The following is a 144,179-nucleotide window of genomic DNA, read 5'->3' as shown; positions in this document are numbered from 1 at the left end:
GAAGGTTCATTCCTGAATTCTCTCGGGTAGTCCAACCTATCACAGCTCTTCTGAAAAAGAATAAAAAATTCGAGTGGACTCCAGAAGCCGAACAAGCCTTCCACGAATTAAAAGCCAAATTTATCTCTGCTCCAGTCTTAAGGCATCCCCGTCCAGAACTTCCCTACATCGTCGAGACAGACGCTTCCAGTCTTGCAATGGGGGCGGTGCTGTCACAAAGAGACCCCGAAACGCACCAGTTACACCCTGTAGCCTTTTGGTCTCGCAAATTTTCGGCTCCTGAGATCAACTACACAATTACGGACAAAGAACTCTTGGCAATTAAGTCCGCCTTTAAGGCCTGGTGGCATTATCTTTTGGGAGCCCGGCACACAGTAACTGTAATCACCGATCACCGTAACCTCCAGTACCTGAAGTCAGCTAAAGCTCAATCTTCGAGGCAACTACGCTGGGCTCTATTCTTCGCAGAATTCGATTTTGTAATCACATATCGACCAGGCGTCAGGAACGGAAAAGCAGACGCCCTTTCCCGGATAGGGGTAGACAAACTTACAGCTAATCCGGAGCCGGTGCCAATAATTCCTGAACAAAAGATACTAGGAGCAATCAACACACTATCCCTCAAAGAGATTAAAGCAAAGGTCAATCAACTCATAACTCCCGAAGATTCATCGAATTGGCAATTGAAAGGAAAGGATTTTACAATAGATCAGAACCTATTGTATTTCCAAGGAAGACTATTCTTACCCTGCGTTGACTTACAAAAACAGGTCATCACCTGCTACCATGATTCTCTAATGGAAGGACATCCTGGAGTTGCCAAAACCTCAGAGAAAATTAAAAGGCATTTTTGGTGGCCATCTTGGAGGAAAGATGTTAAAAAGTTTGTGGCTTCTTGTGGTATCTGCGCACAAAACAAGAGTCAGAAGGAAAAGCCAGCAGGATTACTACGTCCAATAGACATTCCACCAGGCCCTTGGCACACGCTCTCGATGGATTTTATCACGGATTTACCCCCTTGCTCCGGATACAACACAATTCTAGTGATCGTGGACCTTTTTTCAAAAATGGCTCATTTTATCCCCCTGAAGGGTTTACCTACAGCTTCCATTCTAGCCCGAGAATTTCTTGAAAACATTGTCCGGTTGCATGGTTTCCCATCAGTACTAATCTCTGACGGAGGGAGCCAATTTATTTCCCATTTTTGGCGGAGTTGTTGTCGTTTAGCACAAATAGATGTACGACTTTCCACCAGCCATCACCCTCAAACCGACGGGCAGACTGAGAGAACTAACCAAACTTTAGAACAATATCTGCGCTGCATGTTGCATCAATCCGAGGGTACTTGGAAGGATGTCCTTTGGATTGCTGTATACGCTTACAATAATTCAATCCATTCTGGGACGGGAAAAACCCCTTTTTTCCTGCTGTATGGAAGTCATCCTCGAACCTCAAATCTGGACCCACCTCAAGCTCTCGGAACACCTGCTGTTGACCATCTGCATTCGGCGATAACTTAAGCATTTAAAGAAGCCACAGCTCATCTTCAATGAGCTAAAGAATCATACAAAAAAGGAGCAGACCAACATCGAAAAGAGGCTCCTCAATATCAAAAAGGAGATCAAGTCTGGCTGTCCACTAAACATTTATCTTTAAAAGGGCCACGCACCTTCAACCCAAGATATTTAGGACCCTACTCGATCACGGCCGTGATTAACCCAGTGGCTGTCAAACTAGAATTACCTACTCGAATGAAGATACATCCTGTCTTCCATGTTTCTCTCCTGAAACCTGTGCAACCCGGAACCCGTTTGACTAAACCTCCTGAGCCAATCCAAGTTGACGGAGAATCCGAATTTGAAATTCGAGACATCCTGGACTCCAAAATTTCCAAATCAAAACTATACTACTTGATTGATTGGAAGGGATATGGACCCCAGGAGAGATCTTGGGAAGCCTCAGAATATGTACATGCACCTCGTCTAGTCCGAAAATTTCATCTGGCTTTTCCCAACAAGCCAAAACCTCCGGAAAAGACAAGCTTGGGAGGGGCCTTGAGGGGGGGTGCTGTCATGACCGCAGCCTCCAAGGAGTCAGGTTTAGCCCAACTGCCTCGGAAGCTGGGTCACAACTTCATTTCCAGGCACCCATCGGCTCCCATAGGGACCTTATGGACCTTGTCCTGGCGCCAGTGGCGCCAGGCTCATAAGGGGACTCAGTCCCGGCACAGGACGTGCCGGGCTCATGATGTAAGGAATGGTGCTTGGGTGGACCTACCTGCTGCAGACCATGCTGCTCACTCACCTGCAGGATGAAATCCTCATCCATCCATGGCTGGAACTACTTTACCTCTGGGTGTGGCCAGCACCACTCCCTGGGACTGGATACTGGAACTATTCTGGAAGCTGGGACTTCTTACCTGGGCGAGGCTGCTGTGGAAGGAGACACCTAAGCACTCCAGTAAGCTATTTAAACCACGCCCGATCAGAGCAACGTGCTTCGCGTTATTCTGCAATAGCAGCAGGACGCTCACCGTGTCAGCTCCAGAGAATCTTCAACTTCTGCATCTGGGGAAGAGAAATCCGCAATCTTACCTTCCAAAATACCATCTTCGTCTTCAGCAGCATCTGAAAAGGGAAAAGAACACCAGGTTAGCACGAGATAAAAAACCAGCGCAGCACTTACCCAGTCCATCGGTGCATCTCAAGCCACGGGCTGCAGCTTTCCATTTTTTCCGGCACCCTGTGGAAGCAAAGACATTGGTTAGTAAACCTCCGTGAAACTTTCCTTACCTGCGCGGCATTCTTCTCGCCTCCGCCGACGCTGCTACTCGCATCTGCAAAACAAAAGGACATCATTAAGAAATACAAAACTCCATCTGTACGCACGTGTTTTGGGCAGCGCTCATCTTTCTCACTCCTCGGTGCATTCCTCGTCATCCATTTTTCTACCCAGCTGCTTCTGCGATCTGAAAAAGGAACAGAGACATTAAGAAGTGCTTTTAACTTCGAATTGACATTTTCTACTTACTTGCCTGCAATACCTTCGCCATTCCATCGCTCTCCGGACTTCCATATTCAAGCAACCGCCGTTCGTGCTGCTAACAACGGCCTAGCTCCAAATCTTCATCCTCTGCAACCGAGAGGCTGGACAATTAACCAGTGAAGTAACTGGCTTCGGCGCCCCTGCACTGACGCAGGATGGAGAGCTCCGCTTTCACCTACATAAGGTGAGCACATTTAGCCTACGAACTACTTCGGAGTACCAGGAAGGGGAGGCAGCTTACCCAGTCAGGCTTATATATCCATATTAACCCCTTGCTCTCATAATTGCAGACACCTCACCCTTCAGATCAAGATCTCCGTGAGGAAAGGGCCTTTCCAGGGTGGCATTCGAGGCCTGCGCGTGACCCTAGAAGACTCCGAGAACCCCCAGCCCAGACCTGCGCCTCCGAGGGATTCAGGTGAGCGTTACACCACGTTTATATAAGATCATCGCTGTAGAAAAGTTAGGGTAGATACCACTGCCACCAGCCAAGTCTTAATGTGAAGGGAGTGAAACAAGGCTCCAAGAGGCACAGACAAAAAGGGATGAGTTAACCCTTTCCAATAGTCCATGTAAGATGGGGTGTACTGGGTCTGTGGTTTCAAGTGACTATATAAAGTTAATGGCAACTTAACCTGTTTCTGGGGGACAGTAGCCAGCCCCAGAAAAATGGAGTCAGAATGTAAGAATGGGAAAAAAGGCTCACACTCTTACCAGGTGAAAAGAATAAATCCTAGACATCCAGCAAAGCTGCTGATGGAATCATTAGGTAAGGGAAATCAACCATTTATGGGAATTCTCCCTAACACTCGCCCCTCCAGTCTAAGGGACAGGAGGATTTACTCCACTCCTGGATGAATCTCTACCTCTAGTCAGTTATAAACATCCTAGAGAGACCATCAGCATTTTGGTGGTGACATCCTGCTCTGTGCTCAATGGTAAAATCAAACCCTTGCAGGCAGATTGGCCATTTTAGCAGTTTTGGGTTTTCCCCTTTCATTTGCATTAACCATCTGAAGGGTTGGTGGTCAGTTTGAATCACAAAAGTAGATCCATACAAGTATGGTCTAAACTTCTTCAAACTCCACACAATGGCAAAGCATTCACGCTCTATGGTTGCCCACCTTGTTTCTGGTTCCTTCAGTTTCCTACTGATGAAGCAAATGGGGTGCTCCCTACCTTTCTCATCCAGTTGACTAAGGACTGCACCTATACCTACATTAGAGGCATCGGTCTGCACAATGAAGGGTTGGTGATAATCAGGAGCTCTTAGGACTGGAGCTTGACAAAGGGCTTTCTTCAGGCTTTCAAAGGCTTGAATGCACTCCTCATTCCATCTAACCTTTTTAGGGCATTTGGGTCCCATAGTTCTCAATGAAATTCCTGTAGTACCCAGTGAGTCCTAGGAAAGCTCTCGCTTGGGTTTGAGTAGCAGGGGTGTCCCAGTTTTCCACAGTTTGTACTTTGCTGGGCAATGGCCTTATCTCACCTCCTCCTACCTCATGACCAAGGTAGACCACTTTAATCTGACCAATTTGACATTTGCTTGCCTTCATGATCAGATGGGCCTGCTCAAGAGCCTGCAAAACATATCCCAGGTGATCAATATGTTTTTTCCATGTAGGGCTGAACACTGCAATGTCATCCAAGTATGCCATGCAGAAGTCCTCCATCCCATTCAGAACCTGATTAACCATCCTTTGAAATGTAGCAGGAGCATTCTTTAGTCCAAAAGGCATAACCTTAAACTGGTAGAGGCCTGCTGGGGTAGAACATGCAGTTTTCTCCTTGCCATGGTCTTTCAGTGCTATTTGCCAATAGCCTGAGATTAGATCAAATGTCCTGAGGTACTTGGCTGAACCAAGTCTATCCACCAGTTCATCTGTCCTTGGCAAAGGATGGGCATCAGTCTTAGTGACTGCATTTAGAGCTCTATAGTCCACACAGAATCTCAACTCCTTGGATCCTGCCTTTGGTATTAGAACAACTGTACGAGATCATGGACATGTAGAGGGCTCTATAACCCCAAGATCAAGCATCTTGTTGACCTCTCCTTTGATGTGGGATCTTACATGTTCTGACATTCTGTACCCCCTGCTTTTGACAGGTAAACAGTCACCAATGAGAATATCATGCTGGCCCTAAGGGGTCAAGACTGGTGATAGTGAAATCAAGGAGGCAAACTGATTCAACAGAATTTTGCACTCCTCTTGTTGTTCAGAAGTCAGCTGAGAAGAGAGATTAACTCCTATCTGTTCATCTAAAGTCTGGCCTCTGAGGAGGTCAGGTAGAGGTTCACTCTCCTCTTCCTCTTGAGCTGAAGCTAGAAGCAAAATGGTTGGTGTGAAAGACTCTGGGAGCCTCCTTAGGTCTGCCTAAATCCACCAGATAGTTCACCTCTCCAAGTTTGCCCACAACATTGAAGGGTCCTATCCACTTGTACTGCAAGGCCCTCTGCCTTGATGGAACCATACCTAGTACAAACTGGTCTTGAGTAAACTCAACCATGTTGGCCTTCTGATCATGCCAATGTTTGACCAGAGCCTGACCTGCTTTCAAGTTATCACTTGCTTCTGCCATCATGTGTGACATTCTCCTCCTGGAGACCTATCACATAGCCAGTCACTCTGACTGGCTTGGGGGAAGGAGCACTCTCCAACCCCTCCTTGATCAGGGCCAATGGACCTCTGACTGGATGGCCATAGAGACGTTCAAAGGGACTTTAACCAACTCCCTCCTGAGGGAGTTCTCTATATGCAAGGAGAAGGCATGGTAGTAGAAGGTCCCACTTTTTCTTAAGGGGTTCCTCTAAAGCACATATCATGCTCTTCATAGTATGATTAAACCTCTCTACCAGTCCATTTGTCTGTGGATGGTAGGCTGTAGAGAACTTGTAAGTGACACCACAGTTCTTTCCACATGGCTTGCATGTAGTGGGACATAAAACTGGATCCCGTCTCGGATTTTACTTCTTTAGGAAACCCTACTCTGGTACAAATACCAAGTAGAGCCTTGGCCACAAGAGAAAGGCGTGACAAGGGGTCAACAGGACTCAACAGGACCTTGCAGCAGAGCTAGATGGCTGCTAGCTTGAAAGGAGATCACGTGAGGTACAACATTCAGAAAGGTTTTATTTTAAACTAACAAGAAGGCATATTTACATAATTTACATGCGCTGTAGCACGAGACATATGCATACTGAAGTACATTGTAGTCTGCATATTGGTGGGTTAGTAAGCAAAGTGACAGTTTATTTCATGTATTGTTTAAGATCACAATACATTAACATTGTCGACACACTGGTTGGTGTTTCTGGTTCGGTATATTGATGGCAATGAGCAGTGGCTGTTTAGAGTGGAGCAGTGCTGCAATGTTGTACCGAACTGTCTTCAGGACATAGAGTCGTGGTTGGACCTTTTTAATAGAGATGGGCGTGCTCCTAAAGTTAAAAAAGGGGGGTCTGTGTTAGGTAACGGTGATCAAATGATGCCAACTAATGGAAAAAAGGAGAAGCTGCAAGGTTGTCAACCTACCATGTGCAAGTCAGTTAAGGCCATGGCTGAGGTCTTGATTTATCCAGCTGCTAATGTGTGCGGCTGGAGAAGCGATCTGCATGAGTCAGATGCCAGGATCTAAGTAAGAAAAGAGTCGAAGTGACTGTTAGGTAAAGTTCATGTGGTGGCAGTTTATACTCAAAAGGGTGGAGTACAAGGTGGTTGTGCCTATGTTGTGGGTGTATGGGCTACGCGGGCCTTCTAAAAATAGGGCAGGACATATTAACCACTCTGTGGTACATCGTAAACTGGTTGCGGCGATCCAGGTAAGTAAACAGAAAAACTGTGGATATTAGTTTTGTGCATTTAGCACATCTATGGTGCATATGGTAGAACAAGTTACCATTAGTGAGGAACTCTATGGGTTTCGAAGCAAAAATATCGTAATTAAAGTGGAGTTATGATTACTGAAACAAAGACCTCTATCACTAGTACAAGGGAGTACGTGAGCGCGGTGCGATAGTTACAGAGGGTGTGTGGCTGCCCAATGTATGGGAGTCCATGATTAAGAGCTGTGCAGCGGCCGTGGTCTTACGTCTGTCGAAGAAAAGCTGTGTCACTACAGGAGATCTTGGAAAAAGCTGTGCGCATGTGTGCCTTTAGGACCGCTATATTTTTTCAAAGTGAGGGACCCAACTGCATAACGTGGGTACTGCGCATGTGTCAGGGGTAGTGTCTCTGATAGTGTGTTTATATCAACGGAGTACTAGATGGATATCGAGGGGAGAGTGTCTCTCTCTGTTGTGTCTTGTTCGGGGCAAGCTGTGATGAACTGCCAAAATAAAAGTTGAAATAGTTTGAAAAAGACACGTGCTTACATATATGAAAACCATTTGCCCATGCGTAGTGGTCACATTAAAGTGGGTAACCATTTTTTGCTTTCAATGTGGTGTGTTAGGACAGTAATACATTATATGTAGCACATAAAAATGTGACACATGTATATTACGTTCTAGGTGGTCATAACAAATGTGAGGCAGCAATGTGATAGCTATCATGATTACAGAGACTGCAATGCTTAACAATGTTGCATATATTCGCAATAGTGCGTTGTTGGCATTTTGAACAATGGGGGCAAGCCGTGATGAATCGCCAAATTAAGAGTTGAAATAGTTTGAAAAAGACACGTGCTTACATTCATGAAAAACATTTGCGCATGCGTAGAAGTCGCAATAAAGTGGGTGACCATTTTTTTGTTTTCAATGCGGCGTGTTAGGACAGTAATACATTAGATGTAGCACATAAACATCTGACACATGTAGATTCGGTCTAGGTAGTCATAACAAATGCGAGGCAGCAATGTGATAGCTTTCATGGTTATAGAGACTGCAGTGCTTGACAATGTTGCATATATTCGCAATAGTCCGTTGTTGGCATTTTGGTACATCTGGCATGTGCATATTGCAAATTAGGCTGACATGTCCATCAGAGAAAAAAGAATGACACATTGATGCATAAATAGGCGTAGAATGTAGGGTAGGCACAACTCTACTTATTGAAGAAAAGGTTCTATTCAATAGAAATGTTTAGGCCGTGTCTGACGGAAACCAGACGGTAAATCAGTTTTTGCTCAAGTTTGCGTAGAGCAAGGTCTCTATCGCCTCCACGGGAAGGATTACCCACTGTTTGTAGTATTGCCCAAAAGATGTCATTGTGGGTATGATTCATAGTTTTGAAATGTGCGACTAAGGGTTTGTCTTCTATTTGATTTCGCACACAGGAACGATGTTCACAGATACGTTGCCTTATTTCTCTCTTGGATTTGCCTACGTAGATGAGGTCACAGGGGCATTTGATTATGTAGACAGACCATTTGGTTTTGCAATTAGTGAAGGAATTTAGGGTCCAAAGGTTTCCTTACAAGTCAATTGTCTTAAGGTTTGTTGTCAGGGTGCAGACAGAGCAGTTGCCACATTTGAAATGGCCTTTTACTGGCGGAACGTGCCATAGTGTGGTTTGTGTGTTGTTGGAAGCATCTACTTCTATGTACGTGTGGACAAGGTGGTCTTTGAGGTTGCGGCTGCGTTTGAACGCAAATCTAGGTTTTTCTGGTTTAAAATAATCGGTATGGAGCATGTCCCAAAGTTTAAGGACCACTTTTTTGATTGAATTACCCAATGGAGTGAAGGTTGTTACACAGGTCATTTTAGTGTTCAATTGTTCTCTTGTTGTTGGGGTAAGGCAGGCCTCCTGACTGGTGTGTTTTACCCGCTTTCTGGCTTGACGTACGATGTGGCTAGGGTAGCCTCGTTCTTTTAACGGATCACAAATTCTTTGCTTTTGGATACATATTCACTCAGTGTGGAACAATTGCGTCTGATTCGTAGAAATTGGGCGTAAGGGAGGTTCATATTTAGGCCTGAAGGATAGAAGCTGGAGTACTATAGAAGGGTGCTTTTTGATGTTGGTTTTCTATATAGGGTGGTACTTAATGAGTTGTTTTGATTCTTACAGATTTCTAGATCCAAAAAAGGTATTCGGTCCTTGCTGTGATCTATAGTGAATTTGATGCAATTATTCCGTGAGTTGAGCCATTGCAGGAATAGGTGGAGATTTTCTTCGATCCCTTTCCAGACCATGAACATGTTGTCAATGTAACGTAGCCAGCAACCGACAGAGTTTTTGAAGGTGTGTATTCATTATAGATTGAATTCTTTTCAAAAGCGTCCATGAACAAGTTAGCTACATCTGGGGCAAAGGTAGCCCCCATATTGGTTCCGTGACACTGCTGGTAGAAAGTTTGTTTAAAGATGAAGTAGTTCTCCATTAGGGCTGTTCTAGTACATTCGAGGAGGAATGCTGTAGGTGGTTCTACTGTTGTTCTGTCATCTCAATAGGTTTTAAGGACTTGTAGACACTCAATTTGTGGGATGCTTGTATATAGTGACTCTACGTCTAGGGTCACTAGTAGGTCTTCTTGTTCAGCTTGTATGGTCTCCAGCTTTTTTTATCATGGCCGTGGTGTCCTGGATGTAAGAAGGCATTTTGCAGATGAAGGGCCTTAGGAAGTGGTCAATATAGATGGATAAAGGTTGGAGGACTGATCCTATCCCGGCCACAATAGGTCTTCCAGGTGGGTTTTCTAGATTTTTGTGGATCTGCGGGAGCAAGTAGAAAGCTGGGATGATTGGATGGTGATTTACCAGGAACGCTTTCTCGTCCTCGTTTATCCAGCCTTCATCGTATGCATGGCCCATAAGACTTGTAATTTCAGACAGGATCCTGGACGTAGGGTTGGAGGGTATTTGCCTGTAAAACTTAGTATTTGAAAGTTGTCTGGTGACTTTGTTGTTGTAAAGAGTATTGCTCCAGAGTACGATGCCAACGCCCTTGTCTGCTGGTTTAATGAGGAAATTCTTGTCGCTTTCTAACGACTTGAGTGCGAGTCTTTGAGGGGCCGAAAGGTTGTTTTTTAAGTGCCTTTTCTTGTCAAGCATATAGCGCATTTCAAGGAGAATGCGATTTTTCGAAGGATAATATTTCAGGACATACCATGGAGGAAAGCGGAGTGAAAGTCGATGGTGGTTTCAGGCCTGTTGATTTAGGTGTTTCTTTTTCCGGGCTGTCCCTAAAGAAGTAGCGTAGACGGATAGTGCGGAAGAATTTCAGTAATTTGACTTCTGTGTTGAACATGTCAGCAATGGCGCTTGGGATGAAGCTGAGACCTTTGCTTAGGACATCAATTTCGTTAGAGGACAGGATGTTTGTTGCGCACGTGGGGTCCATTGCCGTGTGCGCATTGGGTGTTGACCTTGATATCGAGGTGTACTGCGTTGTCCCCTCCCTTGAAAACTTGAAGCCTTTTGTGGATTAGCTTGTCTGCCGGTTGTTGAATCCGAGTCACTGCTGTTGGAGCTGTTGGAAAATGTCACGAATTTCTTCCTCTGTTGTCTCTGTGGGTTCTGTCTATTGCTGGATGTCTGCAAGTTCCACTGGTTGTAGAAGCCAGGGACCAAGTACAGGTATGTCTTTTCCTCCTTATAGTTCTTAATGTTGTTTTGTAATATCCACAACTTCTTATCGATTGTGAATTTTTGAAATTACTTTATTTCTTCTTCAATCTTTTCCAGATGTGTTTTTATGTCCAGTATTACAGAATCTTTCTTGATTTGGTCTTCAAGGGTTTTGAGTTCTTTTTTTGTGTCTTGGTTTCGTCCTCGGCTGTCTCTATTACGAGGGTGACCCAATCGCGTGAACATTTGTTGCCAACTCCACTGAATTTGGTCATGAATCTAGGGTTGTCAAGGAAGACCCGAGGTATGTTTTTAACTTGTTGGCCTTCTGGAATGACGCCAGCTTTTAGGTATTCTAACATTAGTTGAACATGTGATTCTGTGCGGATGAGTTTCTTCTTTTTTTGTAATAGTATGTCTAAATCATTTAGTGCCGGATCTTTCACCGGTGCCGCTGGTGTTGTGGTTACACCAAGGAGTGATGGGGTGTCTAATATTTTTTTATACAGATCATCGGAGAAGCTCACAATGTTTACGTTCTCCATTTAGTGTTTATCAAATGAATGATGCCCAACAACCAAAGGGTTGTCCAAAGGGAAGAAAGAGATATGGGCGGAACCCTCTTTTTTTGGGGGCCTGACTCTAGAGGGTTAGAAAGTACAATGGTAAAGAAAGATACATTGGGCAGCCACACTCCCTCTGTAACTATCGCACCGCGCTCACGTACTTCCTTGTACTAGTGATAGAGGTCTTTGTTTCAGTGATCATAACTCCACTTTAATCACGAGATTTTTTGCTTCGAAACCTACAGAGTTCCTCACTAACGGTAACTTGTTCTACCATATGCACCATAGATTTGCCAAATGCACAAAACTAATATCCGCGGTTTTTATGTTTACTTACCCGGATCGCCGCGACCAGTTTACGATGTACCACTGAGCGGTTAATATGTCCTTCCCTATTTTTAGCAGAGCCGCGTGGCCCATGCACCCCCAACATAGGCACGGCCTCCTTGTACTCCACCCTTTTGAGTATAAACTGCCACCACATGAACTTTACCTAACAGTCACTTCAACTATTTTCTTACTTAGATCCTGGCATCTGACTCATGCAGATCACTTCAGCAGCCGCACACGTTAGCAGCAGCATAAATCAAGACCTCATACATGGCGTTTAATGACTTGCACATGGTAGGTTGACAACCTTGTAGCTTCTCCTTTTTTCCATTAGTTGGCATCATTTGATCACCGTTACCTAACACAGTCCCCCCCTTTTTTCACTTTAGGAGGATGCCCATCTCTATTTACAAGGTCCGAACACGACTCTATGTCCTGAAGACAGTTCGGTACAACATTGTAGCGCTGCTCCACTCTAAACAGCCACTGCTCATTGCCATCAATATACCGAACCAGAAACACCAACCTGTGTGTCGACAATGTTAATGTATTGTGATCTTAAACAATACATGAAATAAACTGTCAATTTGCTTTCTAACCCACCAATATGCTGACTACAATTTTCTTCAGTATGCATATGTCTCGTGCTACAGCACATGTAAATTATGTAAATATGTCTTCTTGTTAGTTTAAAATAAAACCTTTCTGAATGTTGTACCTCACGGTGATCTCCTTTCAAGCTAATATCCATCTAGCTCTGATGCAAGGTCCTGTTGACCCCTTGTCACGCCTTTGTCTAAGGTAGCCTTTGACCCTATCTTTCTTTACCATTGTACTTTCTATCCCTCTAGAGTCAGGCCCCCAAAAAAAGAGGGTTCCGCCCATATCTCTTTCTTTCCTTTTTCTTCGAGCCTTAACCATAGCCTGAGCCGTAACAGTTCTCATAGGTATGGCTTCTGGGTATCTTGTAGCATGGTCTACTACAACCAGGATAAACCTGTTCCCTGAAGATGTGGGAGGTTCAAAGGGACCGACAATGTCAATGCCCACCCTCTCAAAAGGAACTCCCACCACTGGGACAGGCACCAGGGGTGCCACATTCTTGGCTCCACTCTTGCTAGAGGTTTGGCAAGTGTGACAGCTCCTACAGATTTTGTCCATTTCTGAACCCATCTTAGGCCAGTAGAAGTAGAGAGAGAGCCTTTGCTTGGTCTTCTTGAAACTCAAGTGACCAGCTGTCATGCACCAGCCCTGGAGAATTGCTAGTCGTTGGAGATACTACTAAAATGGCGGCCTGTTACATTCTATCGGTCTAGTTTATTCCAACATGGCCGACGTATTCTATAACTAGCGGCCCATAGCAACGCTCTGCGCGTTGTATCGTTTTCGTTACGTACCTTACCTGGGATTTATATTGTCAGAGAAAGGTATCCGTATGGACCCCAAGAAGGTGTTGGCCATAGACAGATGGCCAGAACCCTCGTCAGTCAAGGAGATTCAACGTTTCCTAGGCCTGGCGAATTTTGACCGCCTGTTAATACCCAACTTCTCTGATCTGGTATTACCCATCACAGCACTTCTCAAAAAGGGTATAGTATTCCAGTGGGGTTCGACGGCGCAAGCGGCATTCGAGACATTAAAAAGACGATTCATCACTGCCCCGGTTTTGGTTCAGCTCGAGCAGAATAAACCATTTATCTTGGAGACCGATGCCTCGGGGGGTGCTTTAGGGGCCGTCTTGCTACAAGAAAGAAGCAATGGAGACGAACACCCTATCGCCTATTACTCTCGCACCCTAACTGGAAGCGAAAGAAACTACTCAGTTCTGGAAAGAGAATTATTAGCAATGCGGGCAGCCTGTCAGGAATGGAGACATTTGCTACAGGGAGCCTCTCACCAATTTGTCATTCGTACTGATCATAGGAATCTTAAGGTTCTCCAACAAATGGAATGCAGGAATTCCAGGCATGCCCGTTGGGCCTATTATTTTTCAAGCTTTGATTTCCTGATCACCTATATACCAGGATCCCAGAATAGCGTGGCAGACGCATTATCCCGAAGTTGGTTGGAGGAAGATCTATCGGAGGTTAAAAAGGAGAAGATTCTGCTTGAGAACCATTTTCATACGATTGCTAACCTGTTCCTTGTGAAGGTTCAAGGTGAACTCAAGGATTATGCTCAGGAAGAGAAACAGTCATGCAAATTGCAGGAACGCGAAGGATTGTGGTTTCATCATTCAGCATTGTTCTTACCCACCACTGACCTTCGCAGACAGGCCATCAGCTTTTGTCACGATCTACCCTTGGCTGGACATAAGGGGGAGAAGGCAACGTTCGAGTTGGTATCCAGGAGTTTCTGGTGGCCGTCGATGCGAAGAGACATCACCTCTTATGTGTCGACTTGTCCCATCTGTGCCATCAATAAGACCCCTCGCCACAGACCACTCGGACTCCTACATCAAGCCAAGACTCCCACACGCCCCTGGGAGGACCTCTCATTGGACTTCATAGTAGAACTCCCAGTTTCCCAGGAAAAGAAGGTGATTCTAGTGACAATTGATTCTTTCACCAAGTTAGCTCATTTCGTAGCTCTCGCAGGAGTTCCTTCAGCCTCAGAGACCGCTACAGTCTTCCTTCACGAGATAGTAAGGTTACACGGTTTACCACGGTCCATAGTCTCAGACAGAGGAACGCAATTTACTTCTAAATTTTGGAACTCGCCATGTAACCAGTTGGCTATACAGAAAGCGTTATCCTCGGGATATCACCCCCAGTCCAACGGACAGACCGAAAGACTGAACGCTAGTTTAGAACAATACCTTCGCTGTTTTTGTAACAGGGAACAGGACAACTGGGCTGCTCTGTTACCAATGGCAGAGTTCGCTTACAACAACACTTTTCATACGGCGATTAAGATGGGTCCTTTCAGGTGCACCTATGGTTATAACCCGCATCATCTAGGAGCCTTATCTTTCAGTAGCCAGACCACAACTCCCGCCTTGGAGAGGATGCTGATGGATCTCAAGCGTACACACAAGGAAGCCCTACAAACCTTAGAGGAAAGCCGCAAGAAGTATAAAACCTATGCGGACACCAAACGTAATCCGGTTCCTCTTTGGAAGACAGGAGATTTGGTTTGGTTATCTACGTGATATCTACCTCGCTGGACTCATAAGGGGAAATTCGCAGCACGATACATAGGGCCCTACCCAATCCTGGCCCAGATCAATCCTGTAGCCTTCAAACTAAAATTACCTCACTCTCTGCGGAGGGTACACCCGGTCTTTCACTCCTCTTTACTCAAGACTCATCAAAGAGATCTGTACAAGAGACCTCTGAGAAGGACGGTGATCACTCCGCCCGAAGAACCTGAGGAATATGAGTTGGCCAGAATTGTAGATTCCCGCTACAGGAGAGGAACCCTTCAATATTTGGTCCATTGGAAGGGATTTCCCATTGCCGAAAGATCTTGGGAACCAATATCCCATATGCACGCTCCCAAACTTGTACAGCGATTCCATAGGCTGTACCCAGGGAAACCTGGAGGAGGCAGGTATCGAAGGGGGCATACTGTCATGCACCAGCCCTGGAGAATTGCTAGTCGTTGGAGATACTACTAAGATGGCGGCCTGTTACATTCTATCGGTCTAGTTTATTCCAACATGGCCGACGTATTCTATAACTAGCGGCCCATAGCAACGCTCTGCGCATTGTATCGTTTTCGTTACATGCCCAGCAAGACGCTCTCAGCGTCTAGCTTTCCAACATTGCCTTTTCGTTCAGGTCCTTTACTTACCCACCTATTTTTCCCTACATTGGAGGTGATTTCAGGTTTTCAGGTAAGGTGATTAGGGTCTTATCTTCTGTTCTTTCTTACACGACGCATTCTACCAAGCGTTTTCCATGTAAGTATTTTTCCCGTCTTTTTCACTCAGCCAGCGCTTCAGCGTTAGTATTTTTGCTGTGAGCGTTTTCGACTGTTCATACTTTCCTGTCCTTTTTCTTACCTCTTTCTTTCCTCCTTCCTTTCTTCTGTTGTTCCGTTCGTAACGCCTCTTCGGTGTTCCGACGGACCGAGACCTTCCTTCAATCACAACTCAGCCGATAAGACATCGAGACAGCACAACACTGGAGGTGAAATCCTGGTCTCACCGCCTTTCTCAGGGAACGAGTTGAGCAAGGTGTGGACATTCCTACTACGTGTCCGGAGCTCCGCTGCTACAGGAATCAACATCTCCATGTAATTGCCGGACATCAGTATTCCACGGACACCTGAATACTGATCGGGGTTTTTTTGCCAGGAGGCTTTTTTCCCCATTCTTTAGGGCGTGCTCCTCGGGTATTCCCTTGGTCTGTTATCAGCCAGATCACGGAGACTACCGAGGGAGCGCGTCCATACCTTCGACAAAAAAAGGAGAAGAAACCTGCCGAAGGAGAAAAGGTCAAGAAGAAGAAGGCTGTAATAAAGACGGAAGAAGTACAAGAGAAGACAGGTGAGGAGGAGTTGGGGAAGGCGGAGACAATTCGTGACACCAGCCAAAGGTATCTCGTGGGCTAACTGTAGGAACTGGAGTCTGTTGCCAAGGGGCACTACAAGTCTTTTGCAGTCCCCAGGGGTAGACTCATTTGGTTCACTGTAGAAATGGCCATCTTCCCAGCTTAACCTGTGCTTACTAACTTCTTGCCCATCAGGTTGGTTAGCAGCCTGCTGTTGAAGACTTTCAAGAGTAGTACACTCTCTCTGTCCTTTGCTAAAGTCTGCCCTGTTGGGTCCACCTTCTGCTAGTAAAGACTGCAGCTCAGGATGTTCAACAGAGTCAACATTTCCAACGAAGACAATGTCTTCTTCCAGATCTGACTCTTCAGATGCTGGTTCAACCACACAAGGTTGCACCTCACACTCTGCCTCAGCAGGTGGAGTAGTCACATGAGTGACTTTGGACAATCTTGGGGATGTCCTTGTAGGTAGCACAGGGGTGCTGTCTGACTTTTTCTTGGAGGTCTTGGGTTTTCCCTTTGCCTCTGTTTTTCTAGAAATGGCAATGAGCAACTCCTGTGGAGTAGGAGTGATAGCTTCCTCTATCATCTCCTCTGGAGAGCCTCTCAAGGTTCTCTCCCTTGCAGACCTTGTGAGCTCCTGTTTCCTTTTACTGGGATGCCTGGGGGTGCTTGACACAACTCCAATAGTTTTAAGGTAATTACCCAACAGGACTCTCCCAGGCACTTCACTCTGCACACTAACAGGTATCTTGACAGTCATAGCATTACACTGGATGAGAGCTGGTAACTGCGGAAGAGTTTGCACAGGGCCTACAGCTAACTTGGTGAGGTGTTTGGGTGCCTTAGCAACATCTTCCACCTTGAAAAATGATTTGTCCACCACAGTTATGCTGGCTCCAGTGTCTTGGATGGCAGGGGTTTCCTGACCATTCACAAGAACACTATCTTTATAATACTCTTTAGTATTATCTGGGATAGAATTATAGACATCTAAATTCTGTTGTTCCCAGAAGCCCAGAGACACTAACGAAACACTGGCTGAGATTCTCATGAGTTCTTTAGCCAGTAGGTGAAAGTTTCCACTTGCCATAAGTGCTTCTTCCTCTGGGGAGAAGGCTAAGGAGACAAATGTGCTGTGATGTTCCCCAAAAGCTTGTTTTTTAATGGGAGGCGCACTCCATCCTGCCTTCGCAGGGGGAAGATTCTATTGGGAGGATACATAGCCCTACACACTTAGGTATGTTGTCCAATGTCTGTTTGCCAATTTCTGATGCTTCACACTGTTCAGAGTTCACAGCAAGTGGAGTAGCGTTCTATGTGCTAGTTACTTCACTAGCAAGGAGGTTTTCAACGGTGGGGGTTGAGCTCGGATTTCGGAGAGTTCAGGTTTTGGTACTGTTCGGATTGTCTTTCTGATGCCAAAGGTACCTTGGGTAAGTATGCGCTCTCCTTTCTTTTGCAGGCGTGGATTGAGGTGTGCTTGAGCTACGAACCTGGATTCAGCGCAGCAAGAAGAATCTCGGAGGTCCGGTGAGTATGCGCTGTGTTGTTGATTTGCAGGTCCGGTGAGTATGCGGAGCGTTACTAATTTGCAGGTCCAGTGAGTATGCGCAGTGTTCCTGGATCAAGCACACCAAGTAATGTTCTTCCTTTCTTTTGTAGATGCCTGTCCGTGTGAAGATTGCTGCTTGGAGAAAGCACGTAGGAAGATCCAAAGCAGGTAAGCAGAAGCAGGAGCAGGAGCACAATGAGTGTGTTGCTGATGCAGCTTACAGGAAGCAACACGCACTGTAAGAATCCAGGGCGTGGTTTATATAGTCAGCCACGCCCAAACACTACAGAGCACATGAATTTCCATACACTTCCTCTTTGGCAACAGGAAGTGGTAACAAGGAACAGGAAGTAACTCAAAATACCAGGAAGAAACCATGCCAAGCTAACTAGGGGAAACTATCAGCTATGGGTATGTGTGTGTCTATGCCAGGCCTGCCAAGCCTTCACCCAGCTTGCCCCGGCTATATGCCTGGTGCTCATGACAGTCTTCCCCCTCAAGACCCCTCCCAATGGTGTGAGTGCGGGTTTTCGGCTTGTCAGGATTGTCCCGATGGAACGTTTGCACCAATCGGGGAGCATGTACATGTGTGCTGGGTTCCCGTGATCTTTCCTGTGGTCCGTACCCTTTCCAGTCAATTAAGTAATACAAGGTCTTTCGTACAAGTTTGGAATCTAATATGTTTTTAACCTCATATTCAGGTGCCTCTTCACCTACTTGTATGGATGCGGGAGGTGTGGAGGTTCGGGTTCCCGGGTGTACTGGTTTTAATAGCGATACATGAAATACCGGATGTATGCGCATATGTTGAGGTAACGCCAGTCTCATGGCTGCTGGATTAATCACTGCCTCAATCGTATATGGACCAATATACCTAGGTTGAAATGTTCTTGGACCCTTTAAAGCTATATGTTTAGATGCCAGCCAGACTGAGTGTCCCACTTGATAGTTTGGGGCTTTTCGTCGGTGACGGTCAGCGTTTTTCTTTTGTGTTTCTTTAGCTTGCTGTAAATTCTTGCTGGTTTCTTTTGCCACTTTAATGATGCTGGCGTGTAGGTTCTTTACCGCAGGCATTTCAATGTTTTCCGGCGGGTCGTAGATGGATTTCCTGGGGTTTCGACCATATACAGTAAAAATGGGCATAGCTTGGGTTGATGAGTGTGTTGAATTGTTTAGGCATACTCAGCCATCCATAGCATTTCTGTCCAGCTTTGGCTTCTTTGGTGTAATAGACAGCGCAAATACTGTTCCATGGTCTGGTTCGTGCGCTCGGTTTGACCGTCTGTTTGAGAATGGTGACTAGAGGATAGATGGATATCTACCCCTGCCAGGGCACAACATTTCTTCCAAAAACGTGATACAAATTGGCTGCCTCTGTCGGAGATGATTACGGTGGGAAATCCATGCAACTTAACGATACAGTCAAGAAAAACTAGCCCTAGGGTTAGAGCTGAAGGAATACCTTTCAAAGCTATGAAATGGGCCATTTTGGAGAAGAGCACGGTGCAGGAGCAGGGTGAGTGTGTTGCTAATGCAGTTTACAGGAAGCAACACTACTATGAGGATGATGTTATAACCTGAGCTTGGAGGTAAGTCAGTGACAAAGTCCATTGATACTGTGTGCCAGGGTGCTGGCGGGATGGTGATTGCCTGAAGGAGGCCTGCCGGTCTTTGTCTGGACGTCTTGTATTGTGCACAAACTTCACAGGTGTCAATGAAAGTAGCAATATCCTCTCGCCAAGTGGGCCACCAATAACATTTGTTTACTTTCTTCATGGTTTTGGCTATACCTGGATGGGCTTCTAACAGTGAGTCATGGTAGTTGGATATAATTGCCTGTTGCAGATTCTTCGTTGGAACGTAGAGTCGTTTTCGATAATATGGTAGTTTGTCTTGAATGGTGAATTGTTCCCCCTTCTTGTCCCAAGCCGATAGGTCCTTTTCAGACATATCTTTCTTGATTGCATCTTGAAGTGCGTATAGCGAAGAGGGGCCAATGCAGAAACTGAGAATTTTGTGACTAGGTATGATCTCCACTGGATTAGGCGTATTATACGCTTCATCTCCAATTCCAATACAGGATAATGCATCCGCTTTCCTGTTCTTAACTCCGGGGCAGTAAGTGATTACGAAGTCATATTCCATTAAGGATAAGGCCCAATGGAGCTGTCTTGATGACTGAACTTTCGTGGAGCGTAAATATTATATGTTTCGATGATCTGTTATTATTGTGATTGTATGTTTTGCTCCAAGTAAATAATGTCGCCATTTGCTTAGTGCACTCTTGATTGCTAGCAGTTCTTTCTCAGAAATTGCTTAATTTCTTACAAAGAAATAATTTAATTGCATAGTTTAATTCTGCTGGGGAAAATGTTCTCGTCCAGAAGGCGATGTTATGAAGGCATCCGGTTTTGGGATTTTGCTGTGACAGTACGGCTCCCATTGCAATGCTTGAGGCATCGGTTTCTACTATGTAGAGCAAGTCGGGCTGCGGATGTTGTAGTATTGGGGCTGAGGTGAACTTTTCCTTGAGAGCTCAAAAAGCCTCTACTGCTGCTGGTGTCCATTCAAATTTCCGATGTTTACGCAGCAAGGACGTAATTGGGTGCACTAAAAGAGAGAATCCAGGTATGAAGCGTTGATAGAAATTCGCAAAACCTAGAAAACTCTGTACTCCCTTTACAGATGTGGGTGAGGACCAAGTGAGGATTGCCTCCACTTTCCAATTGTCCATCTTAATCCCCTGTGGTGTCAGTATATACCCCAAAAACTCCACTTTGGTGACATGGAATGAGCACTTTTCGAGTTTTGCATACAGATGGTTTTCACGTAGTTTGCGGAGTACAGCTCGTACATGGTTTACATGTTCTTGGGGAGTGGTTGAATAAATCAAGATGTCATCGATATAATCGACTGCACAGACTTTGAGGAGTTCCCGTAACACATCGTTCATAAAATGTTGGAACGCAGCTGGGGAATTGCAAAGCCCAAACGGCATGACCTGGTATTCATACAGACCATAGTGGGTACGGAACGCCGTCTTCCACTCGTCCCCTTTTTTCATGCATACCAGGTGATAGGTGCAGCGTTAGTCTAGTTTTGTGAAAATCTTTCCTTGTTTTACCTGGTCTATAAGTACTGGTATTAAAGGTAGCTGATATTTATTCTTTATGGTGACTTGATTTAGGGTCCAATAATTGATACATGTTCTTAAGTCTCCCTCTTTCTTGGCTTCCGCGTTTTCCCTCGTGTTGTCAAGAACTCCCATTGTTTTCCGTGGTGGTTTGACCGTGCAGTTCCAGAGGAAGTGACCAGATTGGCCGCAGTATAAGCGAAGTTGTTCCTGACGGCTTCGTTCTCTCTCTGCTTTAGTGAGTGGTCCTCTAAGGACGCCCAATTGCATGGGCTCTGAGTGCATTTCAGAGGTCTGTCGACTTGAAGTATCTTTCGGTCGGACATGTACTGGTCTACATTCTGATCTGCTTCAGTCGGACTTGCGATCTTGCAAACGGTGGTCTAATTGCATAGTTAGATCGATGTATTCACTACAATCTTCAGGGGGATTAACTACTTGTGCCAAGACGTCTTTTAATTCCCCTCGAAGTCCTCGGTAGAATAATGTGATTTGTTTCTCCTCTGGCCAACCTGTTTCAGCTATTAGATGATTGTATGTGGCAATATATGAAATATGATCCTGACCACCCTGCCGTAGAGATAGCAGTTCATCATCCAAGGCTTGCCCTCGAGTTCGATGAGCAGTTTTTCCAGTTCTCGTTGAAAACCTGGGTAATTTCTCAACAAGGGGTCATCCCTAAGGACTAGTGGGACGGACCAATCAGCAGCATGTCCACCTAAATAAGAGAGGAAGAAGGCTACTCTGGCCTGGTCATTTGGGAAAGAGTCCAGTTTGCACATGAAGTGCAGGCGGCATTGGTTCATGAATGCTCCGAATTTCTTAGGGTCCCCTGAGAAACGTTCTGAGGGTGCTAGGGGGATATTGCCTCGAAGCAATACTTGAACGGGAGTAACTGCCGGTGCCATGGTAGGCTGTCCCTGAGTGGCTCCACCAGGTAGAGGTGCTAGCCCGGCTTGGGTTTGTAAGAACTGCCTAGCCAAGTAATCTGTTTTGTCACTGTTGACTACCAGTTCACGCCTTAAGGCATTAGTCTCAGAACGGGCCGCATGCACCTCGGCCCATAGTTCAGCTAACCATAGGGGAAGCTGGTCTACCTCTGAGGTTTCCATCGCTCAGGCAGAGTTGTTGAGGACGGCTTTGTGTCCTGTCACACTCACCTGTGTCTCTGCAGGAGCGATGGACCACCTCCTTTGACCCCGAGTACACACTTCCCTTGTTCCAACCCAGAGGGATACCTGTCAAATAAAAGATCCACACTAAGGTTTCGGTTAACCTGATTCCCTGGAGCTCCCTCCCTTCTCCCTAGAAATGTGCTGTGATGTTCCCCAAAAGTTTACATTGGTTTCTAGTGGGGGGCGCACTCCATCCTGCCTTTGCAGGGGCGCAATTCTATTGGGAGGATACGTAGCCCTACACACGTAGGTATGTTGGCCAATGTCTGTTTGCCAAGTTCTGATGCTTCACACTGTTCAGAGTTCACACTCAGTGCAGTAGCATTCTATGTGCTAGTTACTTCACTAGCAAGGAGTTTTTCCACGGTGGGTGTTGAGCTAGGATTTCAGAGAGTTCAGGTTTTGGTACTGTTCGGATTGTCTTTCTGATTCTAAAGGTACCTTGGTAAGTATGCACAGCGTGTCGAACTCAGAAGGGTTGGTAGGAATGCGCGGCGTTGCTAGTTTGCAGGTCCAGTGAGTATGCGCAGCATTACTGGCTCAAGCACGCTAAGTGATGTCTCTCCTTTCTTTTGCAGGAGTGGATTGAGGTGTGCTTGAGCTACGAACCTGGATTCAGTGCAGCAAGAAGAATCTCGGAGGTTCGGTGAGTATGCGCTGCGTTGTTGATTTGCAGGTCCGGTGAGTATGCGCAACGTTACTGATTTGCAGGTTTGGTGAGTATGCGCAGCGTTCCTGGCTCAAGCGCACCAAGTAATGTTCTTCCTTTCTTTTGCAGATGCCGATGCAGGTGTAATCTTGTGTCCGGATGACGATTGCTGCTTGGAGAAAGCACGGAGGAAGATCCAAAGCAGGTAAGCAGAAGCAGGAGCAGGAGCCCGTGAGTGTGTTGCTGATGCAGCTTACAGAAAGCAACACGAAGCACTGGAAGAATCCGGGGCATGGCTTATATAGTCAGCCACGCCCAAACACTAGAGAGCACATGAATTTCCATACACTTCCTGTTTGGCAACAGGAAGGGGTAACAAGGAACAGGAAGTAACTCAAGATACCAGGAAGAAACCATGCCAAGCTAACTAGGGGAAGCTATCAGCTATGGGTATGTGTGTGTCTATGCCAGGCCTGCCAAGCCTCCACACAGCTTGCCCTGGCTATATGCCTGGTGCTCATGACAAATACCATGGTTATTTTCAAATATTGTCAACCAATCTAAAATATCAAGCTTAACCTCATACATACCCACAATTTCTTTAGGCATACGGGGTCTCTTAGGACTGGAAGACCTAGAAGACTCTGGGAAAGAAACATTTTTCAAGAGACAAGGTAAACACACCATCATTGTGACATTCAAAGACACATTTAAGCTGCAAGCCACCCATAGCCCACGTTGCCTGTGAAGCCTGCCATTTGTCTATGTTGTGACTACTATTCTGTGCACTTGCCATTGCTGAATCCACTAGCCTCTGCCTGCGTTACCTCGGCTGTAAACTATAGGATTCCCATTGCACCCGACCCCACTGCCGGCAAAGTATTAACCCCCTTAGCTTTTATCCTTGACTGTTACTATTTGTTTATGCCCATTGACTATTGAAAATCGCATTACCAACATTACCTATAACATGGGTAATGCTTCGTGCTTCCATTAAATAACTTGTCCTAGCCTTAACAGGATGCCGCTCCCACCCGCATGCATTTCTCCATGGTCCCTGCGCCTTCACCAGATAAAATTGCTTTGCTAAGCTGTGTACATAAGAGTCGTGATACAAGCATAATGAACCACTCAATACATATTACTGCATTTACCCGGCAAGAACGTGTACCTAATGCCACTCCTTATACACTGCCTCTGTAAATCTACTGCATGTCTGTGTACATACCCTGATTAGCAAATACCAGTTCCAGTGTTTCACCACCTACCTGTACAGTTACGCGACGTAATAACTCACGCATATTTGTACTAGCTTCTGTTACTGATGCAATCAGGTGATGCTTGTAACCTTTATCATTAGACCTGGCGATATATCGGCATACAGTCATAATTGTTGTATGCACTATGCCCCCTGCCTGAGGCGCTGATGCCAGTCATAATTGCTGTGTTCACTGTGACCCTTGCCTGAGGCGTTAACACCAGTCATAATTGTTGTATGCACTATGCCCCCTGTCTGAGGCGCTGACGCCAGTCATAATTGTTGTGTTCACTGTGACCCTTGCCTGAGGCGTTAACGCCAACCATAATTTGTTGTATGCACTATGCCCCCTGCCTGAGGTGCTGATGCCAGTCATAATTGCTGTGTTCACTGTGCCCAGCCCACATTACACTCGGCTCTGCTTACTTGCTACCAGCAAGGCTCTTACACAGATGAGCTGCATGTTAATATGTGCAAATACCTACGTTATATGTGACCCACTATGTCTCCCCTGACCTAAGTGACCCAATTTGCTGTACTTAGAGTAAGCAGTCAGGATAGACCCCTTCTGTAAACGATTTAGTATTGTCTAAGTACTAGAATATACCCCATTAATAGTTATACACCATGAGCATCATAACACTTTGCCTTTGGTCTATCACCTACCCACTGCTCAACATGCCTAACATCCGATATTAGCCTCCACCCTCCACCCTACTACTAAGTATCCCCAACACAACCCATCCTGCATAGACACCCCCCTCTGCACCACCATGGAGTAAACCAACCCCACCAGAGGACCCAGGACTGGATCTACTGGCGAATCGTCAAGCAGACCATGTAGCCCGCCCACCAGAAATGCCAGACTTAGAGCAAGACTCACAAGACTATATGAGCCTCTGACAAGATCCCTCCCTGTCTAACTAACTATTAATCAACAAGCTGGCACTGCTAGTAGTAAAATTAAGACATCCCTAACCTCCTCTATCAAAACCAAACAAACTAAAATCATCACCGCAGCCCCTCTGCTCAAAGGTGGGCTAATAAATGTCAGATCCCTAATGGTGCATGCCACTGACATCTGTGAATTGATACTGTCCAACAAGCTGGACTTCCTCGCCGTCACAGAGACCTGGCTGCATGAGGCAGCAGGGCCTCTACTATACCTAGCAATCCCAGATGGATACACCATTCTGAGACAAGACAGAAATAACATGCGAGGTGGGGGCATTGCCATCATCGCCAAAATTAGCCTAAACATGAGAACCTCCTCCACTCCAGACTCCAACTCTTGAGAAGTGTGCACTATTAAACTCCCACTTCACAACTCACAAACCCTGACTATCTACCTCATTTATAGATCCCCTGGCCGGGTGAGTACATTTGAAGAAGACATTAGCTGTCTATTATCAACTAATCTCAAAACCTCCACACAACTACTCATTCTTGGAGACTTTAATCTAGGTTATAATGACCCGTCAGACAAACGTGCCTTCAATATGGCTAATACCTTCACTGAATTAGGATTAACCCAAAACATTGCAGAACCCACCCATAATAGAGGGAGAATCCTCGATTGGTTAGCAGATTATTACTTCTCTGCCACCTTTACCTCCATCTCCCCACAATAATGGACGGACAACTACTCGGTAGCCTATGATTTATCCACAACCAGGCCACTCCCACCTGCAGCCAATATGGCCCCCTCATCCCCCACCAGGAACAAAAAGAGCATCACAAAGGATAAAGTGATTCTTGCTATTCTACCTACCCATACCTAACATCATCTAGACCCAGAAATGCTCGTTGAAGAGTATAGCAAAATTATACGAACCACTCTTGACAGCATAGCCCCCCCAAAGATTAGACCAAGCAAACCTAAAGCTCACCTTAATAAATGGTTCACCCCTGAACTGAAAGATCTCCGGCAACTTAAAAGAAGTTACAAATCCACCTGGAGACTTACCCCATCAGATGACCTGCACAGAGATACAACAAGCACTGGCCAACAAAGTTACCATACTCCAAAAGAAAATAACGGCTAAGAAAGCAGCACTTAATCAACCGCCAATAACCAACGCCAACCTACCTTCTACGGAGCAAAACACAACTATCCAATTTAGATTTGCCAAAACGTCTATCCGGGAGGTGGAGAAAGTCATCCTCTCTCTTAAGCCGTCCAACTGTCAAGGCGACTTGTGCCCTGCACAACTCATAAAAGATGCTGCTAGAGAACTCTCCCCCTTCATATCTAAACTCATAAACGCCACATTTACCTCAGGTACAGTGCCATCCAACCTGAAACAATTATGGGTATTACCGCTGCTAAAAAAACAATCCCTAGACCCCCTCATCCCTACTAACTACCTCCCCATTACAACAGTCCCCTTCCTGCTAAAAATCCTGGACAAGATTGCATATACGCAAATCCGAACATTCCTAGAACATCACAAGCTCCTAGGAGCAAGGCAGTCTGGCTTCCGTCCACAACATGGGACAGAGACCACTCTCATCGATTTAAAAGCTCAAATAGATGAGTTAAGAGACAAAGGTCAAACAGCCCTCCTCCTACTCCTGGATCTATTGGCCGCATTCGACCTTGTAGATCACAAAGTCCTCTGTAACCACCTAAACTCTGCTGCACACTTTTCTAAAGAAGCTATCATTTGGGTTGAATCCTTCCTTAGCGAAAGGACAATGAGGGTGTTTTGCCCCTCAGATGCAGCAGACCCGATCCCCATTTTGTGCGGCGTTCCTCGGGGCTCCTGTGTATCTGTGACATTATACAACATATTTACTAAGCCCCTTTTTGATGATCTGGACCTTCTTGGTATCACCTACACTAACTATGCAGATGATACCCAGATCCTCTTCCCACTTTCAGGGGATTACTGTTACGCTCACCTGGTATCCACGGGGATGCCACCCAGCCCTGGTTGGATGGTTTGCACTCTCGAACCCTCTCCCGGTCCCTTGGTAAGGCTTCTGGTTAAAGATGGGTCTGCAATATAGGAGAGCTGAATTTAATACCAGATTGTGTTTATGTTTTCCCACCTCCCTTGACCTCAACTCCTTCCTCCCCCTTGGGCCTTCTCCTCACCTTAATATTGTAAAAGGTCGATTCTCCATCCTGCTCCTCGTGGCAGGGGCACGCAGATGTGGGGGGGGCAAGCAGCGACCAGGTTACTTCACTGGTGCAAGCCCCCCTGTGGGAATTCAGGCCTGCTGCGACTCCGTAGGTTTGCTGCTTTACAGTCTTTATATGCAGTTGTTATGTTCCTCTTAGTTCGAATAATAATGTCTTGCTTCTTTCCTTTTAGGTATGGAAAGGTATTTTGGTGTTGTCATGCAGTTTGAAGATGAGCATGGGCTGGTAGGCGAAAGCGCGGTGTGCGCAATGCTGTCCGGTGAGTAATGCGCAGTGCTGTTTCGCCCTTTTATATTGCTAACCTGTGTCTTTTCTCTCCTTGCAGGTCGTGATGTTCCTCACCGAGCGCCGTAATGTTCCAGCGATGATACTGACCAGGAGATGACTACCCAGGTATGAATTGTGTGGCTTTCTTCGTTCGGGAGGAAACGTGAATAATAAAGCATACTAATGCTGTCTTTCTTTCTCCTCCTTCCAGGTTATGGTATTCCAGGATGCATGCAGTGCCGGATGATGGAGTTCGTACCTTCAGGTGAGTGGAACTGAAGTCGGCGATGGATTGAAGACAGGATACTGTTCCAGGTAAGTTTCGTAGTGTTCTTTCTCTCTCTGCAGGTCATTGGTTTCAGGTAAACTGGCATTAAACGAACTGGACACGGTGAGCGTTACGCTGCCCACAGCAGAATAACGCGAAGCGTGTTCTGCTGTTTGGGTGCGGTTTAAATAGTCTCAGGTAAAGTAGTCCAGGTAAAATAGTCCCAGGGCTGCCACACCCAAAGTAGTCCCCCAGGTAAAGTAGTCCCAGGCCTGCCACACCCAAAAAACTAGCCTGCATAGCTCAGTTCCTTGTAACTGAGCTATGTGTGCGCCTCCATGTGGGCTGAACCCCCCCAAGTTAAATAGTCCCAAGTAAATAGTCTCATTCTAATGTTGGTCTTCAAGATGGTTATGAGCCTGGCGCCAAAGGTGCCAGGACTGACTCCAAGAGAGTCTTGGATGAGGTTTTAAGCCTTTAACCTGGCCCTAACTGGAAGGCTGACTTGCCAGTGAGGGCCAGGGGTAAGGGTCATGACAATTACAATAAGGATTTGGCCTTGGTAAATAGGGTGTATCTCACCATCCAGGCATGGATGGCAACTCATGGTCTATGCCTGAATGATGACAAAACAGAGTTAATCATTCTGGGCACACATTCCAACCTCAAAAAACTGGCCCAGGATTACTCTGCCTTTGAGATCGACGGGAATACTATCAAGGTAGCCAATGAAGTGAAGACTCTAGGCTTCCATCTAGATGCCACCCTCTCCTTCAACAAAAAGGTGAACTCACTGGCCTCAGCCACAGCTTACACATGTAAGCTCATTAGAGCAGGTAAACACTTTATCTCAAACGACAATTGCATGATTCTAGCTAGAGCCCTCATTCTATCTAGACTCCATTACTGCAATGCCTTATATATTGGGGCCGACAAATACATCACACATAAAATACAAATGCTACAAAATAACACCCCGAGAGCAGCTCTTGGTATTCCTAGACGATCACAGATCTCTAAGATAAGGCGTAATAACAACTCGCTGTCGACCCAAGACAAAATCCTACTGAAAGTTGTCTCCCTCACGCACAAAGCCCTGAACAATGCCGCTCCTCCCTATCTCACTGATAGATTTACAGAAAGAAGATCCTGTAGACCTTCAAGAATCTCCAATGCTAACACTCTTATCATACCAGGATTCAAACTGACCAAGGCCGGAGGCGCCAGTTTCCCCATCTGGGCAGCCCAAGTATGGAACTCACTGCCCCACCCTATACGTGCTGAGAAATCCTACCTTAAATTTATATCCAACTACATCAACCACTTGAAACAATGGATCAACTAGCCAGTGTCTCTTCACCCCCTACCACCTGTGGCTACATACACTACATCCAGTATCTCTACTCCCCCTTTCCAGTCTATTAGTGGTTAGCTGTGACACAGATATGTCTTGAATATCCCTAATCTGTGCACTATTACCGGCAGTACTGCCACTAGTCATACACTTTATATAACCATGCATAGCATTATCTAATTCCCCTTGCTCGTGCAATCCTATATATATTTTGACTACAGATACAGCCTGTACATTACCGATTGCTTTGTTCCCTATTGCCCGTGCTATGACTCTGCTTATATATTACCTGCAACCTGTATTATATCCTGTATATATCTTACTGTATTACTGCTACTGCCTGTATATATTTTAGTATTTCGTACAAATATGTAACTATGTAACCTAAGCTTCGCATATCCTGTATTTCTGCGCCCTATTACCTTTGGGTCTGGTGCGCATTATAAGTGAATAAAACAAGCAAACAAACAAACAATCTTTTCATTTCAAGTTCATGATTCAACTACATTTCTCTGAGCTTAAATTCTTTGTGTTTTTGTTCAGTTTGAGCATTTAAACGTTTGAATTCCAGTTCAAGCCTCAATGTCTCTAGAGCAATGAATTCAGGACTGAGGGTAGGACCTGTTGGGGTCCCAGTGGATAAGGTTTGAGGTTGCTGAGCAGGCAAGGGGCCAGGGAGGCCTACATTAATAGACACATCTTCCTCTCCAACTCATCATTAATAGACATAGTATCATCCTCAATACTTTACACATTTGCTAGAGAGTCAGGTATTTCAGACCCACTCCCTAGACTTTGGTTCTTTAACAACTTTTCAACTAATTCAATCTTTTTGCCTTTTGGCAGAGAGTTTCCTTTCTTTACACATGGTTCTTAAATAATCAGCAGTGTAACTCAGGAGGGTCTCCTGACTGTTGCTCTTCATATCAGACATGATTAATGTTGCTTTTTAGTGATGTTAGCCTTGTGGTTAGTTGATCCAAGGTAATAGCACTACTCTAAGTGTAACTACTATACTTTTATCCTCACCGCTGTACACCAGTATTAGGCTGAATTATATGCAGTACCCTTTGGGAACACTACACACAATTAAGACTACAAGTGACAGTACAATTTCACCTTTGGTACAAGCCTGTACTACACAGGTATAGTGGTAGCAGTAGCGGAGCAGCCAGACTTATCTCAAGAGTAAGTGAGCAGTACAAATAGTTACACAAAGGACAGCAATTACTATGATTCAGGCAAACACTGACTCAAGGTTTCTAAGTAAAAGAATATATATATATATTGGATTTTTTTGGACTTAATGGTTAAAAAATTTTTTCAAAATAAGATATGCAAAAAACTAAGAATAGATATTTATTTACTCAACAGTTGTATAACATTTCACTATTCTAAGTAAGTAAAAATCACAATCATAAATACACCACACCACTTCCCTTAAATTCCAGACAAGTTAAGATCACAAAATGAAGTGGGAGCAAAATGGCACTTCAGCAATTTAAAAGGGAGGGAAAGACAAAGTTATTAGAAATCAGGCAAAACCAACAGGAAAGTACTCAGGGCAATTGAACAAGAGAGACTACAGTGAGGAGATCAGCTAGAAAAGGCTTAGGGCCAAAGTCAATGGGTCAAACGACTTTTGCTCAAGATCACACAGTTCAAGGTAGTTTGCGGTAAAGTTCGTGGCACAGATTCTGGATGAGGTTGGTTGTTAGAAAAGTTAGTTCAAAGAGAAGAGAAGGACAAACCCTAGGTTTGGAGAAAGATTTCAAACACTTTCACTGCAGTTGAAAGAAACGGACAACCAGATTTGCCCAGTACCTTAAAACGGAGAGGGAGCTGTAGCTGAGGCGGACGTTCCTGGTGGTTCCTGTGTGCTCACAGTTCCTGAAGCAACTTTCGGACTGACACAAAGTAGGAAGACAGGAGGGTCCTGCACCACCCAGGGAAGAAACCAGCAGCAGAGCAAAACAGCGGATAAAAGGTGCGCTCCTTAAAACCCAAGCAGGGTCTGACCTTCCTGGCTATCCGGCCCACTGTAGCTCTGTACAGAGAATTCTACCAGAGGAGGGGTCCTGGCTTGTAGTTTGGGCGAACTGGTTGGTCCCACCAGCTCAAGGGAAGAAGTTTCCTGGAGGATCTTCTCTGTCGTCGGATTCTGGCAATTCGGACCTGCAGCTGGGCTTCACCGGGTGGTTCAGTTGTGGTAGGGGTCCTCTTCTTCCAGTTCCTCGTTGGTCCTTTCATTCCAGTGGCGACTCTGCTCTTCCAGTCCCAGAAACCAGCTTTTTTTTTTTCTCCCATTCATACAGCCTGGCTGTCAATCACACAGCAGGGTGGCTGGCCTGGCAAGGCCAGTCCCCTCAGCCAATCAGACAAGGGTGCGAAGATCCCTCCCTCACATCCTGCCTACATAGACTATCAGGCGCCTTAAGGAGGGCTTCTATGCAGAAGCCCACGAAAAGACAGCGAACAAAGGAGTCATCCCCGATTTGGCGCGCAGAGAAAAACACGAGAAAGACTTTAACAAAAAGAAATGGCGAATAAACGCAGCCAGAACCAAAATAAAATGCATTTGGTCAAGCGGGTTTCTGTTTGAGGCTAATGTAATAGCCTAAAACATTACCACGTTTATATAACATCATTGTGGTAGAAAAGTTAGGGTAGATGCCACTGCCACCAGCCAAGTCTTAATGTTAAAGGATAGTTCCGGGACTTTTTTTTTATTGTCCCTACGGTTCGGCCATGTGTTTTTAAGCATAAATCGGTAGATCATAGAAAACTTTCCTATGGACCTTACCCGACTTTTCGTCCATTAACGCACTCGAAATCAGCCGCCATTTTCTGATAATCCTATCATTTCCCCCCATCGACCTGGCTCACCTGCGTTTGCGGCACTAAATCATATCCCCCGCCCCTGAAACAGACTTTATCAAAACATTCATATTCCCCGCCTCTATCCGTGACGTGACTGTGCTGCGTAGGCAAACGCGCCCAGGCGTCTTCTACGTGACTCCACACAGAACCCGGAAACCAACACAGATCAGCTCACAACACAGCGCGCCACAATTCGGAATATGAAACTGTACTTTTAAATCAAACCGCAAGATTGTAAATTTGGTAAAGTACATTTATTTGACATCAAATGTTTAGAGAATATTCAGCGATTTGCTCTCGATCCAAAATAGTTCGTCTTGAGCCAAGCGATGTTCGTGTGCAGTACACAGGGTGTTGGTTTACGATAAAATAAGCTCTTCGGTCGCACTGATAATCGCATGGCTGTTCCAACAACGAGGCACTAGGCCACCACAACGGTCTGTATGTTGCATCTAGCCGTTAGTACCGCGTAAGGGCATACTTGTACTTGGCGATCGTCCCATAAAATGGTCAGGGTGGTAACGTTGTTCACGCGGAGAAGCAACTGGCGGTTGTAAAAGCCATCCGCCGGTGTCTGGTACTCGTGACACATACAATAATGAAGGATGTACCTGTTTTAAAAACATAAAAAATGAAATTAGTCTCACCATCAGATCTTTATTAAAATTATTCATTTTATATATTAGGTCGGGAAATTATTTCATAGCTAGGACAGTGCAACTGGGTATTATATGTCATTTCCAGTAACACACCACCTCTCCTCCGCCTTTTTCAGAGCCGCCTGAGCGCCAGTGGACCACTTCGTCACTGATATGATATAATATGGCATTTGCAACGCGCCTATACACAAGTGTTTCAAGGCGTGGCGAGGCAGGGAGGGGGGGGAACAAGGAGAAGACAGACAACGATCCTACTAGGCCAGTTGTCATTCAGATCGCGCAAGTGCAGGGGTAGGGGGAAGGTAAAAGTGCAAGGGGAAGGGGAGGGGGGAAGTGGAGTACAAGGTAAGTAGCATAAAATAATAAATACATAGGGCCAGCTGGTGGCGAGTGCAAGGTAAGTGCAGAACAAGTGCTGGGAAGGGGGGGCTGTAGGATACTGAGACAGTCCCCCAGTGCAGGGGTTGACAGGGAGGCAGTGCAGGTGGAGAGTGGAAGGGCCCAGGACCGAGGTCGCAGACAGTGGACCAGTTGTAGCAGGGGAGAGGGAGAGAGAAAGCAGAAGCAAAGAGGAAGGTTTTGAGGTGCTTCCGTAAAAGGAGATGGTTCTCCTCAAGATAGTGCGCGGTACAAAACAATATGCCACATAGAACGAACAAGTACAACTTAACCCGTCTTTAAAGCTACTGTATAGTAATTAAATTGCGGTATAAACTCATCTAAAGAGTTACTTACATTATATTTGCATTTTCCATTGTGTCTGTGCATAGGGCAGCCCCGAAATACCACTCCTTCTATGCCGACGTTATTTCTTCTAATGAACGAACATTAAATGGCTTTTGTTTCTGAAATTATATTCATTATCGTTTCTTACGTTATTGCACCACACCCCCAAAAAGAAGTCTTTCGGGATGGTCCCGGCCTGTCAAGGTCAAATAACAATAGAACCTTATACTGAGTCGTGGGCCATTCCGGCACCCGAGCAAAAAATCAAAGCAGCTGACCTTCACTTTGAACGAGCACACATTCCTAGTTAGCTACATTCAGTGTAAGGCCATCTCACAGGACTTGAAATTTACACTCCATCTTTGCATTTTGTCTGCGTGCATTTGCAGCCCCAGCGAACCATAAATACGGAGACATTCTATATTTTTTGAAAAATGATTTATATTACTGTTTGGTTTAATTTAATGCGCAAATGAACAAGGGTGGAGAGACACATTGCATGTACACTGAGCAATCACTTTTATTTACACAATACATAGCTACACATATTCAATGGGCCTGCCACATGAGGAGACTCGAGAGAACAGACAATCAAATTACAATCATTTAAACCGTGATGTGTATTTCTCAATGAGCTCTGCTTTAGGTGGACATGGAACAGAGGCAATGTTGGGTGGCAATGCAGTTGTCCCCTGCACAGGTTCGTTCACAACTCCATGTATGTGCCTATCTAGGACATCAACAATAAGTCTCTCAATAAACTCATATTGCATATCCTCAAACACTGGTTTGATCACCCATTGTTTACTTCTTTTAGTGAAGGCCTTATTGTAGCGAAGCGTCCCTAAAGTTCCGGTCGTCCTACTTTGTTGACGGCCAACATTATGGTTATGTGCCAAGACCGCTAGAAGAGTCCGATTTATCATGCCCTCCATGCCAAAATGCAATCGTTTTGGCCTGTACTTTAGGCACATATTGTGGAACACCTCCAAATCTCCTGTGTGGCAGAATTCCGTGAGTCCCCTCAAATCTCTTGTTATAGTTTTATCAAATACAATCTTTTCAATGGCTTTGTGAGTGGGTGATGAAGGAATCAACCACTTCTTCTTCCGTGCCTCCTCTGTGGACAAATGGCCATGTTCACAATTGTGGAAATGTTGGTTTGTGGTCCAGCGGTGAACGTTGCTACAGTGTAGCATTACTGACCGCCATTTTTCCAGTAGAATTTCCAACGACCCTCCACATGTTTTTGAGCTCCACCAAAGATGGTTGCTGATTGACTTGGACCACTGTGAAATACCTTGCATATCTTTTTTTTTACCTGCAGCCGACATTTTTTTATTGATTGTTTTTGCAAGATGCCAAACGTCAAATTGGTGATTTATATTTTTGTACTGTTCTCTCATTGTCTTGGCAATTGAAACGTGTCTGTCCGTGGCTATCAGGTCGATCACCATTCCCCGCGATTGTAGTTCTTGCAATGATGCTACAAAGCCAACTTTCTCCATGGCCACTGAGGATGTACTTTGTGACACCTGCACGACCACCGAACTCACAATTTTCTTACTTTCCATGTCCTGAAAGTGGTAGGTGCAGTACTTGGCTGAAAATCCTGGGCTGTCGCACTGTCCATCACCGGCTAGCCTGAACCGTTTGCCCGCGAATGTACTATCAATAGACATTTTTTCCATTCTCCAAGCTTCGCTAATGGCTGGAAATAGATAATCGGTTTGGTATTTTTTAGAACTGAGTTTTCGCAATGAAATGGATTCCCACAAACTGAAAGAAAGACTCTAACTTTTTAAAACTTGAACCACTAAAAAGTGCGGCCGCTGCACAAAGTAGATTGCCTGCTGGCAGTTGCCCCAGCATGGGTTGTGCAGACCATGAGAAAGGATGATATTTTGTACAGGTGGCATGTATTTTAAGGTTAGTGCCTCGAATTGCAAGAGTCACATTAATCAATGGCTCCCCACATACTTCCCCACCAACCGAATGCCCACATTTCATCCTAATAATAATATCAATCAAACAACTATCGAATACAATGAATTTGGCCTCTTTCCTTATACTGTCACTCTGCATCCCAGCTGGTTCGGCCTGTAACGTTGAGGACATGTCACTCACATGAAAGGTAGAATCTCTGATATCGTCTTCCGCTATGTTCAGTGATATTGATGGTGTTTCATTGTCGACCACTTCATTCTCTTCCATTGCAACATCTGTTCCTTCTCCGGCGATGGGTGAATAAAACAATTTCTTCAACTTTCTCGCGGTCTTAGTTTTTGCGGGTGTGGATTCTGTGAATTGATCTCCGACTGCATACGAACTACCAGGAGGACATTCACTATCAATGGCTGGTGGTGGTATAGCTCCGTTGTCAATCACTTCATATTCTTCCCATTGGCACGACGCATCTCCAGTCTCAAGTCCCTGCCAAAAGGTTTAACAAGCAACATCTCTCGTTCGCTTCACTGTCTGTGTAGATCTAGTTCGTACACCCACTCGCAACTAGAGGACAGATTGGAAAAGGGATGCTAAGTTTAAACACAACTTACAGTATTGAACTATTAACAGTGAAAAACAACATAATATAGTGACCAGGACACTAACCTTCTTTTGCTTTCTTTTCTTTGAAACTTTCTTGCCTCGAACTTCGACATCAGGACGCTGTTGCTCCGACTCGTGTGTGCATGTCTCCACTTCCTCTTGCGCTGCAACGACTATATTTTCATGATAAGCACATCCATCACGCACTGACGCTCCATCGACTCCCGACACCCTCCCGTGAAGCCACCAAGTGAAGCAACGATAGGCCACCAGCCTGTACCACCTGTGAAAATGAAAGATGCAAACTGTATTAAAATGACAAAACTTTCTTATCACTGTCGATTCAGGTAAAAAATGTCATTCTGCTTTGAAAAAAATTCTATCTAGAAAATGCACAATATGGAACCAATTTACATGCATTCGAATGATATGTAGATGTAATTTTAAATGTGGGAGACGACCATGAAATAGTAGTGGCATCACTGACATCACAACCAGAGTATACTTACTCGTTACTCGGATTACGCGGACGAACAGTGCCGCGAAGTTGGTGCATAAGCACCATCATCATCCTCAACACGGTCCGTGAGAGGCAGGCTTCCCTGAACTCTGGCAGCTTGGTGATGCATTGCGGACTTGGCTCGCCTTCCGAAATGTAGGCCAAGCACCCGGAATTTTCACGGCAGCAGCAGTTCTCCTCCTCAGTTGGCATTAGCTCGCACCGATTGCACGTGCACCAGGTGGAGACGCCGTCCATGCGACATGGTCCAGGCTCTTCATCCAATGACTGGTCCTCCCAACTGCCGTCCGAATCCCCATCGTTTTCGCGTGCTTGCCTTTCCAGTAGTTCCTCCTCGGTGTACTCGGGCTCGTACATATACGGCATTATTGTAGCCATTGTGTGGTAAAGAAAGTAAAATAATTTACAGAGATGGTACAGGTGTTCACAAGGCCTAGAAGCGGCGAAGGTAGCTGACCAGAGCACAGAAACGAGTCACAGAATACTCAAAGTAACACAGAGAGAGTAATGGAATCGAAAATCTGCTGCTGTGTGTTGTGAAACTGTGTGTTTATACTTATTGAGGAAAGAGGCGTCCTGCCATTTCCATGGCGACACTTCATTAGCTGAGGCGCAGCGATTGTTGACACGAAACGTGCTTTGGCGTTGGGAAATGGGCGGTACGCGGCTGCTGATGTCAGGCTCAGGGGCGGGGGATTTGATTTAGTGCCGCAAACGCAGGTGAGCCAGGTCGATGGGGGGAAATGATAGGATTATCAGAAAATGGCGGCTGATTTCGAGTGCGTTAATGGACGAAAAGTCGGGTAAGGTCCATAGGAAAGTTTTCTACGATCTACCGATTTATGCTTAAAAACACATGGCCGAACCGTAGGGACAATAAAAAAAAAGTCCCGGAACTATCCTTTAAGGGAGCGAAACAAGGCTCCAAGAGGCACAGACAAAAAGGGATACGAGTTAACCCTTTCCAATACTCTATGTAAGATGTGGTGTACTGGGTCTGTGGTTTAAAGTGACTATATAAACTTAATGGCAACTTTACCTGTTTCTGGGGGACAGCAGTCAGCCCCAGAAAAATGGAGTCAGTGGGAGGTCTCAAAGACAACCCTGTGTCACTGTACTGAAGGTGGTGTGTAACACACACAAAAAGTGGTGCACGTGGAGTAGGTGAGGCTCCAGTGCCCACGATCACACAGAAAGTAGAAATACACATAGCAAAACACATGTAAGAGGGGGGGAAAGGCACACACTCATACCAGGTGAAAAATCAATCCTAGACATCCAGCAAAGCTGCTGAGGGACTCATTAGGTAAGGGAAATCAACCATTTATGAGAATTCTCCCTAACACATCTCTCCGCAGCATTCAACCTAGTAGACCATAATAAACTTTGTTCCACATTAGCCAAAGATTTCAATTTCTCCACCGAAGCCACCACCTGGATCAAATCCTTTCTTGCAGATCGAACTTCCAGGGTCTCCATAGGTAAAGAAGCTGCCAACCCTATGCCAGTGCCTATTGGGGTCCCCCAAGGCTCCTGCCTTTCACCCACGCTATACAATGCTTATACGAAGCTCCTCTTCTCAGCCCTAGACGATATGGGTGTCATCTACACCAATTTTGCAGATGACACCCAGATCCTCATCCCACTATCGGGGGGACTACACCCAAGATACCCACACCATCAACAAAATCTATGCCATAATTCAAAACTGGATGGCATTAAACAGCCTCTGTCTCAATGACGAGAAGACTGAGGTACTTATCGTGGGCTCTCAGTCTAAAATAGATGCATTACATCCTGATTACTCCTCCATCAATACTGATGGCACCATGATACCGGTACTCAAACAAGTAAAAACACTAGGTGTTTACCTAGATGTCAATCTTACCATGACCAAGCACCATAACGCTCTCTCAGCTTCCACGTCCTATGCCGCCAAATGTATTGCCCTCAGTCGCTAATTCTTGACCCCCACTAACTGCATCACGCTGGCAAGAGCGCTGATCTTATCCAGACTCGAATACTGCAACGTACTCTTTCTTGGAACCTCTAAGACCAACTTAAATAAACTCCAGCTTATTCAAAATAAAGCTCTTCGCGCGGCCTTGGAATAAGAAAATCTGACCACATTTCCAATATCAGAAGAGACCACCATTGGCTCCCCATCAAAGCCAGAGTCATCTTCAAAACCCTGTGTTTCACGTTCAATTGCCTCCACACAAGCACCCCTATTTACCTTAACCACGTTATAACCAAAAAAGAATCAAAGAGACCCCTTAGATCCAGTAGCCAAGCACTCCTCACTATCCTTCGCTACAAGAACACTAAGGCAGGAGGCAGTAGCTTCCAATACCTAGCCCCCACACACTGGAACATTCTCCCCTTATTCATTAAAAACGAGGAATCATTCACAGGATTCAGGAAATCCCTGAAAACGTGGTTATTCAACCAAGACTAACACCCCATACTATGCTGCAGGGAATAAGACTGCTATTGATTAGCACTGATTCATTGTAAATAGACCTGATCATGTGTGCAGGCCTTTCATTGTCAATTCATGGACATTCTACCGTCCCGTACTCATGCATTAACACCAATGTTTGAAGTATTCCGTATTGAGCCCGATTGGCCTTCCTAATTATTGTTCTTAACCAAGCTGTCTGTAACCTTGCCGTGATACCCAAGGATCTGGGCGTGTAACAAATGTAAGAAAATAAATAAAATAAAATAAATGAGTGTGGCGGAGAGGGAAAACCGCAGAGGAGTCACTTCTTTCTTACAAGAAATGCAATAATTAAGACTGACTATTCACACAACTTACTATCAGTGCTGGAAATGGCCAAAATGTACTGGGGCCAATTGTACCCGATTTTCCCCCTCCCCTTTCCTTATTCAGCTTGACTCGAACATGTCCTCGCCAGCCCCCACCACAATGTCCAACACAGCTCCCCTGGCATTCTGCTCAGTTTTGCTGTAATAAATCAAGTACCATTTGAAATGGGATAATAACTGTTACCACAGTGCTTAAAAGCTGAAGGAATTTGGCTAAAAGCTCTGTAAAAACACATACTCCCTTTCCACATGTTATTGGCATAGCGTCCATACACATTCAGCAGCATATCTCCTCTCTGCACATGCTAACTGAGCACCTCTTTTCTGCATGTGCCAGTGGCACATGGCCTCCCTGCATGCGCTATTGGCAAATATATGCAGTTCAGGCTAATGGAACCATTCATCCCTGCATGGGGTAATGGCCCATCCCTCGTGGTATAGCCCAACAGCGAGCGCACATCTTACTACAGCCAGCCTAACTTTATAAATTATACATTACAGAGCAGGTTTGCAACGGGTCATGGTGCAGCAAGTAAAGGAATAATTGCAGATGTGTTGGCTCCCGCCCCTTTATTTCAGCACTTTGAGGGGAGAGGTGGGGGTGGCTGGTGGCTTGTGAGAGTAAGACGACCTGCCTGACCTCCCTCCCATGCAGGCGCGAAACAAAACCTAAATTTCGGAGGGTGAGAATTAAGTCGTGATCGGAGGCGCCACTTCAGAAAATAGGCAGGGCAAACTTGGAGGCTCTGCCCCCACTGTCCTACCCACCTCCCCCCATGGTCTGGTGTGGGTACCAACTATCGAATAGTATATTTTAAAGAGCAATATGCAGAGGTGATGGAAGACTTTCTTGAAAGTAACAGCTTTAAAGTTTCACTGCGTTTGTTCAAGTACATTTTTCTGAACAAACACAGTAAAACTTTAACACCGCCAGTTTCTGTGAACGGCTTCCCTCACCTCTCTGCCTATCAAAATGCAAGTGCGCACATCCAGGGGTGCACCTAGGCTAAAATTTAGGCGGGGGCTAACCCTTCAAATGTTGGGAGGGGCACTAACTTCAGAGACTGTGGAGGAATGGCAAACTTACTTGTGCAGGGGCATCTAACTTCATTACTCATTGTAATAAGACTATTCTAGTGCAGCTTCAATGTTACAATTAGTTAACTGCTCTCTCCTTTGAGTCTGAAACACCCACTTCTTGCAGAACCTGAAGGTCCCAGAAAGTGTGAAAATGGAAGATGGTGTGCAATGAAAGACTCAATATGATAGCATAACAGGACATTGCAGAGTGTGGGGCAGTACTCTGGACAGCCCAAGCACCTTCAGTGGCTGGGAGCAACAGGGGAGAAAAATGTAATGTTGGTTCTACCACAGTACGCTATACTAGACTCTCTGGTGCACTGACTGACCGGTGAGACTATGTTTGCCTGTCAAATCCAGTGTTACAAGAATAGGGGAGCGCCATTGCAGCAATAATGCAATTCTATGCAGCAGTATTGGTGCCACTAGCAGAGGAGCACCAGGATACATCAATGTGTCCCTACACTTATTAAAACAGTCCTATTGTAAGGGTGTAAACTTAATCATTTATGAGCACACCAAGTTTTGCAATTGAAGTCAGGGTGAGATTACATTATTTGCCCAGCATCACACACTTACGCTAAACAGGGCAGATGGGATTTTAATCCGCACTTTCAATTTGGGCACGACCACCTTCTTCCGTGTTTTACTTGGACCAAAATTTAAGTTTTGGGTATCAAGACCTACAATAATACTGTCCTATAGAGTTTACTTCCAAAATAAACAAATTGCATGGTAAAGCATCATGACAACATGTAAATACTTATAGCAGCATTTTGTGACAAGACATTATCACTGTACCTTTATTTTCCACATCCTAAATGGGAAACTAAAAGATGCAAAAGGCAAAACATCCTGATCTACCCACTTTATTTTAGCGCTTTAAAAACACACAAAAAAATAAGTTGTGCCATAAACTCACTCAGGTTTGGAGATTCGTCACAAACCTCCAGCGTGTTGTTATGTATGTTAGGTTATGTTATGTTAAAGGTACTTATATTGCACACCGTCACATACAGAATTGGTCCCCAGGTGCTCTGGCGGATCTGTAAACAGGAAGGATGGCGGGTAGGGTTAATCAGGTGGATGGGTGAGTGGGAGAGGTGGTGTGCTGTTGGCGGCTACAGCTTGGTATACACCAAGTGCTGGGCTTTGGTGCAAGTATCGGATCGGGCGAGACCTAGTGTGCTGTAAGTGCTGTTTATGTGTTGTTGATGCAGTGTGGTAAAGTGCATGCGGATTTCTGGGAGATAATGGTTGTGTGAGTTTTATGTGGGTTGAGTATGCAGAGATTTGAAGGTTGGCTTAGTGGGGTCTGTATCCTGATTCTGATACTTCTGGTTCTATTTGAGCTGTATCCCTGTGGGTGGGGATGTTGCCGATTCCTTATAGGCCGTCTCGCTGTGGTGTGATGGGGCGGCGCGGATCCAGCTGTATCCTAGTGAGTATTGTATGGAGTGATGGGAATGTCTGAACCTTTCCTTCGGGTGTGGAACTGAGGCTGGTACTATCTATTCTATTGTTATCTATTGTGACAGTGGTCTGTTGGAGCTTGCAATGGTTCAGGGTCAGTGTGCTGTTGATGAGGCGTCCTAAAGCTTCCGTCTTGGTCAGTATGTGTATTCGGTCGTTAGTTTGTGTGACCAAAATAAGTAACCATGGCAATCTGTATCTGATATTTCTCACATTTCACTGTCACTCTCGCATCCTTTAAACTCATTGGGCCTCATTACGACCCTGGCGGAGTGGGTTTACGCCAGCGTTATTCGCGGGGGACCCGTCCGCCCTACTACGAGTTCCCGTAGCGCCATGGAGCGTTTTCCGCCTGGTTTTTCCGGGCGGAGAAATCCATGGCGCTACGGGACCTTGTTGTTAATTACGCCACCGTATTTAACGGTGGCGTAATTAACGCCTTTCCCACTCCCATTATACCCTATGGGGCAAAAATGGGAATGGGGAAGGGTAAAATGGGGAATGGGGATTTACCGCCCCGCCAAGGTCGGAATGGGGCGGTAAATCCGCCAACCCCCATGGCGCTATCGGCAGCTTTCCGCCGTGCTCCATGGTGCATTTGGCGCCACGATTTCCGCCAGGGTCGTAATGAGGCCCATTGTTTAGAAACATCATGCTCTGATCCAGTACTTTGGCAGATCAGTATGTGGTCTTGAAACACTCAATTCCTTCTTCACCGCTGAAGACATTTTCGATCACTTGCTGGGACACTATAGAAGCAGAGGCTAAACCGAACAGCACCCTGCAGTACCTAAATACTCCTAAAGGGGTTATGAAACAACAGGATTACAGCTGTGGTCCGCCCACCTCCAAGTAGGGTGACCAGATGACCCGGAATTGGGCCATCTGCCTCACAAGCTCGTTTTCATTATTATTTAAAAGCCCTATACTGGTTTTGGTGGGGGTGACCACTGGCAGCACCACAGCTGTCACTGCTGGAACAGTAAATCTTCACATCTCGATGCACAATGCTCATTTACCAACAAGTCCACATAACAGTTCAAAATTTAAAAAAAACATTAGAATAGCTTGGTAGTTTTACATTAAAATGAACATTTAAACTAGGTCTCTTACGTCCCATGGTGAGCTCAAACACCTGTCACATGAATTAACTGATTGTGCCACAGCGGCTGCTTGAGAATTGGTTTTATAGCAATCAAAGCAAAAGTTCCTTTGTTTTTTACATGCTTACAGTCACTACGAATCAGCACAGTTTACATCCAGGGGAATGTGTTGTATTCCTCACCCAACTGCTAAAGTTCTGTCATGACAGCCACTGTCAAATTGCAGTGCTACTTTTATGTTGGTGGCCTTCCCTGGGTTTTATATCTTGAAAATGTTGTCACCCTACAATCATAAAATCCATTTGAGGAACCGTAGCCATCTAACACAAACATAAAGGATAGGAAACGTATTCTAAGAAGTCTACGAAGTTTGATTTTCAAGTCAAGCTGCAAATTTAGGCAATGTCAACTATTGCTTTCAAGTACTTTGCCAGTTGTCTCTGTGATAAACGGTGGGTGGGAACGGATGGGCAGTGCCAGCATGTGGACGTTGCCCAGAGTGAAATGTTTTGAATGAAACTGAAATAGAGCAACAACATTTCGGAGGTTCTAATAACTTCCATGGCTGCAAGGTTGTGACGGGGGGTAGTAAGCCAAATATGAAAGGGACAGAAAAAAAAGTGTAAATTAGTCAGAGACGAAGGGTTACACACAACGCGATAGACATTGCTTAGGGTAGGTAAGGGTGCATGCTTTATTGTGTTGCTCGCTTACTAAGCTGCTGATGACAAAAGAAACACTACAGTGCCATCTAGTGGTGGAAAGTATGTTTTTTAATGAATAAATAAAGCGTACACCGTACACAGTAGGAAATGAAATCATCCGTATTGGCCATAATTGCATGCCTAAAAAGGCACAATACACAGCTTATCTAGAGGGCTGGTCACAGGTGATGGGGGTTCATGTGGTGTGGGCTGCCTGTGGGGTATGGTCACGGGTGATGGGGGGCCATGTGGTGTGGCTACCTGCGGGGTTTGGTCAAGGGTGATGGGGGGATCCCATGTGGTGTGGGCTGCCTGCGGGGTATGGTCATGGGTGATCGTGGGTCCCATGTGGTGTGGGCTGCCTGCGGGGTATGGTCACAGGTGATGGGGGGCCATGTGGTGTGGGCTGCCTGCAGGGTATGGTCACGGGTGATGAGGAGTCCAATGTTGTGTGGGCTGCCTGCGGGGTATGGTCACAGATGATGGGGTGGCCATGTGGTGTGGGCTGCCTGCGGGGTATGGTCACAGGTGATGGGGGGCATGCGGTGTGGGCTGCCTGCGGGTTATTGTCACAGGTGATGGGGGTCCCATGTGGTGTGGGCTGCCTGCGGGGTATGGTCACAGATGATGGGGGAGATCCCATGTTGTGTGGGCTGCCTGCGGGGTATGGTCACAGGTGATGGGGGGCCATGTGGTGTGGGCTGCCTGTGGTGTATGGTCACGGGTGATGGGGGTCTCATGTGGTGTGGGCTGCCTGCGGGGTATGCTCACGGATGATGGGGGGCCATGTGGTGTGGGCTGCCTGCATGGTGTGTTTGCGGCTGATGGCTTCTGGGATCTGGCTGTCCCATGAGGAGGCGTCTGCTTCCAGGGGAGTTGTGCGTGTATCGTGGGGTTAACGCAGGCCTTTCCACATGATTTGGCTGGTGTGACCGGGGTACGCATTTACGCTGGGATACGGATGGGGTATGCACAGACCTTTCCACGTGATTTGGCTGGTGTGGGTGGGGTACACGATTATGCTGGGGCTGCGGAAGGGGTACGCGCAGGCCATTCCACGAGATTTGGCTGGTGCAAGTGGGGTACCCGATTACACTGGGTTGCGGACAGGGTACGTGCGGGCCTTTCCACGCGATTTGGCTGGTGTAAGCGGGGTATGCGATTACGCTGAGGTGCGGACAGGATGAGAAACTAATCCACATCATTATTTAAGATATTGGTAGAATAAGAGGTTTTATGTTCTAATGTGATAAAAATAGATATAAAATGTTTTTATGTTGAAATGTGAAATGTTTGATTTCCTTTTTCATGTGTTTATATGTACTCGGTAATATTTAAGTTTTTGTAAAGGTTGTTAACCAAATACAATTTTAAAAAAAAGTGTAATTTTCAATTCTGTTGCTTCGCTTGCACCAACACACCTAGAAAGGGCACTTTTGCAATAGTTTCACATATTTCACACCGTATATTGATGGGGTTAGGCCTCCCATTTTAATGATCGCTAATTATAATTTAAATATCACCTCCACTATTCTTGGTGCCTAGAGAAACAGAAACCCTGTCATTAAATCCCCCAACTCCTGCCAAGACAGCCTCGTTCTGTAGCTTGTAGAGTAAGTAACCTTTGTGCATGCTGAGATGAGCCATCGGCATAATATTGTGTACACACAAAGCCTGCCTGACCTTCACCGCTAACAGAATGCGTTTGAAAAGTACATACTTTCTGCCTTGTCTGGGCTATTTTATTCCGCAGGCCTCTCCTTCGCCGAGCAGCTGTCTCGCAGACCTTTTGGCCACTTAGCCTGAACATGCACGGTATTACAAAGCCGAGATGTAGCACTGAGCAAAAACAAAGGCAGCCCTTTATCTGTTGTCTTCAGCTGACAGCAAATTCGTGCTTGGCCTATTTATGAATTCTGTCGCTTTTGTTTGTGAATTCCGGATTTGGAGAAAGATATGCAGTGTTGAGAATTGTGATTATCCCATTTTTGGAGAAAAAAAGAAAGTTGCTTCTGTTTCGTTGCTGCAATAAGAAACGTAGGATCTCTCTAGGATTCTGCAAGTTATACATAGTGTTAGGCTGTATTTTAACGATGGTGACGTGTCTAACACTCATTTGGATCTAGCAAAGCTGCATATTTCATATTAATGTTCTGTTTTAGTGAAATGGAAGGCACTTTCTTTCTCACCATCTGAAGCTAGGAAGGCTGGGAGGAGTTTTCAGGATTCGGAACTTGCTGTGGCCATGACATTTAACTCCTTCTATACTGAAGTAAATGAGCCCTTTTCAAACATGTGCTCTGTATAGACGAATGATCACTTTAAAGAAGGTTCCAGTCTCTGGATCACGTAAAGAGATAAACACCACACTTGTGTGTGCGCCTGTTTACAGGAATCTGGTTGTGCTGTGCACATGGAGACCATGACTCTGGTATCTAAAAAAAAGTCTGTTCGCATGTGCATGCACAGCACACCCTGACAGTGTCCAACACATCTGATAGGTGTGTGCACGTGTGTGTGTGTGTGTGTGTGCACGTGTGTGGTGCACTTCTGCTAATGCTAGAAGCATGGCTCATGCCATACTGAAGATGCGTGTGTGGGAGAGCACGTGGCCTGACTTTGGATGTGTGCCGGGGGACCTCGGATGCAGAGTGCAGTCTAAGACGGCACCATCGAAGTGGCGAGCTCTGCCTAGAAAACAGCTTAGATGCACCTTGTCCTCTTGTGAAGGATTGTCACCTGGCATGGATGCAGGAGCTCTGCTTTATCCATTTTGTATTAAAAATAAAATGATGCAGGTCATTCCGTCTTAGAAAGGGTGCCCTATTGGCAATAACCAGACCCCACTGTCAGCAAACTCCATGCCAAAAGCATAGTGCTGAATCAGTGTGCTTATCTGCAGTGCCTGCTCCCCAGTGGCACAGAGCACATTCTGAGGCTACAGGTGCCCTCTTGTCAGCTGCAGTGACAGCCAAGTCTCTTCAGCACAAGGGCTGTATTTAAAATATGCAACACTGCTTCCAAACCACACAGCTATGAGAGTTAACATCCTGGTGGCGGTTGTAAACTTCAAATATAAGCCATACCTGAGTTCAAGGTATGATGGCCAGTTTTGCTCATAATTGTTAAAGCCATATCAGATTGATATCATACTTGTGCCAGCTCAGTGAGCAAAGCTCAGCTCTAGAATGGTTATGTGTATTCTGGTCAGACAGCCTGACCATGCACTGGCAGGGCAAGAGACTGGATGACCATGCCTTTCCTTGGATCCTTTGTGAGTTTGGGTAACACCTCCATAGATGGAGTCAACTATTCAGCAGGGGTTATCCAGGGAAGCCAGCATCAAAGGGCACATACTCTACAAAAGGACTAACCTGACGCATATCAAAAGGGCCTTTGATGCTATGGAGACGGTGTAGACAGAAGGAGCTCAGTCTAGTTGGAGGAAGAATTCACCATCTATTTCTTCTCTATACCTCTCTTTCCTCCCTGCCTCCTCCACTACCTTTAGCAGAACCAACTGTGGGTATGATGTCAGAAGACAAAGATCCCTTGTCTCGAGAACAAGAATTGGACCCCTTAAATCAGGCTTGCTTTGGTCCAATCGCCTGTGGGATTTTGCCTACAAAAGAGGGAGTCGTCCACTTCTTCTTTGATTCACTTTTGCACTTCAAGAACTTAAGTAAAAATTGATTTGGACCTCTTTTGGGAGAGTTGATCTTTCCAAAGCCATCAGCCATTGAGGTGAAGAAGGTGCAGTCCAAGTCAGAGGCAATGGTTGCTCCCAGCCCATTCCCAGAGCACATTGAGGGTGACTCCTGTTGAGGACCAAGACCTTCCACTCTGAACCAAAACTCTCTAGGATGGGAAAGCAGAACCTGAACAGACTCGCCCTGCCCGAAAGCCCCGGAGTGGGTCTCACAGCATATGGAGGACCACGTCAGCCAAAGCACCTTGACCTTGTTGTCGAAATGCATTCAAACCATGTTCACTGCATTCAAACCAATTAGAGTCACCAGTGCTGCTGGTGACTCTCATTGCACCAGTCGGACCAGCTTGCCGCTGCATCGTGCCAAATGTAGCACATAGTCTGTTCACCCCCAACAAACCTGCCTGCTGCTGCAAAACTCGACCCACTGCACCTTCAAACCTTGCAGCAGAGCATTTCACTGCACCAGACTGATGGACCCCAATTTGAACCGCTGGAGCATCGCGTCACATGCTGGCCTGAACCAGCAATTTCCAAAGTCTCAGATCTCCTCAACTCCCAATCTGACTCTGGTGAACCATTCTGAATTGCACAACACGAACCCTACACTCGACCTGCACTGAGCTCCTGTTTTGAAGTGATTAAATGCCAGCTCTCCGCTTGGCCCAGCACAACTCACCACACCCAAACCTGGTTTGACCTGCACAGCAGCACAGCTGAAAGCCTGAGAACAGCATAAAAATACTATTGACACATAACTGCCTCCCTGATCCATCTTTGCGCCTTTGAGACTGGTTGCATCTCTTTTGCACTGTTTTCCACTGAAAGACATATCCTTTTAGAAGCATGGTGATATGATATGATATAGCATTTATAACGTGTCTGTACATAAGTGTTTCTAGGTGGTTTCTTATTGCCTTTTCATCCCTATTTCACTACCTAGAGTTACTTTCTATCTATTGCATGTTATGTGTTGTCTTTTAGATGGGTGGGTTTTTATAATGGTGTAATAAAAATGTATACTTTTTTATAGAACCTTGTTTGGACATTACTTTTATTTTGGATTGTTGTACTTTGCTGTTTGGGTTGCTTCTTGATCACATTCACATCCTCTCTGAGCGTGTAGCTTTCATTTGACCCATTTTGTCACAAATGGAGAAAGAGGTTTATCTCTTGGCTATGCCTGTTTTAACTTTATGATTGGGATCACTGTTGGTTTGTAGACGTTTGGGGCTGAGTAGGCAGTTTAACCACTGCTCATCCTAATACTCCCGTAGCGCAGAAGTCATTTCATCACACCTCTCCAAAAAGGTGCAGACATGTGTAGTGCCTGGCCCCAGGGTTCATTTGCCTATGCATGCATACACTTCGATGTTACCAACATGCACAGGGCGAATAGGGCTTCCTCATTTACATAAGATATGTCCCCATGCAAATGCCAGAATTCTCCTGTGTTCAATATGCATATTCAACAACAGTCACCACACCTTCAGTATTATTAAAGAATGTGGGTTCCTTCTGTAATACCCAAATACAGCATACCATACCAAGTGTTATTTTTGGAGGGCCTGCAGTTTCAATAATCATCCGAGATGATCTGAGCGTGAAGTTGTGCCAGTATTTCATTGAAAATTGAACATGCTCAACCTCATTTTCAAGGTTTCAAAGTGCCTATTTAATTCACCTCATAGATTGCACCAAAACCTGACCAACAAATCAACAAATCTTCAACAAGGTATGGTGCAATACGAAGCTAGAAGAGTTCCACGTTCCTGCAATACTAATCGCTTGGTGTGTCCCAGAACCAAGCGGGTGAGGGGGAATGGCCGCTGCTTCTCAGCCCAAGCAGGGTTTGCATTGAACACTGTACAATCGAGTTGCGTCAAGAAAGGAATCTTCTGTCCTTTAGGTAAGGTTTAAAAACATATTTATTTGAGTAATTCTTCTGCTCTGAACTATTTTGCGTCCTGTTTTTTTCTTTGATGTTGTCCTTTGTGTTGATGTGTGCCCTGATGCCTGCGGGCTTCGGCGTATGACGAATAAATAAATACAATTAAGGTAAATGAAGTTACATGGGAAATCCCAAAAATTCATGGCTGATAAGTTTTGACTTACAATGTATTTCTACCGAGATACCTTGCGCGTGAAAAGTTTTACTCTTTTCACCCTTGTTTGCAGTGCTTTGCGTGCATTTCTATTTGCATGATTTTGGTGATCAGCCGACACGTGTTTTAACCTCTCAAGTTCTTTGTCAAGGCTAAGTTCTGGATATTCACTGCCAGCGTGCGGTACTGTGTTGGACATCAGTTTTCACTCGTTGTTCTCACGGGTATCAGCTGTTTGGGCAATTATCCACCCAGTGGCCCAGTCTGCTCCTTTCGGTCACCTTGATAAAAAAAAAAACTCAGAGGTAGAAACACGTGTCGGCTGAACACCAAAATCAGACAAACAAAAATGCATGCAGCCCACTGCAAACAAGTATATAAAGAGTACAATTTTTCAAGCGTAAGGTATCCGGGTAGAAATAAGTTCTAATCCTAAAATGAGGTGTGGGCAACACCTCCCCGACCCAGTGACCTTGCAGCCAACTAGCCCAATCCCACAAGAAATCCTAAAGTGCATGGCAAGTTCAGTCAAATCCTAGTGCCTAAACATCTCTACTAATAACCTTTGACTCATGCGACGCATTTGGCTGATATTTTGCAAGTAAAAGGTTTGCCAAAGGCTCACCCCACCCCGCCACTCGACTGGAAAGTTTCCAAAAGATTCTTTGAAAACTAAAAAGGTTATGAAGAAAACAAAAAAATGCAGTTTTGGCCTAGTTCCCATGCATTTTCCCATAGACAAAAAAGTAAAATGTTTGCCGCATCACAAAGCCAAAACCGCTAGACAGATTTGGACCAGGTTTGGAACAACTTGGGCACGAAACGTTGACTCGCGATCCTTTTGTGGTTTGGGGTTATTTTGCGTCCAGTGCTTTTTTAAATATTTGACGGAGAAGGTAGTTCCCCCTTCTACAAAATAAATAGCTATATCTGAGGTAAAGTCAGAAGAATCCAGGTGTTTATAAATGAAACAACTGCCATATTTTTTTTCTCAATGCGAGAGATAGCCACAGCTATACCCTCAGTGAGCCAAAAACGAAAAAGCCGTAAAATGCCATTTCCAAGTGAAAAATCAGGGACATGCCTTTAGGGTAGAGGTGGGGGATGGGGCATTAATAGGACAGCAAGTTCAGTTTTGGAGTTGGAGGAGGTGTAGGGACTGAGTTTGCAACACAAAGCTTTTCTGTAACCTCTACGCCATCAGACAGAATAGCCATGAATAGCCGACATAGGTGAGGAGGCTACCAGGGGAATGGGGGAGTAGGCATACATGAGGAGGGCACTTCGTGACGCTCTGGGAGGGCAGGGAAGCATTTTTGGGTTTTGACATCTTACACAATAACCGCAGGTATAAGGACTACAAAATAATAACTGAAGGTATAACCAAGGGTATTTGTAGTTCATAGCTGCGGTTATAGAAAAAGAGTGAACATATATATATATTTACAGCTACAGTGACGTCAGGTGTGAAATAATAAGCATCCTGTCAGGTGTATTGACCCAAGTTTGAGTCATTAAGCTGCAACATTTGGTGCAGTTTGTGCGCACACCAAAATGGTCGCCTAACCTTCCACCCACCAGTGCGAGCGTGATGGGCCAGGGGTGCCATGAGTGGAATGTGTGCCAAAGGAAAAACAGCAGTGCCTGTTACCTTAAAAAGCCCTTTGAAATCACCTTGGTTTCTCTGAATGCAAGCTAAAAATGCCTATGTCAAACATTGCAGGATATTCAAAAATCTCACTGAACACCAGCAGACATTTGGCAGAATGAAGTTTTGTGTGCATACAAAATCTGGAAAGAAAAAGAGCCCAAAACAATGTTCATAACAAAACTGGCATGGGCTGTGGAGGTCAGCAGCTTAAGTTAAACTGAACTGAAAACCACTAAAATCGAAATGTTTAAATTAAATGAGGGACCTACTTTTGAGTGTCACATAGTTTGTAACTGTTGAAATGTCACAGTTTTGAACTTAGAATCAGCACTCTAGCTGCATGTGTAAAAATTGTCAGTTTGATTTGAATGTAGAAAACTGGGAACAAAAAGTGACATTTAGCTGAAACCTGGCTTAATGAAACTGGATTCTGCCTGACAACTACCCCGGACAGGAGTTGAAACTGGATCAACAGCTGTGTTCCCAGGCCTGGCTGCATTCTGCTGCCCCCACAAAAAGGAGGTAACACCTCTCTGATTGAATTACCTGGGGACTGCAGGAAACTGAACAATGGACTCAGGCAAATGTTATATTGGGGGGGGCGTAAAGTGGCTTCCTCTTGGGAGAAGTGGGAGGAGAAGTGCCTCTGCTAGCAGCTGAGCTTGGGGGAAGTGGATAAACCAGTTCTTCCGAGATACTCTTCTACAGGGGTAACCCCACGCTCTGGTGATAATCCCTCCTACTAAGTGAGGATGTATAACATGTATTTCAACAAAAGGAAGGAATATACAACAAACGATATCAAACAATGAACATATCCCCTTAGAAAGCAATTTTAAATAACAGCCGCTAAACCAATATAGGCTGCATTATGTATTCTCAATGGACATAAAACAGTATTGTCAAAAAATATCATTTTTAATATATTAATCTCTAATTCAGCACAAGTGATGCAAAAATTGTTTAAAAAAACATATACACATAACATAGTCATATACATGTTAAAAACATTCCACCTCACAGTATCAAAACATTTATGCCGACAAATAGATCAGCATAACACAACAATGGCAACTTAATTGATCTTATTTCCCATTGTGTGTCACAGCCCAACTTATATAAGTTTCTGTCTTCTGTGTTCTCAATAACCGGACATTCATCAGGGGCAGAAGTAATCCTGTGCTTCAGGTAGATTCTTCCTATTCAACCAACAACTTGCTATTTCTAAGGAAAAAAAGAGTCAAACATGTATCACCTACACCGGCATAATCGGTTTAATTAATCACCATAGCCACACCCTAATCACCAATAGGGTACCAATAGGGTACCAAGTATACAGTAAATCATATACCTGGTCAAGGGTCTCAAGAAATATATAACTTGGACCTCAAAAGCCAACACATTTATGGCTCTTCACTGCAAAAGCAAGAGGGATTTAGCATTAAGTACCACGAATTACCTACCACAAAGCTAAAATGTTGATCTCTCTGATTCATAATAGCCGTTCTTTCCCCTGAGTAAAAGGAATCTTAGCATCTCAATCACCAGTTGGATACTAAATGACTTAAAGGATTTAAGGTGCCAGGAAAACTGGCAGGATTACTGGCAAGAGCGCTTACTGGATCCCTTGAGCTTAAGAAGCATCTTGAGGGACCCCTTCCCCAAATAACACAGTGTTGCTGTGGAGGATTAAGGCTTTGGGAGCAACTCACAGAACACTAGTAGTAGCGATGAACCGACTGTGGGAGCACCTCAGAGTGTTATGCGGTTTCGAGAGTGCTTCCAGAGGAGCAGGCAGTGAATCTGGTAGAAAGCTGGAATAGGAACTGGGAAGGAGGTGATTTTCAGACGCAGGTGACCCACAGTGAAGACTAAGAGCTAAAGGAATTACATAAATGCCCTGATTTATGCAAAACAATTCTAGCAGTGCGCAGCAACGGACTGGGAGTATAGATCTGGGGGACGAATGCTGGCGCGGGAAGTGCCTTCAGCCTTGGAGGCAAGCCAGATGGCCTGCAGAGGATTCTCCTGTCCTCCGCTGAAGGGAGGATTCTCATGGCTCATTTGGATGGGAGACTGAGTCTTTTTGAGATTATTGTATCGACGTTGTCATCTTTAATTAAGATACATCTTCCATTTACTTTTATAGGGATCCCACCACCCCCATGCCATCTTTGGATTTCCTCTTTCTTCACTGCACTCACCCACTATCTATACCCAACGCTTCACTCCCCAGTCTTTTAAAATTTTCGATTTTGGTACTTATCTGCCAATTTAGGCTTTGAGGGTGTTTAGCTCCACTTCAATGTCATTGTTTTGAAATGTGTGGACCTAACCCCGGAGGACTGCCCGTACACATTGGGTTCACATGCCATGACTAAAGAGTGGTAGTGAAGCAGTGATGGGCTTCCAGAAATGGACCATAAGGGTTACCTTAACTAGGGACAGGTGTGCCTGGACGCACCTGTGTGAGAGGATCTCAGTAGGGGGATAGCAGAAGGGGCGCATTTTAGAATTTAGGTAGATCAGCAGAGCTGTGTGCGTGTGTGCCTGTATGTGTCTACATCCCAGTACTGAAAATGCAGGGGTTATAGCTGGGCAGCATTATGAAGGTACCAAAGCAGGAGTTGCGTAGAGTGCTGAAAGTCAGGACTGAGGTCGACTGGTAGAGCTAAATTTAGGAACCCACAGAATAAAAGAGGAGCTGCAAGTCAGGACTGATATGATTAGGGGAGATGGGATTGAGACCAAGTACTGAAACTGATGTAGCTCAGGAATGGACGGGGGTGCTCAGAAAGCTATTCAATCAGTGCCATTATAGTGCTTATAAATCAAGTGGCAGAAGGCATTAACTCAGAAGACTGCTTTGAAAAAACAATGACGGGAATTTCAGGCTCACAGTTTGATGCTATTGCTCGATAAAGTTAGCTCAAAGGTTTGTTAAAAGTTCTCCACATCACCTCAAACATTCCTGTTTCAATGTGCAACACTCTGTACTGTTCAAGTTCTCTGTTTCTGGATAAAAAAGATGTTAAATGATGTATTTTTCGACAATAAATAATGCCGCAAAAAATGCAGTTGTGTGCCGCAATTTTTTCTTTTTTGTCCCGCAAAATTTTCCATTTCATGCCGCAATATCCTGGAGGGTCTGACTCAGGGGAAAGAACGGCTATTATGAATCATAAAGATCAACATTTTAGCTTTGGGGTAGGTAATTCGTGGTACTTAATGCTGAATCCCTCTTGCTTTTGCAGTGAAGAGCCATAAATAGGTTGGCTTTTGAGGTCCAAGTTATATATTTCTTGAGACCCTTGACCAGGTATATGATTTACTGTATACTTGATACCCTATTGGTGATTAGGGTGTGGCTATGGTGATTAATTAAACCGATTATGCCGGTGTAGGTGATACATGTTTGACTCTTTTTTTCCTTAGAAATAGCAAGTTGTTGGTTGAATAGGAAGAATCTACCTGAAGCACAGGATTACTTCTGCCCCTGATGAATGTCCGGTTATTGAGAACACAGAGGACAGAAACTTATATAAGTTGGGCTGTGACACACAATGGGAAATAAGATCAAATAAGTTGCCATTGTTGTGTTATGCTGATCTATTTGTCGGCATAAATGTTTCGATACTGTGAGGTGGAATGTTTTTAACATGTATATGACTATGTTATGTGTATATGTTTTTTTAAACAATTTGTGTATCACTTGTGCTGAATTAGAGATTAATATATTAAAAATGATATTTTTTGACAATACTCATTGAGAATACATAATGCAGCCTATATTGGTTTAGCGGCTGTTATTTAAAATTGCTTTCTAAGGGGATATGTTCATTGTTTGATATAGTTTGTTGTATATTCCTTCCTTTTGTTGAAATACATGTTAAACCAGTTCTTCCACCATGTGATGTGGGAAGCCACACCGCTTTTTGACCAGGGCATAAGTTAAAAAGATAGATATCTCATAGTGCGGACTGGTCAAAATTGTATAATAATATCATTATTCTTGTGATTTTTCTGTGCACGTTTTAAGAGGCGTTAGGACCCTGTGGTGTATTCTGGGGGGTTGCTAGCGGAAAATAGGGTCTTACTCCAAATGTATGCATGTTAAAAATCTGACACTTTATCATCTGAAACCCATATCCCTGGTGCACATTTGTGTAACATCTGGAAAGGTTTAGAGGTCGTTATCTGGATGAAAAGGGGAGAATTCTGTCATCAGTGGACACGACATCGTACAAAGACAGGGATCGGATGGTTTGGTGCTACAGAAAATATGTTAACTGGACCTATAATATGAGAAAAATGGTACATAGATAAATATGTATTTGGATCAGAAATAGATGTGTGTGCAATTTGACAAGGGGAGGTTCCTCTGACCGCAAAACCTACAGCATCACTCTGACACTCCATTTCTTTCCCCCAATCAAAGGAGAGAGGAGAATTCGGCCAATGACAAGTAGAGAGGGGCAGGCTCAGTTATGCCACGCACACACCCATTTTCAAAACACATAAAAAGAGACTGCTGGGACAGGTAGAGAGATTCAATTCCATTTTCTGCGGGACGCTCTGCCGGGAGACTCCAGACTTCACATCCATCAATCTCCAAAGACCAGAACTTTACTTCAGAACTTAAAGCAAGAGCCTAAATCCACAAACTGAGAACTCTTCTCAGCAGGCCTCAGCATCCTTAAAATCATTTGCAAACTATTCCACAGCCGGGCGAGCTGTTTGAATTCTTTGCCAAGAACAATTGCCAGAGACCAGACCAGAAACCCAGACCGCTGTGAGCAGAACCGGTGCCTGATTGACCCGCCAAGCAGAGAGAACCGAAGTCCAGTCCAGTTGACCAGATCCGTGACGAGGCCCATTCATTTCAAAATTAGGAGTGAGTATCCGCCAGAACTGTGCAGAACCCAATCTCTTAGTTAAAGTAATCTAATTCAAGCTATTTTAACCTAATTAGAACAGCCTCCTAGCAATCGTGTCATCTGTCATTTTTAAAGCTGCACAACTGTCACCTGTCAATTCTGCAGCTGCAAGCTGTCACCTGTCATTTTGAGTTTTACTTTAAATCCGAAAATCTACCTTTATTAAATCATCCGTATCTCTGAAACGAGATTTAACTTTCATCTGAAAGCTTAGAATCTAGGCTTTCCAAGGAACCTAGAACTGACTTCCTACTCCCTATACTTTTTCTGTAATCGCGAGACACGCACTCGCGAAATTTACCGCGATTTGCGATTTGGCGCGATTTCTTCATCTGTAGAAATCAGCAGCTTTTTGCTTCTCTTTGCTAACATTCGTTTGCAATCTGCTAATCATTCATAGAGTATTGTTAAAGTGAGCCTGAACTAATATAAAGTAGCCATCACCTACCCTGAACCTCTAGAGGGAATTAAAAGCAATTTTAGCACCTTTTCACTTCCTTGCAAACCACATTAAAGTAATTCGCCTGTGTTTAAAACTCAACCCTGTTTTCCCTAAGCTTGCTGGGAGAACTGGAACTGTGTATTGCATTATAAAGTGTGATTTGTGGGGATTCTTGAAGACTGTGTGCTCTCCTTCCATTTCTTGTATTGCATAGGGGGGGGAGTGAATTGTCAAAAGAAAAAGTGATCATATTTCCTTTTGCTAAAATCATAACAAGTTATTTCTGTACTGTATTTTATTCCACCTTGCGTTTCCTTGAACCATATAAAGCATTCTTTCCCACCTTATTCTTCTGTTCCTATTCCTAAGTTACCTCTTGCTGACTACTGCTCATATTCACAAGTGTAATATCCATTATCAATTTATTTATAGAAGTGTGATATATATATATATATATATATATATATATATATATATATATATATATATATATAGTTTAAATTTTCAAATAAACCTTTTAATTTGCAAAACAAACCTACTTCTTGGCTCAGTGGGGTCAGGGGGATTCTAAGAGGGGGGTGTTATACAAGGGTTGTCACCCAGAGTACTGAACTGGATATAAAAATACACCAATAAGGGTTTTCCTCAGCATCCCAGACTAGGCATTGACTTAGCTGTAGTGTTGATTGAATATCGCTTACAATCCAAGACTCCCATCCATGTAGTAACAAGGATTGATCCTGCTTAGCTTCAAAGCGAGGAAGGGGCCGGCACCCTTAGGCCATGTTGCCTAAAAAAGGAGCACAAGTTACAAGACCACTTAGAGCAAAATGACCTGAGGGGGTGGCACCTTCCTCGCTTTGAAGGTAAGCAGGGTCGGTCCTGGTTACTGCATGGTCCCGGGTACTGCATGGGTGGGACATAGTTCACAGTCCCGGATGCTGTGTGTTATCTCCGTTTTTAACATCTCATAACACACTAAGTAAATGCACGGCAGCCACATTATTTTTTTAAACCGTGCTTCTGTCAGTCCTTGAAAGTATTGCACTCTAAAGGTCAAGCTGCCATAAGGCTCACATGGAAAGAGAAGCCATCCCTGGGTAAGGAGCTGCTAATACATGGAGAATTGCAAATCCAGCTTGCATGTTAATGATTTTCCACCACGATGGCTTGGGAGAGATTGAAATCATCCCAAATACATAGTTCAGTATTGGTGTAAAGACTTGTTTATTACATTGTATTTTCCTCTATAACAAAAGGTTCAGTAAAGACCACTCATCAAGAAGTATTTTCACATTTCCCCTTATAGAATAAAGATTTGCTGTCATGATTTAATGTAATACCCAATTTATTTGAACTCCTATATATTTAAAATTCTTTTCAGCCCACCTAAAATCAAAATTTGGAATCAACTCATTATACAAATCTGGTATCACCGCCTTTGCTTGACATTTCCACCAGTTAATTTTGTAGACTGAAAACATGTACAAGTCTGACATTTGTGAAATCATATGATGAAACTATTGTTGGGGTTTCCTAAACACTAACATTATGTCATCTTGATACAAAATAACTTTGATGTGTTCCTCCTGGATTATTGCTACCAAGTTCCAAAGTCAATAAAAATTACAAAGGAGTTATTGGGAATTCATGGTGTTAGTTTCTACTTTTATCAAAAGGGTGTGACCTTGAAAAAACCCGCTCTAGACCCTTCCTTACCTAACTACTACCGGCCCATCACCACTGTACCTTTCTTGTTAAAAAGTCTTAAAAAAGCTGCATACACCCACATACAGCAATTCCTTGAATCTAATAGCATCATAGGGAAGAGGCAATCAGGTTTCGGTCCAGGCAATGGAAATTAATCTGCCCTATTAGATCTAAAAAAACAACTAACTGTAATAATGGACGAAGGCAAACCAGCTCTTCTTCTCCTTCTAGATTTATCTGCAGCTTTTGATCTTGTGGACCATAAGACCCTTTGCAGACATCTCCCAAACTCAGCCCAACTCACCCACAAAGCCACTACCTGGATCACCTCCTTCCTTGAAGGGAGAGCCATGAAGGATTTCTCAGAACAGGCTTGCGTGGCACCCACCACTATTCACTGCGGAATCCAACAGGGCTCCTGCACCTCACCGACACTGTACAATATATTCACCAAACCCCTCTTCCACAAGTTGGACGCTCTCGACGTAACGTACACAAACTATGCCAATGAAACCCAGGTCCTCCTTCCACTCTCTGGCTCATATGAAAAAGACACAGAGACACTACACAAAACATATGCCACCATCCAAGCATGGATGGCAGCCAACGGGCTCTGCCTCAACGGGGACAAAACTGAAATCCACCTGGTCGGCCCCAAGGAAACGCTCAATAAACTTAATAAACAATACAGCGCCTTCACCATAGACAAATCACGAATCACTGTCTGACCATCAGTAAAGACTCTGGGGTATACCTTGATTCCACACTCTGCATGACACGCCATGTCAGCACCATTGCCTCCTTGGCCTCATTCACAATGAAACTGATCAATGCAGTTAAACCCTACCTGTCCACTCTGAACTGTCTCTCAATTACCAGAGCCACCATTGTGGCAAAACTTGATTATTCCAATGTTCTTTTGGCAGTCACTTCAGCAAAAACTCTCAACAGACTACAAATCGTCCAAAGTAATGCCCTCAGAGCCGCACTGAACATTCCCAAGAGGGAACATATCTCCTATGCCAGGCGTGATGCACACTGGCTCCCCGTCAAAGAACGCATCATATTCAAGACCCTAGCCATAACCCACAAATGCCTCTTACTCACAGCCCCCTCTTACCTCTCAGAAAAAGTAGTCTGAGCCAGCTCCTCCAGACCCAAACAATCTCACTACTCCAACCAGCTAAACACCTCCACCTTCAAAAGGGCTAAAGCGAGCAGCTCCAGCTTCCCCTTCTTAGCTCCTAAACAATGGAATACCATCCTTCTACTTTAAGGAACGAGACCTCCCACCTGTCCTTCCACAAAGCTCTCAAAACGAGACTCTTTAACTAGTCCACACCACACCCCCAGGTTCACCCAGATATCTGTTCCAGGAAGGTATGAGTTGTTTCCGGTTCCCCTGTAACCATTGAACTGCAGAGCCCCCCACCCTTTGTAACAATGTTCCCAATTAACTATCACCCGTCTGGTATTAGGCTCATTGTAACCATGAACCACAGACAGGCTGTCTTTCCATTTTGTCTCTACCTCTGTGTTCTTGTAACTAAGTAAACCCTGCTAGTAACAGCGCCACCATCCCTGAGGGCCTCTTGCACGCTTTATAAATGTAAAACAAGAAAGAAATAAACAGCCTCCACTGGAGATAGTAGCTGATGGTTTGTTGTACAGTATGCATATCTTGAATAGAAAGTCTGACTAAACCAAGCAACTCTAAGACCACATATAACTATGGCAATTCAACTCTGTTGAGTGCTATTTCTGCATCCAGGTATAAGGCATTCTATTCTGCTTCAGTGATCTTCTGTTCTTGCCATGATGCATTCAATAGCAGTCCCATGTTGTCTTTCATTAATCTATTAGGCACAAAGCCCATGTAGATGGCATGTATCCCTTTCGGTATGGCCTGCTGCATTCTTGCAAGGATATTTGCCAAAATCTTTATGACTGTATAATAAGTGAGATCTGCCTATAACATGAACATAATGGGCCTAATTACAAGTTTAGAGGTAGCCATGCCCTTAATAAGGCCATGGCTACCCCCAAAGTAAGGTCCGGCTCTGGGTCCCGCGAAAGGGGAATTACCGGGCCATTCCGACCGCGGCAGACCAGGTAATTCCCCTTTCGCAGGACCCTGAGCCGGTACGTCCCCATTCCCATCTGAGCCCCCATAGGGCTCAATTGGAATAGGGAGGATGGTAGCAGCGGTACCATTCATAATGGTACCATTGCTACCATCCAGTTCTGCTCGCGGGTGCCGCTCTGCACGCCTGGTCTGATCAGGCGTGCAGAGTGGCATCTGCGAGGAGAAATCGAAATGTGGCGGTCAAGTGATAACGGCGCCGGCAGCACTGCCGACGCCATTATCACTGTACCGTCACTATCGTAATGAGGCCCAATGTATGGTCTTAATATGGTTTGGAGAGCACAATGATGTTGACTGATTAAATTCATGTTTAATATCATGCTTTGTTTGAAGTTCATTATACAAACATTTTAAAGGAGGTTCAATGCCAACCTACAGAGCTAGTAAAATGTATTTTATAGGCCATCCAGCCCAGGGTTCTCATTTGTCAGTAGGTTTTCAATGGCTTAATGCATTTCTTCTTCAGTGATCAGATCTAACTCACTAGTTGTCGGTAGTTTTACACGCACCAAAGAAGGTTGCCATGCAAGGCTTTGAATCTTGGTTGATATCTGAAGTTTAAAGAGACTTATACAACTAATAAAATGCATTACTGTTGTCTGTGAGATATGCAGTCATAGAGCATTCCATGATATGATTATTGGTATGTTCATCACATTCACTCTCTGATGCAGATTTTCAGCTAATATTCTCCTTGCTCATCATGGCTCTGTTTTAGGCAAAACAACGATTGTTCTGTCAAATTACTAATTATATATCTATTTATGAAACCTTGCTTGGCTTTAATAAGTTGAACTATTAGTGATTCAGTGTGAGTTTTAATATATTCTTTAAACAAACTCTTAATGTCTCTTTCTGAAGCCTGTTGCTCCAATTTAATGTTTCTTCTTGATAGATGTTTTTTGAATCATTAAGCACCGGATATATGCATTAACAGATGCCCAATCGGAATGTCACAAAGCCTAGTAAGATCGTTGTTTTGTCCTCCCCTTTGTTTCCCCCCCTTGTCTTGTAGTGCCTAGAACCACTTGTGTACAGGCGAATTATAAATGCCATATCACATCATATCAAAGTATGTCTGTCTGCTTTACTGATTCACTATTTAAATAAAACAATTACTTTGTGGTGTCAAAAAGGGAATGCTTTTCTTGGGGGTCTTTACACAGACTAGCATTCAATATCCACCCAGATGTGGAGGCCTGTGGCACATTAAATTGAAAGTGATTCCAAGTGGTGACTGACCTGAAATACTAGTGGGTAATACATCAGATTTCAAGATTCCTAGAAGGACCCACAATGATGTTAAAAAATAATCTATTCAAGTTAGTGTACCATGTGCACAAGACATGTATGTATAGTCTCTGACTTTTGGGGTGAGAAAATCACCAGTGTTCTACTAGCACATTATCCATAAGGGTTTTGTGGAAATGTTCCCTTTCTATAATGTGTGTAAAATCAGGTCTTCGGGATCTGCCTCTGATAGTGGTCATGGTCATGCTCCGTTCCCCTCCCATGACTACATTTGTGGGGGGCATCTATATTAGCCCTCTTGTCATAAAATGCATTTCCACCCAGGTAATGGCACTCAGCAATAAGGTGTTTGGAAACACTGGGGAGAACACACAGTGCACTGCCCACATTTCTCCAGCCACCTGAGCCCCTTCCCCAGGTCCTCACTATTTTTATTCCCCTGATGCTCTGCCAACACCCCAAAACATGCCGCCGACCACACCACACCCACACCCTGTACCCCAAGGCATCCTCATTTCCCCCAAATCCGCTCCCTCACCATACTCCCACCCCTCATACCTTCTTTCACGTCCAACACCAACGCTCCATCCCGGGTCGCCATAGAAATAGAAAATAGACAACTTCCCCTTTTTCTATTTACTATGGCAACTGCCATTTTCTTCAGTGAAGATTGGGCTTGTTCAATGCACGCTGAGTTCATCTCCAGTAAAAAAAGAAAAAAGATTTCTATCCCAAACAAACCTAGAGTTGCCAATTTCAATCATGCCCTCTTAGAGAGGTGCTTTGTTCAGGCTGTCCTAGGCTCGGGCTGGCGAGCAGCTACCTGCTCAGTAAGACCCCTATGCAGGGGTGATGGCTACATTATATATCCCTATGACAGCTTTAAACTCCAAGCCAGGCCACATCATTCTGTAGTCACATATGAAATATCCCGTTTAATGTTGACAGAGATACGTTTCACAAATGTGCATTCCAACGATGGACTTTGCCAGCTTTATCTTCGCAAACACAATTGGAAATATATACAATATTACTGACACTTTTCAGAATGCATGATGTAGTAAATATGTTCATCAGAACCGAAAAAATCTTGCTGCATTTAAAAATGCATCTATTTATTTATTTATTTATATGCAGAAAGCACAAGATAAGGGATTGCTAGCCTTGTCCACTTTGCTACATTGTTTTTAAAATCAAATGTGATCTCCATGCTTTTGTTGCGGGGTAACCTGTAGCCTCCAGGGTGGTAGGGAAATGCTGCCTGACAAGGGGCTGAAGCCCCCAGTGGATGCCTGCCCCCAGTAGGGTGGGCTAGAATTCCCTTTAACTGCGAACTGTGGATAAGTCATTATCCGCCGGGCACAGATCTTTACAGAAGACAGAGCCCTCTGCTCCAATATCTGTACTCCTAGATAATTGCGAATTTCTGCAACAATTTTTGTACCAGGTCCATAAGAACCTGAATCCACCAATCCAAGCCCACGTTCCATTAAACCTGATGGCTGCTTCCTCTGTCGCGCACTGCCATCTTCCCCATCCTCCCTTTCCTTTACATTTTCCTGTCCCTCCCTCCCCAGCCCCACTTACCTCATTTCTTCTGTGGCAGCGGTGCCCAACACTGCAGTTTTTCTGCTGCTCCATGGCCACCATGGTAATGGAAGAGGGGCTCCATTTCCATTCCATTCCACATCTCTGAGAAAGTCGTTGTTCACCATGTCACAAATCCTGGTACATATTGCCCCTTTGAAAGCTCAGGAATAAATGTATTTTGGTACTGTCAGTGAATATTATGCCCAGAGTAATTGTACATTCTATTTTAAACATACCTCCACAAAGTTGACCTTGTAGCTCAGTACCCATGGCATAACTTATAAACTTATAAAGGATTCCCCTGAAATACTTTCAATTGCTAACAGGGGTTCAACTAATTAGTGGGACACATATTTAAATGCACAGAGGTTGTTATACTCATTTCTGTTTGTCTTTTAAAGGCATAGGACAGGTAGGAATGTCAACAGCTCCAGGCAGCTCCTCCAAGAAAGCTCTACTCCCAGTCTGTTTGGTGCTTTTAAAATTCTTCTTGGGTGATCGTGTTCTGTCTTGGGGAATGTTTTCTGCACTGGCTCCCTCTGGAAACCCCATGAGGTGGAACACCAATGAGCACGTCTGCTGTCGGGGAAGCTCTGTTTGTCTGCAAATTACCCAAGAACTTTCTCTTTTTCCTATGTGTTTGGACTCAAATTCCTGATAAACTCTATCCATGCAGCATTGTTTTAATGCAGCTTTTTCCTATTGGATGGGACTTATGGTAGGTTCTCCTCGGACACTGAAACTCCCAATTATCCTCCATTCATTTTGATTCAGCCAATGTATTTTGCCATGTGACAATGCGAGGGGTTTCTCTTCTCCAATCCAGAGTTATCATCAATTGGACTGAAATGTATGTGTCTTATATTTTTTGTTATGGACCTGTACCATTATTGGGGCCTATACATACAGAATCACAAGAACATCCTGAATTCGTGTACATCCTTCATGTTCCTATAACTGGTAATATGAGAAATTTCTCAATCTATGTAAATGTAATAATAAGCAGCACATATGAATGTATCATGATCATATATATAATACTAGCAGAGAGGACCCATGTTCCAAAAGGGTTCTGTGGATAGACATGACAACACTCTCATACATTGTTGAAAATCAATGATCCTGTAGGTTGCTGTTCCAATTTACTTATCACTTGATGTGCTGAGCACTCTGAAGTTAACTGCACTGATAATGGGCGTGTGTGGCGGGTTGACATACCCCTGAGCAGACGTTGTGGGGAGGTGAGAGTTGATGTGCTGCTGCATACTGGGATCTACTGTGCTCTCTCCCCACCTGTTGCCTCATGGCATCATGCAGTTTATTGCATTGTGGTGCACATTACTCAGAAAATGTGCATTCCAGGGTTGAGGACCGGTCCTTTAGCAACCACATGGATGTTTCAACAATTTCAGGCAACCATCTCATGTGTGAAGGTGCTGAAATCCAGTAAAAGGGGTGGGGTGTCCAAATGTCATGTATCCAGTAATGTCCAGACGGTGCAGGTAACTATGCAAAATATGCTGCAGATTGGTGAAATTGTGTTTTTGGTTTGTGAGTCAAGCAAAGGGTACAAATGTTATGGTTGAATATGATTCGATAATATGATTTCATTTTGGTGCCATTTAAATGAATCCATTGAACTTATTTTTTTTATTTGCATATTTTTTTTGTAGTTCAGGATTAACAGAAAACTAAAGATCCCAGGCCATGAAACAGACACACAATAGCTAATGGTTTATTGTTCTGCCTCAGGTCAAAATGGTCAGGGCTATCTGGAAATGAGATATTTTGATGCATTAGTTCACCAAGGACATTTTGACATGGAATACGATGCCTACATTTCTAATATTTTTATGGTTTAATATATGTTCTGAATACTGACAGCATTATCAGTTGGGCTTAGCTAATGGATTAGTTACTATTAATGGTGTGTCTGTTCTACCACAAAGATGACTACTGGACCATCTGCCGTGATAACTGAGCTTTAATAGGTACAGGACGGGTTTCCAAGATTCCAGTTGCATTTAAGTGACATGCATGCAAAAAGCAATGCTAATATTGGACTTCTTCCTTGCAACAAAAATACATCGTAATCATGTATGTGTCAGCAATAATTTCATTAAATTACTACAATATATATTGTGTCCACTTGTCCTATATCAACATTTTCTTGCACATATTAGAAACCATTTTCTGTCTCATTTGTGTGATATGATTGCATAAAGTTAAGCTATTTTGCATTGAACATTTGCTTTGAATACTTTTGTTTTGTGAGATTAACGTTATGGGGAAGCCATGCACATTGAACTTTATTCAGTGAAGGTATTATATTTTTATAAAATAAACTTGACAATGTTTAATCTTACTTAAATGGGTATGGTAGATAGTATGCCTACCATACATTTTAAAAAATGAATCCTTTCGTAGCACAACCCATTTTGGGGATCCCATCTCAGACATTAGTTGAAGTACCCGATGGAGCTGAGTTACAAAAAAAGTATATCTTTTTGTCATATATAGACCCCCAGCTGATATGTAGCGGTAAGTTTAATTTTGCTGATTGTCACTTGAGAAGTATCCCAAATAAATGTGCTTTAGGAAGGGCTGTCTCAGAACTTCAGGAGGTGGTGTCACGCTCATCGCCACATCCTCTTGCCACTTCAGGAGCATCAACCCCCCCCCCAAGTATTAGGATTGAGTCTCTTCTTCTGAAACTTTCCATTAGTGCACAGATGACCTACAACCTCCTCCTCCTTTACCGACAGCCAAACTCTTTAAGCCTGCTGGAATCTGATATCCCCCTCCTGATCACTCATGTGTTAAGCCCTCAACCAAACTTATCATCCTAGGTGACCTAAACCTGGGTTTTAATGTTTCTAAAGGTAATAAAGCATCTCTGCTCGACAAGCCTTACATGAGATGAACTTTACATAACTAGTTAGTTCACCCACTCACAACAAATGACGCATCCTAGACTGAATTCTGAAAAACAACGTCACCCTTGAAATATCCAATATCTCCCCTGTCACATGGTCGGATCACTTTCTCATTGAATTTGCTATCGTGCACTCTGGCCCTCCAGCTTCCTCTGGCCCTGCCCCCAAACCAATTTTGGTCTGCAACAATTGCAAATGAACTCTCAAGTTGCTTAAGCTCAACCTTTCCTCCCTTCTTACCTTCTCTCTTTCAGCTAACAACTCTATCACCAGAGCCTCCTCCTCATGATGGATCAACGTGCTCCCCTCAAACCAAAATTTCCTAAACAACACAAACCCACCAACTTCTGGTTCTCTGATGAACTTGTTCAACTACGTAGTAACAAGAGAGCCCCTTGAACACCTTCACACAAATAAATCACCCAGGTTAACTATTCCAACTTTGCTAAAGCCAGTAAGGCTTACAAGAAAGCTGGCTACCTCGTACAAGGCTACCTCGTACAACACCAGAATTCTTAATGCCAGTTCCAATTCCAAAGAATTGTTCTCGATCTTGCAAGTGCTAGAAAATGCTGTTACTCCCAACACTCACACCAATGGCAATAATGAATGGTGTATGACCATTCAGGACAACCTCAGAAGCAAAATTGATACACTATGAAACTAAATCACTGCAAAAATAAAATCCAACTAGTCTCTAAAGCTTCTTCTCCTGTCACCTTACCACCATCTAATCACCCGAACCCACAGATGCAACCCTTTTCTCATTTTCACAAGTCTCTGAAGTGCATGTCCTAAGCACCATCCAGGCTCTTAAACCCCTGAACTGCAAGGGTGATTCCTGTCCACCTCACATTGTTTAATTCTTAGCAGCACTAAAGTAACCTACAAATTCACCTTTTCCTTACACACATTTGCCCTGTTCCTTCTAATCTCCCAAACAGTACTGCTCATACTCCAATTGTTCTAACAAAATAGTTAACATACTTTAGTAGACTATTCATAGCACAACTTTATTAACTCTTATAACAGCAATCTACAGCTGCTACATTGGGGGTGAGTACAATATGAGAAACTTGTACCAAATTGAGGGCGCACTAGTAAAAACCCATGAAATTTAATGAAAAAACTTTGACTAACACCCATAACATCAAAGATGACAACACAACTGTAATTGATTAAATCACTGATGACATCACATATGAGATTAATTTGGATTAAAAATCCCTACAAGGCGATGTGTTCATACTATTGGTAACAAGATGTCAGGGGTGATCGTGAGACCTATCATTAACTGCTTAGTGTATTAAAGAATGTAAACATCTAAACACAAACCAACTTTATATTGGATTGTTGTTGTTAATACAGGAACCTAATCATACATATAGGCAAAGGCTGCAGCATGCACCAAAGAAGTACAGTATTTTTTATCTGGTAATTTTGGACAGTAAATTTATCAGAGTTTTGAGAAATGTGAAACATGGAATAAATAGCTAACAATTCAATACTTACTACACACTTGTGTTAGTCCAAACAAAACATATGAAAACCCACAATTCATACAAATCAGAGGTACCTACAGGGAGACTAAAGTAAGGAAGCAAGAAACATCACCAGAAAATATCTATTTCATTAAAGTTAATCTTCATGTATGCAAATGAATTGTGTGTTTCAGGCCTGCTTAGTGCTCTGTGTATGTGCACCATGAGCTGAGACCGAACCCTAAGGAAAGTACTTTAAGAACATGTGACAAGGTTAACGTCTAGATATATAGCACCTTTCCAATGTTCATATTTTGACTGTCAGTGAACAAAAACACCCGGCCTTGATATGTCAGTGAGCAAAAACAAGTGGCCCAGATATGCAATGTCATCAGCGATGTCATCAATGACATTTGTGATGTCATCTTTGATGACCTGGGTGTTAGTCTTAGCAGTGCACGGTGGTGGCATGAGTTATGGTTGCTTAGCTTACCATAACTGGTGATTTTCGGGGGGTTTTGGTTTAACTTGGAACCATAAATTCCTTTTAACAACTTTTTTTCCAACCTTACATGCAGAGACAAGCTTTTCAAAAGTTGCATCTCTCTTTCTTGCACATGTGATCAGCTGCACAGGTGATGTCACTCATGATGCCATAAGTGATGTCTTTTTTTCTGATAACATACCTGATGTCATACCATTTATCAATATCTGTTCTTGAGCTACGCAGCATCAGGTTTATCAAGTATTTCATGTTTTTGTGTCCACTAGATAAAATGGGATTTGTAATGGTGTAGTCTGACAAGGAAGAGCAAGATGAGGTTAGTGGGGGACTGTGGCGAGGAATGCTTAAATTGTGTAGTTGGGTCCTGTAACAAAGACGAGTAAGATGGGTAGTTAGCAACTATGAAAAGGAATAGTGAGGTAATGAGGAATAGCAAGGCGTGATTAGAGGGGGACTATCACAAGGAAGAGTGACATTATATACATAGAATTCCTTTTCAGGACTGCCTATAAATATTAACTGTTTTTTTCTCCAAAATAAGACTCAGATCGAGAACTGAGAAAGTACTGGGAGGAGGAAGAGGGACGTCCTGATATGAGATCCAGATTCATGAACAATATCTATGTCTTTGACGAGTGAGATTGAGACGGAACAAAAATGGAAAGATATGAAGACTCTAAGGGCCTGATTTACAAAATAATTTCAATGGGATTGCGCCATCGTAAAACGCTTTTGTAAATCAGACCCTATGTGAATCAAGAATTCATAATGTTACAAATTATTCGGACAATACTGAGACGAGGAAGAGTATACCGAACACAAGAGAACCATATATAAACCTAATGAATAAAAACTGCATCTTAATCTTCCAGTAACTTTATTTTATGTGAAGAGAGAATGTAAACATTACAAACACATTGACAATTGTGCTCTCTTTTTGAACATATCCAAGAAAAACAGAGAGAAACACAAACCATCTTCTTCCCGATTCATGATTCACAGATACAAACATTCTGCAAACCTATTGGCCTAAGGGCACATCCACAGTATGAAATTCGAGAGTTGATTGGTTCATAGAAACACAGATCGCGAATCACATATATATACTGCAGAAATCCTTACATTTTCTGATTGATTTGGAGAGAAATTCAGCTAGACGCAGTGACACTTTGTCTACCAAATTTGCTCATTGACACTATTTCCTATTCAGACCTGTTCCCTTTGGGTTTTCCCTTTGTTGTACCTTGTTTGCTGTCTGTTTGTTTTATACTTTGCTATGGGTTTTTTAAATTGCATTTTTCTTTGCATTTATTTTCGTTTTGATTATTTTTTGGAGATGGTGACACAATATCCTGAGTCCTAAATCACCCTCGAGCTAAAAAGATAATGACCTTGTCACTGTCCCTAAAGACCTGCAAGACGTTGAATGGGTAGAGCAGCCAGTTCCACCCAATAAACACCACCGCAGGAAATTCACACATTCCCTGTGCTGGCAGCAATTGAAGGTGGCTAAAAGACACTCCACTGTCAGACGTCGAGAAGGTACATACAGTATATACTTTGTGGTGAGGTACGAAGGGGAGGATCTTTTACCACAGGCTCCGCCATGAATGCATCTCAGTGGCTCACTTTATATCCAATAAAATAAAACAGTTCTAGATCTGATACACTACCGCAAGATGTTAAGTTACCTTAACACAACCTCACCCCCAAGACATTTTAATTTATTTTGGAAACCATTTTGTTTGCAAAATCTATATGTAAAATAAATCCTACATTTACTTAAAATACTCACCTTCCCCTACCCATCAGACATGTTGATATCCACTTCTCAATGTATTATAGTTTACCATTATTTACTCTTTCTTTTCCCCGTTCGCGCTGCTTCTCAATCTCAGCAAAATGCTAGTAAAAAAAAAAGGACTATGCTATCCCCAAGGCCCAAATCTTCACCAATCATCCTTCCTCACCCTGCCCATTTGCCCCCTTCCCTCGAAAGTTCACAATTAACACCCTTTATATCATTTTAGGGCACTTTTGAATGTCGATTCACAATTTGAAACTGGAATCGCGTAATGACCACCTTTCGGAACCGAAAAAGCTTGGCAACAGGAATGGATCATGGGAGATATAACTAACATTTTGGCTACAAGGGCACCCCGCTCTGGACGGATTTGTGCCAAAACAAGAAAGGATTTCCTTCTAACGCTCTATGCCCGACTTGTTCCTTATTTGGCACAAATCTGTCCTGCGGTTTGGGCTGTGCACATGAGCCACAATTTGACAGCTCCCCTACGGGAAAATGGAAAAGTGAAAAACACAGCCCTTTTTGACCATTTTTATCTTTTGCATGAAACATTCCATTCCCAGGGGGCCTGGGCCCTAATATGGAAATGTCAAGTGCTCTGTTGATCCATCCTACAGCTCAAAAGTTATTAACATAGAATCTCTGCCTTTCCTCTGGTTAATTGGTTTCACCTTAACTATAGGGCGGCCATCAGCACCCTATAATATATTTATAGAGTCAGTGCCAAGAAGGGAGAAAGGAAATGATCTATAAAAGGGAGAAAAGAAACACTAATAAACAATACACTCTGCTCAAAACCCAGTTGATAACTAAGGTAGTTCGTTATGAGGGATTCCTCTGGAATGTTGTCATATTAATACGCATGGTGCAATAAATGGGTGGAATATCTGTCAAAAATCTACGTTCATCTTCTTGTTTTGCTGTTTCTCTAACCAATTATGTCGACTTGCTCTTGCGCTACTTGACAATTTATTGCTTATGCTTTTTTGTCCTTCTCCATGTGTATCCTTGAGGTTACTTGTCATTTATAATGGACGCACGTGGAATTGAATGAAGTGAACGTGAGAAACTCCTCCAAGAATGCTTAGCGTGCAGTCTCTCAACAGGAAATGGATATTGCAAGTGAACACATGGGAACCTTAAGTTCAAAGATTTAGGCTACTGAAGAAAGATCAGAGAATATGCAATTTTCAGATGCTGAATTCGTTGAAATGTGGCGCTCACAGACTTTGCAAAGGCGACCCATACTTTTCATAGAGCCAAGAACGAGCAAAAATAAAAATCTTGTCCCCTCCCTGTGTATACATCGATGCCAGGAGCGCATAGCTGAAACTAATATATGACAGACTCCCATTACACACATTGGTACTGGAAGGTCCCTTCACTATGATTGGCTCTTAATGAATTCACACTTATGCTGTCCATCATTCAGAAAAATGAACGGAAGAGTCATTAATGACCATTACATGCACTGTGTATATCCCTATACCGGATCCAAAAAGGTGAAGTTGAACGGCTGCACTTTCCTCGTATGGAAAAGCCTATCCCATTTGGTGGATATCGCACAAGTTACATGCTCACTTTAGATCGAGGGCCAACTTGCACCTCCAAAATTAGAATCATCTGGACAGGGCCGACTCAAGCTTTCTGCAACCTATAACTTATAGTTGTTTACTGCATAGACCATTATCATTTGTATTATTTTTTATTTTTTGTGCTTTGACATTTCCAAAGATATTCCTGAAAATATGTCTTCAGAACGTTGGTTTGCACCTTTAGACTTAGAGGTCCAAACTCACAGCAAGGTTTGGGGTCCCAAGAAAGCCCTGTTGCCAGGTTCTTAGGGGCGTGGAAGTGGACCAGCGCCCCTTCTAGGCCTGGCGCAGGGAAGGAAGGGGTTATGGTTATGAGTCACACCTAAGGTCTCAGCAACTGCTAAGTTCTAGTCAATTAGCCAATCAGAGTTGATATCCCTTTTTTCCTTGATTGCCATTTGTAAAGAAAAAGATGTCCTAGTTTTTAGTTCACTTGCCTCCTTGTGAAGATTTTGAATTTTAGGGCATTTCATCAGCTCCAAACTGTGGCAAACTAAAAACAGTGAAACAACTCTGAAGGGACATGTTCTCTTTACATTTTTTGGGATAAGCATGCCGCAAGCTGCCATAGATATCAAAACAAAGACCTGTTAGAGAACTGTGTTTGATTGGCCAGCAGGAGGCCCTGGTGTATGAGCTAGATGGGAAAACAGGGTCTGGAACACGTAGTCACACTTCTCTTTGTGTTTGAGCAGCGCCTGGATGAGGGTCAGCTGTTTTGATCGTGGAGGCAGCAGCAGATTGCAAAGAGCATGACATGGATAATGATTAATCGATTCTTTTTAAAAAGTCATCCTCTGTATTAATGTTACAGTCATTAGCACTACATCAACGCATTTGCTTCTGAATGTTGGAAACCCCTCTCCGCAATAAACTGTTGAATATGGCCCTTCTTCAAGATAACAAAAATTAAATGGAATCACACACTAACCATTTGAGAAAATTGCTCAAAAATCGTTCACGTTTTCTTCAACATCATCTTCATCTTCATCATCACGATCTTCATCATCATCATTTTTTTTTCTGTCGTTGTCCATAAAACAAGCATGCGCAATACAACAGCCCATGGGCTATGCACAAAGCTACTATATAAAATAGAGTAATACAATCGATTAAGTGGACCTCATACACATTTAAATATACACAATTCATAATCCACACATACTTTATAATACAATACAATCATATACGCAATATTTATACGAAAACAAGATACAAAATTGTACAAAGACAACTAATTTCTTTCAAAGGCACCCCCTAAACCTTCATCATAAATGATAGTCAACTACAAAGACCCTATAAAGGTCCGCCCAAGTGTGCATACTACCTCATAGAGGTATTCCGGTGCTACTCCTATACCGCCGACACACAGATTTTAGTCCAGCTCAATCTTCTGGACACTGACACGTCATCTCAATTTAGGAGTTGCCTGGAGGCCGTGGGGCAGTGGATGGGTGCTAACTGGCTTAGAATGAATGGGGACAAAACAGAGGTGCTTGTGGCTGATCCTCTGTCAGCCTTCGTCCTGTGGACCCCAGCTTTCTTGCCTGTTGTGCTTGGATCCTTCCCCCACGCCAGTGTCAGTTGTCAGGGACCTGTCATCCCCACTCTCTTTGGAGGTCCACATTGGGACCACTTGTCAGGGAGGATATCTCCAGCTCAAAATCTTGGGGAAAGTCCTGCCTGCCTTTCTACATAAGCCCTTTCATGCTCCGGTAGTGGCTTCTCTGTTTGTTAGTCGGCTGGACTATTGTAACTCACTGTATCTGCCACAGCCATTGTATTTAATTCGTCACCTGCAGTGGCTGCAAAATCTGGCTGCTCGAGTGGCCAGTGCATCGCCTTATGGTAGGCATAACACTCCAATTCTACGGAATATTCATTGGCTTTCAGTGAGGAAACACATTGGCCCTCATTACGACCCTGGCGGAAAGTGACTGACCTGACCGCCATAGCGTAAATAGCGTTTCCGCCATTGCACGACGGAGCAAAGTGCGGCTAATTCCGACCCATCGGGCACGAGCACTACGCCATGGCGGAAGTGCAAAGTCCGCAATGGCGGAAATGTCCCCAAAACGCCCCTCACCGCCGTCGTACGGCGCCCTAGGTGCAATTCCGCCACCCATCTTAGCGGTCACCGTAATGAGCGGCAATCGGAAAGTACGGTGACCGTAAATATACGGAAACGGAAGTAAAAAAATGGTCCCGGAACGGGAAACAGCACTCCGTACACCTATAAAATCTGAATTCCCACACAACCATAAAAAATACTACCCTGAGTCACATCCCAACCCGTCATCCACCCTAGTGAAAGCAATAAAAATGGGAAAAGTAGCGAATAAAGCGTGCGACTGCAAGCGGCAGGTCCACTTCTCCCGTGAGGAACTCACCGTGCTCACAGAGACCCTCCAGGAGAATGCTGCCGTCGTCTTCTCGACGCAAATGACCAGGACGGCACTTGCGAACAAGAAGGCCATATGGGCCCTGGTGGCACAGCGGGTAAGTGCGGTGGGGACCGCACCCCGCAACCCACAGCAATGCAGAAAGCGATGGGACGACCTGCGGATACGCGTACGGAGCATACTATCCGCCAACCGTAACATTGCCACAGCTACCGGGGGAGGATCGGAATCACCCATCAAGTTGACCCCCTGGAAAGAAATCTGTGCCTCCACCATTGGAATGGAGAGTATAGAGGGAGTCGGAGGGATGGAGAAAGGAGTGCAGACATCCGAAGAATCAGGTAAGTGGGCCAAATAAAACAATGCTAAATCCACAATGTCCAATCATGTGAAGTACCATGTGTCCACATAGTGCAACAGTAACACATGTCCAGGAGAACGTCCACATACATTGGCCTGATAGCGCACTTTAAAACTCACATTAAATACATAAATAATTAAAAATCCTAAAAACACCCTCTACACGTGCAGCAGGCACACACTAACTGCAGGCTGCAAAACAACTGCATCCTCAATCCACACAAAAATGAAACCACCTCCAAGGCCCCGACCCAAATCACCCTCAGGTACCACCCCAATGCATGTGATACATTGCCATTCCAATTTCAACAGACCCATTAATAACGCTCGCCCTCCTTTACTCCACCACAGGGTCCGATTCAAACGACGAGCTCCAGGACACCCCTACCAGCACACCTGCAAAGAGGGCCAAGACCAACGGCCAAAGACCCTCCACCTCAGCTGCACGCATCAAGACACGGCAGCAGCACAAATCAAGTGGCAGCACACAGGAGGGAACTTCAACAGGCACCCCAGCAGCCAGTATGCCCACAACAGCACCACCACAGGTCCCCCCAATGGATGCCACAGAAGGCACTGCTTCTGGTGGCAGCAGCACCATAGGTGACACTGCATTAATGGCAGCATGCTCCGACACAGAAAACGGGGATGTCGAAGTAAGATCCATCCATGACCTGTCTCAATCCCCCTGTTTGTTTCATCCCGTACACCATGAGGATACCACGCAGGGGCACCCACAAGACGACGACTGGCCATCCCCCACAAGCCCTGTGGCAAGGCAACATGAGGTGACCAGCCCCTCTGTGACACCACCGCAAATGGCCATGGCACAGCAGAGGCAACAGTCCCTCGACCAGGTGATCGTGCAACAGCAGCAACTGGCCACGCTCCTCAAGGACCATGCTGATGAATGTGGGGGTACTAAGGCAGCCATAGAAACATCAACTGAGACACTTAGGGCAGAAATGGAGAGAAGTACAGAGACACTAAGGGCACAAATGGAGAGAAGCACCGAGAGCCTGAGAGTACAAATGGAGAGAAGCACCGAGAGCCTGAGGGGGGAACTGCATGCGACGTCCAAAGACGTATGTGCCGAACTTGCCGCTGTGCGCCGTGTGCTCACTGAGCTCTCACAAACCCTTAGGGACATGCATGGACCTGAGCAGGCAGAGACATCATCCGTTGCAAGTTCCGTCCAGGGCAGCCCCCAACGTAGATCTGGGAGGAACCTGCGCTCCACAGGCAGGGGTGCCCCTGATACCCGGAGAGGGGGCTTGCAATAGCGTCTGCCCACTGACAATGAGCATCTTCGGACACTGGTGTTCGGGGGGGAGGTAGGAGGGTGGAGGGGGTGTGTTGGGCTCACTTGGGTGGCGGGTCGATGGGGTGTGTAACATAATTTCACATATGCTATAAACAATGCACGATCATCCAATGAGATGTGTGGACATTGATCTTTGTGTACGAGGCCTTAATAGGCGTACAGTCCATATTGTGCATGTTCCAGACACACACAGTGCCACAAGTCCCGTGTCCATGTATCAGCCACCAGGCGTGAGTGCTAGAAGCATGAATCAATGAGAATCTGACGAATGTCACGGCCCTCCTGTGCCTCGCAGACTCCTTGAGGTGCTGCCACATCCCCACCCTCATCATGACCATCCTCAGGTGCTTGCAGTTCTGCGTCAGGGGGCATGGGCACATTTCTACGTACGCACATGTTGTGTAGCATGACACATGCCATGACCATCTTTGCAACCTTCTCATGGCGGTACAGGAGTGCCCCGCCAGACCTGCTGAGGCAGCGGAAACGAGTCTTCAGTAGGCCGAATGCCTGTTCTATGACTACACGGGTACGTGAGTGGGCATGGTTGTAGTCCTCCTCATGCTGGTTCTGTGGGTTCCGGAGTGGTGTAAGGAGCCATCTCTTCAGTGGATACCCGGCATCACCTGTATGTGGACAATAAAGGATGTTTGTGGAATGACATTGCTACGTACGCCCCCCCCCTTCCTGCCAGGTCATTGCCGCATCACATACCCCACATTATCATGCATGAAATGAGACTCACCGAGTAGCCAGGATCTGTTCCCTGCGTGTCGCTCCATGTAGCGTGGTATTGTAGAGTTCCTCAAGACCATAGAATCATGGGATGATCCAGGAAAGCGTGCACAACAATGTGTAATGATCCTGTTGGAGGCAGACACCATTTGTACATTAAGAGAATTAAATTGTTTTCGGTTGCGGTACTGGGCCTCCATGGCATGTGGGACGACCAATTCCACATGGGTGCAGTCGATGGCACCAATGCAACCCGGTATGCCGCCAAGTGCATGGAATCCCACTTTTGTGTTCGTAATTTCCTGCTCTGAGCGTGGTAGAGAGATGTAGTCGTCTGCGTGCTTCAGGAGGGCATCGAGCACTTGCAATAGTGTCCGTGAGAACACTGGCTGTGAAATGCCATGCAACTGTCCGACTGTGTGCTGGTAGGTGCCTGTGGCCAGGAAGTGGAGTACAGACACCACCTTCAGTAGGGGTGGGATGGCGGTTGGGCTATCTATCATGCTGACAAGGTCAGCCTGTGTCATGTCCACAATGGCGGTTATGGTGTCCCGGTCCAAACGGTAGAGGGTGTGGATCTGCTCATCCGTGAGGTTGAACGGATGTGCTCGGAGGCGTGGGATTGCGGGCTGCCTGCGTGGTGGTAGTGGCTGTGCTGGCGGGCCTTGCTGGCCCTGCCTTGCCCTCCTCCTCCTCCTGCGTCTCCTCTGTGCGGCCGGTTGTTGTAGTAGTTGGTGTTCGTCTTCTTCTTGAAGTTGGAGTACTTGCAGTGCTATCAGGTCCCCCAGGGCCAACATCGCTAGTCCTGCCGGTAGCATTTTGGAGTGGGTGTGGTTGTGGGAGGGGGTTGGGTGTGCAATTTATGTGTTTTCAAGCTGTATTGCCTCCACCTGTGGTGATTCATTCCACCTGTGCAAGCTGCAATCCCCTTTGGGCGAGCACGTCCCGCACACAACGCTGCAATTCGACGCATGGCATCTTGCTATTACAATCATGTATTTGATCCCGATGGCAGTGAAATATTTGTTCATATGTTCATTCTGCTATGGTCCCATTGTTTCACATACTATCTTTGCAGTCGCGAACAAACTTGTGAAGGGTCAGTGGAATGTAGTACTCGATTAACGGTGGACCCTCATGCAGCACTGTACCGCGGTTCACCGACGGGCCTGGCGTCCCATTTGTGAGTGAAGCCACTTTGCATTTTCACACATTGCCGCACTACATGGATGGATTTGTGATTTCAAGCGGTCACAGATGCCTTTTCGACGTGATGTTGCAAATGAGGAATTCGAAGGACGGCGCTTTCGGTCTTCAGCTAGCGGCGAGGAGACGCCCACAGGTCTGACTGCAAATATAACGTTCTATTGTTTAATGTCCTTGGGACAGGGGCCATGGCGAGAATGCAATGATTGATATGAATAGTATGGGATGCGCAATAGCGTAGTGGACGATAAGGCAGGACGTTCCCAAATACATGTTACTTCACAACACTGGAATTCCGGCCTGGAGCACAGTGGATTTTGCAGACTGCATTACGCACAGACTCAATGGAAATTTCACATGTTATGTGAGTAAATAATCAGGCGTTTTCATACCGGGATGAGGGAATGATGTATGGATGCATGGACAGATGATTTGATGGAGAGTTTGCCATGTACAGGGCTTTTTGGAATCTATCCACCTCCCCTGCGCTATGTGATGCAGAGCTGCCATAGTGGGCCCATCGTCTATCTGCCCTTGTTGAACCCTCCCTGTCTCGACGCGCCTTCAAACACTTGTGTCTATGCACGTTACTAATCCCATCGAATGGATTCTGTTTTGACAGACGCATGCACACAAACACTCGTTTGTAATAGTGTTTTCACCTCGATTTTTATAGTTATGATTCGCAAGTGATTTTTGGGTGGGAATAATCCTTTGGAGTGGGCTAGCATGCATATGGCTGTAGATTTAGTGTGATCATTGAAGTGAGTAATACAAATCAAGTTCTGATGGACATACTATTCTTTTTCATTTCATTTGGGTGACAGGTATCTCCTCCCCTTTTGCCGCTGCCATCTGTATGCCACTCCTGCAGATGGCTTTTACTCCCGACACCTGCTGCTTCGAGTTAATCAGTGGAGCACCATTACGATCTTATGGGACGATCGCCAATGGGCCACATGCCCTTACGCAGTACTAGTGGCTAGGAGCAACATTTCGACCTTTCAGCTGGACTAGTGCCTACCTAATGGGACGGCCCTGCGGTTCTAGGCGCTTCCATGTTGCCTTTTTGAACGTGAATGTAGCCCCTGTGTACCATGAAGGAACAGGGCGTCACACAAGAAGAAGCTGGTCATTTATTGCGGATGCAGCCCACAATAATGAAATATATTTTGGGGTTCATGACCTAATGGCTGTATGGGCTTGGTGATTTTGTGGTGCATTAAATTTCTATTCTGATATTAACCGTGTAGCGTTCTTCTTTGCAAGTAATGTAGCATATTCCTATTTGTGGTGCGATGTATTGTGAGAAGATCTGCATTGGGTTCCGGCTTCTGAGTATGGTTGCGTGGTATTGTACTGGCCGCGTTTGCCTACGAAGCCCAGTGTGGTCAGGGATAGGGGCTACCATTATGACTGTTTTAATGATGTCATGCTCAGGGGCGGGGGATTAGCTTTTGTGTAACAGATGCCGGTCAGCCAGGTGGATTGGTGGAATGATGTGATTATCAGAATATGGCTGGTCACAGGTGCCTGTGTTTGCGTGCGTTTCTTGGAGGGAGACTGAGGTCATGTCCATTGGAATGGCTTCTGTATTCGTGCCATCTGTGCCCTGCAGCTCCCATTGGCCCCTCTTGAGATGAGCCTGGCTGCTCAGTCACTCTGCCAACTTGTGTGGTACATGCTTATGCTGATGGTTGGTTTGTTTACTGGCAGGAGTACAGGGCTGGTGCAGTCTCCCTCAGGATACTGCTTTGAATGTTGCCTTACACTGGTGTCAGTCGATGGGGGGGCCTGTTTTTGTTTGTCTCATTTTTCTGCTCATGTTGCTGTACTTGAACCTTCACATGCCTGTGCTGCATCAGTGCGGCAATGGTGCCATGGCAAATATGGATGGCCACTCACAAGGCACTTGGAGCCCCTAGATTCATTTGTTCGTTGGCATGCATGGGTGACTTGTACATTTCACTGGTTGCATTGTGTGACTTCATTGCACCTACGAGGAGTTGTGCAATGTGGCCAGGGAGTGGTGTACAGGCACTCAGTAGGGCCGTTTACGGTTGATTTGCGATGGCGTACTTCTCACCATGGCGGAATGGTACTTTCCGCCATGCTTGATGGCGTTAGGTACATGTCCGCTAGGGTCAGAATTCGCGTACCATTGCGCCATGGTGGTAATTACGGTTTGGCATGGTGCGCGTGCGCGTACTTGGTGCAGTTAGCGTTGGCGTTCACTACGGTGTTGCTAATGGCATCGTACTTTACGGTGACGGGTCATAATCGCACCGAGCGCTATTCGATGGCGGTATTGCATTTCCGCCATCGTTTTTCGATTTCCGCCAGGGTCGTAATGAGGGCCATTGAATTTAAATCTCGTTGTGTTGCCAATCCCGCCGTATATGGTGAGGGAGCAGAATATCTTCGAGACGAATTTCAGATTTATCATCTATGTACCCACTCGGGTACTTTGCTCTCATGATAGATGTGTTCTTGTCGTTCCATGCCACAAGCTAGTTAGAACTGGTGGCCGTGCGTTCTCAGAAGCAGCCTTCAAGTTGTGGAATGCACTGCCCCTTGATGTTAATCACAGAAAATCATCTCCAGTTTTGGGCGTGTTTTAAAAACCTTTCTTTCATTGCTCTAGCTGTATTACCTCTCCAGTGGCATCATCAGTGCCAAGATGCCTCTGACGTACGTGCGCACTACAAATTCAATAACATAACATAACATAACATAACATAGAAAACAGACACATAATTATCATTCATTCTAAAGTGTGCAAATACAAATAACATTAACTATACAGTGAATTTGCCCAAATAATGTGCCATGTATTGGCAAACATGCATTCCAACCCTCTCTGATGACTTTCCCATACCTGGACTTCTGTCCCTCGAGGGAGTTCAACCTACAGCACGTTGGGACCATACAAATGGTGAAAGGCGCTATACAATTGACAATTACATTTAATTAAATACATTGACAGCATTATTATTTACATATTCAGTCATACAAGAAATACTAATCAGAAAGAGAGCTTATCACATTACTGCCCAATATCTTGTCAAAAAGAGGTAAAGAGAGCAGGCCCCAGACTTTTCTGCAACAGATAATAACTAGAATAAGGCGGAACGACAATATATGAAACCCTCAGCCATAAGCAGCAGACCTAAAGTTTTTGATCTCTCTTTTTTATGCTGTTGGCAACAGAAGAAAATGTGCATTTGGTTCTCTAAGGAGCGCGGCCGGATGCACAAATAAAATTGTTTTTGCGCAGCAACACATTTTCTCTAGTGATTTGTGGAGTTATAGCCCTTCAGCCTTATTACATAGAGCCAGATATTGGATAGATCTCTAGTGATTAGTGGAGATATACCCTTTCAGCTGCATTACATAGAGCCAGATATTGGGTAGATCTCTAGTGATTTGTGGAGATATGCCCTTTCAGCTGCATTACATAGAGACAGATATTGGGTAGATCTCTAGTGATTTGTGGAGATATATATACCCCTTCAGCTTCATTGCATAGGGCCAGATATTAGGTAGATCTCTACCCTAGTGATTTTTGGAGATGTACCCCTTCAGCTGCATTACATAGAGCCAGATATTAGAGATCTCTAGTGACTTGTGGAGATATGCTGAGCTCTTCGTCCAACCTGTTCACAGTTGGGTGGCCCCTACTTGACTTGTGTGCAAAATGTTCAGCATTCAGTATATGCATTTCAATGTGTATATGTATATGTAAATCATTATCAAAATGTACATTTAGTAATGTTTCTGCAGATCTTTGTAATTTTTGCACAATTTCTTGTGGCTTGCAAGTGCACAACTTCACATAGTCCTTTCTACAATGCATATTGCGATCAGATCAACCCTATCTTACATTCTGACAGAACCTCACATGGTGGATTAAAGACCAGGATTATTAAGGACAAGCCCTATACCTATCTGATTGTTCCTCCTTGTTATCCTGTCTGGTTTTACTGTATATTTGTATACTTTTACTTTCTCATTGACCCACAGAATGTTGTGCAACTATGACTACATAGGCTTGCCACCCCGCCCTTCTACCTACATACATTTACTAACCCCTTGACCCACAAGGACTTGTAGGGCCCTTTCTTTGTGCCTACTTATGCCTATCTTTGGTACTACATGTATATATGATATTGAATTGTTCTGTTTGTATAAATATTGTTCCTTTTGTATAGTTAAACTGCTCTTGTAACTAAGCTGTTCATGTAACTAAGCTGTAAGATGTCTTATGCAATGCGCCCTAATACCCTTGGGTCTGGTGCGCAATATAAGTAATAAAACAAACAAACAAACAAACATATTGCGTACATTGTACATTCATAATATTACTGGGAATTCTAATAAGTTTCTCTTTAGATATACTGACTGATGATGTGATACAAGAATTAATCCACTCGAGGTGACTCAACAGGGCCATGGGTCTCATTTGCAGCAAACAGTGGATCGGGTCTGGCCCGGTGTTACAAACGATGATGACAAACACTGTGTACCCTAGGGTCAGCAGGAAGCTTTCATTACGTGTTATAGAAAGAGAGAGGAGTTATGATTGTGAAATGATGACCTTCCCCCAAATTATTGCCTGAGGGAAAGTCGATGCAATAAGTTGAAGAAGGGTAATTAAACCAAGTGATCGTACCCTTCGGCCAATATCTTTAAGGTGTATCAGGTAATAATGTCCCCATACATAATGTCCCCATAGGTAATGTCACCGGGAAAAGCCATTGGTGACATTATATATGGTGACATTATGTATGGAGACGGGTTGCGGGAATGTCCTCTGCTCCGCTTGTAAACGAAAAAAATGATTCAGCGGTTGCAGGGGTGTGCACCGCATGTTCAATGTAATAATGTCTCCTATTGGCGAGTATTTTGTCAGGAGACATTTTTGCAGGGACGTTATTACATGGAACCCTTTAAGGCTGTTAGAAACATTCTTTTGATCCTCGATTTTCTCCCGGGCACACCCTTTGGTAAAAAATCCAATTCTTCATGTAAATGGAGGAAAGAAGTTTGCAGATTTCGCAGCCCAGAAAGCCCAGTCTTGCTGCCTCATCTACAAAGAAAACACACACAAAAACAGGTGATTTGGGTGTCTGGGAGTCAAGCAAACAAGCTATTGGTGGGGTCGAGTTGGACATAATGCTAATTTATGAGAATAAATCCGGCACTGGGGAGTCAGATAAACAATTTGGTTAATTGTTAGTCCAGATAATTGTGTTTGCTCCATCTAAATACTGATGATTCATTTTGTTGAGAAAGTCACTGATAGTTAACACACACACACACCAGTTTTGCCCAAGAGCACAAGTCACTCCAGTGCAATCCCACCACTTCTGAACGCCTATTAAAGGGTAATTCAAAGGTACAATGCAGTGCACAGTTCCGCTGAGTAATGCAAATAAAAGGAAGTGCTTGTCTGTCAAGCTAAGCACAAATCAGTCATCTAAGGAACTTTCACCTTTTTTCGGACTATGAAACTATTAAACACTATTAAAAAAGGTACATGCAGGTAACATGCTTGCTTTTAATTCTATGCATCTACGCTATGCATCTACGCTGGAGACTCTGAATGTTTGGAACATGGTGTATATCAGTAGTTACAAGCACATTCCTAGAGTTCTGATTGGCTAGGCCGCGGCTATAGCTGGCTCAGGGTGCGGTAATGGCTATTTCTTCTTTAAAAAGAAGCCACCATATCAACTCTCTGTGTGTGGTCTCACAATGGGTGGAGATTGGGCCTGTCATATCAAAACAATGAAGATATGTTTTACTCTGATTTTCAAATGAATATATTAAGCCTTAAATCTTAGAAAACCCGTTTAAATTTATTTTGAGGCAGTAGAAGAGAGAGACTCCTGCTTTTAAGGAATCTTTTTTTCCAGCAGTTTTTCTAGTGTCCTCATCCATCATCATGGACACAACATACTAATGCAAGGCATCCAGACTATTGTGTAAACATTACAAAGGTACAAGCTGAATGCATCCACTTGCCTTTGATATTACAGTCTTTCCTGTTCATTAACCTTGTCTTTCTCAGCACAGCTACATATAATGACTCATAATGTTCACTAATATAAGGGAATGTAAAGAAACCAAGCAAGCAAGACATGTTATGTCTAATTGTATATGGTTACATGGCGATGCCATTAGGAATCCCTGAGGATATCATCTTGAGAAAAGTCAGCGCTTATAATGAATCTGCTCGTGCAGTGCAGAGCAGAGAAAGGCCAGCCATGTTTTCGAAATTGAGAGTAAAAGCTTATGAGTCAGTATGTGAGTGAGACAGTAAGTATGTGAGTTAGTGAGTACTAGAGTGAGCAAGTAAATGAGTCACATTATCTATAGTGTACACCGTTGAATTGACTTTTCGATGCTATTTAACTGGTTGTCAAAGAGGAGCAGAAAATTGACTACTTAAATGAGAGCCTTCCAAATGTAAGATAGCAAACATGGTTTATACAGTGCAAGTTTCTAAGGAGGTTTCTGTGCAACCAAAACATTGAACATCTTAACCAATCCTAATCATGGAAGCCAATTGACCAAAATTCCAGGATTAGTGGACATGACAGCACAGGCCTGACAACAAGGCAGAATGTGAAATCACAGGACATTTGAGCTCAATTTGCTGCATGCTTTATTTAGATTTACTCTATCAAATGCTACCAAGTAGTCAAGAAATGCAGCATGAAGAGGTACAGTACCTTTCATAAGCAACCTTAAGAAAGGTATTGAGATGATTTATTATCTCTATTTCAACTCAAGTTCACAATATATACAGCTAGGAAAATAAATAATCACAGGGGAAAGTGACTATGATACTATTCAGGTTTTGAGTAGAAGCTGCCCTAAGCAAGGCAGAGAGAGTGAGTCTATTTGGTAGTGTGCATACACAAAATGGAATCCTGAGCAAGGTAGGCCTGGCTCTGGATCCCTCCCTAGTAGGCCTTCCACGTTGATGGGGGTTCTGATCCCTTGTTGACCAGGTCAGAGTACTGACCTTGTTACAGGTATCCTGTTCTGCAGCGGCTGTTTCTTGTCTTGTGAAAGGATAACACCATGATTTAGGAGACGATCATATTTTTGACACTACTTGGATATTGTTTTTTATGCAGTAAACAATAAATGTGGTTGCTCATTTTATTGTTGGTGGCACAGGTCACATGGGTAATTCAGACTATTCTTTAGCACCATCACGTACAAAATGTGTTTTTAGTAGGAATAATATGAATGCTTCTCCATCTGTAGACAAATTTGCTGCTCATGAATTGTCTCCTCTAGCCCCTACTCCTTCATTGGCTCCTGATGGCTTACTACTTCCTCTGAAATTCCACGAACACCCTTGTTTCTTACAAGATGGTTATAACTTGCAACTAGTTGCTGATGATACAAAATAGGGCCAGATTTAAATTTCTTCTCCTAGTTCACAAATCTATCCACAGTAAGGCACCACTGTATCTGTCCTCCTCTATCCAATTCTATAAGCCATCGCATAGTCTCTGCTCTGCCTCCTCGACTACCCTTGTGACTCCTCACCGTCCCTGTACTTCCTCTTGCTTCCGCTCTTTCTCCCTCCACTTGCATGAAATGTTCTTCCCCCGGACATCTGAGAAACAGTTCGCATAGATTTGTTCAAAACCAAACTAAAACCCTAAATCCTTGCCTCTGAGTTACCCTCTTAGCCTACCTTTCATCTGCCTACTAGCTAACATTTTTCCCTCGACTCTAACTTGCCTCTGCCTCTCACTTCCTCTGTCTCCATTCTAGCACTTCACCTATCATGGTCAACACCCAAGCACAGCTGCCGTGCCACCTACCTGCACTTATAAATGTCCAATGTTGGTTGTCCTTAATCTATGTGTGTCCACTTATATGGCCCAGAGGCGATGTTTCCCAGCCCTGGGAGTGATTCCTTGCCTGCAATAGATATTTGATTTCAATTTGGCCGTTGCTATTGTGTAAGCGCTGAATGTGTTGCCTGGAAGCCCTTTGCCGGCTTCTTTATTTTCCCTCCCACCTCCTGCACTGCCCCACACTCCTGATTGAATAAATCCTGTTACCAACACAAACGAGAACCTAGTCCTGCGTTCGGCACCTCGCCTGGGCATTTTAGCTCCCTCCCGCATCCTGCACTGCCCCTTGCTCCTGATTGGTGAAATCCTATTACCAACACAAACGAGGACCTAGTCCTGTGTTCGGCACCTCGCCTGGCCATTTTAGCTCACACGGAGCCTGGAGGTGAGGTTTCCCAGCCCTGGGAGTGATTCCTTGCCTGCAATAGATATTTGATTTCAATTTGGGCATTGCTTTTGTGTAAGCGCTGAATGTGTTGTCTGGAATCCCTTTGCCGGCTTCCTTCCGTCTCCTGCACCCCCCACACTCTTGATTGGGTAATTCAGCCTACTTATACCATCGCCTCAAGGCAGCCACACTCACCGTGGCAGCCACCTGCGTGAAAGGACCCCCAAAGCAAAGGGCAGCTCCATCAAGCAAAAGAAAATACAGAAGAAGAAATAGAAGAAATTGGGAACCCAACACACAACCTAGCACACCTACTTAATGACGAAAGAGACGCCACTGAACGACCATCTCATCATCAGAGCAATGTGAGAACAGTCCAATGCAAATATCACAAGACAGAGCCGATACTAACAAAAAAGCAAAACCATGCCAAAAAATTCCACTGCAACCTAATCAACACAAGATCGATGTCCAAGCAGGAAAGAAAAAAAGAGAAGGAGGACACGCTGTAGTATACAAGGAACATCTGAAAATAAGAACAGACGAACCACTACACATCAAAAACTGTGAATCCATAATCCTTCACCTGACAGTAAACCCCAAAACAAACCTCAAATTCATTCTGGTTTACAGACCACCGACATATGGCACTGCACTCGTTGACACCTTCGTAGAATCAATCACCAACCTAGCCATCAAACATGAATACCTGATAATATTCGAAGACTTCAACATATGATTTGAAGAAGAAAATGCTAACTCAAAAAATCATTAACCAAGCAACTCACCACAGTGAAACTACAACTGTTGGTTAAAGGAGCACCGCACACAGCAGGACACACACTTGATGCAATTTTTGGCAACACAAACCTTATCACCACTGCATCGCTGATACAGATACTCTGGTGTGACCACCTCATCATTCCTTTTGTGATCACTCTACCAACCAAAGCAACTGACCAACCCAACAAACTCCCTACTGCCGTTAAAAGAAACTGCAAGATCATAAAAGCTAGCAACTTAACAGAACAACTTGAAATCACAAAACCCCTGACCAACAGCCTAGGCAAAAGCATTCTCAATGGAAAAAACAGAGCTACTGCATAGATGGATCACCGAAACAATTGACAGCATCTCCCCGGAAAAGCCTTTCACCCCCTCACCAAAGAGAGCAATGGCAACATTTTTTACTCCCTTCCTCAGTGCCATGAAAAGGAACAACGAGAAGCTCAAACTAGAATAGAGGAAAGAATATGACCAGGCAAAAAAAATCACACTACCATGACAAATCAGATCTTACAAAAAAGAAATACTATGACAACCGAATCACCATTCCGGAATGGTTTCTTTTTAAAACAAAAGTATAGGAGCTGTAAAACGTAATTAAAAAAAGTAGAGGAGCACCGCTCCCTTTACCGCTCACGCTCACTTCGACCACTGGACCCAACTAAAAGTGAACGTTGAAGGCAACAGGCCTTACCTCCTATTTAAGGTGCCAACAGTCACCAATGGTATCTTCAGTGATGTCAATTGATTTATCTGACGTAGTTGATTAAAACGGTATATTGTCATGGATAATTATGGGTATGCAGAGCCTTAGAGAGCCTCAAAGTGCTTGTATAGTTGCACCCATCTCTTAAACCAGGGGAAAGAAACTCACCAAAGGTTCACAGTCAAGTGTGGACAGCCGGCATCTAACGAAGCGGGAGCCAGCAAGTCCAAAATGGCCACCTTATGAAGTGCATACTCGATGATGTCATCACACCACCGTGTGATGACATCAGATGTAAACAATGTAGTGCGTATAGATGCACAGCTTTAGCAAACCTCCCAAATGCTATCTTAGGATCATTGTATCATAATGGTATGATTCTAACGGCCTATTATGTGAGAGCAATATAATGCTACATGTTTGGTTAGTAATGGCTAATAATTAAGTTGGGGGAAGTTACCAAAGTGTTTAAGATACATAATAAATATTGGGCATGAATTGCACGTTATAATCATTAGTGGATGCTGGTAAGCATATTGAAGGTCCATAAATACAGCTCATGATGCAGTGTGCATGCTCATTTATTTATTTATCCAGTAGAATGACATTGGTCCATGAATACAGCTCAAACTGAGCTGATGCAGTGTATAAATTAATCGTTGTATTTATCCATTTGAATGAGTACTAGAGTACCATGTTCACTTTCTAGTCCCGAACATCGTTTAACACAAATTATTGTTGGTGACTTTAAGAAGTCCATATTTGGTTACAATTTCACAGTAGTCTGGTCTTTCATTGAATTACAACATAGGCCTGTATTACATGGTCTTCCTCAATCTGATTTGTAGGTTTGCAATGCTATGTAACTCAACTCCAGATATAGATCAGTTAGTCTCCCTCAGTCTGTTCATTCCGATCATTCATTAGAGTCTGTGATGGCATATTTACATGACATCAACCTAATGTGTCACATCTTTAAGTGGTTGTTATGTGTTGTTTGCCCAGTTGTGTAGACATCATGTGGAGCTAACATCAAGTAGCGGTATTCAAATTCAATCCCGATTATCGTCATATAGAACATTGAACAGCCGTTGGACTAAGCCACCACTTTCAGAGGAAGGCTCCAATGTAGAACTCTTTGTTCATTCCAGTCTAGTTTGTCAATCCATGTTAGTTCACATGTCCGTTTTTTATCGAGGTCGCCTCCTCTCTGGGGTCTACCCACCACCTCTAGTATGACACAGTGTTGTGTGGATGTTACTCTTATGTTTGTTCTAGCTTTCTTTTGCTCGCCTGGTAGCCTGTCCTACATAAAAGATTCCACACAGGCAGCTCAGACCATAGATAACACAACTGGTATCCCAGGTGGCAAAGTCTCTGAATTTAATCTTGGCACCTGATCGTGGGAGTCTCACATATGTGCCAAGAAATGTTGAGCGAATGGGGGTAATGGGAAAGGGCTAGGAAGGGCTAAAAGCAATTGATGGAGGTTGGGGGACATGTTAAATAGAAGGGGGACATATGCTGGGTGCCTGTGAGGATGGGGAAGACTTTTTCTTTATGAGCATTTTTTCCCATTATCGCAGGAATCGCTGAACTACCATGCTATCGTGGGAATTTCTGATATCAGAAATGATTACTGTGAAATTATTGCAGGAATGAGGAGTTAGGAAAAAATGGTTCGACATCTGCAGCACCTACATCTGCTAGGCAGGGAAAATGGATGTTTGGTAACACATGAATGATGTGACATGGCAAGCGGCCATGGCTAGTGAGGCCAAAAGAAAGCTGTTGGTACAACATGTACAGAAGCTGCAGTCGAAGGCCATGGGTAGTGGGCCCCAAATAAACCTATTGGTACAATATGTACAGTGGCCATGGCTGAAGACCATGGCTAGTGGGCCCCGAGGAAAGTATAGTATAACAAAACTCTTGAAATTCATTGAAAAAACTATAGTTAAGCAAGAGGTAAGGTGATCACATTTAACTAAAAAAAAAACTTGAAATTCAGCAGATGTGGAAAGTGATAACCGTTGATATGTTGTAAATGACACTGTAAGTGGTACCCCTTATACAGATGTTCAATTTGCATTGCACGTGCCTTTGAAGCAACACACCTGCAAACTGAAACCGTCAGCACCCTGGTGCATGCAAGAGCTTAACCTCAGCAACCTCAGCAAAAGAGTCATCAGGAAACAAGAGAAAACCTGGCGCCACTCCAGGACTGCATCCAATCTGGCACTCCCCAAGGAACTCCGAGCAACCTACCGACAAGTAATCAACACGGCCAAGGAATCCTATCAGAACACCATAGGAGAAGCCGTAAACAAAACCATAGCCTTCTTCAAAGTGGTCAAGCACTGTGTCATCCCGCTACCTGACCCTGTCAAACAGCACTGCATCGTAAAATCCACAGTCATCAACACCTTCTTCATTGACAAAATCAGCATGATTCGCCAGCATATAGACACCAGCTCTACATCCACAGACCCACCTCACTTCCCTCCTTGTGAAATATCTACACCCTGGACAACATTCAAGGTACTCTCTACAGAGGGCCTGGTAGAAACCCTGGCTGTCCTCAAAGTCACATCGTCTACAGACAACATCCTCTCAGCATCCATCCTCAAGACCCTGCCGCAGAGGCCTGGAGATCCCCTACAGCTCCCTAACTCAAGGCGCCGTTCCATCGACCCTAAAAACAGGACAAATACCCCCTCTACTAAAGAAACCCACTCCGGATCCTGACAATTAGGTAACTATCACCCCATCACCCATCTTCCCTTCCTAGGCTAGAACATAGAGAAGGTGGTAGCTGCGCAACTGCAACACCACATCGACACCAACAATATCCTCCAAACCTACCAATCCGGGTTCAGATCCAGATACAACATGGAGATGGCAGCCATACAAATGGTGGACACCGCCCTCAACATTCTTGACGACGATCACCCCTGACTCCTGGTTCTGCTCAACCTCTCGGCCGCTTTTGACACAGTAGACCACAGGCACTCACAGAGACCCTACATCAGCGGATGGGGATCAGCAACCTTGTTCTGCTCTGGTTCAAGTCCTACCTCGCCAACTGCCTGCAGTTTGTTCAGATGGACTCCTCTAGATCCCCAATGCTACCCGTTACCTGTGAAGTCCCACAGGGTTCCATGTTCACCCCAGTGATCTTCAATCTATACATGGAGCCGCTGGCAGCCCTCCTAGCCACACACAACATCCACATCCACCAATAAGCCAATGACACACAGTTATACCTCAAGATCGACTCCATCAAGGACATCCACAGACTCAAACCTGCCTCTCACTGATTCAGTCTTGGATGTCCAGTGCATACTTAAAACTCAAACCCTCCAAGACCGAATTCCTACGCCTCACCAACAATACTGAAAATCCAGACATACAGGCCTGGCTATCAACCATGACCCTGGGGTCTTCACACACAAACTCACCTCCTGCGCCACGTCCCTCGGTTCCACATCAAAAAACACATCTCCTTCAAGACACACATAGCTAAGAAATCTCAGACAGCTTGGTATCAGCTCTCCCTCCAGCAGAAAGTCAAACCATTCCTCTCCCCGAACAGCTTTAGATCCACCGTTCACGCACTGGTCCTTTTCCACCTTGCTGGGGAAAATGCCCTCCTTGAAGGCCTCTTGTCTTTCTCCCTTGTTCCCCTGAGAAGTGTCGTACACATGGCTGCGCATCATCAAGGATCTATACAGATACAACCACATCACGCTTAGCCCTCATCGAGCTTCAGTGGCTCCCACTGCACGTACGAATCACCATGCTGCATCTTCCATAAGGCAGTCACCCTCAAAACACCCAGCTACCTCATGGAGAAACTCAGTGTCTCCAACAGACAGCACACCACAAGAAGCCAGGACACATGCAAACTTGAAATCCACAGCTGCAAAAAGGAAAGGAACAGGAAACAAGCCTACTATGCCTACGCCTCAAGACTGTGAACCACCTCCCCATCAGATTCAGACTTCCCTCCATGCTCCTACAATTCAGAAAAGAACTCAAGACCCACATCTTCAAGGAGTCTCTCTTCCTCGACATCTAGGCCATCACGTCACCCCCACGCCACCTGACTCGCTAGACACTGTCTGCCCTTCTCCTTCCCACCACCCTGTACAGCTGTGCCCCTCTGTATCCTACCCCTACTGTATATCTGTTCTGTTGTTACTTCTGTAAAGCACTCTTTTATGCATCTGTATTGTTGAATACTTCTGTAAAGCACTGCGTTGTGTACACCACTGAAAGGTGCTCTGTTGCTTCTCGAAGCTAGGTCTGCGCTCAGTAAATAGCATAGTAATAATAATAATACATTCTTCATAAGTATACAGAACTTTGAAATTAATTTAGCACCCCAATTTGGCCATTTTAGCACCAGTAAATTAGCCAGAGTGTTTTAATGCACTGTTTGAACTAGTTTTTAGTAGTATTTACATAGTACATGTTTGGATAAAAGTTATATAAAATAATTGCAGTTATATTTATATTATGTAGTGCTAAATGTCCGAATAGGTGTCAAATACTTTGTATTTCTAATGTGGGACATCAGAGAATGATGTTGTGCTTTTCTTGTTTTAGAGTCAATATTACATTATTTGGCAACAAATTGCAAACGATCCACCACCAAATTAACATCCCTTTATTTTTGACATGCAACCAAATCTGATCATGATTAATCAAGCATGCAGATTGTAGTATTAAAAGAATGTAGAAATGTACTATTTACTCCGAGATAGGAGGTGTCGTGTAGGAAGCGGTTACTCTGTTGACATCCGGATTGCCTCAGTTCCTAGATAAATTATGGACCCACCCCAAGAAAAATTAAGGAGTTCCTATGAGGTGGGACTGAACTGGTCCACAGGGTGTTTCTTTTGAAATTGTGGTAATAGGATCCGAGTGAAATTGAGAGCCACACTATCAGTAAAGGCTGAGGAATAAACCAATGGGAGGATTCTCTCACATTGAAGCAGATGTGAATACTTCATATGAGCCCTAGATAACAGGCTTTCCACCCAACAAAACATGGAATATTGGGTTTTTGCTATTTTTTAGAATTTCATAAAGTCTGCAGTCTGTTTTGGATGCGAAGCAAGGCACTTGGATATATCTGCCATATTTTCTGTATAAAATGTTAGTTTTGTAATGACGAATCCTATTCTGACTCTGGATAGGGAAATCGCTATTTGTTAGCTAGAGATACACTTGCCCCAAGGGCTCTCTAAAGGGACATGCACTGTAAGGCTGCTGAGGCAGTGCTTTCAGGAGTTCTCGGGGGGAATTGGTGAAGGTCATCTGGCCGCCATTTCTTGATGTCGTCGGCTCATACCAGTAGTTCAGACAATGGAATTTTATTCTTTTGCCGGAAGTGTATTAGGAGACGGTGGCCCTATGCCCCTCACCCGAGGAGGTGGATGCTGGATATCATTAGACCAGAGCAACTGACCCAGAAACAGAGGATTACGTGATGAGAGACATAATGGAAACAGAAGGCAGACTATGAAAAGACATAAGGCTTACTATCGTTATGTTTGGAGGGCATGAGAGGTTATACAGATGCGACATGTAGAGTAAGGGGCCAGACCATGGGGAGATGTAAGAGAAAGGCATATTGGAGGCAGTTTGGGGTAGCTTGTATGGTGGGTTAGTGAGGTGCTGTCTGTTTATTGTTTTATAAACCAGGAATACATGGCGTCATGAGGATAGAGAGCAACATCAAGGTTTGGTTACTGAGCATGTACCCTGGACACCCGGCGACGTTAGAACATTGGTGAAGGAGTTATCCAATATGAGGGAAGAGCCCAAAATATTTTTGGAGGAACTGCAGACAGTAATGAAGTGTTATATGTTATGTTAACAGAATTTCTAAAGTGCCCTCTCACCCAGCGGTATCATGGCGCTAGGATAGATAAAAGTAAGGCAGAGGAGACTAATTTAGAAAAATAGGGTTTTCAAGAGGCATCTAAATTCCAGATGGTTAGCAGCGTGTGTCAGAGAAGGTGGCAGCATATTCCACAATTTCACTGCTGCCACAGAGAAAGCACAATCTCCAATGCTAACAATTTGGGAGCAAGGGACAGAGAGCAGGCAGGCCGAGCAAGAGTGAAGAGCACAAGTGGGCAGGTAGTGTAAAAATATGCCCTGGAGATAACTAGCACAAGACCATAAAAGGCCTGATGCACCAGGCAAAGAGATTTGAATTCAATTTGTTTAGCCATCAGCAGCCAGTGAAGAGAGTGGAGCACCAGCGTTATATGATTCCCACAGGGGATGCTCATGGCCACACAAGCCGCCAAGTTCTGCGGCTGTAGCCGGTGGATCAGGCTCTTCGGTTGGGCAAGATAGAGTGCATTACAATAGTCGATGCGACTTAAGACCAGAGCAGCGACCACCGGCGGCGGAACCTTCGGGGGAGCAAACGAAGAATCTTCCTGAAAATCCTCAGATGGTAGTGTCCAGCTTTGCAGACAGCCACCACCTGAGCACTCATAGAAAGTGTTGTAGAGAAGATGACACCCAGGTTCCTGATGGTCTTCACTGGTATCGGAAAGGCACCCAGTGCCGGAGGTTAGAAAGCAGGAGTCCACAGTAAGGGGGGGACCTGGGATATAACCCATTGTGGGCTGATTTGAACCAATTTAAGAGGCTAGCGATGCCACTGGAGGTGATGAGTGGAGCGGGCTTCCTGTCCAGCCACCAATCCGGGCACAGGGGACAGCCTGGCACAGGCAAGAGAAAGGATATTGACTGATTGGTACAAAAATATCACATTGTAACCAGAAAAAGGGTGAATGCCAGAGGAGGCCATAGCAACCTCGTTTCTTTCAAACCTGCTTTTGAAGGTACAGGTACCATTTAAGAATATTTGTATAGACTGGCAGATCAAGCCAATAGGCGAGCAGGTGGTGGTGCTGAATCATTGCGTCGCTTGCCAAGAGCAGAAGAAGGAAATGTTTGAGAACAAACTCATGACACTGCAGATGCAGAGTCTTCAGGGACAGGTGCAAGGGCAGCTCCAGGGAACAGCACACTACCCGGGGAATCAGGATCAAATGGGAGGCCGTGAAAGGGGTAGAGTCAGAGGTGGAGATCCGGTGGGTCCGCCGGTATTCCAAACTCAGCATAGGGGATATATGGGGCAGCCACAGCAACCATGACAGTGGGACAGTTCATTCAACAGCAAGTATGAGTAGAACAGGGTCAACAAGATCAGGGAAATTGGAATAATCAGTATGCTCCAAGAGCCATGGCACTAAACCCTTAATTTGTAATGATTGTAATCAGGAGGGCCATTGGAAAAATGCGTGCCCATTTAGACCACAGAGGCCACAGCCACAAAGTAACACTATTCCCAATAATGTTCAGATGCCACAGCATGAAGGACATGTCCAAATGCAGACAGGTCCAATTGGGCCTATGCCCCAGTTCCCAAATCCAAACACAAACTCTTTCCTCCCTGGAGACCCATGGGGGTCGGGCAGGGGATTCGAGTGGATTCTGACAAACAGAAGGGGAAGAGACTCTGGAAGCACTAATGATCCCAATTGACCAGGAAGGCCCTTATGTACAATGCCAAGTGCCAGGCACACCAGTGCTATGTTTGGTGGACACATGGGCAAATAGATCTGCTTCATGGATGAATATCTTTCTGCATGTTCCTATACCAGGAGCAACAGTGCAAGTGGTAGGGATATTGAATACCACTGTTGTACATCAGGTGATAGAGCCCCTTGCTGCCACTTTAGGGCCCATTACAGATCAACACGTTTTTCTTTTAAGTCCCACATCAGCGGTACATTTTCTGAGGAGAGATTTTTTGTACAAAATGAGGAGCAGTATCTATTACACCCTGGATGGGATGTTGGTCAGTATGCCCTAAGATAACGCAGTATCAGTGATGACTCCCTTAAGGAAGAAACAGGGTCAGAGAGCAGTGGAGACAGATGTGCAATGGTCCAATGACATACATGAGTTGATTGACTCTGTACCAAAGTTTTTGTGGGCCACCTCTGATAATGAGGTGGGATATATACACACTGCTGAACCGGTAAAGATAATGGTAGATCCTTACGAAAGGTTGCTCTGCACACCTCAGTATCCATAATTATTGTTCTGACCAGTAGCCTATGAAATAGCATATTTCTCCTGTGAAGAAGCCTGGGGTGAATGATTATCATTTTGTCCAGGACTTATGAGCTAGCAATGCCATGGTGATACCTTCATTTCCCATGATGCCAAACCTGGCTACGATATTGTACTACATTTTTAATGGTTGACTTGTGTTCAGCGTTTTTCTCTGTTCCTATTGATATTGATAGTTAGTACCTGTACCTACTTTCGCACAGGGGGGACCAATACATGTGGAACCGTTTGCCCCAGGGTTATACATAGCCCCTAACCCTCTTTTCACAACAGCTAATGAAAGGTTTGGAAAATAGAAAATTGCCTGGGAAGTCAGTATTGATAAAATACATTGATGATTTGCGAATTGCGTAAACCTCTTGTAAGGCTTGTAAAGAAGACACCAAGTTAATGTTGACAGCATTGGCAGAGAAATTGCTCCACTAAAATTCTTACGAATGAACCCATAGCCGGTCAGACCAGCACTACATATCCTTTGCAATCCAGGTGAGTTCACCCCCTACCCCCTTTGTTGCCCCTCCGACTGTGGCCAGAAATTCCCAGAACATAACTCTGCTAAATATATGTCCTTTAATCAGTAATATCCTGCACCCAACTAGCTATAAGGACTTAAATTCTAACAAACTAGTTGACCTCTATAACCTCTATAACAACACCTTAGAGTCAGCCCTGAACCTCAACAAATGGTTCACACCAGAGCAAAAAATTCTGAGGAACAGAAAAAGAGTGGCTGAAACTACTTGGTGAAAATCGCCTACCACTCACAACAAGGCACTGTTCACTACAGCAGCTCCCTCCTACAAATCCGCCATCCTTAATACCAAAAAAGAAACCTACAACAATAGGATTCTAAACGCTAAATCAAGGACTAAGGGGCTCTTCAGCATCCTAAGGGAATTGGAATCCCCAGCCCCGCCAGTTGCCTGAAGGATGCGGCCTGGTGTACCAAAATCCAGCAAGCCTTAGCCGATAAAATAGTGTCACTACAAGCTAAAATAGAAGCCAAAAAGATCAGCCTCACTAGCACCCCTTCTACAAAGCAGCTGCAAGACCATCAAGTCCCACTGTGCCCACCCTTCTCATTCTCCCCAGTCACACCAAGAGGTGGAAGATATCATCAGAGGCCTAAAACCCTCAAGGTGTCAAGGAGATATTTGCCCGGCCCCTGTCATTAAGGAAGGGGCCAAAGAGCTATCCCCTTTCATCACCACAGTGATTAACTCCTCATTCCACTCTAGCTTAGTCCCCAACAAACTCAAGGAGGCTTGGGTTATGCCAATGAGTTATAGGCCTATTACAATCGCCCCATTCTTCCTAAAAATATTGGACAGAGTCGCATGCCTGCAATTCCGGAAACACTTGGAGGACAACAATCTACTTGGCCTCCGACAATCTGGAGAAAATTCAAATGGATGAGGCTAAAGGCAAAGCTGCCTTCTCCACTGGCACTTCCAATTGGATCAAATCCTTCTTATCCAATTGAACTACCAGAGTCTTTGTCCCCATAGCTTCAGCTGACCCTATCCCTATCGACTGCGGGGTGCCTTAGGGCTCATGTGTTTCCCCAACACTGTACAACATATTCACAAAGCTTCTTTTAGATCATCTTGACATCATGGGTGTCATATATACGAATTACGCAGATGACACCCAGGTTCTCACCATGTTGACAGGCTGCTACGAAGACGACTCTAAGATAATTCATGAAATTTACTTAGAAATCCAGGCATGGATGGCTGCACACAGCCTCTGCCTTAATGATGTTGCTAAGGAAATTAAAACCGTAGGAGTTTATCTTGACTCCACCTTGTCTCTAAACAAACAAGTTAACACTGCAGCATCCCCAACTGCCTACACCAATAAGTTGATTAATGCCTGTAAATCATATTCGTCCCCTAACAGCTGCATTATGTTTGCCAGAGCCCTAGTGCTATCTAATCGTTTATTGCAATACGCTCTTCCTAGGAACCTCGGAACGGAACAGGCTTCGGGTCCTACCAAATAACACCTTGAGATTAGCAATAAACATCTCGAGATCCAGCCATATTTTGAATTTCAGACGTGATGCCCTCTGGCTACCCGGTGTGTGACAGAACAACATTACGCACTCTAGCTATCACCCATAAAGGTTTGTCAAACACTGCCCCAAAAATATTTGGCAGATAAATTCTCCAAACATCAATCAGCTCGGCCCATCAGATCTTTTCACTCACACTGTCTCACAGTTCCAAGGTTCAATCTAAAAACAACTGGAGGAGCCAACTTCCCAGTTCAGGCTGCAAAATGCTGGAACTCTCTGCCTCTTGCCATTAGAATGGAACCCTCCTTCAGCTCATTCAGATCTAAATTAAAGAGTTGGCTCACTGATAAACCTATCTAACTGAAGCCCGAGGCCATAACTCGACAAGAGCTGCTGTCACATCCCTCCTAGTCACCTTATTTATTACATAGGTATTTGTGTTTTTACTGTACTGCTGTTCAACCATGACCTATGCTCTCCTTCTATATTTATTGCCAATTACACCCACCTGTAACCTTGTCGACTCGCCTGTTGTGTTGCTCTGTATGCCTGTAACATTGTTATCCTATGAATGCCTGTAACGTTCCTACATTTTTCCAGTGCCCAGTTAACTCAGGGTTAGGTGCGCGATACAAATAATAAACAAATACAAAAATACAAAAGGGCATACGACTTCAAAGAAGAAGCTACAGTTATGCGCCTCAGGGTATATCATCTGGGACACAACATTATGAAGGGATGTCAGCTGATACCTGCTTCTCGTAAATAGACTTTTTATAACATACCAAAACCTCAGACTATAACTCAAATGTGAACTTTCTATGGGGTAGTCGGTTACTGCCAGCAATGGATCACAGGATTTGCGGAAATAGTTAAACCACTTCAAGAGTATACCCAATTCAACACTGTAGAGCCATTGCAGTGGTTACCAGAAGCAGAGGAGGCCTTTACTAAGATCAAATGACTATTAGCTGAAGCTCCTGCATTGGGCCTACCTGATTGTTAGAAAGGATTTACCTTGTACTGTCATGAGCACTTGACCTGAGGCTATGTCCTAGTCTCTCCAGCTTCAAATACAACCTGCAAACATTCCGATTTGAATGATAATGAACTCTCTGATGCTATAATCTCCCTCTGATGTTATTGTTTTGTATGTCTTGTTGTATGTCTTTCTAAGCGCTCTCATGCCTCAGGGTGTATGTCTTCAGCGCTATAGAAATAAAATAAATAAATACATGAGAGAAAGGGGTTTGCTCTTTATGTCGCTTTCCAGAACCATGGGATCCATCATAAACCTGTTGCCTATTACAGCAATGAGTTGTACCAGGTTGCAGTGGGAATGCAACCCTGTCTACGATCACAGGCTGCTGCTGCTTTGGCAGTGGAGCAAAGTGGGACTATCATACTTGGTTGGTTCACCTTTAGAGGTGGTTGTTCCACAGGTGATGGTGTCATTATTATTGAAGACAAAGACTCAGCACATGTCTCGAAAGCTAGAAAATATGAGATGCTGTTACTGAACTCTTCCAATATTACTTTGACTAGATGCTCAGTTTTTAAGCCAGAATCCATGTTGTCTACCTTGCCGAATGGACAACCACACAATTTACCATGCCTGAGTGTGTGTCCGTGACTGACTGTTTGGTAATGCCCCACCCAGATCTCGAGTATTTCATGGACAGGTCATGTTTTAGAAGTCAGAGTGGGCAGATGGTTGCACGGTACGTGGTATGTGCAACTGGGGAGGTGGTGCAGAGTGGCAAACTGACCCAGGTGAGGTCATCACAGGTGTCAGAATTGTTGGCCCTTACATAAACCTGCCGATTGGTGGCCCATCAGTCCGTTAATGATTAAATTGATTCACAATATGCATTTGGCTTAGTCCACTTCTTTGGTCATCTCTGGAAGCAGAGAGGCTTCATGACTTCAACCCACAACACCCACAAAAAACAGTCAGTACATATTGGCCCTTTTATATCCCATAATGCCGCCTGAGTGAATTGCTATCATTAAGTGTGCCACCCATCATGCACTGTATGATCCTATTAGTTGTGGGAATGATTTTGCTGATCGAACTACCAAATTGGCTGTCACATTAGAGAACAGTGATGTGAATGTTTTACCATTTGTCCCCTTTTCCTGACCCAGGAGACGTTGCCTGTTTTGCCTTTGCTGCTTGGAGTCTATGGCAACCTGGGCACAGCAATGCTTATTTGGCATCACGTTTTGGACTAGGGTGTGTTTTGCAGCTGCCTTCAGACTCTTGTGACTGGCGGTAAGTCTGGCATGGTGGTGATGGCGACGCAAGTGCTGATTATGGTTGTCGGTTCTTTTGGTGGAGTGTCCCGCTTTCCTTGTTGTGGCTTCTACTGATGCCAGACCTATTTTGCTGATTGCCATTGGTTCCTACCGTTGTTATTCTGATGCCACTTCCATCTTTGTTCCCACCCTCTCTCATGTTCAGTCATGTCCTCCTTTTTATTCATTCTCATTTTATTGTTCTGCTAAATTTTGTTGCTAAAGTTAATCTAATCATCTTGATATTTCAATCTTTATGGTAAATCTTTCGTCTTGCCTCTTCTCTCTGTTCTACTTGACAGTTGTACTGTTCATCATTTCTCTTTATTTGTAACATCTCACTAATTCTGTACAAAGATATGGTGTAAAGTGCTTTAGAAATCTAATAAACAAATAAACAAAGGAACGAGTTCAAACAGTCTAGGTGGTGACTCTGTAGAAGACATTTACTTATATAAAAGAATTCACTGTCCAGTGAGAAGGATACTTGCATCAGTAATGGTTGCCTGTTGGAAGAGGACTCTCTTTGACGAGATGAGCAGGGTCGATTAGTGGCTCCAAAAATACTAGTGTTACACATTGTCAGGATGTACCATGGCCAGGCACATATCAGTAGGGATGGAATGACAATGCTAGTGGGACGTTCCTGGTTTGCACCAAAGTTTTCCCCTACGGCCCAATATCACTGTCAAAGATGTAGAATATGTCTGCAGAATAACATCGGAAAAGTGTGCCGATCAGACCAAGGGCACAACCTCCCCCTTAAGGCCCATTTGTAGGGCTATAGATTGATTTTCTCCAATTGGCAAAGTACAATCAGTGGCCATAACTGCTAGTGACAGTGGATGTGTTTTCAGGATCACTGGAAGCCTACTGCTGTAGAAAGACAGATGCAGTGACTGTCACAAAAATATTGATTCTGGAACTTGTACCCAGGTCTGGAATACCTGTATGTATTAACAATGATCAGGGAACCCACTTTGTCAATAACATCATTAAAGCACTGCTATCTACATTGAAGATTCAACATAATTTCCATTGGCCTCACCATCCCTAGTCAGCAGGGGCAGTGGAGAGATGAAATGGGGTCTTGAAGAATACATTGGACAAACTGTGACAGGAGACAGGGTTGAAGTGGCCAGAAGCCCTCCCATTGGTTAGATTGAGAAGTACAGCTAATAAGAAAACTGGTTTGTGTCCTTATGAAATTCTCTATGGAAAACCTATGAGATTGTCTGTAGAACCATTGGTGAAAAGTGTACCGGATAATTTACAATTGCTGGATGAATGATTATTGGAATATGTCAAGACATTGCTGTCTTGCTGTCTTCTGTCAGTCTCATTCACAATCGGTTCAGCTGCTTTGCTAAGGGAACCACACTCTCCAGGTCATTCATTACAGCCCGGTGTCCGTGTCCTGATAAATATTCACCAAAGAAAGACAACTCTAGCCCCCAGTTGCAAGGGCCCATACCTCATACTACTGTTGGGTGTCTTGACCCACGTTCAAGTTATTAGGCTACAACATTTGTGCTGTGGGCTTAGGAAATCCAAGAGGGCGGAAAATCCCACATTTGCGCCAGAATCCTGGAGAACCGTGCAGTTTTGCACACAACAAAATGGTCCCCTGACCTGCCACCCATCAGTGCTAAGGAATATGGTGCTGTTCAAAATCTGTTGTTATTAATGTCAAAAATGGATGCAATACTGGTGCTCACCACTACCAGAAATCCAGCGTTTTAAAACCACCAGACACTTGTGTAAAACAGAACAAATGAACCAAACCAGGCCAAAGAAAGACTTACTAAGAGGTGGATACAATGTAAAACTATATTCTGAAATGACTTGAAGGAAGTAATTGTCTAATGTATGTATTGAAAATAGCTGGGGATGTCAGCAGCTTAAGTGAATTTGGGTTTAAAGCCACTAAAATCGAAATGTTTAGAATAAATGAGTGACCTACTGTTGAGTGTCGCATAGTTTGCAACTGTTAAATGTCATAGTTTTGAACTTAGAATCAGCGTTCTAGCTGCATGTGTAAACATTGCAAGTTTGGTTTGAATGTAGAAAACTGGGAACCAAAGTGACATTTAGCTGAAGCCTGGCTTAAAGAGATTGAATTCTGCCTGACAACTACCACCGACAGGAGTTGAAACTTGATCAGCAGCTGTGTTCCCAGGCCTGGCTGCATTCTGCTGCCCCTGCCAAAAGGAGATGACACCTCTCTGATTGAATTAGGGGAGTGGCACCTGGGGACTGAAGGAAACTAAACAGTGAGCCTTCCTTGGCCCAGGCAAATGTTAAATTAGGGGTGGTCGTAAATTGCTTCCTCTTGGAAGGAAACGGGGAGCATCTGTGAGCAAGCTGAATTGGGGGAAGTGGACAAACCAGAAATTCCACCATGTGCTTTGGAAAACCACACCCCTTTGGGGCCAGAGCATAATTTTAAAAAGATGGATGATTCATAGTGCGGACTTGTAAAAATTATATAAATAATATCATCATTCTTGTGATTTTTCTGTGCACATTTTAAGAGGTGTCAGGACTCTGTGGTATGTTCTGGGGAGTAGTAGTGGAAAATAAGGTTGTTACTCCAAATGTATGAATGTTAAAAATCTGACACTTTATCATCTGAAACCCATATCCCTTGTGCACACTTGTGTAAAATCTGGAAAAGTTTAGAGGTCGTTATCTGGATGAAAAGGGCAGAATTCTGTCAAAAGTGGACACGACATCTTATAAAGACAGGGATCGAATGGTTTGGTGCTACAGAAAATATGTTAACTGGACATATAATATTAGAAAAATGGTACATAGATAAATGGGTATTTGGATCAGAAATAGATTTGTGTTCAATTTGACAAGGGGAGGACCCTCTGACCCATAAACCTACCTCATCACTCTGACTCACTGTTCCCTTTTCAAATCAGGTCAAAGAGAAATCCTTGACCTATCAAATCGTGAGTGGGTTGGGCAAAGAAAGTTAGCATCCACACCCATTTTCAAAAGACATAAAAAGAGCCACTGGAACCCAGGTGGGGACATTCACTTTCCACTTTCTTGCGGGACGCTTTGCCCGGGAGACTCCAGACTTCAAATTCATCAATCTCCAGAGACCAGAGAGACCAGAGATCCAGAGAGACCAGATCACTGTGCAGTGCTGAGAGCTGACCCAGATCGCTGTGCACAGAACCAGTACCCAGTGGCGAGAGAACCGCAGCCAATCCTGACCCGATCCGTGACGAAGTCGCATTCCTGTCCAAAACATAGTGTGAGTACTCAGCCAGAACTGTGAAAAACCAATCTCTTAGTTTAAAATAATCTAATTCAAACTATTTTAACCTATTGACAACTATTGAGAACTGCATCATAGAAATCGTGTCGCTCCTTTTGATTCAAAGCTGAAAAACTGTCATCTGTCATTCTGAGCTTTACTTTTATTTTGAGAATCTACCTTCACAAAATCGTCTGTATCTCTTGAACCGTTTGTGATAGTTCCTTATAGTTCCTTCGTAATTGCGCTCGACGCACGCAACTAAATTGCCGCGATTTGACATTTTGTTCATTTCAGCCACGTGTAAAAATATTTGTCTTTTGCTTCCATTACGGAATTCCGTTTTCAACCTGGTAACCAGCCCTGAATCATTGATAGGGCTGGCCTGAACTGATTTAAAGTATCTCTCACTCACTCTGAACCTGTAGAGGGAATTATAATCATGTTTAGCATATTTTTCCCTTCTTTGCATACCACCTTTAAAGTAGTTTGCCTGTGTTTAAAATCTTCCTTGTTTCTCTAAGCTTGCTAGGGGGGAACTGAATTTGTATTGTACTGTGATTGTATTTCTTAAGGCTGTGTGTGTTACTTCCATATCCTTACATTGCATAGGGGGGGAGTGAATTGTCAGAGAAAAAGTGATTCTATTATCTTTTGCTGAAATCATATCAAGTTTATCCCTGTGTTGCTTCTTTTCCACCTTGCATTACCTGGTACCATATAAAGCATGCTCAGCTACCTTACCCTCTATACTACTCCTAAGTAATTAAACCAGTGTGCTAGTATAACATTATCCATTGTTGATCACTGTCATATGTCTTAGTGTGATATCAAATATTAATTTATTATAAAAGTGTGATATACATCTATTGTTTAATTTTTCAAATAAACCTTTTCAATTTGCAAAACAAACCTACTTCTTGGCTCAGTGGGATCAGGGGGATTCTCAGAGAGGGGTGTGATACAAGGGTTCATCATCCAGATTATAACTTGTCATAAAAATATATAAATAAGGGCTTCCCTTGAGCAATCCCAGACAAGGCACTGACTTAGTGGGAATGCTTGATTGGAGTCATTAACAGAGTGGGGGCTCGTAGCTGGGGATTCAGGATTAGATCTATCACTTGTGCAGATTAATACAGTGTGCTAACTGACAGAATATATAAATTCTGTTGGATCACCACGCCGTGTTACACTGTAAAAACACCCCTCAAAGGAACGCTCTAAGGAAACAGTCTGTTTTGCAAAATAAAATACAAACTTCTGTAAATCAGGAAGGAAATCAAGTTCCAGAATGACGACCTTGGTAGATATCAAAATAGCCAGAGAACACCTCTTACATAAGCTATTTGTGAGAGGTGAATGGGTTCATCAGGACCAGGCGGTCTGGTTGCAGGCAATCGCATCCCAGATCACTGAAACAGGGTCAAATATATGGAGAGATCAGGGTCCCTTACATGTGGCCCTGAGTGAACTACATATGGCCCCTAAGGCCAAAGATGAACACAACAAGATTGCCAGGGTAGCCGCATATTTATATTTACATATGGGAGCCATACAGGACAAATGTGCTGAAGGCCAGGATCTGGCAAATAGGCAACTGATGGCATTAGAGAAGGCCCATTCTGACCTGGTCTCTTCTGAGCAGAGGCTGCAGAGGAGCCAGGAGTCAGAAAATGATAGTAGGCAGTATATTATTAAAATAAAGGAGGATATGGATATCCTGCAACAGGAAAAGGCTGACCAGGAAACCAGATTTCTGGCCTTTCAGAAGGAGTACCAAGAAGGTTTGGACTCCCTACTGCAGAGCCAGAAAAATCTGGAGCAACAACTAGACTTTAACAGGCCATGCACAGAGCAGGTAGCCACCCTGCAAATCCGACTAGACAGAGAGAAAGAGGAAAGCAATAAATAGATTTTGAAAGACCTGGATACCCAGGCAGAGTTTGATCAAGAACGCCAGAAAGCTGGTGCCTTTCAAAGGCAGAGGGACGACCTGGCGGCACAGATGCAGGCTCTTAGTCAGGAAAAGGACACCTTAGGCCAGGAAGTCTGCCAATTAAAAGAAAAAAATTAGAGAAATCACCTGGCCCTCCAGGGGCTGGGTGACCTCCAAAAAGAGCATCAGAACTTGTTAGAGCACACCAGGAGGGTGGAAGATGCTCTGGCAAGAAAGGAGCAGGCCAGTAGGGATGGGACTCAGGGGGTAACCCTCCTGTAGCAAAGACTGGCCCAGTATTCCAGGACCAATCAGGAGGCACAGAGAGAGAATGAGGCTCTCTGTCAGCACAATGATAGGCTCCAGCAACAGGTAGCCATGCAGGAGAGACTGATAGAGTCTAGTAAGGCCTTAACTGAGGAACTGAAAGCGCAGGCTCTTGCATTGCAACAGGGAGTAGGGGCTGATAGAGATGAAGTTCGCTGGGAAAGGGAAACACCTGAGAATAACCTCAGGAGCCCTAGTACCAGAGGCCTTCATCTCTCCCAGTCCTTGGACTCTGCCACCCCCATGTCCCCAGGCGCACATGAGCACAGGGCCACAGGGAGGGCAGATTACTATCCAGACAAAAGTATGGGGTTCATAGGCCAGTACCTCCCAGGAATGGATGGGCGGGCATCCGGGTATGGGCACCTAAGCACAGTGCAATTTAGTGGGGAACCCCAGGAGAGTAGGCCCACTAAGGGCATCCTGAAAACCTCTGTCCAGTTAGGTCAGTGGGGGGGGGTACCCATCAAATCCTGGCAGCAAGGAGGGATCTGAAGACTCCTCTGAGCGGCCCAGGACACAGGAGACCAGGTCCCCACATTATGCCAGCCATTCCCAGGCTCGCAGAATCCGGGAAAACCTGGAAGATCAGACGGGCACCTCTGGGAGCAGTGCCTCTGAGTCAGAGGATGAGTGGACCAGGGTTACCCGAACCAAACAGGCCAATAAGGCAAAAAGGGCCTTGCTTAAGGACCCCTTAAAGCAGATCAAGGCAATAAGGAGTGTCATCACCCCTTATCACAAGAACTCCAAGTATTCTGTTTGGGAACACTTGGAGCTCTTTGAGCAAATGATGGAGACTTCCCATTTGAAGGACAGCAGTAGCTGCATCCAGTATGTCAAATGGACATTCTCCCCAGAATACTCCAGTTTCTTTGCGGGGCTGGAGGACCAAAACCATTCAATATGGTCCACATATAGAGCGGCCATCTTGAAACATTTTTCTGTTCACCGGAATCCCCAAGAGGCTCGCAAGGCAGCCTACAATTTGCAATGTGGGGAGGATCAGGCCCCACAAGAATTCGTGCAAGAATTGAAGCGTGCCTTTGCGCAGCCCACCAGAAGGGTACGCACAGACAGCAGAGAATTCATCAACACATTTTTCCATGCTCTCCCCAAATACATAATGACCCAGCTCGTGAGATTTTCACGAGAAAAGATCTTTAGACTGGGTCATTGAGCAAGCCACCCGCATCTATGAGGTGCAGAAACCGGTGGAAAATAAGAATCAGCACAAAATCCCCAAAACCAGCAGCACCCCTGCTGCTGCCAAGGTGGCAGAGGTAAAGGTTGCCCCCGTTTTAGATTTGGAGATGGGGGACCTAAAAACCTGCCTGCACCAAATAATTCACAGCCCAGAAGGCCCTCGGGCCAGTCACAGACAGGGAGTCTAGGAGGTAGTCCCACAAATGGGGTCCCCTGCTCCCCTGACTATGTAAATCCCCGCTATAAGGGGAACAGACCAATCCTGGGTTATGTGTGGACTCCTCCAGCCCAAGGGGGGGGATCCAGACAAGCACCTGACCCAGGGAACTTCCCTCCTAACTTCCCACAGGAGGGCAGAAATTCCCCAAACACTGGGCAGAACTTTTTTCCCAGGTATCCACCCAACTTCCAACCCCAAAACCATCCATCCTTCTTTCCCCAATTCCCTGAGCACAGACAACCTAATCCGGGAGAGGGGAGGCCAAGGGTGGAGGGGTACCCAAATCTTCCCAACCCAAGGTATTACCAGAGAAGGGATAGCTACCCTTCCCGGGATCAGCCCAGGGGAGAAAACAGAACCCCGTATCAGCCTGAGCGGGTTTCCCAACTTGAGCGCCAGTTCCAAAATATGGCCCGGGATCTGGGTCACATACTGAGGGCTCAACAGAACCCTCAGATCAGTATGCCACCGCAGAATGCCCCAAACTCTGGGCCTGGTGCTCCAGAACAATGACGGGGGCAGCACCCCGATAACCCACCGGTTCCCAGGGAGGAGGCACAAGGGGAAGGGGGGTGTAAAGCCTTGGAGGAAGCTTCCTTCCCAATTTGTAAATAGCCCCTGGAAAACCAGGAACCGGAAACAAAATCTCCTACCCCTGGAAGTCTGCCACCCAAGGAGCAGAGAGGAGGTAGGAGAAACAAAGGACCCAAACAGACCCATTTTGTGGAGGAGGTACAGGTCTTCCAATTTGAGGAAGAGGGATCCTCAGAGGATCCTGGGAAAAGGATCTTCTCCTTCAGAGATGGGGGAACTCCTCCCAAGGAAAAATGGGTCCCAAGGGATTCCAACCCAGACTGGGTAGATGTGGGGATTGAGCTGTCGCCGCCCATCATTCTATCCCAGAACCAACAAGACCGAAAACCCCTGGTTCAAACCCATCCAGGTGACTGCCTCCAAAAAGGGGGGGGGCAAAAAGGGGGGGGGCGGCCCAGAACTGGAACCAGGGGAACCAAAATCTGCATCAATATCCAGTTGCAAACTTTTTTTTCAGATTCCCATGACTCTCCACAGAATTCTGGCCAAATCTCTTCTCTCGCAATGTCCAAAACCAGAAAATTAGCCCACCAGTTGTCCAAAAAATGTGCATTATCTGTGCCCCCTTGAGGAGAAGGAGGGAAGATACTATGCCCCGGTACAAGTACAGGGGCAGGGTACAATTTCGGCACTGGTGGACACTGGATCCCAAGCTACCCTTCAGTCAAAAAGGGCCTTTGATGAACTAAATGCAGGAAGGGGGGAGAATTACCGTATTCCTCTCACCTCTCTTCCTGGACAACTCCAGAACTTTGACGGGAAGTATATTCCCGTCGAGGGGACTGCAGATTTGGACATCAAAATTGGGCAACACAAGGTGAAACACCCGGTCATAGTAGTGACTCCAGAGGGCACCCCTTGTTTACTAGGGAATGACCGCCTGAGAAGGTTGTCACCTCTAATAGATTGCGTAAACAAGGTCCTCTGGACCCAGACTAGCCGACCAATATAATTAAAACAGAGTGTCAACCATATTAGTTTAAATGGCACCGGCCACATGGTTGAACAAAATCTGACCAAGTAGAATTTCACTTCCAGAACAAACAAATTCCAGATGTGACAGTAATAGCAGTAGGACAACAGACTGGTGATGGGGGGTCCTCTCTATTTCTGAAAATCAACCTTCCTTCCAGTTTAAGGTTGTATTCCACACTGGAAGGAAACACTCTGAAATTCTTTACCAATCCACAATCAGACACTCCCACTCCTATAGTCCAGAAAGATGTGAAATCAGCTCAGAGCCTGGCTGGTATTCAGCAAATTGGAGAGCAGTTGTTCATCCCTGTTCAGTTAAATGATGGGAAGGACTCTGTTCTCGCTCAAGTGTGTGTGAACAACGGTAACAGCTTCATCAGCGAAGCCATGTTCCGCCAACTCCCAAAAGATCCAGCCATTCCCGCATTCAAACTGGTAGACAAATGGGAGATGGACCTGGAAGCACCTAATTCTAAACATCTCCTGCCAAGCAGGTGTTTGCTCAAAATCTCCATTGGCAACAAGAGCATAGTCCATAATTGTTGGGTCGTGTGAGACGTCACTGCCGCCTTTTACTTAGGCAGTGACATTCTCAATCGCTTTGCCATTAGTTTGGACCTAATAAACTTCAAAGCTTGTTCCCAATTAGCGGATAATCCCATGGGATTTGATGATACAGAAAAAACATTTAGGTCAGCTCAATTGCTACCTTATGCAGTTGAATTCAGGTTAAAGAGGAAGTCACCATCCCAGAAAGGACCCGACAATTCTCCCTGGAAGTGAAAGTTAAAAGGGGACAAAATTGAAAAACCCTGATGCTTATATTCATCTAAATGCTTCTCTCCAACAGCAAGGGTTGGGGGTAAACCCAACACCATTAGTCAACATAGAACATGACACCATTCCAATAGAGGTGGATAACAGCGACTTACAGAGTATTACTCTAGCCGCATGCACCATTATTGGAATGGCGGTTGATGACTGACATTTCTCCATTGATTTAGGAAATTAACTGTTAGGACCAATCCCCAAGGACTGTTTTGACAGTGACAGTGATGACAATACAACACCAGACAGGATCTTTACCCGGCATGGGGGGAACTTCCTGGTGTACACTTCCTGCCCTTATGGCAAGGAAGACGTGACTTGTGACTTCGGAAGGGATGAGGTGATTTTCCAGGTCCATGAGGGCTGCCTTTCCCACCTGAAGCCTCTAGTCCAAATCAGCACTCTGACCAGGGTCATCTCCACCCAGCTGGAGGAGGCCGCTGAGATAGCAAAACCAGAAGTCTTTCCAGGCTTCAGGCAGATGGTGGAAGAGAGAGTCAACCTAGCTGATGCCTGTGTGACTCTGGAACAGAAGCAAAAGTTGAAACAAGTTTTCTTGGATTTCCAAGATCTCTTTGAGGTAGACTCATATGACTGTGGTCGCACTGACATCCACACGACAACAATTCCCACTGACCCTGGCATGACTCCAGTGTTTGTGAAGCAATATCATTTGCCTCTCGCATCCATGGAGTCCCTTACTGAAATAATTAAGAACCTTGAGTCCCGGGGATTAATCCGTCCAATACACAGCACCTTCAATAATCTGGTGCTGGGAATATTGAAGCCAAACGGCCAGTGGAGACTCTGCGCCGACCTAAGGGAGCTCAACAAATGGGTCCATACTTCCCGATGGCCTCTACCCTACATTGACCAAGGGCTGGCCCAGATTCAGGGGTCACAGGTATTCACAGCAATAGACCTGACCAATGGATACTGGACCGTGCCTGTCAGTAGGGAGGACCAATACAAACTGACTTTTACCTTTGGGGGCCAGCAGTACACATGGATGGACCCGGACTCCCTTCGGATACCTCAACTCCGGCAATGAATTCAACATTTTCCTACACAAGGCCATGCCCGACCTGGGTGCGAGGGGTAACCTGGCTTATGTAGATGATGTCTTCATTAAAAGCTCAACTGTTGAGGAACACATAGCGGAGATCCGTTATGTCCTGACCCAGTTGAGGGCCGCCGGAGCAAAACTTTCATTCCAAAAATCACAGTGGTGTAGAACACGTGTTAATTTCTTGGGGCATGAGATTACTCCTCAGGGTCTCTGTCCCCAGGAAAAGAAAGTGGAAGCACTCCAGAAACTAAAGGATCCCACAACTCTGCGGGAACTAAGGAGCCTCCTTGGACTGACTAATTACAGCAGAGAGTTCATTGAGGGCTACGCAGAGATCACCAGACCCCTGATTCATCTCTTGAAGGGGGGGGTCAAGTGGGAATGGGGTCCAGAACAATCCGAGGCAGTAAGACAACTCAAAAGAAGCCTCTCACAAGCGCCTTGCCTAGCTTACCCTGTCAAAAACAAGGAGTTCTTCCTGGAGACAGGGTTCTCTAATACGTGCTTGACGGCAGTATATTACCAAAAGTAATCTCCTATGCGAGCAAAACTTTATCCTCTGTGGAGGAAAAATTCAAAGATTGTGAGAAGGCACTCCTGGCAACAGTGTGGGCATTGAAGAATTACCGCCCGTTCATCCAGGGATGAACACATCATAGTGGAGACTCCACACCAGCCTCTGCAATATCTCCAAAGTGAAAGAATCCGGGCCGGAAATGTGAGTAATTCCCTAATTACTTCCTGGATTCTGTCAATGCAAGGCTTTCCTGTGGAGGTCAGATATGTCCAAAACAAGAAGAGTCCCCTCGCGAAAGGTCTGGCTGAGGACGAAAGTCTGAAAATCAAGGACAACATGGAGGCATACCTTAATTCCCCACAAAAAGTATTTGAAGAAGACAAGTGTGAGGGAATGCCCACTGTCTATGTGGATGGATGCTCTTACCATGTTGACAACAACGGGGAAAAAGAACTGGTGGCCGGCGTAGAGAATGCATGGCTGAAGGAGTCCCGAGAACCCTCCGCTGGGTACAAAATCGGTCCCCAAATTTCACACAACACTGGAAATCTTAAGAGAGGTTGCATACTGGCCACACATGGGGCAGGACCTCGACCAATACTTGAAGGGGTGTCTTGTGTGTGCACAATTTCAGCCAACATCCCTCACACACCGGGCGCCTCTCCAAAAGAGGAGGATGACACTGCCATGGTCAGATTTGCAAATCGACTTCGTAGGCCCTGTGATTCGCTCGTCTAGAGGAAACAAGTAGATGTTGACGGTCACATGCTTGTTTACCAAGTGGGTGGAATGTCTCCCTGGCCCAAACTGCAAGGCAGAAACAGCACCTGCCCTGAAGATTAACCACATCTTTTCCCGTTTTGGTCTACCTCAAAGTATTGAGTCAGACAGAGGTAGCCACTTCACTAGTGAAGTGATGACAAAGATGTGGGAGATACTGGGGGTCAAAAGGAAGCTACATATTGCTTACCGGCCAGCTTCTTCTGGGGCAGTAGAACGCTACACCCGGACCATTGTGAGCATATTAAAAAAAGTTTGTGGCAGATTCTGGGCCAAGTTGGGATATCCGATTACCTCTGGTCCTAATAGCCATCAGATCTACCCCTTCATTTGCAACTAAAATGTCACCGTTTGAGTTGATGACTGGACGCAAGATGGTGCTTCCCCAGCATTTGCTCTACAGGAGCCAAGAGCGGACGTTGATCAATGCCTCCACAACTCATGAGTATGTGGAGAAAATATCATGATTCTGGTATGAAAATGTTTCCTGTTATATCTTGTTTTTAAAATAAGACTGCAAAATGTAGCCGGATGTATAAAATGTATATGTTCGCCACACCATTAATAGTGGTGGAAAAATGTCTAGGTATGTGTATTGCCGCTTTGCTTTATCATCCCAGGAGAGATGAAACCCGGAGACTGACCACGGAAGACGACTTGGAGACCGGGAGCAAAGATCCGAGGGGCCCGGGGTACTGCCCATTATTCCCATCAGGACAGGCGAGAAGAACCGATCGATCTAACCGAATGGAGGAAAAGATGCTGAACTGTGCCATCTGTGGAATTGGAAGAAGATGATGCGGACATCCCAGCCCGTGGATCAAAACATCTAATTTTAAAAAGATGGATGATTCATAGTGCGGACTTGTAAAAATTATATAAATAATATCATCATTCTTGTGATTTTTCTGTGCACATTTTAAGAGGTGTCAGGACTCTGTGGTATGTTCTGGGGAATAGTAGCGGAAAATAAGGTTGTTACTCCAAATGTATGAATGTTAAAAATCTGACACTTTATCATCTGAAACCCATATCCCTTGTGCACACTTGTGTAAAATCTGGAAAGTTTTAGAGGTCGTTATCTGGATGAAAAGGGCAGAATTCTGTCAAAAGTGGACACAACATTTTACAAAGACAGGGATCGAATAGTTTGGTGCTACAGAAAATATGTTAACTGGACATATAATATTAGAAAAATGGTACATAGATAAATGGGTATTTGGATCAGAAATAGATTTGTGTTCAATTAATTTGACAAGGGGAGGACAAAGACAGGGATCGGATGGTTTGGTGCTACAGAAAATATGTTAACTGGACATATAATATTAGAAAAATGGTACATAGATAAATGGGTATTTGGATCAGAAATAGATTTGTGTGCAATTTGACAAGGGGAGGACCCTCTGACCCATAAACCTACCTCATCACTCTGACACACTGTTCCCTTCTCAAATCAGGTCAAAGAGAAATCCTTGACCTATCAAATCGTGAGTGGGTTGGGCAAAGAAAGTTAGCATCCACACCCATTTTAAAAAACATAAAAAGAGCCACTGGAACCCAGGTGGGGACATTCACTTTCCACTTTCTTGTGGGACGCTTTGCCGGGAGACTCCAGACTTCAAATCCATCAATCTCCAGAGACCAGAGAGACCAGAGATCCAGAGAGACCAGATCACTGTGCAGTGCTGAGAGCTGACCCAGATCGCTGTGCGCAGAACCAGTACCCAGTGGCGAGAGAATTGCAGCCAATCCTGACCCGATCCGTGACAAAGTCGCATTCCTGTCAAAAATATAGTGTGAGTACTCAGCCAGAACTGTGCAAAACCAATCTCTTAGTTTAAAATAATCTAATTCAAACTATTTTAACCTATTGAGAACTGCATCTTAGAAATCGTGTCCCTCCTTTTGATTCAAAGCTGAAAAACTGTCATCTGTTTTTCTGAGCTTTACTTTTATTTTGAGAATCTACCTTCACAAAATCGCCTGTATCTCTTGAACCGTCTGTGATAGAAGCGAGATTTAGCTTTTATTTTAAGCTGAGATTCTAAGCTTTCCAACCGACTTGCTACTCCTTATTGTTCCTTCTTAATTGCGCTCGACGCACGTGACTAAATTGCAGCGATTTGGCATTTTGTTTCATTTCAGCCACGTGTAAAAATATTTGTCTTTTGCTTCCATTACGGAATTCCGTTTTCAACCTGGTAACCAGCCCTGAATCATTGATAGGGCTGGCCTGAACAGATTTAAAGTATCTCTCACTCACCCTGAACCTCTAGAGGGAATTAAAATCATTTTAAACATATTTTTCCCTTCTTTGCATACCACCTTTAAAGTAATTTGCCTGTGTTTAAAATCTTCCCTGTTTCTCTAAGCTTGCTAGGGGGAACTGAATTCGTATTGTACTGTGAATGTATTCCTGAAGACTGTGTGTTACTTCCATCTCCTTACATTGCATAGGGGGGGAGTGAATTGTCAGAGAAAAAGTGATTCTATTATCTTTTGCTGAAATCATATCAAGTTTATCCCTGTGTTGCTTCTTTTCCACCTTGCATTTCCTAGTACCATATAAAGCCTTCTCAGCTACCTTACCCTCTATACTACTCCTAAGTAATTAAACCAGTGTGCTAGTATAACACCATCCTTTGTTGATCACTGTCATATGTCTAAGTGTGATATCAAATATTAATTTATTATAAAAGTGTAATATACATCTATTGTTTAATTTTTCAAATAAACCTTTTCAATTTGCAAAACACACCTACTTCTTGGCTCAGTGGGATCAGGGGGATTCTCAGAGAGGGGCGTGATACAAGGGTTCATCATCCAGATTATAACTTGTCATAAAAATATATAAATGAGAGCTTCCCTTTGACAATCCCAGACAAGGCACTGACTTAGTGGGAATGCTTGATTGGAGTCATTAACACTACTCACCTAAACCTCAGCTGTAAAGGTTAAGGGGCACCCAATATAGGTGCATGTGTGTCACTGCAAATGGGCAGTTTGCCTCTGCAGTGTAGTTCCTGTTGCTTTGTAGATCTGTCTATCTGTGCTGGCTTGCAGTAATGTAGTTATAGATGAGCATGACTATATTGTGACAAACTATATTAGCCATGAAAAACTTGACTAATGTGGGGGTGGGCCATGGCTGTCTCCAAACTCGGGTCCGGGTCCGTGGTCCCTGAATGGGGAAATACCGGGCCATTCCGACCTTGGAGGGCCCGGTATATCCCCATTCAGGGAACATAGACCCGGACCATCTCCATCCCATGGGGATCAATGAGAATGGGGAGCATGCTAAGAACGGGCTGGTTAATGACGGGCCTGTCGTTAGCATGCTGGCCCCCTCGCGGGACCCGCTAAGGACGTCTGCTAAAATCAGATATGCAGAGTGGGTCCCGCAAGGGGACCTCGTAATAGGGCGGTATGGGTTTAACGGCGCCAGCAGCTCTACCGGCGCCGTTAAACCCATACCGCCAGGGTCGTAATGAGGCAGATAGTGTTGGTTGGAAACGGAGTGTGCTTGTAAGATGAGGGAGATGGATACAGTTTGGTAGGGATAAGGTTGTTTCGAGGGAAGGTTTGTTGTGTACGATTAGTAGCACCACCAGAGTCTGATGTGCATCTCACTGTTCATAATGGTACTAAGCAGTATTCTGTTTTCTGCCCAGCTACAGAGAGAAGGATGGTAAAGGTGTATGTTCAGTTTTTGAGAGGGAAGCTGAAATTAGTGTCATGTAGATTTCAGGATTTAAATGAAATAGAAGAAGCAGTAAGACATGTAACAGATTTAACAAAAGGTCTGCTGGCGTTGGCGATGGTGTTCAATAAAGGAAAACGGGCTTTTGAAGTAGCCCATCTCACAGCCACGATATGTACTGCAGGACATATTTTGTGTGCAGTAAATCAGGAAGTAAATGAACATTCTTACATTACTACCACAGTATGTCTCAGAACATTTTCTCTTATACTGGCGGGCATTATGGTGCTGTATCAGGTGCTGTCGCGATTTATGAGCAGTGGTAATATAAAATAGACACTCCAGCTCTTGGTCGGCCCCTGAGCTTAGCCTCTCCTTCGCCCCGCTAGAAGTACAGCAAGAGACTGTGATGTTAAAGAAGAAATTGTGTAAATTGTTGAAAACTCACAAGGATAATTAAATGTATTGTAAAGTGTAAGATGTGTAGTGGCAGGTGGTTTAGCTGCACAAATGAAAGGCAGGAGTTAGAGAAAGAATAGAATAGAACAGAATTCCCTGTGCAAAGGAAAAGCAGGTGAATTTGGAATTAGTGCAGGGGTATAAGAAGTTTAGTTAGATTAGTTGTGCAGTAAGTGTAAAGGGTGGGTCTGTGTACGTTGATGGCCCCCAGGGGGATGGGGAACCAGATTTATGTTATGATGACATAATAAAGGAATGTGATAATGAGTGATTATTAACTTGAGTAATCAATGATATGGGAGAAGGCATTTGGGAATGCATTTGAATACATGGAGTGACCCTTCTTTTATATTTAAAGAAAAGGGAAAACGGCCCAACTATAAGTCAGTGGGGCCAGTGAGTTTATTTGGGGCTATCAGCAACATCGCACACAACAGGAAAGTCCCTGGCCTAGTGTACACAACTACTAGTACAATATTTCAAAGTAAGCTAATTATTTTTGTTCAATTAAGAATACGTTAATAAGGTTTGCATCAAAAACTATATTTGAATACTTAAAAATGTTTTATTTTAAAAATAGTTTCTGTGTTCTTAAGGGTAAATGATAAGAGGTTAAAGATGGGGATAGTCATCTCTGATACGCTCGTTGCCTGGCCTGGTGAAGGGCGTGCGTCCAACACCACACCTCCTAGATTCACGCCATTGTCCACTCAACCGTCACAGGCTACAGGGGTAAATAACAATAAAGACAAAGAGGTGGATCCAGTACAATACCCCCCTAATGCGTGCCACTACTGGCATATCTCAAGGAAGAATCAGCACGCTCCTAACTCTGGTCGGTGCAGCAGGCGAGATCTAAAGAGCAAGACCCATGTTGCATTGTTACAGCGTCGCTGTGTCCATGCCACGGTGATATGGTGCTATAGGGGCAATCTGTACCTTTGCGCACTCCCTCGGCTCAGCAGGCCAGCCCCCAGCCGCTAACAGTCACTCCCTCCACTCTAGTTACAAGGGAAGGCAGCTCTGTAACATCTCCCCTACTGAGGACCTAATGCGTTGGTCTGCCAGCACCGTCTTGGAATGCGTTACACTGCTCCTCCAGGTCATGGGCGGAATCCATGTTCATCTGCGCTTCCACAGCCGGTCCCACTCAGACGTAATGTGCACTGAGGATTTCCGAGGCCAGGAAGCAATGGGTGCACCGAGATTCACCGGCAAAGCAGTCGCCACACGGAAGATGACATCATCATTGTATTTATATTTATTACATTTTATATAGCGTTTTAATCCAAAGCGCTTCACATAAATCAACTTGAATACAATACAAGCAGTAGTTATAAGTCATGAGTCAAATCATCGAGAACAGTAAGTATAACAATTTGCCGAGATCATAACAGTAAGATCCTGGGTAGGGGTACAAATGGAGGAAGTAGTAAAGAATTGTCAGGAGGGAGGATGAAGTAGGTGGGATTTTAATGAAGAGCGGAAGGAAGAGAATGTAGAGATAGAGCGGATAGGGAGAGGTAACGAGTTCCAATTGAGAGGGGCAAAGAATTGGGTATATTGGAAACGGGTAGGGGCACAAGGAGGGGGAGGGACAATGAGAAGGAAGTGGTCAGCAAAACATAGGGGCGAGAGGGAGAGTAGAAAGAAATCAGGGAGGAGAGGTAGGGAGGGTCAAGATTATGAAGACATTTAAAGACAAGACAGAGGAAGTTAAATTTAAGTTTGGAATGAAAGGAGAGCCAACCAAGGGAGTAAAGTGTAGAGGAGATGAGAAGAAAGGGAGCAAAGAGTGTGGATTGCAGAATGGTAGAGGGATTTGAGGGAGGGCAGATGAGAGGAAGGGAGGCCAAAGAGAAGAGATGAGCAGTAAAAGAGACGAGAAAAGATGAGGGAAGAAAGTAAAAGTTTGGTGGCATGGAACGTGAGGTAAGAACGAATTTTGCGGACATTGTAGAGGTGGAAGCAACAAGCAGGTGAGGTAAGGGAGATATGGTGGGTAAAGGAGAGTTTAGAATTGAAGTGGAGGCCTAAGTTGCGGGCAGAGGCAGAGAAGGGGAGAAGAGCAGGAGGAAAGAGGATGTGAGGAGGAGGAGAAGGGGGAGGAAGGGTGTTAGCTGGAAAGAATAAGACGTCAGTTTTGTCTGCGTTTAGGGTGAGAAAGTGGGAGGATATCCAGTTTCTAATCGCGGTGAGACAGGATGAGAGTTTGAGGTGGATGTCAGGAGTAAAGGAAGAGAAGGACAGGAAAAGCTGGGTGTCATCAACGTAGAAATGGTGAGAGATACCAAACGAAGAGATTATAGGGGCTTGAAAGGAGGTATAAAGTGAGAAGAGGAAAGGGCCGAGCACAGAGCCTTGGGGGACACCAAAGTCAAGGGAGTGAGTAGGGGAGGAGCGGCCGCCCCATTAGACAGCAAAAGAGCGGTTGGAAAAACCAGTTGAGGACAGAGTCTTTGAGGCCAAAGGAAGAGAGAGTGTTGAGGAGTAAGGGGTGGTGACGGTATCAAAGGTGACAGAAAGGTCAAGGAGAATGAGTATGGAAGAGTGTTTGGAGTAGCGAGCAGTGAGGAGGGAATTGAGAACTTCGATGAGAGCGGTTTCAGTGGAATGTTTGAGGCAAAATCCGGATTGAGTAGGGGGAGGAGAGAGAGGTTGGAGACAAATGCAGAAAGTTGGGAGTAGACTAGATGTTCCAGGAGCTTAGAGAGGAATGGTAAAAGAGAGATGGGACGAAAGTTGGAAGTCAGAAGGGGGTTAGCAGAGGGTTTTTTTCAGGATGGGTATGATAGTTGCATGTTTGAAGGCTGAAGGAAAGGTAACAGTGGTAAAACAGATGTTGATGAAAGAGGTGAGATAGGGTATGAGGAGGGTGTTGATTTAGGGAATTAGTGGGGGTGGGAAGTGGATCGGAAGGGGGCAGCAGTGGGGTGGGTTTTAGATAGGAGGAGGGAAACGTCAGAGAGAGTCAATTGGGACAAATTAGATATGAAGATGGAAGGGGACGAGGGAGATGGGGAAGGAGGAGAGTAGGAGGGTGAGTGAAGAGTGTTTTGTCGTAAGGAGAGTATCTTAGAGGAGAAGAAGTCAGCAAAGTCAGAAGGTGAAAGAGGAGAGGTGGAAGAGTGGTCAGGAGTGGGAGGGGAAAGAAGGCGAGTTAGGGATTGGAAGATACGTCGAGGGCGAGAGGATTGCGAGTGGAGAAGGTTAGAAAAGTAGGAACGTTTGGCTGAGGAAAGGCAGGCGTCGTAGAGGGAGTGGTAGGAGAAATAGGAGGCTTGGTTAACTGAAGAGCGGTGAATAAGCCAACGTCGTCCTGGCCCAGGACTCCGCCTATTTTAAAAAGTTTTTTTTTTTAAAGCCATTCTGTACACATATGCCCCCAGTTACCTGAGGGTCAGATGGGCTATATAAATAAACAATTCAATTCAATATATATTTAACTAAGAATCATGAAAGAAGAGAACTTTGGGTCTTATCTCATTTGTGACCATAGCCCCTTTTACAACACTCAATGGACAAATAGGGTTCCCTCTATTAAAGAGACGCTTTCACATACACAAATACACAAATACAAGCTTGTTGTTTTAAGGCACATATGCAACATTCGAACTGCTTAATGTTAACATTGTTTAAATGGACCTCAGTGACACATTTTATTTATCTTAAGACCAAATATTCTATTTTAAATGCAAGCAACAGGAACAACATCCGCTCTTTGTAATTAATACAGTGTTTAGATGTCAAGCAACACACTTGCGTTCATACCTTTTATTTGTAGCAACACGAAATGAATTGCTTGATCCACAATTAATTTTCCTTTTCAGAAATATAGCGATGGTCACACAGACACTGTTCAGCCAGATATTCTGTACAACAGGTTAATGAGCTCAGGTTTAAGGGTTTACAGCTCATTTCTGGATTATTCTATTCATTAATTGGCATACAAGTATTCGTGGAGGGATCAATTATTTGAAGTCACGCTAGGCCTTGAAACCCCAGTAGAAATAAGCATATTTTTTTTTTCTCCAGCAGTGTATAATAAAGCTTTTGACTTGATTTTTATTGCAGAAGTATCATGTCAGAGCTCATGTGCGTGAAAGAAGCCGCACGTGATAGCACAAATATTGTCTAAAGTTGAGAAAACAGTTTATCATATCAGAGATATCTTCAGAAGCTGTATGCAGAATTAGCGAATTAAAGGTTGCCAGTCCCTTTTCTGTTTCTGTCTTGGTGGCTGCTTCTGTCAAAATGTGCTAACGGCCATTTCCTCAGACAATATCTGTGTGATGAGCCGCGTTGAATAATCTTGTACTTGCAAACTCAACACTGTGCTAAAACAAAGACACTTCATCACGAGCTGCCATGGTGGAAGAGCTCTAGGAGGTTCTCGATAGATGCTGAAGAAAAGTCCTACCTTCATGGTCAGCTGGCGTGGAAAGCTTCATCTGGCCCAAATGTGGTGGAGCATAGGTGCCCCTAGAAAGGAGGGCATAGGCGGGCTTAAGGAAGCACAGAGTCTGTGCTCCAAGGAATTTGTAATGCCAGATTTGAATGCCACCACTGCGGCCCATGAAGCATGGCAGGAATGAACAATAACCGGGAACTATGCTTGTTTTAAGGCTCAGCATCCCATTATGGTTTTACACTGGATCAAAGGTACCTTGCAGGTTTTAAATGCGAACGCTTACTATAGAGAGCTATTTCCATCACCAATCGTTTAATGGGATGGAAAATAACCACTATGTAAAAGGATCATAGGGTAGTCCACCAGAGGTCATTATCACATTACAGTGACCGCAGGTAGACTGACTCATGATTGGTTTATATTATGGTTATTGTTTGTGCCATTGAAATGTCATAGAATTAGTGCAGCATGGTAAGGGTTTGCCTATGAAACCTGCATTGCAGATTTAAATACCCATTTCTGTACTGCCAGGCATAAAAGAGATGCATTAAAAGTAGATAAGGAGGGGTAATCCTAACTGGTTTAAAATATGACTATTGTAATAGTGTACGCTGCAGTATTAGCACCATACTAAAAGGAGTGACATGTTAAACTGTGAAGGAAATGCAGAGCAAAGTACATTTCCACGTCTGTTTAATTAATGCACTTCCCAATTTTGGAGCAGTGACAAAGCTGGGGAAGGGCATGGGTTGCAGAGAAGATTTCTGCACATCTGACCTCTTTCTTGTCCGTGTGCCTTGTTCCACTCCTGTATAAGATTTTATGTTATGACAACAAATGGATTCTTACGGTTTCTGCCTTAGTTTTGCACCTGGTCATAACTTGTCTGATTGCAGAGGAATCAATTATTTAATTCCGCTCTGAGCCTCCACACGGCTGGAGGCTCCCATCGTCCCCCACTGGGGACAAAGGAGCATAGAAGTTAAGTGGGGTGGGGAGGGCAGGGAAGAGGGAGGAAAGGGGAAGGGAGAAAAAAAAAGTCTTACCTGAGTCCCCGGTGGGGGGCAAAGGCAGCCTCTCAGTCGTGGGGAGGCTCGGAGCAGGGATGGTCCCGTTTCGAGCCCCCTCATTGGCTGAGGGGCTGCCACGCCCCCCGCTGGGTACAATGGCCGTGGAATCCCGGCCGAGGGATTCCCGGCCAGGAAATGCCTTGGCGAGGGCCAATCATAATGATTGTTTGATTCTGATTGCACCCTCGCTGGGTACTAAATGTATTTATTAGCAATGCAGCATGTTGTCGGGATGCTAATAGCTTTTTTTAAGTGGTGAAATGTCCTGGGATGTGTTGCAAAAGTTTAAAAAACTACAAAAGGAAATGGCCACAATGGTAAAAGAGAAGTAAACTTCGTCATTCTCACGTCTTTCATTGTGGCCATCACGGAAGGTGGTGGTGGCTAGGGCCATGTTAGGGACTTTTGGGGCCCTGGGCACAGACATCTGTGGGGCCCTCCTCTACCAAACCAAAGGAATTAAGTGATCAAGAATGTCTGCCTCGCCCTACCTGCCGCAATCACAACCAATAAGTTGATTTGCTGCCTCACAGCATTAAAGATAAGGATGTTTGCTCCCTTTAATGTCCCCTTACACTCTTCATTCTTGCTCTAGTCAGAATGATAAACAAGTGGCAATATTATCAGTCTACAAAGTGGTTACTTCTGTTCTAGCATAGATTCAGGAGACTTTTTAGCAATAGAATCCAGGAAGGTATGCAGCCTGTAGTATTAATAGAGGACTGTATATAAAAAGTACATGTAACCCAGAATAGGCAGAGAACTCACGTTTGCTGCCTCACAGAACGCAAACGTGCTCAAGCATTGATGGAGGAAACCAATTGGTAGGAAGGAAAAAGTTACAAATACCATAGCATGGATAGTGGATGCAGATTAGACGCTACCAGGAAGGTGGCTGTATCCAGACAGAATGAGATTATAAGTGGGACATGGTTTTCAAATAGTGTTGCCATTAGAGATCAAAAGAATAAAGATAAAGTGCATATGGTGTGCAATACATCAATGCTCACCATTATAGTGGAAGCAACACTATAGCGAGTGAAACCATGAGTGAGGCTCTTTTGAAGATCATACACTAAGAAATAAATCTTCTGAAGGGCTGACAATTTTGAAAGATTTAGGGACTGTCAATTTCGAGAGGCTAGGCAATACAAGAGTAAATTAGATGCCCAGCATTACACGCACTGGTTAAGGGGTGAATCTGGGATTTGTGCCAACGCTGCAATTTCTGCATTTCAACACTTACATTACCAGTTCTTACCATGAACTAAAATAATCTCATTTTATAAAACTGACTTGGAAAGTAAACCAATAACACTACCAAACATGACAATTTTTTAAAACAAAATATTATAGAAGGGTGTAACACAGAATGATTCTAGCTTCCTTCTCTCCATCATCAAGAGAAGTATATATATATCATCATACCAATCAGTGTGATTTAACAGATTTAATCTGGGTTTGTCTTTTGTATTTTAAAGCTTTACAGAGTTCCAAAAGACTGGCTTGTGAAATTGTCATTTATAAACGTGCAGAAAAGCCTTTCACTTTTACAAAAATGCAAAGCGTTTTCTGTGTGTCAAATGAGTAGACTTTAAAATATGCGTGCCTGAGTCCTGCACTATCTGGTCCGCTCACTTCTGTCTACCACGCATTCCACTCAAATGGCCTACATAAGAAGAAAGACCAAGTAATGGGCTAAACGATGCCACCAGCACAAAAGGAGGCAAAATTCACAGAAGGCAGTACGGTAATGTACGATATATTACGTGATTTGACCAGGATCATTGTATTGTCTGCTGGCAAAGCCAGGATACAAGCAGGAATGCTTTGGTTCCAAATTTGGATACTTATTCATCTCTTGGACAGTTTATGCTCATTGTTGGAGGTAATTGCCTAGGTTGTGCAACACCCCATTTGAACAAACCAATTTCTAGACTTGTTTGTTTTTATAGCAACCCCTATCTAGTGCAGGTACATTGCTGATAATAGCACCGGTTGTGCTGAAAGACCAAGTACATACGCAGGCAGGTTTATAAACTTCAGACATAGAAAAGGTGCAGCCAGCCTTACAGGTATATGCTATTCTAATCTTGCATAGGAACACATCTCTGCAATGAGTGCTTAACACACTGAGCTAACATTTGAACTATTGTGGCACTCAATTTACCAATATGCATTTCACATTTGGCTATTGCACATGATCAACATTATTCCCACAGGAAGGAAAAAATGCTACAGGAGTTGTGCCGCAAGGAACACACACACTTTATACACCACAGTGAACACAGAAAGCATTACATGATGAATTGATCGAGGCAGAATGTACTTGCCAAAAACAGACAGGCAATAGGATTAGAGCCTCAGCACCATGCCAAAAAATATCCTGATGTGTGCTATTCAAGTCTGGTGAACAAAGGAATCTTACTTCATTAGATCAGGCAGAATTGTGGGGCCCCCTCCAAGGTGGGGGCTCTGGGCAAGTGCCCCTTTTACCCTCCCATAAAAACGTCTCTGGTGGTGGTGCGAGAAGAGGTAAATATAAAGGGTAGACGGTAGGGCCACAGGTCTGTGGTGGTGTATGGAGGACAAGGGGAGATCATACATGGAGATTTGGGGTTCAAAGGAGGTGGGATCGTTGGAGGGGAAGTGGCATCTTAGGTGCTGTGCAGATCAGTGCTCTTGAAAAGGCAGGTAATAGCATGAAGTCAGAGGCATGGCGCTCGATTGTTAAACAAAATCGATGCAGCTATTTTGGTGGATTCACTAACTGAATGATTGTGTCATAATTAGAAAGCATTTCTACAAATTGCCTGAGACGTGAGGTGTCGATTTTGAATGCATGCCATCCCTGTTTTGTGTGTGTTTTGCACTATACATATGCATGGTAACTGGCGAAAGAGTTCTTGCACAATATAAAACATTCAGCTAAATGGAAATACTGTACATCTTTATTCTTCATGACAGCAGACATGCTGGTATTATAAGTATATCAGGCTTTCATCTAGCACTTCATGCTGGATTCTCTCTGCCCCCTGTACTTTAATAGCTTATGTAACTATTGAGCTATTCATTTCACCCACCTAGTAAACTTCCCTTTCTAGGAAAGGCGAAACTGGGTGTGTTGTATTGTGCTGTTCTGTGCTCTAATACTTAGCCTTTTTTCCCCTTCTAGGAAAGTTAAATTTGAGTGTGTTGTATTGTGCTGTGACCAAAAAAGGTGTCTTTTTCCGTTCTGCAGCAAAGCCCTCGCAGGACAAAGCCGCGTTGTTGAGCGATGCAGGTGCACAGGAGACGATGCCCGATTACACGTAGCTTACCTCATTATGTTCACACTTCTGTGCCTCTAAGAACCGAGGAACGGACCATCTGGGGAAAAGCCCTCGCAGGACAAGGCCGCAGTGTTGAGCAATGCAGGTGATTGGCAGCGATGGGGTAGCGGCGCAGACTGTGAGAGTGGATGACCTCACCCTCCTGTCAGTGGGCGCAAGGTAAGAAGGTCCGGGGAGTGCTAGCTTTGCTTCACTCCAGCAGCCCCCCTGACCTTGCGCCTCTTCCCCCTCTTTGCTCCTCCTGCAACCGATCCTCCCACCCCCACGCACTTACGTCTCCCCTCTTCCTGAGCTCCCTTCAACTCAGGCCGCGTGCGTTCCCCCACAAACTCAGGCCATGTGCACTCCCTTGTTTCCCGAGCCGCGTCTGCTCCCTAGCATCATAGGTCCCCTCATGCTGTGCATGTGCATGCGCTCCCATGCAACTTGGCCATGTGTGCTCCCTTGCTTCTCCAGCCACATGCGCCCCCTTGTATCGTAGGTCCCAGCAACCTGTTCTGCCCCTCTTCTTGCATTTCCTTCATTCCTCTCGCATCTTAGCCCTTCCCTCTTCGATCTATTGTGTACTATTGCTTTTGGTCCTCTATTGCATCTGAATTCTTTACTTCCAGGTTCCCTGTTGTGCTTTGCTCTTTGTGCTTTGCCTTGGTTCTGTACTACATCTGCATTCTCCACTTCTAGGTTCCCTGTTGTGCTCTTTTCTTTGCTGATGGGACTGTACTGCATCTGATCTGAAGGTCCGTTCTTGATCTTTGTTGTGCCCCCCTCCCTTTCATGTCCACCCTTGTTCCTCCCTCCTGTCTGCCCCCCCATGTGACCTTCTCTCTCCCCTCCCCTGCCTGGGCTCTTCTTTCCCTGGCCTCCCCCTCTTTCCTCCCTGCACCTCCGATGGTGCTCTCTGTCTCACCTATCTATTCTAACTACTTTTCTATCACCTATCCTATCCCTCTTGCTAAGTCTGGCAGGAAGAAGCTCAAAAGGGACGTCCTGCTCTCCAACCTAGGCCTCCCTATCACTGATACCTATACCAGTGCATCCTCCAGACAGACCCTTACTGACATACTCTTTGTCGTTCCCTCAACAGACCTATGGACCCCCCATATGGTCTCTGTTCTCTCTCCTTTTCCCTCTTCTCCCATTAATGGTGGCATCATCCGACCCCTGCTCCACTCCTCTTAGACCATTGTTAATGTCTACTTAATTGGCACAGTCTTGGTCCAGGGACCTCAGGCCAATCTCCTCCTCTTTGGTAGATGCTTCCCGTGCCTTATCAACTTCCTTTCCTCTCCTGCTATCCCTTCTTACCCCTCTTTGGCTCCTCTGCCGCCTCCTTCCTCTGCCACCTCTTCGGCACCCTCTCCTGCTTCTCTGGCCACCCTGTTGCCTCCCTGCTCCACCACCCATATGGCACTTTCTTCTCCCTCTCTGACTACCCTGCCTTCTCTTCCTTCCTCCTCGGCCCATCTTCGGGCACCTCCAACACTTCCGCAGAGTGTACCTCTGGTCTGTACCCCTCCATGGAAGTCCTTCAAATGTGGCAACCTGCTCCACATCGCTACTCTCAACTCTCGTTCAGCTGTCAAACACTCCCCTGACATCTGCCATCTCCTAGAAGGGCTTGATTTGGATGTACTTGGTCTCACTGAGACTTGGTTCACGGCCACCTCCGTCCCGGGTTTCGACACTCTCCTTTCTGATGGCTACAAGATCCTGCCCCAAACCCAAAACCAACCGTCCCAGTGGGGTGTAGCCTTGATTTTCCCTGAATGGATCCCTACTTCTATCATTCCAATCCAGCACTACTTTTCCTTTGAATGCCTGGTCTGCAGGCTCTCACTCTCTTCTGGCCTCTCTCTCACTATGGCCACTATCGACAGGCCACCTGGCCAGGTCACCCTCTTCATCTCTGAGTGGGCTGATCTCTCCTCCTCGCTCCTTGCCTCTACCTCTCAAGTTCTCCTCCTCGGATATTTGAACATCCACCTGGATGCTACCAGCCCTTCTTCAGTACACATTCGCAACCTCTGCGATTCTCGCTCTCTCTCTTTCTCTCTCTCTATCTCTCTCTCTAGTCTTCCCTCTGGCTCAACTCACTCTGCAGGGCACACACTGGATTTTCTGATCTCCTCAGACCTAACCCTCTCAGCACTGCTCCCTCTTGGAGTGAACACTTTTTCCTCTCTTCCCACCTCTCTCTTTCTTTCCCGCAGGTCAAGCGACTACAGCACTGCCACCTACCTTCTCGGTCATCCGACCCATAAAGTGTGTGTCAGTTGAGGCTTTTGCTGCTATTTTCTCTCCTCCTCCTGCACCTTTGGCAGACTAACACCCTGACACAGCCCCCTCTAACCTTCATCTCTCTATCTCCAACAGTCTGGATGTCCTTGCCCCTGCCATGGGGATCCGCTTGAAGCCCAAATCCAAGTGCAACTCTTGGTACAATTCCGACCTTGCTGCCCTTAAACGCAAGTGTAGGGTGGTGGAGAGGAAGTGGAGGGCATTGGGCGCACCCCCTGACAAACTGGCCTGCCGCTGCTCCAAAGGCAGTGCATAATCTATGTCCTCTCCAAGAAGAGAGCCTGCATCTCTGCGGCATCTAACAACTCAGCCAAACTTTTCAAAATCTACAAGGAGCTGGACAATCCTGCTGCAATCTCTACCTCTCCTGTTCCCTCCCAGGCCCTCTGCATGGCCTTGGTCTTTCATTTCACTATTAAAACTCAGGACATCCTGTCCATCCTCTCTTCCTCTTCTTCATCTTCCTCCTCCTCTACCACTCCTGGGCAGCCTGAGGGCACCTCTCTTCCTCCTTTCTCCTCCTTTCCAATTTTCACCCCTGTCAATGTTTCTAGACAAGTCAGATCTTTGAAAGTCTCGTCAAAGCAGGTTTTCCCCTGCTCATCCAGAATCATCAAGGACCACATTGACACCCTTGCTCCAGCCTTTGACGATTTCTGCAATCACTTATTTGCCATTAGAACTTTCCCCTCAACCTTAAGCACTCTATTGTGCACCCCCTTCTAAAGAAGTCCTCGGCTGATCCTTCCTCTCCAACTAATTATCGCTAGATCTCCATCACTCCTTTCCTGGGAAAACCCTTGGAAAAGCTGGCCATTTCACAGCTTAATCAACATACTAAATCTGTTGCTTGCCTCCATGTCCACCAGTCTGACTTCAGAGCTGCCAGAAGCACAGAAACTGCTATCCTGAACACCTGTGAAGACTTTCTCTCCAATCGTGACTCTAATCTCCCATCTGTCCTACTTCTCCTCGATCTATCCTCTGCTTTTGATGCGGTCAACCATGCCATCCTGCTCAATCACCTCTGCGACAACCTTGGTATTATTAATCAGGCCCTTGCCTGGTTGACCTCCTTTCTCACCAACCGACCCTCTCACGTTCAACTGGGCTCTTTCCTTTCATCTATCCCTCTCTCTACTTGTGGTATTCCCCAGGGGTCTAGCCTCTCTCCCTGGCACTTCAACCACTACCTGGCACCTCTTGCCCACCACATCACTACTTTCAGCTTCAATTTTCAATGTTATGCAAATGACACTCAGCTCTCTTTCAGGCTCCCCTTAGCCACCACTGCTTCTTCTCTCATACCAGACTGTCTGGCTGCAATTCAGGAATGGTGTGCCTCCAATGATCTCTGTCTTAATGCCAGTAATACTTAGATCCTCCTCATTGGAGCACCCACTCTCTCCTTTCCTCTCTCTCTCTATCTCAGGTTGCCCACTCTGGGCCGTTTTACGGCTCCTTCTTGTGAGGCTAAGAACCTTAGTGTCGTCTTGGACTCCACCCTCTCCTTCTCTCCTCACATCCCTAAAGTCTCTAAGAAGTCAAACTATCCGCTGCACCTCCTCAGACGTATTTTTCCTTTTCTCGCTCTTTGTCTCCAGTGCTCTGGTCCTCTCTAGGCTGGACTAGTGCAACAACTTCTTTCTAAATCTTCCTGCCTCTACTCTTCAACCTTTACAGCTTATCTAGAACAGCACTGTGAGGCTTGTCCTTGGCCTCAAGTCCAGGGATTGCATCTCTCTAGCTCTGAAATCTCTTCACTTGCTCCCTGTGGCTGCAAGGCTCAAGTTCAAGACCCTCTGGATCGTCCACAAGACTTTCTGGGGCATGGGGCCGCTCTACATCCAACTTTCTCTTCCAAAACATCTTCCATCTCGAGCTCTCTGCTCATCCACCTCCTACTCTCTGAGGGTCAGACGCTTCTCCAAGCAGAGATTGGGGCAGATCTATCTCCTCGGCTGGGGCCTCCCTCTGGAATAGCCTTCCTGCCTCTCTCAAACTTGAGCAGAACCACCTCATACTCCAGAAGCAACTCAAGACCTTACTATTCACTTCTGCTTTCTCTCCTCTCCCCTGCTGATGCACCTGTTCCATGCACTGGTCTCCTAGTCACCCTCTGAACATGGGCCCAGGCTCCTGCATGTCCAGTTGCCCTCACACTGAATCCAGGCTCCCCAGCACTTTGAATCTGCAATCCTACAGTCCGTTCACTCTGCACTTATGAGCCACCCGCTGTCCTCAACGATCTGAAGCTTACACATTTTGGCGAATGAGAACAGGGAAATAAGATCCGCATTATGGAGGGAAAACTAGGTATTCCACTCAGAGGGAATTTACCAAATTACGACCTGTTTTGCTACAAGTGAAAGCTCGTTGTTTTAGTAAGTAAAATATTTGGCTTCATCAAATGGGACCTGCATAAGAAAATAGTCCCTGTCCAAGTCTACCAAAATGAGAGTACGACATAATTGAGGAATAGAAGACTAATTAGCTATATCAAACCAGTACCATCATCTGTCCTGACGAAGGCCTTCTGAACAACACGAAGTACCTACCTAAGGATGGGGTTCATTCCATGTAAATAGGCTGAAACACATTGGGCCTCATTACACGGTATGCGGTAACCATGGCGCTATTAGCGCCATGGTTGCTGCCGGTATTTAACTGTGTCCGCCTTGGTGGATGGCGGAATTACCGCCCTACTCAAAGGTGAGCGGGGGCGGTAATTCCCCATTCACCAAGGCACTTCCCCATTCCCATTTTTGACACCATAGGGCTCAATGGGAATGGGGAAGGAGCTAATTACGGTACCGCAAATTGCGGTACCGTAATTAGCACCAAGGTCCATTTGCAGGCCCGTTCCTTAACGGCTGCTAAAACCAGCCGTTGAGGTCGGGTCCAGCAAAGGGACCTCGTAGTAAGGCGGTAAGGGTTTTCCAGTACCGGTGCCCTTACTGGTACCGGTAAACCCTTACCACCTACCGTGTAATGAGGCCCATTGACATATCATCCGGACAACACGTTATTTTGAAAAACAACTGTTTTCTTACTTGGAAATGTTTGGGAAATAATTCTCTTGTATACAACTATATAATCTGTGATCAGAAGGTATAACAAGAAAGCCAGTCTATATGTAACCCTTGAAAAAAAAAATGTGTACTGTGATTATTAAGTTTTTATATGAAAATGTATAACAAGTAAACCATTGTTGAAAAATAAATTAACCAACATGTGTATTTGATATAAGTATAAAAGCTCTGAGTCTGGGTATTTTACAATGGTATAAGTTAATTTAAACATCACAAGGTGTGGTTTACACTGTGTTAAAAAACAGGAGACAGGGGTAGTCCGTGTTTCATATTTTTAATACATTGTATTTGCTCTACTATAACACGGTCCCCCGAAAACAAAAAATATTGGGCCTGACCTACCATATGTACCTGTAAAATCCCCCTACGATCCCTGTGGGGACAGGCAATGCCAAGGTGACAGGCAGCCTCCCTACAAAGGTTACAGTCAAGGGTGTATCAAGGGCCAAATGCACACATGCATCACAGGCACGTCTGGCCAATGACCGACACAGATGTCACATGTATGCACTTTCATGGACAACAAAGCATGAACACTCCAAATGCACCTGAAACATGAGAAAACATTACAAGGCTGTCTGTTATCAGAAAAAGGGCTGCAGTGGATGTCACCCCGTACATTTCACTGGCCTTGCACCCCTTCCTGGATCACTGTCTGACCAGAACAGTGAACGATACACACATGCATGGCCCATTACTAGTGGAGGAGCCATGTGAGTGCACACTACACAGACATTGTACTGATACTGATACTGTGTGCAGTGATATGCAGTAACTGAACATATTGCCATGCAGCAAATCTCATTCACACATACACCTGCAAGGTGCAGTGTAATGATCATTACTCATCCAACAATCACACTGTTCATCATGTGGATAGATTTTACATGTATGTACAGTTCAAATGGTGATCCCCTGACGTGAATCCCCCCTGGGCAACACCAACTCACTCATCCTTTGTCATGCACAGTGCTGTAATGATCACATGTATCAGTCACACATGTTACTCACCTGCTGCATGTCCATATGTGTCGTAGCCTCCCACACCAGCATCCTGCTCACTTGTGATGAGTCCATAGGCAAGGTTACCTGTCATTTTGCCAAAAACATTTTTTAAATGTTTTTTTTACCAAAAACAATCCATTAAAAAAACACAGATTTTAAAAAAGAATTTGGGGGGTTCCCTCCAAGCCTTCATGTCCCTATGTTTTAACCCCACCCTAACCCCCTACCCACCCGTTTTTAACAACATGATCCCATACATCCCATATTAATATATATTTGAATGTGGTGTTTTTTCGATGAATTTACTTCAGTAAAAAACCTATCTACATTTTATTTTGGTAAAATCACTGGATACCCAGAGGCAATTTCCTCAAAAGGAGTCAGCTCCTCAATATGCAGGGACCCACCACAAGTAGCCTGTGTAGAGATCACATTTGCACCAATTCTTTCCTTTGTACGCCTGGTGAGGTCGTCCATCCTCTTATGCACTTCTGGTTCAGTGAACTTCTCCACCCAACAGGCATTTACTAAGTCAGCCACCTCCTGGCACTTCCGCTGCGCTGGGCCAGTGTCAGGGTGCTCCTAGCCCATTGGTACAGCTCCGACTGGTGCTCATCCACATAGTCCGTGTGGATTACTAATTCCTCCTCAGAGAATGTTTTCTTATGGCTCTGGCCCTTCTCATGGACCAGTGGCTGTCCCTGGCTCGTGGGAGTACCAGTGGCCCCTTCACTGACAGCGCTGCTGCCTGTCTGTGCCAGTAGTGCATCTCCAGCAAGTGGTGGTTGTGCTTTCTTCCTGGCACGTTTTGGTGGTGGTCCCTTCCCCTTCACTGGTCTCCCAGCCCTACCAGTACACCTCCCATCCATTTTAGGGGTGATGCAGATGAATCTCAGCAAATCTTGCTGGTTTGCACTTGCACCGCGTATACTCAGCTACTGCTCGTCACGCCGATTTCAATAGTGCTCTGCGTTTTCCATCAGTTATGATTATGCAGTGCAGATGCATCCTGAGCATGTGCCCCCTATTTGTAGTAATTGTAATTGGTTATTTTCAATAAGCTTAATACCCAGAGGTTTCTAAGCACAGATCCAGGGATCAAACCGTGTATGCGCAGTATGCTCAGCGCAATGCACGTAACGTACGCAACGCAGGCCTAGCTTGATTTGACAGCTGGTGTTCCAAAAGGTACTCTGCCTGCTTCCTGCTAACTGTTCAAGATCCAGCTTGCTTTACCCTCACACTCTTGCCATCCCTCCAGTGTGAAGTCTTGGGACAGTTTGCCGAACACTGGCACTGCCTCATTGGGACAACATTACTTCATCACTGCTCCACAGTACAGGTGGGTGGGAGTGGGATGGTGGCACTCATGGGGAGAGGTAATTGCTGTGGGGGGCACAATGCATGGCAGGTCGGTGCTGTCTTATGTTTTGCTATGTTCATGTGACATGGTTACTGTTGTTTTGTGTAGTAGTTCACCTCCAATTGTACCATCATGCGTATGGAAGCCTCTACTGCAGATCTATGAATTGTGTTTGAAAGGTGCTTGGGGTATTAAGCTGCAGGGCCATTGGCAATGCCTGATTGTCCATGCCCAGCTGAATCAATATTGGGTCAGGGATGAAAGGCAAAGTCTGGGGGCATTCTTGAGCATTGGAATAGTGGGCACGCTCTGTGTGGATCAAATGGAGTGGTGGTACGGGGAACCAATGAAGGTTCTTAGACTTCCAACTGTGTTACAGGTGCATTCCAGGCCCAGTGCCAGGCTACCAACATCAGCTGCACCGTGTTGGCCGCCTTCACCTCCAAGATTGCGCAGATGAGGGCTGCTAATTTCTCTGGAGCAGAAGTTGCAATCCTTGGTGAACAGGTGCTGCTGCAATACAACACCCTCTACCATCTGGAGCAGCAGCTTGGGGCCGTTGGACAGAAGAGGATCTGGCAGGAAATCACTGCTGCCATCAATGTTGAGGGGGTGGCTGTCCGTATCCCGGGAACACATTAAAAAATGCTGTGATGGTATGAGGATCTGGAGCCAGGAGAAAGCCAGGGCAGCCATCGAGGCAGGACCCACCGCAGGGGTGCACTCTGGTGGGCGTCATCACATTTCACCTCTCCATGCCCGGTTCCTGCAGAGGGTGAACTCGACACTTCACGTCCAGAACCTCGTACTGCAGGTGAGTCCACACAGTCAGTACAATGGGGCTGAATGGATGTGCCATGTGAAGAGGATGCATGTTGGGAGAATGCTGGTCGATGTGAACGGCAATATGTAACGTAATGTGGCATTCCATTTTGTTCTGGTGCCCTCCAGGAGTCATTTGTCTCGCCGGAGGGAGTCCCAGCGCCAGAGGGGGGCTGACATTCAGCTGGAGCTGTTGTGGCAGTGGAGACAGGCAAACCGGTGAATTATGGCAGTGTGTGCAGCAGGCATTTGTAGTCTGGCAGAAGAGGCAGGTGGCAAGGCAATACATGTAGCCATCACATGCCAACTGCGATTCATGAGGCAGCAGGAGGAACAGAGGGTTGCAGGCAAAGGAGAAGGAAGCTGCCAGTGCTGCAGTACATGCAAGAATAGAGGAGTTGCGTGATGCCATTCTGGGAAGAACATGAGGGCTGCACAACAAATTGAACAGGCCACTAGGGAGGTTATGCAGGCCCTCTGGGATACCAGTGGAGGCAGAGACACAAGCAGACTTGCACTGGGCGTTGTCGGAAATAGGACTGCAGCAGTGACTGTAAATATTTTGTTGTCTATGGATTGGAAAAAGAGCAAAGGCTTATCTTTTTAACTCAAAGTGACTCCAGGGGTCTGAATGCGGCAATAGAATGGCAAAAGATCTGATATACTAAACGAGAAGCCATACAGTAGCATTAAAATGTGTGTGTATACATTGACTGAACAGCCTGTTTTCCTCTTTTTCCTTGTGTGTAGTCCACACTTTAGAAGTTTGACTCTGTTAGAGCTCTGAACAGACGAAAGGGGTTTATTTTCCTCCAATCGACATAAGAGATGCCTGAGGGACCCATTACCTATGGATAAAGTGGCCTGTGGGTTTAAAGCGGTAAACACTAAAAAAGGACTAGGATGAGTACATCGCGGCTGGATGATAGCCTCCTAATATGGCGCCTCGTCCTGGTGTTTTTCCGTTTTTTTTCGGTTACTTCGGGGTTTCGTGAATATGCAAAACTAATAAAAGCACTGCATAATGAAATGTGTAGATTGCTGTCTACACATCAGAGCGGCAAGGGTGAGACAGGACGCTTCATCTGAATCCCACCGAGGCTTTTTTATGATAAAAGGCACCGTGGGAAAATAATTTTGACCGCAGAGAGATTCATCGCTGATTCTACAGCTCCTAGTAATAGCGAGAAGCTATGAGACCATTTATTGTTTCACTATCTTTCTGATCACCCCGAGTGGGGTTGTAACAGTAGTTCTATGTCAGCAAACTGTTGTTTGTTCTTAGTAACACAACCACGCACCATTTTAAACAGTTGACAATGTCGGCTTTGCTTAATACAGTGTTTTTAAGAAATTCCTTTAGTTGAAAACAAAACGAAACTGAGACTAGACCATTAATATTGAACTCACTTAAAGAAGGGGTCCTGAAACCCATGGACTAAATAAGACCATTTTAAAATTATTACAGACAGTGTTTTGAACAGACCATTTAAAGAATCACGCTGGTCTTTTTCCACTTGACGGGCGTTTACCCACTAGAGAGTGAATGCTCTGTTGCCCCAATCCATCCTTGAAACTACTGGATGGTTATGAATTAGCCCACATTTTCCAAACAGGTAAGATTTTACAGTTCTTGTCTCGGAACATCACATGTTGACGTTCCCTTTGTAACAGCCAGTAGGGTTTTCTCCCATAGTGGACACAATCTATATACAGAATAGCACAAGAAGTGGCGTTTTTTATAAAAATGCAATATTTTTAAAATAAGTCTGATAATTGATTTGGAGATCATAAAGAGGTCTGAACAACAACAAGAAGGACTAATCCCTTCATGTGTAGTTATTCCTAATAACTGATGCACTTTAACATCTAGTCTTCTATCTCAAAAGCATTTTTTATCACTTATATGTGTATATGTTCTTATTTATGAATTATTATGTATTGTGGTCTCATGTGATGAGATTTTTTAATCCAATGTATCTTAATGAAATATTTTGAGTGTGATTTATAGTGGTTTTTCATGAGGGAATAATTGTTGATAATGTTGCTTTCTACACGACTTGACAATTATATCTAGTAATCTAGTAAAGATATTACATTGGTTGAGATACCCACTATTGCATGGGAACAACATTGGGCAATAATCCATCTTGTCTCGCCCATTGTTTCAGAGTGTATATTAAAATACTTATTCAAAGAGGTTATGCATTGAAAAGACTGGACGACCAGGAGCCCAAATTAGTAGACAAAAGAGTCAGGAGGGATAATACAAAAGGTTGAAGTCATGCAGAACTTGATATAGATAATGTAGTACAAAGAACTGTGGAGGGCTTAAGAGTTAATAAGCCCAATAGGTCCCTCTGCGATGGAACAATTCCATCAAATGACAATTGTGATGATAGAGACTGACAGAAAGGTCAATTAAGGGATCAATTGTAGCTGATAACATGGAACACTAGAGGTTTCCATTCTTTTGGTTCTAATAGTACAAACTTGTCATTCTTATAGGAGGCAGACTTATTTGCCTTACAAGAAACCTGTTTGCTTCATGTTTTCACCTTGGACAGTTATCAGTAAAATTCAGAGAAAAGCTAGAAGGAATAAATTAAGTAGACCCTTTGGTGGCTTCATATTGGGTGCAAAGAGCCACTTGTCATTAGTAGAATATAGTGTTGCTGAAAACTATTCTTATATTCTTGCTGCAACACCGGACTGTATGGTGGACAAAGTTGAACAGATTATACTTATCATTATCATTAATTTATACAATCCACCCAACAATGTCCAAACTACCGAGATCATTGATATGTTTGTGAAGATTATTGATGCCTGGACCTGTGAGAATTGCTAAGGCACTTTATATAATTATGGGAGATTTGAACTATTAAAGATTTACAGTTAGGCAACAGGAATTTTTGGAAACATTTCATACTGTAACTAATCAATTAGGTACTGTTATCATACTAGATGTGGAAGGTGACGTTGTCACAAATAATCTCTGGTCCACCTTCATATCTAATAATCGATTATGTCAACTGTACTTGAAAGAGTCTGAGAGGTTCATTTGTCCATATACTTGGTCCTCCAGAGACAAATCCTCTTGGATTGACTATTTACTTTTTCCAGCTCTATTGATTAAAATTATGGGCCAACATTATGTTATTCCTATCGTGGCTAGCGACCATGTGGTAAAGAAGTTCTCCATTCAATCTAGTTATAAAGTGAAAGACAATATCTGTGGTGAATGTACTGTGCATCCTGCTTGTAATAGAATTCACTGGACTGTGAATAATATATAGAGATACTTTGCAGATAATGCCTTATCTGATAGTAAATGTTGGGATTTTAAGCTTGGGATCAAGGCTTTCGAACACATTTCAGAGATGTCTAAACAACAGGTACAAAATTCTCCCAAAAGGGGATTTTCAAAAACATTAACGAAGAGCAAGTCCTTTCATATAGTGCTTATCAAAGAAAAAGAAAAACACTATAGAGCATTTCAACTCCTAAAATGACAGATTACTGATAAAAATGAATCAAAAGAGGAAAATAGCAAATCTTAAAACAACATATACAAATTCTGCTAAAATGCATAAAGCATCTGAAGCCTCTAAAAACTGGCTTCATTTGTGAAACGGCTTAAGAACTACTGATGCCTGTAGATTTTGAGATTTGTATAAGTTACCCAGTACAAATACTGTTGATATGAAAAAAGAAATGAATCCAATAACTGAGAAGGTATGGACAAATCATATTCAACAGTTATATTACAGATCGAATTCTGCAACTAGAAATAAAGTGACTGCATGGGATAGAGATAGTATTGCTAACATAATAGAGCAACTTGAAAGAAATGTTGCCAAACTTAAACCATCCAAAGCCCCTGGTCCAAATGTAATACATAAGAACAACCCAGGTTATTGGGCTAAGATTTTTACTCATTTATTTAACACATTTCTAATAACTGGATTTATCCCAGTAAGCTGGAAAACATCCATACTGATCCCTGTCTTTAAAAAGAGAGCTAGACAAAATCCTAATAATTTATTCTTTTTTATTTTTTTTATTTGGCTGAATACAAGTCTCAACCTTAAAACATTAACATACAATTCAATGAAATCAAATATTAAAAATATACAAGATACATTTCACATCATAATAATAAAAAAAAAAATGGCTAAAACAATCAACAGTACATAACATAAAATCATACTAAAATTAAACATTATAGATTGCTCACCATGACTGATGTCCGCTCTAAAATCTTTGCGCAATTGTTGGTAGCAGAACTTAACACCTGGATAAAAAATAACTATTTATTGCCTAAACAACAAACAGTATTTAGACAAGTATGGGCACTCTATAGAACGCTTGGTATTTATTTCATTTGATATGTGAGAATATTAAAAAGATGGTGCTCTATATATGTTTTATTGATTACAAAGAAGCCTTTGATACAGTCAGATAATGTGCTCCAAACTCAGAGATTGGAATTGAAGTTCCATTGTATTACATTTTATTCAAGAGCTATACACTGACAATACGTTCAAGTTCGTCTTAATCAGAAGGGTACACTGAGCGAGAAAATAAAAGCAAATTTTGTGCTTACACAAGGTTTCCGATTGGCACTTACATTGTATCATTTCTATGTTTCTGACATGGGTTCTTACCTGAAGGACAGTTTAAACTTTCCTCCAAGAATTAGTCAACAGCTGATTATTTGGCTTGCATATGCTCATACCCTCTTGATGGCTAGAACCCCTATAGGGCTGCAAAATAGTTTGGAAAAACTTTGTCAATATTCTAGAAATAATTTCAGTATTAACTACAAAAAAAACAAAATAATTATAATTCGTCCTCACAAGAGAAAGGCTTCCAAATGCGTATGGAAGATGGACTATGAGTTTATAGAGGTTGTTCAAACTTATGTATACTTGGGGATATTTATCTCTGACACCATGAATGTTTCATCTCTTGAAGACCATGTATCTCAGAAAATTTAGAAGAGATTTATAGCGGTTCTACATTTTTGTCATGATTCTTGCCCCCAGCCCTCTGAGATATCAGGCTGGAGCCAGGCCACGATCACCTACATGGCCCCTAAGGGCCTCTCCATCCTTCCAAAGACCCACTTGGAGTCAGACTTGGCGCCTGTGGCATCAGGCTCACACAATTCCCTAGGACGGCATTGGACTTGTAGTGCATAGAGGGCAAGATGGATGCCCCCACATATTCCAGTTCCTGGAACTGCATACGCAGTATAGACTTTTGGGTGTGGTTCAACCTAGGGGTACCTAGGATACCTAGAGACTAATTAAGCCATGCACAGGCAGAGAAACACGCTTTGCATTTCTCTGCACCTGCAGTGTGACACTCACTGTGCTCGGATCGGTCTCCAGAAGGCCTCCTCCTTTCTTCCGCGCCCAACGCCCCTGCAAAAACAAGAACACCATTAATAATAGCCTTACCTTGCTGAGCATCCAGCTTCCATCCATCGCTCCTCCAGTCCTGTGGGCAGCTACCGCGGTGTCATCTTCATCTCGGCACACCGCTTCCTAAGAAAAGGGAAAAGAACAGAGGAGAAGACATTAGTAAGCATTCTGCATATCTCCGCTTACTTGAAAACTGTACGAGATTCAACACTTACCTGAATTCAAGCCGCTCGGGGTAACTTGAACTCCGGGGCTTCTCATCAATCTGCAAGAGGAAAAAGACATACCAGATTAGCGTGGAAAGCATTTGGAGGTGCTGGACATCGCGCTCACTCACTGCGTCTCTTCCTCTTAGCTGGCAACCACGCTGAGACATCGCAGCACCTAAAAGGACATAGAGACAAACTCTGATTAATACAAGTAAGAAGGGGCTGCATCCCGCATCGCGCCCTCCCTCACCGTTAGTGCTACTCACCTCAGCAGTACGCTGCCATCACCGAACCCCGTCCATTACCTAAGGAAGGAAAGACACATTAGAAGAAACGAGAGTTAATAGAACTGTTCATAAAGACTCATTCTACTTACCGGTCGGGCTGAAGTTACAGCAAGCCCAGTCCGTCGAGCTCACGCCAGTGAAGCAACTAGGCAGCAACGAGCTCGCATCAATCAATGCACCCCTGCACTGAAAGCAGGATGGAGAGAGCGATACACAAGAAAACAAGGTGAGGAGTGGCCCGAGGGGAAGGTTTGGACCCCAGGAAAGATGGGGGTCAAGCAAGCAGAGACATTAGAGAGTTAAACTCGGACAATCCTGTGTTTCAGGGCCATGTCTTCAGTCAAGCAGACTCCAGCTCAGGGTTCGAGGATGTAGCAGGTCTGAACAGGCTGAGTGGCATCCCCGTGGATACCAGGTGAGCGTTACAGAACGCAAAGCCTCACACCAAAATCCACCTGGGCATCATGGAAACGTCAGAAACCGACCAGTTAGCCCAAATTTTGGGGCAGTTACGGTCCGAAGTACATGCAGCCAGGCAGGAGACCAACACCCTGAGGAGAGAGTTGATAGTTGCTAAAGAACGCACTGATGATTTAAGCCAGCAAATTCTCCAGTCACAAGCGGAGCATGCACCGTTGCCGGGTAACGTGCCCTCAACGCCAGTACCATCAGCCAACCCCTTTCAGATAACCCTTCCTGGGGCAGTTCCCTTGGCCCCGCCCGAGCGATTCACGGGGATCCCAAGAAGTATGCAACATTAATGAATCAATGCCGCCTGCACTTCCTTTGCAGACCAGGGGCCTTTACGAATGACCAATCACGGGTCGCTTTTGTGCTATCCTATCTGATTGGAAGTGCCGCGGACTGGTCTGTACCCTTTGTGAATCAAGACGATCCTTTGCTGCATGACTTGAGGGGTTTTCAGCAGGAGATGGAAAAACTTTTCACCCGTCGTACTCATGGGCAGACATTAGACACAAACTTCTGTCTCTACGTCAAGGGAACCAAGACCTATTAACTTACATAGCCACGTTCAACAGACTCGTAGTTGAAGCAGGATGGCCTGAGGAGAAGAGAACCACGTTATTTCATCGGGTTCTTTGGGGAGAGCTCAAAGATGTTCTTGCGCAAGTAGATTGTTCAGAATTTATTGACCTTGTTGTTAAATTGGATTATAGGTTGCAAGATCGAAGAACAGATCGAACCAGCCCGGAACCTCTCCCTATGTATGTGCGTTCAAAGGACGATGTCTCTCGAACAACTGAAGGCTCAGGGGAACCAATGCAAATCGGGTGGGTCAGTTCCCCCTTGACTAAGGCGGAAAGGCATAAAAGGAGACAGCAGCAATTATGTTTATACTGTGGAAGGTCAGGTAATTTCCTTAAAGAGTGCCCTCTGAAGCCACCGAAGAGGACGGTAGGGGCCAAGGGCAAAGAAGATACCATCAAGTAATCGTAAAACTCCCAAGCCAGGCAAGTGTAGGGGTCCACTTGTCGAGCGAAGAAGGTGAACTACAGACCTCCAATTTTGCACTGTGGTTTTGATCAATCACCAACAACCATCATGGATGCGTGCAGTAAGAGCGTAGATAGACAGTGGAGCTGTTGGGAATTACATAGACCAGGATCTCGCAGCAAAGATGGGGCTTCCTTTATGCCTTAAGTCAACCACAGACATTGTTACCACAGTTAATGTCACGGAAATAGCTTCTGGTGCAGTATCCCAATGCACTGCAAGCCTTAACCCTGCTGTGCAAGGATGGACACCACGAATCTATCGTTTTCAACCTAATTAAGGCACCGCAGTTCCGGTTGATTTTAGGAATGCCATGGTTGGTAGCTCATAATCATCAAATCGATTGGCGAGCAAAAGAGTTGGTCTATTCCGATAACTGCGCCCATACATGTTATCGCCAAGGGAAACAACCAATTGATACCATAACTCTACGCTTGGGACAGTGGCAACCTGTATCCTACCAAGTGAATACCAGGATTTTCAAGATGTATTTCAGAAAGAACAAGCTAATACCGTACCACCGCACAGACCATACGATTGCCAGATCGACCTGATACCCGGCGCACAGATCCCTTTTGGACGAATCTACGCACTCACGGAACCAGAAAACCAGCACCTGAAGTCTCATCTCGACCAATACCTGGCAAACGGGTTCATCCGTCCCTCAAAGTCTCCAGCAGCCAGTCCCCTATTCTTCGTATCAAAGAAGGAAGGGGACTAGAGAATGTGCATCGACTATCGTGCACTGAACCAGATTACTGTGAAAAATCGTTACCCTCTGCCGCTAATCCCTGAACTGCTTGATCAAGTCAAAGATGCCCAAATCTATACAAAACTAGACCTGAGAGCAGCATACCACCTCGTTCATGTGAAAAAGGGTGACAAATGGAAAACCGCCTTTCGTACAAAGTACGGTTTGTACAAATATCAAGTAATGCCCTTTGGCCTTTGCAACACGCACGCTGCATTTCAATACTTCATGAACAACGTCTTAAGGGAATTGATTGATGTCTGTGCTCTAGTGTACATTGACAATATCCTAGTATACCCCGCATCAAAGCAGGACCACGTCAAACACGTGCGATCCGTATTGGCAAAACTCTGTCAACACCAGCTCTATGCCAAGCTCGAAAAGTGCTCATTTCATGTCTCCGAGGTGGAATTCCTTGGCTTCATCCTCAGTTCGAATGGAATCCGAATGGATGTACACAAAATAGATGCTATCTTAAACTGGCCATCCCCAAATTCATTCAAGGGGGTCCAAAGCATGTTGGGTTTTGCAAATTTCTACCGCCGGCTCATTCCGGGGTTTTCGCAAAAAGTGCATCCTATCACATCATTACTAAGGAAATGCAATAAAAAGTTTCATTGGACAAAAGAAGCAGAAGAGGCTTTCCAGGAACTGAAGGCAAGATTCACTTCCATCCCAATTCTATGTCACCCTCGCCCAGATCTCCCATACCTGGTGGAGACGGACGCCTCGAGCATGGCTATGGGAGCCGTCCTCTCACAAAAGGACCCTGAAACAGGTCAGTTTCAGCCTGTTGCCTTCTGGTTGCGTAAATTCACACCCCCAAGCTCAATTACGCTATCACGGACAAAGAACTCCTGGCCATTAAGTAAGCCTTTAAGGCATGGCCTTGGGCTCTTTTCTTTGCTGAATATGACTACGCGATCACATTTCGACCAGGGGTAAAAAATGGGAAAGCATATGCCCTTTCCCGTATGGGTGTGGAAGAACAGGGGTACCAGCCCCCTGACCCGATAGCCATCATCCCGAATGACAAACTCCTAAGAATCACGGCAACCATAACTCAGAAGGAATTACATGAAGAAATCCAAAACTTGATGAGTCCTGAGCAATTACAAGAGTGGAGTACACAACCAGTTGCCCTACTTCAAGAACCGTTTATTTTTGCCAAACCAAGAACTACGAGAACAAGTCATGTCCGGTTATCATGATTCTTTAATCGAAGGCCACCCCGGGATCGCAAAAACCCTAGCCAAGGTGAAACGAAATTACTGGTGGCCCACGTGGCGTAAAGACATTATCCAATTTATCCTATCTTGTGGAGTGTGTGCACAAAATAAATCATCCAAGCAGATACCGGCTGGGCTGTTACAACCATTGAAGATTCCACCAGCACCCTGGCACACGTTATCCCTTGATTTTATTACCGATTTACCACCCAGTCAAGGGTTTAACACCATTCTGGTAGTCGTGGACCTGTTTTAAAAAATGGCACACTTCATTCCTCTTAAGGGGCTCCCAAACGCTTCCACTCTGGCAAAGGTATTTCTTGAAGCATCGTACGGCTCCATGGGTTTCCTTCGGTACTGGTCTCAGATTGAGGTACTCAATTTGTGTCTAACTTCTGGAGGAAGTGCTGCTCTATGGATCAAATCGACATCCAGCTATCCACTAGTCACCATCCTCAAACGGATGGTCAAACTGAGAGGACAAATCAAATGCTCGAGCAGTATCTGCGCTGCATGTTACATCAAGCTGAAGGAAGCTGGTCAGACCTATTATGGATAGCTGAATATGCTTATAATAATTCCCTACACACCGGCACTGGGCAGACACCCTCTTATACCATGTATGGCAGGCACCCACATACTTCCGAGTTAGACGTCCCTACAACCTTGGAAATGCCAGCAACCAAAACCTTACACACAACCATTTCTCAAACTTTTAAAAGAGCAGCTGAACAACTACTTCAAGCTAAGGATCGGCAAAAGAAGTTTGCTGACCAACACTGAGTAAAAGCCCCCAATTACAAGGTTGGAGACAAATTCTGGCTGGCATCTAAACACGTGCCAATTAAAGGAACCCAAACCTTCCATCCAAGATACCTGGGTCTATTCACCGTCACCTCAGTGATAAATCCAGTGGCTGTCAGACTAGCCTTGCCATCAAACACGCAGATTCATCCTGTGTTCCACATGTCTCTCCTAAAACCTGTTCAACCTGGGACCCGAATAGCAACGCCACCGAAGCAAGTCAAGTACGTCAGATCCAACCTATACTATTTAGTGGACTGGAAAGGTCCGCAGGACAGAACATGGGAACCTTGTGAGTATATCCATGCACCTCGCTTGCTTAGAAGATTTCATAAAAAACATCCAACCAAACCAGAACCAGACAGGAGAGCCACCCTGAGCGGGGCTTTGGGGGGGGGTGCTCACGCCAGTGAACCAACTAGGCAGCAACAAGCTCGCATCAATCAACACATCCTTGCACTGAAAGCAGGACGCAGAGTGCGCTACACAAGAAAACAAGGTGAGGAGTGGACCGAGGGGAAGGTTTGGACCCCAGGAAAGAGGGGGGTCAAGCAAGCAAAGACAATAAAGAGTTAAACTCTGACAATCCTGTGTTTCAGGCCCAGTCTTCAGTCAAGCAGACTCCAGGGAAGGGTTCGAGGTCGTAGGAGGTCCAAACAGGCTGTGTCCCCGTGGATACCAGGTGAGCGTTACAATTTTATAAGATAGAATAGCAGCTACTCAGTCAAAGATCTGGTTAAGTTGTGTAAACATGACTTATTCCCTGCTTGCTTTATGGACTGGAAATATTCACTGTCAAAGAAGCAAGTTGGATTAAGAATCTTTAAGGGCGATTTTGGCATAGAGCTCTAGGTTTACACAAACATACCGCTGTAGAAGGGATAGATTTGAATTGGGATTGATCTCATTGAGCACACAAAAGTGAATATATATGGGCATTTTTTATTTACATATGCTGTCCAAGATGAACAATCCAGAGTCGATATTTTATGATTTTAAAACTATCTTGAACTTTCAGGTTCCCAATAGTGTTCTTAATGAGTGGAAAAATTATCTATTTGTATTCTTCAATTACATTGTTTTTTCTATGGATATGGACATGCCTAGTTCTGTTATGGAAACAACAAACACATTCGTGAATATCTGGGATTGAAAATTCTAATGTTACAAGTTTAGGCAAACATAAAACATACGAGAGGTATGTTAAGCAAGGTTTCTTGGTATTCCTTGTAACTATCTAACCAA

The sequence above is a fragment of the Ambystoma mexicanum genome, chromosome 6q (assembly GCF_040938575.1).
Source record: "Ambystoma mexicanum isolate Mex_15411 chromosome 6q, UKY_AmexF1_1, whole genome shotgun sequence".
Classification (NCBI taxonomy): domain Eukaryota; kingdom Metazoa; phylum Chordata; class Amphibia; order Caudata; family Ambystomatidae; genus Ambystoma; species Ambystoma mexicanum.
This window is presented reverse-complemented; position numbering follows the sequence as displayed.